Here is a 128,656-nt window from a genome sequence, read left to right on the forward strand (position 1 = left end):
ATCTGAGCAAGAGAGAATTAAATTAGGATTGAACAACAAAAAGGTATCTGGAATATTCCTGAATTATTTGGATATTAAGTAACACACTTTTATATAGTCAATGCATCAAAGAATAAGTTACAGGAGAAATTAGGCAACAACATTGGGAATGTTATAAGTAAATAAAATGTTTAAAAAGTATTATCAGAGGAAAATATTAATAAAGAAACTAATATGAGTTGTAGGTCTTCTATCATTTAACTCTCACAAGTCCCTGGAAAGGAGGTATTATTCCAGCTCTAAAACTCAGGAAACGGAGGCTTAGGCAGCCTAACAAGCCTGAGTGAGATTCCAGTCTCTGGTTCAAACCGTAATCACCCTGGCAATTTTAAGCATATGTACCGCTGGGCTTCCTGGTGACCCAGAGCATGAACTTCCCTGCAGGTGGGACCTGCTCACCTGCTCTGTAGACAAACCTACACCAGTCATTCCAGTTACTGTGGCTCAGACTCTATTCCACTATCCTTCAATTATCGATGTTAGAGTGGAGAAGATGGGAGAATGCGGGACACTACCATTCTGACCTCCGTCTGTCTTTTGCAATTGTGTGAATCTGGCATCTCGCAAACTCAGACACAAGAGGAACTTGACTTACCTGGATTCATTGCTGTATCAGTGTCTAGAACAGTACCTGGCATGTAATGGACGCTTAATACATATTTGGAAAGAATGGGTGAATGGCTAAGGACACCAATGTAGGAGAAAGGTGATTATAATGTATTTATAGGTGATTATAAATGTATTTATAAAATAAAAACATTTTATTTATTATTTTATTTATTTATTGGGAATGGAGTGTGTGTGTATGCGCATTTATATGCATATATTTGTAAGACAAAATAGAAGCAGTGCTTACAGGGAAATACATAGCTCTGGTTTATAGCCCTGGTGGATTATATCAGAGAGGAAAAAAGGATTGAAATCAGTGGTCTAAACATCTGCATTAAGAAGACAGGAAAAGAACTAATTAAATTTAAACTTTATACTTAAAAGTAAAAAGCTGAATATATATATTTTTAAGGTCAAGAAAATCAAGATGTCTGCCCTTTCTATTTCTATGCAAGATTAACCTAAGAGCCCTAGCGAGTGTATGAAGACAATAGATAATAAATATTGGAAAGAAAAATTAACATTGCCTCTATTTTCCAAAGAAATTGAGTGTGTATGCAAAAAACACATTCAAAGGAGTCTAAAACATAAAAGTTTCTAGGGCTGATAAGTGAATTTGCAAAATCATAAGATAAAAGATCAATATATAGAAATCACTGTTTTTCTATACACTGGTTTTTGGAAAAGGGTGTTTGCTATGACCAGTGTGTTCTCTTGGGAAAACTCTATTAGCCTTTGCCCTGCTTCATTCCGTATTCCAAGGCCAAATTTGCCTGTTACCCCAGGTGTTTTTTGACTTCCTACTTTTGCATTCCAGTCCCCTATAATGAAAAGGACATCTTTTTTGGGTGTTAGTTCTAAAAGGTCTTGTAGATCTTCATAGAACCGTTCAACTTCAGCCTCTTCAGTGTTACTAGTTAGGGCATAGACTTGGATTACTCTGATATTGAATGATTTGCCTTGGAAACGAACAGAGATCATTCTGTTGTTTTTGAAATTGCATCTAAGTACTGCATTTCAGACTCTTTTGTTGACCATGATGGCCACTCCATTTCTTCTAAGGGATTCCTGCCTGCAGTAGTAGATATAATGGTCATCTGAGTTAAATTCACCCATTCCAGTCCATTTTAGTTCGCTGATTCCTAGAATGTCGACATTCACTCTTGCCATCTCCTGTTTGACCACTTCCAATTAGTTTGCACTGACTCATTGGAAAAGACTCTGATGCTGGGAGGGATTGGGGGCAGGAGGAGAAGGGGACAACAGAGGATGAGATGGCTGGATGGCATCACCGACTCGATGGATGTGAGTTTGAGTGAGCCCTGGGAGTTGGTGATGGACAGGGATGCCTGGCGTGCTGTGATTCATGGGGTCGCAAAGAGTCGGACACGACTGAGAGAATGAACTGATACACTGGTAGTGAACAATTAGAAAATAAAATTTAAGAGTATTATTTACAATATGCATAAAACCTCTACATTTCTAACTACAAAATGTTGCTGGGAAAAATTATAGTAGGTATAAACAGATTAAGCTATGCAGTATGTTACTGGATTGGAAATTTAAATAATTCTAAAATTTAAATTCCCTTCAAATTGATCTACTAATTCAGTGTAATTTCAGTCAAAGTTCCTAAGACTAATTTTGCAGAAATTATCAAGCTGATTTTATAATTTATGTGAACATGTGAAGAACCTAGAAGAGTCAGAATAGTTTCGGAGAAGAAAAAGTTAGAAGAGTTATACTACCTGATTTTATACTTACTATACAGCTACGGTAATCAAGACTATGTTATCAGAATAAAGACAAACAAATGAATGGTAAGATAGAGAATCCAGAAATAGACTCACATTGATACGGTTTTGACTTAGCACCAGAGTACTGTATTGAGAAAAAGACTCCGTAAAGAGATGGGAATAAAAGAGCTGAGTATTTAAATATAGAAAAAAAAACCAGTCAACCTAGAGTCAGGTTTTACATTTTAGTTTAAACTTTTTAGTTTAAGGTGGATTCTACGCATAAAGTAAAAATACAATACTTCTGGAAGAAAACATAGGAAAAATTCACTTCAAAGCCTTGGATTGGGCAAAGATTTGCTGAGTTGACCCAGAAAGTACTAACTTAAAAAGAATGTATCAATTTTACCAAAATTTAAAACTTCTGCACATGAATTTTATATCAGCATTTTTTTTAATAGTCCAGAGCAGAAATAGCTCAAATGTCCATTAACTTGTGAGTGGATAAACAAAAAGTTGGTCTATCCACGCAATGGAATACTATTTGGCAATAAAAATAAGTGAAGTATAGATACATAGAAATACAGGAAGAACCTCAGAAACATGCCAAGTGAAAGAAGGCAGACGCACATATGTTGTATGCTTCCATTGATATGAAATAGCCACAGTGGGTGAATCCACAGTGGGCGGATTTCCACTTCTACCCCAAATGTAGTTGCCTAGGGTAGGCTTGGAAATGGGGCAAGTGAACTCTAGATGGGCCTGAACAATCTTGTTGGGATGATGGAAATGTTCTAAATCTGAATTAGGTTGATAGCTGTACAACTTGTTAACTTTATTAAAAATCATTTAATTATACACTTTAAATGAGTGAATTTTGTTGAATTAAATTACACCTCAATACAGTTTAAATAATTCAAAACTTTTGCTCATCAGAGGACAGCATTAAGAAAATGAATAGGCAAAACCACCCTCCCCTCCTCCTCCTTTTGAGAGACCCTGAGCCAGAGACACCCAGCTGAGCCACTTTGGATTCCTGACCCTCAGGAATCACGTGAAAAAGTAAGACAGAATCTTGTTGTTTTAAGTTGCTAAGTTTTGGTGGTAATTTGTTATTCAGTGAGCTATAACATTCAGCTGAGTACAGAGGAGTGCTCAGGGGTAGTGGAAGTGTTCTATATCTCAGTCAAGGCATCCGCCATACAGGTTTATGTGTTTATCAAAAATCATAGTACTGTGCACTTAAGATGTGTGAATTTACTCAAGACAATATATTCTGTGTATAAAAATACGTAGGTTTAGGACACTTCTTCCATTGAAATAGTGCGTGAAGAGGTAAACGCTGGAACCAGCAGAGGTCTGGTTTATTTGCTGAGAAGGAACATGTCTATTGGGAAAACATACTTTGATTGTAAGCTGCTATAGCAGTTTTCATCATCTAGGCAGAGAGAGTGAGACTTGAACTTATAAGCACTCTCTGGCAGGCTACACTTGATACTGTTAGCCGTCCTCAACACTGCTTAATCACTCTGTATACAGGGGGTCTTCTGCATTAGTCAGAGAGGAGGAAAAGAGGCCAAGCGTAGACTGGCTCAGACAAGACATCCGTTTACTCCTCTCTCACGCAGCAGCGCGTGGGTGGCGAGATGCGCTGGGCATGGTGGCTGGATGGGCTTGTGGAAGCCATTCAGAATCCTCAGATCCTTCCAGCGCACTGCTCCGTCATCATCTGGGGGTGGTCTGCGTCCTCAGGAGTGGACCTGGCTCCCTGCTGATTCCACCTTGCAGCCCACCTAGAGGAGAATATACACTGTTTCCACTGATCTTGCCATATAGATGCTTGCCACATGGAGGTTAGCCTAGAACCTTGGTATCCCTTTCTTTGTCTTTTACTACTAAATGTCCTTTTTCATTTTTTCTTTGAAGGCCCTTAAAAAATTATTTATTTTTTATTTTGGCTGAGCTGGGTCTTCCTTGTAGCACCAGGGCGTCTCTCTAAATTCAGAGATTAGGCTTAGTTGCCCTGCAGCATGTGGGATTTTAGTTCCCCAAGCAGGGCTTGAACCCACATCCCCTTCATTGGAAGGCAGATTCTTAACCACTGGACCACCAGGGAAGTCCCTAAAGACCCTTTTCATAACATTACTTTTTGCTATATATATATATATATGTATATATATATGTATATATATATTTATACACAGCAACAAGCTCTCCCTCTGTCCATCCATCTATTCTGATCTTCCCGAGCGAGGGATCAAACTTGCATCTTCCACACTGCAGGCTGATTCTGTCCCACTGAGCCACCTGGGAACCCAACAACTTGGTACCATCCCTTTTCTATAGATGGGGCACTTGTGACAGAATTTGGATGACTCCCTCCAGATTAGACAGTAAGAAGGTTCCTGTTGGAGCAGTGGTCCTCGGGAGAAGAGGAAGGTTGACACAGTCATCACCTTCTTTGAGTGGAGAGCTATGGCTCAGCAGCGCCATTCAGCCTGTCCTTGAATCTGTCGCATGTCAGCTGGTGTTGGACACGTCCCCTCACATGACCAGGCTTCACTGTAAAATGAGGGACTCGGGTGTAGATATCCTCTGCATTATCTTTTGTTTGAGATCTGTGTTCAGTTCTCTTGACGTTGACTCCTACTGAGAACTTCGAGCAAGTGCTAATTGACTGTTACTAAGAAGGTTATCTGATGGCAGATCAGCCGAGTTTCTAAAAGTGCCATATTGAGGTTTTGGCAGGTTGAGTGAAACAGTGTTCGAAAACCTCCTGCTTCATTTTCCCAGTTGGCCTTTCAGCCTCAGCTGTGAGAGGAGTGGCGCTGAGCAATTCAGACACTCTCTTAGCTCCAGTTGCCAGGTTAATGGGGACTTGGGGAAGGAAACGAGGACTTCTTCTCTGATCAGGTTCTCCAACCAACCTGGAAAGTGAACTCTTTGACTCAGAAGCTGAACATTAAAAGTTTTTCTGATCTTTACCAGTGTGATAGTACAGTGTCCTGGGACCAGTCAGAATTTGGCACCCAATTCCAATAAGTGTGTGTGTGTTGGAGGGGAGTGGGAGTGGAGTGTTTCCCATGCCAGCAAGCAAGTCTTAGTGGCTGGGAGTCCTACTCAATTCTGACACTGTATAACCTGGAGATGGGGCTTTCCAGGTGGCTCAGACAGTAAAGAATCTACCTGCAACGCAGGAGATGCAATTTTTAATGTATCTATTTGGTATAACCTAGCCAAATAAATCAGAGAAAGCAATGGCACTCCACTCCAGTACTCTTGCCTGGAAAATCCCATGGACGGAGGAGCCTGGTAGGCTGTGGTCCATGGGGTCGCTAAGAGTCCAATAGGAATTGAGCGACTTCACTTTCACTTTTCACTTTCATGTGTTGGAGAAGGAAATGGCAACCCTCTCCAGTGTTCTTGCCTGGAGAATCCCAGGGATGGGGAGCCTGGTGGGCTGCTGTCTATGGGGTCGCACAGAGTTGGACATGACTGAAGCCACTTAGCAGCAGCAGCAGCCGCCAAATAAATAAGCTTCCCAGGTGGTTCAGTGATAAAGAATCCACCTGACAATGCAGGAGATGTAGGTTTGATCCTTGGGTTGGGAAGATCCTCTGGGAGGAGGGCATGGCAATCCACTCCAGTATTCTTGCCAGGATAATCCCAGGGACAGAGGAGCCTGGTGGGCTACAGTCCATGGGGCTGCAAAGAGTCAGACATCACTGAGGCACCCGTGCGTGCACACAAGCACATAACCTGGAGATGACATCAAATTCCACAGTTTGAGGTCTCAGTTCCGAGACACCACCCCTCCACACACACACTCACACCCACTTCTAATGACAGGTTATCACCCCCTGTGCTTCTGACCAACTGACTAGAGAAGAGAGGTCCTAATCACTTCCTCCTTGGGATCAATTAATTTGCTAGAGCTGCTCACAGAACTCAGAAAAATATTTTGCTTACCAGGTTATGTTTTTCTTCCTCTTTGTGACCCCGTGGACTGTAGCCTGCCAGGCTCCTCTGTCCATGGGGTTCTCCAGGCAAAAATACCGGAATGGGTTGCCATTCCCTTCTCCAGGGGATCTTCCCGACCCAGGGATCGAACCCAAGTCTCCCACATTGCAGGCAGATTCTTTACTGTCTGGGCTACTACTGATTCATACATTATGTCAGAATTTCTTTTTATCAAGGCTTCAAAATAAGGAGATTCTTTGTCTGAATTAGGTTAGTTGCTACTGTCACTGTTCAGTCGCTCAGTTGTTGCAGCCCCATGAACTGCAATACGCCAGGCTTCCCGGTCCTGCACTGTCTCCTGGAGTTTGCTCAAACTCATGTCCATTGAGTCAGTGATGCCATCCAACCATCTCATCCTCTGTCACCACCTTCTCCTCCTGGCCTCAATCTTTCCCAGAAACAGGGTCTTTTCCAGTGAGTTGGCTCTTTGCATCAAGCAGCCAAAGTACTGGAGTTTCAGCTTCAGCATTAGTCCTTCCCATGAATATTCAGAGTTGATTTCCATCTTATTCTCTAATATCTAACATATGACTTGGAATACAGAACACACATAATAAAAGTTTCTCTAGTAAATGGCTAGAAGCTGTATGAGAAATAACTGTCTTACACATTGTCTCAAGGGTCACCTTAGCACTGATTGAGTAACTAGGATTTCCGTCCATCCCTGGTCTCGGCTAAAGTGGTCTTGGACAACCAGGAATGGAAGTGTCATAACCACTGGCAATAAAGTTAAAGTACATGACGAAACTGGAGAACAGAAGGTAAAAATGGTTATGCTTGATTATAGAAGTTACTGGAGGGAGAATTTGTCATGAGAAATGATAGACCACATATGTCATTACTGACTCATACATTATGTCACAATTTTTATCATGTCCTCAAAATAAGGAGATTCTTTGTCTAAATTAGGTTAGTTGTAATTTTGCCTCGGATTACTAGAAGGGTTGAGTCATCTCTGTAATTTATTTGAAGACATGTTCTTCTTGGCATCTTACATATCTCAAGGTCAAAATGCAGAACCTTGCCAACACCCTCTTTGTTGAGAATGTCTTAAAAATGTGTGTGTGTCTGCACGCGTGTGTATGTGTATGTGAAATCCGGAAATATGTAAATAGAGATAGAAGGTTAGCTTTTGCTTTAGAGTATTTTTTCCTGAATCACCTTTTACTTTTTTTGATATCCTTGACCTAAGGCTGTATGCTTGGCTTTTATTTTTGGCTGTTTTTTTTTAAATTGGAGGATAATTGCTTTACAGTGTTGTGTTGGATTCTGCCACACAACAACGCAAATCAGCGTAAATATACATATATCCCTTCCCTCTTGAGCCTCCCTTCCACACCCTCATCCCACCCCTCTAGGTTGTCACAGAGCACCGGGCTGAGCTCCCCGTGCTATACAGCAGCTTCCCACTAGCTGTCTATCTTACACATGATCGTGCGTGTAAGGCAACCCTCCTCTCTCAAGTCGTCCTGCCCTCTCCTTCCCCTCATTGTGTTCAGAAGTTCATTCTCTGCGTCTGCATCTCTATTCCTTCCCTGCAAACAGGTTCATCTGTACCATTTTTTGAGATTCCATATATATGTGTTAATGCACAATAATTGTTTTTCTCTTTCTGATTTGTATATTCAGGTTTTTTTTTCTTGCTATTGTCTACAACATTGCCAATGAGAAGCTAAATATTTTTAAACTTCCATGACTTTTTAAAAATATATTAACAAAACACAAGCGACCGAGTTAAAGAGTATTTTGATATGTTTCCAAATTATCCTCTAAAAAGTTTGTATTAGTTTATACATCCACCATCTCCACATTTTTTTTGTCCGTATTGTATATCACAATGTTGTAAAGCTTTTACAGATTTGATAAGTGGAAATGGTATTTGAGTTAAATTTCTTAATTACTTCTGATGCATTTTATTTATTGAAAACTTCTAGTGAAGCTTCCTGAAACTTCTATACCTCCTTTTTTGAACATTTAAAAAATTAAATTATCTTTCCTGTTAGTGATTTATAACATATACAGAATGTATATATTTGAGTGTGTATATATGTACATATGCTACATAGATAAGCTATACATAAATTTTCAAATATTTTCCCAGGCTTTTGCTTACTGTCTGTTTAGAATATGTTCAGAGGTAATGAAATTGATTTGGCCTATGTTGTTATGGTTTCTGTATTTGCTGCTATGCTCAGAAAACCAATATTACTCCCACCTCATAATCCATTAAATATTTTATTCTATGTTTATAGCTTTAAACTTTTTTTAACTGTTTTAATCTCTAATGCATCCTGGAATATAACTTTTTTCATCAATTAAACTGGATTTTTCTATTGCTTGTAATATATTTTACAATGTGGATATTAAAACATTTATAATGCTTAAGCAAATCTAAAATGGTCTTAACACCATTTATTTAAAACCTAGAGGAGCCTGATGGGCTTCAGTCCGTAGGGTCACAAAGAGTTGGACATGACTGAAGTGGCTTAGCACACAGCACATATATATCTCACATAATTATATTCACATACACATTCTTAGATATAGGGCTGGCAGGAAATATGTGAGCATGATTTAAATGACTATAGGGGTAATACTCAGAAGTATTCAAAATTTCTTCACTGAGGATTGCTCATTATAGTCTGAAATACATGATTTTAAAATTAGTCTGGTGTCTCAATACTCCGTTGTTTGTGCTTCAGATAAAAACGCAGTGCCTGTTACAGAACTGTTGCTATGTATTACCCAAGTATATTTACAAATTCTTTTTAAAAATATGTCCTCAATCACAGAGGTTGGTTTCAGGAGAACTGGACAGGACATTGAAGAGAAACACTTTAAAGTGGATGATTAAAGTGATTTCCTGCAAATGTATGTCTGTGGTTTCTGTGAAAATAGCTCCCCCTCCCCCCACAATCCTCTTTCCTTCCTGAGTCTAAATTTTCTTGGAATATTTCTTCAAAATATTTGGACTTGATCTCAGAAGATAATCTGAGAATGAATGTTTACAGGTTTGGAGAATATCAGCAAATGATGACCACGTTTAAATTTTCACCAACCCCAGATGGAAGCTTCTAGATGTTTAGGTTTTAGAAGATGTAGGGCCATGAAGAAAATGTTGACGTTTATTTAAACAGGAGGAGTGGATGAGAACAGGACCTGCAGTTGGGCTTTTCCGCTCATGTTCTTATGGAGTTACAAGGCAGGGGTTGTGACCGAGACCGCAGAGAAGAAAGGCACGCACAGAGGGAGGTATTAAGACCTGCACGTCAGGCTTCCCAGGCAGCTCAGCAGTAAAGAATCTGCCTCCCAATGCAGGAGACGCAGGTTCAGTTCCTGGGTTGGGAAGATCCTCTGGAGAAGGACATGGCAACCCACTCCAGGACTCTTGCCTGGAAGAGGAGCTGGGTGGGCTACAGCCCATGAGGTTGCAGAGAGTCGGACATGACTGAGCAATTAAACGACAACCCTACACATGAGATTTTCTCTCTCTCTCACTGTGTGAGGGACTAAAGCATTTGCGTGAGACTCTGAGGAGCAGAGGCTGCTGCAGGAAGACACCACATCAGCATGAGAACATTTCAGATCAGGGCAAAGATTGCTGCTCAGAGTCATGCAGCCCCTGCCAGAGGCCCAGACCCAGCTCCTGCCCTCTGCCCCCTGGACCCAGGGCTGCCCCTCTGCCCTGCTCTGCTGTCTGCCTGCTGTGCTCCTGGTACCCACATGCGGGTCAGCTCTCTGTCCGCAGAGACCCATCCCCACGAGTCCTCTGAGATGCCACTGCTGACCAGTATGTCAGGGGCAGGATGTCTGTGATAAAACGGATGTGTTTACTTCTGATACTGGTCAATGATCTGGTGACTATACAGAATGAGCACGTAGAACAGAAGAAACTTTATCTGATTCGATGAGGGGAAGGAGTGCTTTTAAGAAGAGTGGAACCATCTCTAAGGTGGGAAGCTGCCTCTGATAAAGGAACTCCGAAGAGACGCAACAGAGCAACTTCCCGACAACACAGATCACAGAAGTCCTCTTTAATAGGACTAGAATTGAAATTTTCGTTTTAAACTTTTAATTTTGTATTGGGGGTATAACCGATTAAAAACGTTGTGATAGTTTCAGGTGGACAGCAAAGGAACTCAGCCATATGTAAACATGTATCCATTTTCCTCCAAACTCCCCTCCCCTCCAGGCAGCCACATAATACTGAGCAGAGTACAGTCGGTCCTTGCTGATTAGCCATCTTAGACAGAGCAGGTGTGCAGGTCCATCCCAAACTAACAATCCCTTCCCCTCCCCTCCCCTCCCCTACTAGCAACTGTAACGATGTTCTCTGAGTCTGTGAGTCTTTTTCTGTTTCCTAAATAAGTTCATTTGTATCATTTCTTTTCAGACGCCACATTTTAGGGATGTCATAGGATATTTCACCTTCTCTGTCTGAATTCACTCAGGAGAAACTGAATTTTTAAATGAAAGTCATTTCATACTAGCAAGGACCCCTGACTTCTACCTCCTTGTTGATAGATTCACAAGGAAAATAATGATTGACACGTTATTGTCCACTGTAAGTTACCTGTTTGTGTATAAGAAATGACTCTAAAGTTGGGTAGCCTAAACAATACATATTTCTTGTCTCACGTACCTTTTGCGGGTTAGGGATCCGAGAGTGACTTTGCTGGGTGGTTCTACTTCACAGTCTTCCATAAAGTAGTGGTCAACCTGTTGGCCAGAAGGTTTACTACAACTGGAAGACCTCCCTCCAGGCTCACTTATGTGGGCCATTGGCATGAAGCTCTGGTTCTTCTCTATGTGAAACACTCATGAGGCTTCTCTGAGACACAGTGACTCCAGAGAGAGGACCAAGATGGTAGCCATATGCTGTTCATAATCTTGGAGGTGGCATGTGACGGCTTACCCCGTGTTTTATTGGTCACACTGACAGTGTGAGAGAGGACTCTGCAAGGCTGTGCACAACAGGAGGAAGGGGTCATTGGGGGCCCTCCTGGAGCCTGGCTGTCACACTGAGTAAAGGGACTTTTTTATTGGGACCTCACAATTTATAGCTACTCAGCTGCTCATCCTTTAGTTTAAATGTCTCAAGTCTGGCAGGGAACACATGAACACTGAACTTTGTTAAAATGTGGAGGGAGATAAATATCTTTCATAAAAGCCATTGGGTAAATATTTTCTTTTGTTGTTGTTTGGTTTTTGGAGAAGAAGAATATGAGTATATGTGTGTCTGTGTGTGTGTTGGGGGAGGAGGGGAGAGAGACATGCGGAGAGACAGAGAGGAGAGGGAGAGAGAGAATGTAAAAAAATGTAATTTTTCAGATCAAATTTTTCTTCCCGTTGGTGTATGTGCATGCGTGCTGAGTCATTCAGTCGTGTGGACGTCAGTACTTGCAGCATGTGGGCTCAGTAGTTTGGCTCAGTAGTTGCGGCGCACAGGCTTCTTTGCTCTGTGGCACGTGGGATCTTCCCAGACCAGGGATTGTAATGTCAATGTCAATGTCAAAAGCTCTGATTTTTGACATTTAAAAGCTCCTTTTGGTTTGGGTAAAGATGTGGACAAAATCCACATGCAAACATAAATAAGCTCTTGCACATGTGTGTGTGTGCACATACACACACACACACAGACAACAAACAGGTTTTGGCTCTTCCAGCCGCACCAGTCTGTCCTCATTTCAAATGAAAAGGCTTGGCCAATTTCCTTTCATGTCATTGAATGGTGAATCATCACAGATGCCTTGTGCCCCCTTAGAGAAGCGTAGCCTTCCATCAGTTCTGGGGCACTTTTGTTTAGGAAACTCACCTCCAGGGGAGGCAGTCATTTTTAGAAGCTATGGCCTGAGATGACAAGTCAGGTCTTCAGGTCCGGGGGCGGGGGTGAGACCCTCAAGGGAGCAGTCTCTGGCCCCTCCCAGACTCACCCAGTCTCTCCCTGCTAGTTGGATACATCAGCAAGTATCTCTGGATTCTACATTCTGCAGAGACCTTGCAGATAGAGAAAAAGAATCCTCCTGAAGCTACTCACAGCTGTTGAGGCCCCTCTATCTTCCATCAAACGTTTCCTTTTTTCTTGCAAAACCTGATGGACCCTGATAGATGGTGACCTCCCTGAACTTCACAAAATGTCCTGAGCTGGTAATGGAAACACTGAAGATGCCGTTAATCACCCTGATAGCAGTCAAGTATGTCAGCGCCAGTGCTGAGAAGTTCTTTGAAAGACATTCCACAGCAGAGTTGGCCACTGTTTCTAGGCCCTGTTCTGCTATCTTAACATTCATATGATGATAAGGAATGTCAAGAGATCTAGATTTAGGGTAAACCATAACTTCACTGTGCCAGAAAGGTTTTTTTAAACTTCACTCAAGAGTTTCTCAATGTACTGCCCTGTGCTTAGTCACTCAGTCCCGTCTGACTCTCTGCGACCCCATGGACTGTAGCCCACCAGGCTCCTCTGTCTATAACCTGCTCTAATTTTTAAAAACATCCAGACTGTTGCAAATTTCTAATTTAAACTCAAATTTTTTCAGGTTTGTAAAATGCTGCCTTCCCCTCAGATGGTGCTAGAGGTAAAGAACCTGCCTGCCAATGCAGGAAACATAAGAGAGTGCTCGATCCCTGGGTCAGGAAGATCCCCTGGAGATGGCATGGCAACCCACTCCAGTGTTCTTGCCTGGGGAAATCCCATGGACAGAGGAGCCTGGTGGGCTACAGTCCATGGGGATGCAAAGAGTCAGACACGACTGAAGCGACTTAGCATGCATGCGTGCACCTTCCCCTCATCCTCCTTTCTGGGGTAAAGATTAAGTTCCTCGAGACCAGGAATGAGTTTCATCCTGACCTCAGATCTCTCACAATGCCCCACCCAATGCTGGGCACATCAATAAATACTGCTTGGTTTCTGGCTTACCTGCATTTTCTCTAAATCTCTATCTGTGAAGAAGTGATAAATGACTCTGTGTGAAAGTAGATTTCTCTGTGCCATTCTTCTAAACTCCATATATATATATATACACAGAGACACACATAGATTAGTATGTGGTATTTGTTTCTGTCTTTCTGACTTCCTTCACTCTGTATGACGCAGTCATAGAGAACAAATGTGCGGACACCCGGGGGGCTGAACGGGGAGGCTGGGATTGACATAAATGCACTACTGACACCATGCATAAAACAGGTAACTCATGAAAATTTACCGTAGAGCACAGGGGACTCTATTCAGTGCTCGGGGGTAACCTATATGGGAAGGAAATCCAGACAAGACTGGATGTATGCAGAGGTGTGACTGATTCACTTCGTTATACAGTAGAAACTAATGCAAGATTATAAAGCAACCATACTTCAACAACAATTCTTTTAAAAGTGTGCTCCACATAAAGACTGTGCCGTGAAGAGCTGGATTCTGCAGCGGATTTTCATCTTTTATGTATGGTGATCGTAGGGAAGAAGATTTGATTCCTTTGGTGAGACTGGGGTCTTGAAGGAAACTTGAAAAAAAATGGAAGTTTTTTAAGCAAAATTCTGGTGGGTTAATTATATGGGAGGGCAGAAAGACACCAGAGTTCGTTACTATGGCTGATATTCGATTATTCATTTACTATCGACACTAGTCAATCCTAAAGAAAATTAGCCCTGAATATTCATTGCAAGGACTGATGCTGAAGCTGAAGCTCCAATACTTTGGTCACCTGATGTGGAGAGCCAACTCATTGGAAAAGACTAATGGGAAAGATTGAGGGCAGGAAGAGGAGGGGGCTGCAGAGGATGAGATGGTTAGATAGCATCACCGACTGAATAGACATGAATTTGAGCACACTTTGGGAGATAGTGAAGGCCAGGAAAGCTTGAGGGGCTGCAGTCCATGGGGTCAGAAAGAGCCAGACACAACTTACTGACTAAACAACAATTGATAACAATACCCACTTGCACTGAGACTTAGAGAGGATGGGAAATTTGCCCAAAGTGACATAGTCAGTGAGAGAAAGATCCTCTGGACCTAAAGCTCCTGCTCTTTCTACTGTATTAGAGTCCTTGGCAGATGGTATATCCTGATTATTTGCAAGTCACCAACAGTTTGAATGGAGAGGGGAAAGGCTACCCTATTCCAGTATTCTGGCCTGGAGAATTCCATGGGCTGTAAGAAAAAGAATCACAATGGGCTTCCCTGGTATCTAGTGGTTAGGAGGCCACCTTGCAATGAGGGGGATACTAGTATGACCCCCTGGCCCAGGATGATGCTACGTTCTCTGGAGCAACTGAGCTCCTGTGCCGCAAATATCCAACCTGTGCTCTAGAGCGCAGGAGCTGAAACTTCTGAAGCCCATGTGCCCTGGAGCCCACGCTCCACAAGTAGCAAAGCCACCGCGATGAGAAGCCTGAGCATGAACTAGAGAGCAGTCCCTGCTCACCACAACTAGGGAAATGCCCATTAGCAATAAAGACCCAGCACAGCCAAAAATATAACAACAATGATAAAATCACATAGATGATTAAAGTCAGTTTATTCGGAATTCTCATGGGAAGAGTCCAGTTACAGAGGCTTTTGATTTTGGCTGTTGCCCTGAGTAAGGTAATTGATCAGCCGCTCTGAGCGTCCACTAAGCCTCTGCAGGGGTCAGCGTGTGCAGAGATCCCTGCGCACAAGGCCTGGTTCATGCTGAGGCACCCAATCATATCAGAGTTTTCAAAACATAGGCATTGTGGCATCAACAGTAAAACCTCCTGCAGAAATGTACACTGTTGTTCTTAGAGCCATAGTTTCAGCTGCCAACTCACTGTAAAGGCACCGAGTGACCTGCCACCTAGATTAAGTCAGGAGGTTTTGCTGAAAAAGCTACTCACAAGGAAGGTAAAACAGCTAAAAGGAAATGTGACCATCTGCAGAGCTACCGTTGCAGTGGAAAGTGCAGCTTCATCAGAGATCTTTCAAATAGAGAACATGGTGCAAGCTGAAGTCAGTATTTGTTAACAGAGCTGCTCATCAGCAACTTGGTTCCTGTCTTTTAACTGATAAGGACAATGGAGGGCGTCAAAAGAAGTGTGGCTATCATATGCGGCGCAGAGCTGTCAGAGAACTGGTCTTTTGAGTTAGCAAACTCTGCTGGTAGGAAGCTGGGGAAGAAAGAGCTCACTAGCCGGACGGTAAGTGTCTTTCCTTGGAGTGTTTTTCAAAATGCTTTGATCTCAAAGGGAATTGAATTTGAACACAAAAGTTTAGGTTGAAAATAACCATTGCCCTTGATTTTCTGTTTATGAAAAAGGTAGTCTTACCGGTGGGAAAACCAAGGTGGAGAGTGATGAAGTCCCTTAAAGTCTTGTTTGTATTACATGGAACTTTGGCCTCATGTGCATGCTAAGTCGCTTCAGTCATCTCTGACGCTTTGTGATGTGTTATGGACTGTAGCCTGCCAGGCTCCTCTGTCCATGGGATTCTCCAGGAAAGAATACAGGATTGGGTTGCTACGCCCTCCTCCAGGGGATCTTCCTGACCCAGGGATCGAACCGGCATCTCTTATGTTGCCTGTATTGGCGGGCGGGTTCTTTACTGCTGGCACCAAATGGGAAGCCCACTGGCCTGCTGTATTGGAAAAGAAATGGAGGAGGGTGGGTTTGGGAGGGGGTCTTGTGGTGTACGGTACATGCAGAGTGCTCATATTCCAGAATTGTTCTTGCTGGAATCCGCTGAAATTCAGAAATGGAATCTGCTCAGATGGTGGAGAAGGGAAAAAATCTTGGCAAGAAAGGAGCTCCTCAGTAGGGGTGGGGGGTGGGGGGAGAGGAATGTGGTGTATGGAAGCGGAGAAGGAAATAGGATGGAAAAAGAGAGTGATGTGTTTCAGGAGGAGGGCCGCTGGGGGCCCGTCTTTTGAGGGGAGTGGTGGGTAGGGAGGAATAACTGACTCAAACCCATGTCTGGCATGGGGACCTCTGGTTGATGGCTCCGTTCCTCTCCTCTCTGAAGGCTCTCAACAAAGCGTGCAGGGTCAAATGTGGCAGAGCTGGTCCCTAAAGCTGTACCCACTGTGTATCAGGGGTGGAGAAGAGGGAGGTATGCATATTCACGTGCCATATTCAATGACATTTTCATGTGCCATGGCCCACAAAGTCTCAATATGGCCCTTGTCGTGACATTCCTGTTAGTCTGTATACGGTATGTGAGAGAGAGCTCCGACACCCACAGAACCACGTTTAATCCCTGCTCTCACTCTTACTGATGACTCTAGACTATTCATCTAACCACTTTAATTCTTGCACTGTTCACTTATAAAGCCAGCATATTAGTACTAACATCAGGCTCAGAGGATGGTGTCTACAGATGCAATGGGTGCAAAGTCACAGGTGGCTCAGGCAGTAAAGCATCTGCCTGCAATGCAGGAGAGCCGGGTTTGACCCCTGGGTCAGGAAGATCCCCTGGAGAAGGAAATGACAACCCACTCCAGTATTCTTGCCCAGGAAATCCCATGGACAGAGGAGCCTGGCAGTCTACAGTCCGTGGGGTCACAAGAGTTAGACATGACTTGGTGACTAAACAACCACCTAGCTAACATCAAATGCTTAATAGTGTCAGCCCTCATCGTCATCATTATTTTTTTACCTTTCCTACTTTGGGAATCTTCACCTCTGGGCTCTACTGGTGGCCTGCTGTGGCTGCTGATTTGAGTCACAGAATCCCCAACAGGAAGGAGAGTTCTCTCTGCTCTTGAACAGGATGTGTAGGTGAGGAGCTTGACCCTTCTCTATTTGGAAGGGTGGACCAGTAGCTCAAAAAGATCGGGGATGTCTTTGGTTTTCAGATTCCTGCTTTTTTAGTAGGAGAACTCTTCATCTACATCCTTCAAAATATTTGTCCTATGATTATGAGGGTCTATATTTCTCTGCTTGCCCTTCCACACTGTCCAGTTTTTTGCGAGTATGGAGAAAGATGGGGCTTCCCAAGTGGCTCATTGGTAAAGAATCCAACTGCCAATGCAAGAAACCGGGTTCAATCCCAGGGTCAGGAAGATCCCCGGGAGAAGGAAATGGCAAACCACTCCAGTATTCTTGCCTGGAGAAACTCACGGACAGAGGAGCTTAGCGGGCTACAGTCCATGGGGTCTCAAAGAGATAGACACAACTCAGCGACTAACAACAAGAGCAAAATTCTCAATGCTTCTGCAGTGATTTACACACAGAGGTTCAAACTGATCTGTGAAGGAAGGATGACTACCTCTCTCCAGGGAAGTTTTCCAGGGAAGGCGAGCAGCTTTTCTCATGCGTAGCTTCAAGGTCTATCTGCTTGCACTCTGGAAGATCTCCTCCAGTCTGGTGGGTTTAATTTCATCTATACATTCATGCATCCTGAATTTATATATATATGGATATAGGCCTCTAACCTACATGTATCTCCGGAACTTCAGCAGCAAATAGCTCACTGATGCCTTGACATCTCCAGCTGTGTGTCTAAGAGGTATGTCTGGTTGTATACGTTCCGTACTGAGGGACTTTCACTCCACACCCTGTCCCATGTCCAGGCTCCATCTTAGTAATTAGGAGAAAAAATATATGGCCAGATTTTGTACTAAGTTGCTTCAGTCATGTCCGACTCTTTGTGATACTATGGACCATAGCCCGCCAGACTCCTCAGTCCATGGGATTCTCCAGGCAAGAATACTGGCATGGTTGCCAAACCCTCCTCCAGGGGATCTTCCTGGACCTAGGGATAGAACCCGAGACTCCTGCATTGGCAGGCAGGTTCTTTACCACAAGCATCAGCTGGGAAGCCCCCTATTGCCAGGGTCCAGCCCCGGTGGATCCAGGGTGATTTGAAGGTGGGGCGACGGAGTCTGCATCCTTGGAAAAATACAAATTTAATCACAGATATATAGAGAGATTAGAAACGGATAGTGTAGTAGGAAGATTATTGGAGAAAAGGGGCTGAATAACTTGGTCTACGTGGAATAGCATCCACGCTCCAGATGGGAATTCAGCCAGAAAAACAGGGAGCAAGAAAGAAATGACATGGGGGAATTAGTCTTTCCGGAAACTGATACGATTTCTTTATTTTTGGGTTTGCTTATATACCTTTTGTTACATATAGGGATGAATACAGAGTCACGTGGGGGTCAGAAGTCCTGACCTTTATCAAAATCAGGTGCTTTTCATAAAAAGGTCTTAGGGATTTTGTGATCCTTTCTTTCTGATAACCAAAAAACTTATTTCTTCCAAGGGTGTTTTTTTTTAAACCAGGCACCACCCTCCAAATAAAGTTACATTCCTATAGGGCGAGGGTGTAGTGAGTTACAAAAGAAAGGAATTTATTTAACCCAAGGTTAACATGATTAATCTTAAAGGTTAATACTTATTTCTCCTATATGCTTAAAGGTTAATACTTATTTCTAGTTATATTCATTATAAGGGCAGGGAATATGGAGATTTAGCAGCAAACATCAGCCCAACAAATGAAAATCCTTTCACCAATGCTCCCCTTAAGATCTATTTAGTCTTAAGATAGCGATAAAGTTATGTTTTTTACATAGCAAGGACACAGTGATTTATAACAAAGTACAGTGATCTATTACAGAAGAGAAAATCCATTAACTCAAAAAGTCTAGTATTGCTAACATCAAAAACTACTATATTTCCTTTTCTATAGTCCAAATATATTGATTAATATATTCCCAGGTGCCTAAGGATATGGAGGCCTGGCGGCAATCATTGACTCAACAAGAAGAAAAGGCCCTATGCTAATTAAGACTCTCAAAATACTCCAAAACTCTCTGTGCTGTTTATGGTTGAGAGGTAGTAAACAATCATGTGCCTAGTGGCAGGAGTACGGATAATCCTGTCACACAAGCTAGTCTGTCAGCAGAGAGGTTTGACCTGAGACATCCTTGTCCCACCCAGAGCAGGGAATTAGCAGCAATTATTGACACAACAAATGAAAAACCCTTCACCAATATAATTCCTAACCAACCCACTATACTAATAATTTCTAACTCCCCAAAAGAATTTGCCTTTAGTAAGTCTAAAACATCTCGTGCCTCTCAGGCTGGGAGGCTGTAAACAATCACATGTGGCCGGACGAACCTATACAGGCGGGCTAGATAACCTTCAGAGGAGTCCGTAAGCTGAAACACTCTGTCACGCCCAGGAATTTTTATTGACTTGGAGCTGCACGTTAACTCCTTCTCTGAGAGAAACAGTTATGGGGGAGAGCCCCCCGTAAAGTCAGAGGTGTAGGTGAGAGCATAAAACAGACTCTGGTTTTGGGGTTAGATGCTCAGGAACAGGGGGTTTCCTGAGGCTTGATCACGCCTTTGCGTATGCCAAGCCTTCCTCCTCACGACCTTTGCCATGGGCGGAGTTCCTCATGCTGGCCCCCGGCACCCTATGGCCAAATTAGTTTAGAGTAATTCTGAAAGTGAAGAGTAATTCTGAGACTTCTTTAAAAAAGGGTAATCTGCCCTTGCAGTCAGCAGGCATTGGAAGATTTATTTCTGCTTAACTTGGCAGAATTCATGGCTGCTCAATATCTTGAATTTAGTTATTTATTGGAAGCCCTTGCCTTTCACGTTTTGTCTTGCTAAGTTATTATAAACTACTATACTTTTACACTGGATGGTATCATAGTAGTTAGAGGCCAAACTGGCTTAGTTCTCTATAGAAAATGGGCTTAAAGGAAATTAGGGCTATTCATTTTATTTCATCTCTCTGTCTCAATCATAAGAAGGGAAGATCTACCACTATAATCTCTCTTTTTAGTTAAGATTAGGGGGAAAAAGATGTGTCTTTGAGGTTCAGCAAGTCTGGTTTCAACCCCAGCCGCAACTGTGTGAGCTTGGTTAAATTATGTAACCAGTCTCATCCTTGGGTTTTTATTTTAATCTGTAAAATTTGAATGTTGCTGATGATAAGTACTATGCAATACTGTACTTTCAATGCAAGGACTTAATTGTTGAATAACTGAATTATTTTATAGTGATAGCTTTTATTTATCACAATAGCTAGACTTTATTAAATGCTTCTGCAAGATATCATGGGTATGCTATTAAAACTCTAACTGAACCCTTACTGAAAACTAGGAAACCAAGACAACCATGGCCTCAGTTCAGTTCAGTCCAGTCGCTCAGTCGTGTCCGATGCTTTGCGACCCCATGAATCGCAGCACGCCAGGCCTCCCTGTCCACACCAACTCCCGGAGTTCACTCAGACTCACATCCATTGAGTCAGTGATGCCATCCAGCCATGTCATCCTTAGTCATCCCCTTCTCCTCCTGTCCCCAATCCCTCCCAGGATCAGAGTCTTTTCCAATGAGTCAACTCTTCCCATGAGGTGGCCAAAGTACTGGAGTTTCAGCTTTAGCATCATTCCTTCCAAAGAAATCCCAGGGCTGATCTCCTTCAGAATGGACTGGTTGCATCTCCTTGCAGTTCAAAGGACTCTCAAGAGTCTTCTCCAACATCACAGTTCAAAACCATCAATTCTTCTGTGCTCAGCTTTCTTTATAGTCCAACTCTCACATCCATACATGACCACTGGAAAAACCATAGCTTTGACTAGACGGACCTTTGTTGGCAAAGTAATGTCTCTGCTTTTGAATATGCTGTCTAGGTTGGTCATAACTTTCCTTCCAAAGAGTAAGTGTCTTTTAATTTCATGGCTGCAGTCACCATCTGCAGTGATTTTGGAGCCCCCCAAAAAATAAAGTCTGACACTGTTTCCACTGTTTCCCCTCTATCTCCCATGAAGTGATGGGACCAGATGCCATGATCGTTTTCTGAATGTTGAGCTTTAAGCCAACTTTTTCACTCTCCACTTTCACTTGGAGATGATGGCCTAGTCTGAATGAATAAATGACTAAACTTAATTAAAAATTTTCAAGATGTTTTAGGATACAAAAGTTAAGTTTCTATTCAAATGTAAGCATGTTTAAGGTAGTATTATTTTGTTTGTCAAAATGTTACCTAGAGGTTATAGTGTCCTGGGCGCTGTTCCAAGCCTGCCTGCTCCTGATTCTGTGGAGCAGATTCTCAGTGCCAAAGCCCTATGATCTTAACAACTAAGTCAAGAACAGTAACAAGCAGATCTAATTCCTTGAAGTGATGCCAGCATCTTGTGGTGAATCTCCCAGCAGTGACAAGACTTTTCATCTCTCCCTCTGAGACCACGTGACCGATATTGGTGCAGAAGGAGATGCCTGCCTCAAAAACATTGCCAGCCACAGGGGAGAAGGACGAGAAGCGGTGGTGTTGTCAACTGGCTCCAAAAATCCACTAGAACTTTTCTTGGGCAGCACCTCCTCTTTCAACTTCCATCATATCATAGCAAAATAATATAGTGGTTAGGAATCTAGCCTTTGGAGCCAACCTGCTTGGGTTCAAATTCTGGCTCCATCTCTTAGCTTAACATAACTTGTACCATTTGCTTACCCTCTTGGTGTCTCAAGGCTTCCCTGGTGGATCAGAGAGTAAAGAATCCTCCTGCAGTGCTGGAGACCCAGGTTTGATCCCTGGGTTGGGAAGATCCCCTGGATAAGGGAATAGCAACCCACTCCGGTATTCTTGCCTGGATAATACCATGGACGGAGAAGCCTGGCAGGCTACAGTCTATGCGGTTACAAAGAGTAGGACACGACTGAGCAGCTAACTCTCAGTGTCTCAGCGCCCTTGTCTGTAAAACAGCTGTAATAATAATAGTGCTTGTTTCCCTGGGTGGTTGTGAGAATGAAGGTGCTAACACATGAAAGTCATTGAGAACTGTATGTGACATGCAGTGAATTCTAGAGAAGTTTTGGTTATTATATTATTGTGCTGGTCTGGAATCAGTCGCAGAATCCTTCTGGGATGTGGTGAGTTTTGAAAGTTAGTCGAATTTACTCATGACTGAAGTCACACCAGCTATGTGGAGCTAAAGGCAGATTTGCAGCTAACATTTGCTTGACATGGAACCCAAGAGTCGAGGGTTAGGGTTTTCCATGTCATTCCCCGTTAGGCAGTCTGATGACTTCCCTCTGTTTCTAGGAACTCCCTAGAAAAACTTGCCTTTCCTGTCTAAGAGCCCTGTAGGGACTTGAATCTGAGAATCTGGAATCTGTGTTTGGATGAGACTATGTTAGTTCTGGACCTTAAACAGTACATTTGCAAAATCCCTTGGAGTCTGTTTACTTCTCATCTCTTGCCCCCATTTGCTTTTGAAACTCTCAGCACCAAAGCTGCTATAACTGGCTGAGCCTTCCTTGCTAGAGTCTGCCAAATAAACTATCAAGGAGTATCTGGATGGGCAGTCGTGGGGTTCCCGGATTTCCAGATCACTTGGAACTCAAAGTGTAATAATATTGGAGCCACAAACACCAAGCATTAGCTTGAGTAACTGATGCTAAAACGAGATAAGATCTGATTACTTCTTCCAGAGGATTATTCTGTTGTCCTTAAATATTTATATCCCAAGGTCAAGTGTTCCTGGTGTACAGTGAACCGGCACTTTTGAACGAGTCATGGATTTTGGCTCAAGACGAAATTTTAGGGTGGGTGGAGTGGGTGTGTGGAAGGATGTCTCTTATCTCCCCTTTAAAATAAAAGAGGGAATTTGTGCGTGTGGGGAGTTTGTAAGGAAGAAGCTGCAAGAACTGGAAAATCTTCACGGCTCAGTCACTGACTTGAAGCTCTTTCCTTCTGTCCCTCGCTTTGGGTAAGCATCCTTTACTTAACTAAAGTTTGTAGTGAAAATGTTTCTATACATGTAATGAGAAAAGTACCAACAATTCATGTTTACAGGAAATGTGCTATCCTGAAATATATTAAGGGTTATTGTAGTCATTCTGTATTTGTTGGTTTCTTTATTGGTTCCATCTTTCCTCTGACTTTTTAACAAAAAAATATATAGCTGTTATCCTTTTGTTGAAAGAAAAAAAATGTAATTGTTTTTCATAGACCTTCAACTTGTCTTAGAAAGCCTTTGGTGGATCTTGGGGAGAAACAGGGTGAGAGACATGTTTTTGAGGGTTTGGTATAGTGTCTAGGGCAATAATTTGATGAGCGTTTTACCCATCTCTTTCTCATAATCCTTACGAAATATGGGATGACAGCTTGCCTGTGTTCTTGGGGGAAGAAGGGGATCATGTGAACGCACAGCCAGTTGCCAGCTTGTGCGGATGTTTCTGGTTTTATGTCAGCATTGATAATACTGTGTTGTCTAAGGTCACTTGAATTTTATGAGTTTCCTTTTTTTTTTTTTTTTCAAAAATAGAAACTTATTTTCTTTCCTCTTAATTTAGCTTCAATCATGAGACAGTGAAACATCCTAAGGTCCGCATGGCCCCAAGGTCTAGTATTCAATGATGTGTGTCTGAAGTCAGCTTATATACTAAAGATCTGCTAAGGATGAATCCTCCTTGCAGGGGGCAGGGGTATTAAGCAAGACAAAAATCATGGCTGTAAATATTTTGCTTGTGAATTTTAAAAATTATTTTTAATTGGATAATAATTGGTTTTTTAATCAATTTATTTTTAACTGGAGGATAATTGCTTCCTTGTGATTTCACATGATTTTTTTGGTAGAGATACTGACAGTTCTTTGCAACTATCTGTCTTAGGGAATATCATCAATCTCCTAGGTGGGAGCTTTGCCACTGGATGTCTCAGACTCGACCTGAATCATCGTGAGAATCGGTTCTCAGCACCTACTCTCGCTTGAGAAACTCAGGATGAGACTCTGGGTCTCGGTAATTCTAACAGCTCTCATACCTTCCACTTCAGCTAGGCTTAGTAAGTATTGCTTTTGAACTGAGATTTAAAACAATTTTAATTAGGTAATTCCAAGAACACGTGCCTTGCTATCCAATTGCTCCAACTGAATGGCAATGTGGAGACTTCATTTATGTTCTACAGTTACTGTTTTTAAAAAATTCATTTATTATTTATTTTTGCTTGCTCTGGGTCCTTGTTGCTGCAAACAGGCTTTTTGTAGTTGCAGTGACCAGGGGCTACTCTTCATTGTGGGTTGCCCTGCGGCCGGTGGGATATTACCAGTCCAGGGATCGAACGTGTGTCCTCTGCATTAGCAGGGGGATTCTTATCCACTGTGCCATCAGGGAAGTCCTTAGAGTTATTCTTCATCAGCAGTTCTTCATTTGTCCCCTTTATGGGGATAAATTTTTTATAACAAATACAGCATCATTTTGATTTAATGCATTCAAATACATCAAAATGTAACATGATGCCTGCACATAGAAGGTATGGTCAGCGTTTGTTGACTGGACAACATGCTTTGTGTAGGTGGACTTGGCTGCTTTTCTTTGGAGCAACGTGGAGGATCAAGGTCCAGGTTAAACCACTAATCTATGTACCCACTGTTAGTCGCTCAGTTGTGTCCAACTCTGCAATTCCATGGACTGTAGCCTGTCAGGTTCCTCTGTCCATGGACTTTTCCAGGCAAGAATACTGGAATGGATTGCCATTTCCTTCTCCAGTGTACCCATTAGAATATTTCATAAAAGAGCTTAGATGATTTACTTATTCTTTCTCAAAGTATCACAAAGTATGACAGCTTTCTCAATTTAATCTTGCTGTTGTTTAATCATCATGAAGTCATGTCCGACTCTTCGAGACCCCATAGATTGTAGCCTGGCAGGCTCCTCTGTCCAAGAGATTTCCCAGTCAAGAATATTGGAGCAAGTTTCCATTTCCTACTCCAGGGGATCTTCCTGATCCAGGGATCGAACCCGAGTCTCCTGCATTGGCAGGCAGGTTCTTTACCACCAAGCCACTGGGGAAGCTTAGAAGGGGATATTTAGAATACCAAAATTGCAACCTTTTCATATGATCACTTCAAGAAATTTATGTGTTTGTTCGTTTGTTTTTAATTTGCAGGGCCATTTTTGGGCCTGGAAAATGAGGCTTTAATTGTGATATGTCCCAGACAAGGAAACTCTTTATACCCTGTGGACTGGTATTACTCAAAAACCAACAAAAGCATTTCTACCCAGAGAGGAAATCGGATACTTGCCTCAGGGAAGCATCTCAAGTTCCTCCCAGCCAAAGTCAGCGACTCCGGATTTTATACCTGCATTGTCAGAGGGTATTATCCAGGCCTGCTCTTTTGTCCTTAACAACTGATATTCCAAGCTGCCTCACTTCTCTTCCCTTTCTAGACCTTTCTGGAACAGTCAAATTGATGAAGTAATCTGAATAAAAGAGCACTTCTAGGAATGTCTTCATGGTGAAGTTCAGATGGTGGTGAACTATTTGTTATTATTACTTGGAGGCACTGCAAAGCTTGCAGTATTTTAGTTCCCCAAACAGGGACTGACCTCTGCTCAGGATGTGCCCCCTGTGGTGGACTCAGAGTCTTAACCACTGGACCACCAGAGAAGTCTCTGGTGAGCTATTTGGATGTATACTTGCAGGGCTTAACTTGTAGCCCAATTAGAAAAAGACCAGGTTGTTCTAGTGGCTGAGAAACTGAGAGCAATCACTCACTTTGAGTTCCAAATAAGAACAATCCAGTGTAAAAAGCAGTGACCTAGATGCATGACGTCTAGGGTAGGCTTGTGATGAATGTGAAGGGGAGTCACCTGGGCCTCCCACCTGAGGGGCAAGCCCGAGTCCATTACTCTACACGCAGTTGCCACAAACGTTGTGTCATGAATGTTGCGTGCCTGTTTGGTAAATATAAGCTATGAGACCAGCTATGTCAAAAGGCAACTTGCTCTGGCTCGGTGCCTGGGCTCCGAGGTCAGGTGGTGTCAGTTTTGAATCCACGGTCCTCACTGTTTGTCTGTGTGTTGCTGTGAAGTTGCTTCTCCTTCTCTGTTCCCTCATCTGTCAAATACACATGATAACAGAACCCACTTCAGAGCCTGTTATGAGCATAAAATGAGATAATGTTACCACCATAAATGGTACATAGAAAACTCTTAATAGATACTAATTATTTTCATTATTAGATTAGGTGTTGGTGTGACAGCATATATAGTATATAGAGAAATGGTGAGGGAGTCATTTTTAAGGCTGCAGTAGGGGCTATGTTTTAAGCTTTGCTGGTGGCTCAGTGGTAAAGAATCTGCCTGCCAATACAGGAGATGTGGGTTCGTCCAGGAAGATCTGCTGGAGAAGGAAGTGGTAACCTGCTCCAGGATTCTTGCCTGGAGGACCCCATGGATAGATGAATCTGATGGGCTACAGTCCACGGGATTGCAAAGAGTTGGACACAACTGAGCAACTGAACAGCAGCTACCAGGGGTTATATTTTATTTAAAATGTAACCAAAAAAGCAATTAAAATGTTAGATCTTAATGACTATTTTAAAATAAGAACTACTCTATATCTATTGTTTTAGGAAGAAAAATTAGAGTTGAATTATTTCATAATGTTAGTATTAAGTAAAAGTTAGAGTCAGAGTAAGTCATTCCATAATGCTAATATTAAGTAAAAATTAGAGTCATATTAGGCTTCCCTGGAGGCTCAGTGGCAAACAACCTACCAATGCAAGAGACGCAGGTTTGATCCCTGGCTTGGGAAGATCCTTTAGAGAAGGAAATGACAATCCACTCCAGTATTCTTGCTGGATTAAGAGTTGGATTAAGTCATTTCATAATGCTAAATAATATTAAGTAAAAGTTAGAGTTGGATTAAATTATTGCATAAGGCTAAGTGACTTTTTAAAAATTGCTTACTTTTTTTTTAATAGTCCTGCCTCCAATAAGACTGGATATGTGAATGTCACCATTTTTGAAAAACAACCAGATTGCAATATTCCAGATTATCTGATATATTCAACGACATCTGGATCAGAAAAAAAATCCCAAATATTTTGTCCTACAATTGACCGCTACAACTGGACACAGCCTGTTGAGTGGTTTAAGGTAAAAAGAAACTTGCCGGGAAATAGATGAAAATACACAATCAAAATAGGTATGAAAGAATTACTAAAAGTGGACTGGAACCTTTCATTTCAGAACTGTGAAGTTCTCCGAGGACCAAGGTACCTGGCACACAAGTCATTTTTGCTGATTGATGATGCAACCAAAAAGGATACTGGTGATTATACATGTAAATTTATGCACAACGAATATGGAGTCGAGTATATCGTAACAGCAACCAGATCATTCACAGTTACTGGTAAGCTACTGAATATAACAAGGGCAATATCGAAAAAAGATAAAGGGAGAGAAATTGTGTCCTTGTTGATTTGCCTGTATTTTATCCTCCTCCTTGAGCGTCCTCCTGCCTCACCTTTTCATACACATCCTCTAATACTATGCAAAGAGATTTTCTAAATTATACACCATCAAGTTTTAAGACATTTGGGGGAGGGGCAAAATTACGCTTCTAATCCAAAGCCACATCTGCTATCTCCTCTATGTTTTAATTTTTCAAAGGTAATGCAATCACCTAACGTTTTTTTGAACAGCAACTCAACTATTTGAAAAGCAAGATTAACTCTCTTTCTTCCAATGTCTTGTCAGAGTTTCTGTAAATAGAGCTAGGTCTATTTACTCTCTGATATAACTAACTGGATTAGAAGTATAAGAGAGACTTTATAAAGATATACATAGATATTATTGGGTGGTTTTCAATCTTGATTTGCAAGGCTTTCATCATCATCTACAACTTTAGGTAGGTCATTTAATTCTAATTTTTATTTCAAGTTCACTTTACATTCTATAAAAATCCATCAGGGGAAAGGCTTCACAGTCAAACCCAACAGATCTACAAAGAGTTGGGGTCTCCTCAGCATAGCTTGATCTATAGGTAGAGATGAAACCTATATGCCTGGAACATTTCTTTGGGCAGAACAATAGTGGACAAGAATTTGGTCTGGAGTTTTCCGGGGCTCCGCCCCTGTAAAATGTGCAGCGCTGGACCACATCTGTGCTCGTATCTCTCAGTGCTCAACATCAAACCCCACAGAGGTCCTTAATCACAGCATTCTGAAATAAGTGAGAATCAAGGGGTACAGGAACGCATCCGTGCTCCATTAGAACTAACTTCTAATTCAGTTAGTTATATTAGAGATTAAATAGGCTTCTCTCTTTTTACAGAACCTCTGAGAATATTTTTACCATGTCTAAGCAAGGCTACAGTCCATGGGGTTGCTAAGAGTTGAACACGACTGAGCGACTTCACTTTCATTTTTCATTTTCACGCATTGGAGAAGGAAATGGCAACCCACTCCAGTGTTCTTGCCTGGAGAATCTCAGGGACAGGGGAGCCTGGTGGGCTGCCATCTGTGGGGTCGCACAGAGTCGGACATGACTGAAATGACTTAAAAAAAAAAAAAAGGCAACAATGCTACACAAGCCACACAGGTGAAAGGTTGCGAGCAGAAATGTAGACTGATGTATTTATCACTTTCACGGGTCTTTGGAAATCTTCCCTGTAGTGTTATGCCTATTCTATAGAATCGAGGTTTTCTGGCAATTGCTACATTATGCAATTCATTTAATGGTTTGCATAGTATTTGTTTTAACAATAAAAAAAGAGAAGAGAAAATTTTAAAAAGCATAGCTAGTAACAGAAAGGTTACTGGCTGTTTTTGTTTCATTTGTGTGTGTGTGTGTGGGGGGGTGTATGTGTATACATGTGTATTTGTTGCCATGGGTCACTATCGAAAGATCTGAGAAATGTCACTATGAAACAGGACAGAAATATGAAAATACAACCTTTGTACTGACGACTACTCAATGCTCTCCAAATATTGAAATTCTGTCTTTGTCTTTGATTTCAGAGGAGCAGGGCTTCTCTTTGCCTCCTGAAATTAAAGCGCCTCCACAAAATGAAATAAAGGAAGTGGAAATTGGTAAGAAAACTATAAGAATACTGTAAGATTTTTGCCTGGAAAATCCTTCCATGTGACCCGGGGGTCAGGCTATCTCCATAGTAGGTCTTGAGGATTAAATGAGATATACTTGCAAACACCCACGTTGGGCACTTTCTAAAATTAGGGACATGTGCTCACCACCATATACAGCACTTATATTTGTACTGTGCTCTGCTTTGCTTTGGAGAAGGCAATGGCACCCCACTCCAGTACTCTTGCCTGGAAAATCCCATGGACGGGGGAGCCTGATGGGCTGCAGTCCATGGGGTCGCTAAGAGTCGGACACTACTGAGCGACTTCACTTTCACTTTTCACTTTCATGCATTGGAGAAGGAAGTGACAACCCACTCCAGTGTTCTTGCCTGGAGAATCCCAGGGACAGAGGAGCCTGGTGGGTTTCTGTCTATGGGGTCGCCCAAAGTCGGACACGACTGAAGTGACTTAGCAGCAGCAGCTGCTTTGCTTTTTGCTTTCTGGTACTTTCACCTGTGCTGCCTCGTTTCCCTCTTGCTTCTGTCCAGGAGGTAGATATTGTCCCACTTTAAGTTTATGGATGGTCAGGCTTAGACAGATCGATGTGTGCTGTGTGCTAAGTCACTTCAGTCACGTCCCACTCTTTGCGACGCTATGGGCTCCTTTGTCCGTGGGATTTTCCAGGCAAGAATATTGGAGTGGGTTGCCATGCCCTCCTCCAGGGGATCTTCCCGACCCAGGGATCCAGCTCGCAACCCACATCTCTTGCATCAGCACTGGCAGGCAGGTTCTTCACCACCAGCCCCCTGGGAAGCCCCATCTTTCATTAGAACAGCAGAGCACCTTGTGTTCCAGTTGTGTGTTTATACCGTTGTCATCTCCTGGGAGATTCTAAACACCTGTACTCTCTTCAGATGCCTCTTGTTTTTTTGTTTTTTTGTTTTTTTTTTTAGTATTTTTAAAGTCTTTCCTGAATTTGTTACAGTATTGCTTCTGGTTTTGGCTTTTCGGCTGTGAGGCATATGGGATCTTTTAGCTTCCCCACCAGGGATGGACCTCACACCGCCTGCACTGGAAGGAGAATTATTAACCACTGGACCACCAGGGAAGTCCCTGGATGTGTAATTCTTGACCCAGGAATTACGAACTCAGTAGGGGACAGCTGAATGCACCGTCCTAAGGCAGGAAACAGCCCTTAAGAAATAGTGGAATAGTTAGAAATCATGGAATTGTAGCTGAGTCAGGGGAAATGGTTTTACCTACAGAGAGAGCAGGGGTATTTGGTAGGATGAGAAAGGAGTGGAAGACAGCCATTAAAAAGAAATCGCAAATGACCCAATTTCATTCCTTTTTATGGCTGAGTAATGTTTCCCATGCCAAGTGAAAAAAGTCAGAAAGAGGAAAGCAAATATTGTGTATTAATGCATATATGTGGAATCTAGACAAATGGGGCAGATGAACCTAGTAGCAGAGCAGGAATAGAGGTGCCGATGTACAGAATGGATGTGTGGAAATGGTGAGGGTGGTGGGATGAACCGGGAGGTTGGGACTGACATATGTACGCTACCGTGTGAAACAGATGGCTAGTGGGAACCTGCTGTACAGGGCAGGAAGCTCAGCTGGGTGCTCTGTGACGACCGAGAAGATTGGGGTGGAGGTGGGGTGGAGTGGGTTGGGATGCATGTCCAAGAGAGGGGCTATATGTGCACACATACAGCTGATCCGTGTTGTTGTACAGCAGGAACTAATACAACATTGTAAAGCAACTATATGTGCTCAGTTGCTCAGTCGTGTCCCACTCTTTTCCACACCATGAACTGTAGCCCGCCAGGCTCCTCTGTCCATGGGATCTCCTAGGCAAGAATAAGGAGTGGGTTGCCATTCCCTTCTCCAGGGGATCTTTCCAACCCAGGGATCGAACCTGTGTCTCCTGCATTGGCAGGAGGATTCTTTACCACTGAGCCACCTGGGAAACCCCAAACAACTATATCCCATTTTTTTAAAAAACAGCTATACCCCAATTAAAAAAAAATTTCAATGTATAGTAAAGGGAAATCTTAGATTATAATGTGGCATTGGTGAAGCCTCTTTAGTTTCTGCTGCAGAGCAGGGGAGAAAGGAGAAAGAGGAGGGGGCTGACCTTCACCCTGACCTGTGAGTGAAATGAAGAAGCTGGGAGAGGAGAGGAGGAGGTGAAGGGAGGGCAGAGAAAGAAGAAGGTGTTGCCGATGAGGAAGGGAAACGGGGATCCATTTACGGCCACGCATCTGCCTGCAGTGCAGGAGAGGAGGATTGGCTCCCTGGGTTGGGAAGATCCCTGGAGAAGGGAGTGCAGCCCACTCCAGTATTCTTGCCTGGAAAGTTCCATGGACAGAGCAGCCTGGCAGGCTGCAGTCCATGGGGTCAAAAAGAGTCAGACGTGACTGAGTAACACTTTCACTTTTCTTTCATGGCACACAGAGGGGGTTCAGTGAATTTTTTTCACGTTAAATTAAATCCCATTTGAACAGAATTTTATGGATGAGTTTCTTTCCTTCTTATCTAGGAAAACCAACAAACCTAACATGCTTGGCTTGCTTTGGGAAAGGCCCTCAGGTCATGGCTGAGGCCTTCTGGCGGGTGAACAGAAGTGAGGTTAAGAACTTTGGTGAAAGGAGAATACAAGCGACGCAGAAGCTAACACAAAGGTATTTTTAAATGGCAGTTAAAGCAGCCCCCCGCCTTCCCACATTGTTTGCAACTGCACAGTAAGCACTGACAGTAACAGAGTGCCTTTTAATCCTAGCGGTGAGCTGACGTGCCGACACACTGTTTTAAAAATAGAGGCTGTAACGGAAGAGGATTTGACATCGAAGTATGACTGTCTGGCCATGAATTTCCATGGCTTCATCACGCACGCTGTAACACTAAGGAAGAAAAATCCAAGTAAGGCGTGTTTCTGAGACTCCAGTCACTTGAGTTTGCTGTGTCGACTGTAAGCTGAAATCATATTCTTAAGAGAATAGTGTGTTGGCGTGTGGTTGCAGGAAAATCCATCAAGACAACAGAATGCTCCGTCTCACAAATTGAAGAAGGCAGGAGAAAAGATTTGTCTTGGGTGTAGGCATTACACATATATACATTGTATATAGAGACAGGTATATATTGTGTAGAGAGACAGAATTCAAGACAGAAAGGAAGCGACTGAACTGTCACTGTGCTTTTTATGATCAGCACACTCAGACACCGTTAAACAAGTCAGTAAGGACACACTCCTTCTCCCTGGGAGTGAGTGCATCTTTCTTTCACTCCTTCCATGTACGACTGTGCACAATGATGGCAGCAAAAAATAGTTTCACCAACACTTCCTTCCTGAGCACCTGTTGATTCTCTCGCTTGTTTGCACATCCAAGTAAAGACACTCCCTTGGTTAGATGAAGCATTTAGTCCAGTGTAACAAAGGGTGCAGGGAAATTTCTGATATCTTTTCTTGTCACTCCATGTGTGATGATGTAGAAATTATTTAATGTGTTTGTCATGTAGTCACAGGGAGAGTTCAACTCCCAGTTTATACCCCTAAGTGGGGTACTGTGCTGTGCTTAGGCGCTCAGTTGAGTTGGACTCTCTGCGACCCCATGAACTGTAGCTCCACCAGGCTCCTCTGTCGACGGGGATTCTCCAGGCAAGAACACTAGAGTGGGTTGCCATGCCCTCCTCCAGGGGATCTTCCCAGCTCAGGGACTGAACCCAGGTCTCACGCATTGCAGGTCGATTCTTTACCATCTGAGACACCAGGGAAGTCCAAGCGGGGTACAGTCCAGATTAATTTGGATAAACCCACAGAGGCACAACTTGATTGGGAGAGATGGGAAAATTTAACTAATTTGATAGAGTTAGTCTTTGCCTGAGGTGGTCCTTGGGATTTTTCTTGTTTGAATTCAACACGAACCACTGACTTGTAAGGTTTTATAAAACAGTGGAGCCACGACTACTCCAGATGATTTTAAATGCTATCATGCTCCATGGGTCATCAGGATTCTGCTAGTTACACACACATATATACATGCATGTCATCTCAGGATGTGTTGACCCTGATGAGATGTCATCTTATGCTGACATTTGTGGCATTGGTGGGCACGGAAGACCCCATAGGAACAGGGAAACCACCGACCCCAACTGTGCCATGGCGTCCTTATCCCACTGCTGTCTGTGCTCACGTTGTTGTTTTATGAATGTTCTCTAGGTTCCTATGTACTGGAATTGTTTTCTTTTTTTTTATTGGAATGTAATTGCTTTTGTTGTGTTCATTTCTGCCGTTCAACTGAGTGAATCAGCTATGTGTATACATATATCTCCCACCTTGGATCTCTCTCCCATCCCCGCCCCATCCCACCCCTCTAGGTCATCACAGAGCTCCCAGCTGGAATTGTTCTCATGTTATGCATACATGTGATTTTGTTCCTTCTAATACATCTTTATATGCTAACTTTCACCTGCTTTTCTTCAAATCAACACGATTATACTCTGTCTCAACAACTGTGTAAATTAAACAAAAATTGTTGCAACTGCTTTTAATGGTCATAATAAATTCCTTTGTTTCTAATCATACAGTAAAAGAAATTACACACTGTCCTGAATTTTAAAAATGAAAACTTAAAAAGCCTATGTCCCCCTATGATTAAATATTCAGCATTTGATACCACTACTATTAATAATAATACTGTGTACATTCAGTCGTGTCTGACTCTTTGCGACCCCATGGACTGTAGCCCGCCAGGCTCCTTTGTCCATAGGATTCTCCAGGCAAGAATACTGGAGTGGGTTGCCGTCCCCTTCTCCAGGGGATCTTCCCGATCCAGGGACTGACCCAGATTCCTACATTGCAAGCACATATTTTACTGTCTGAGCCATCAGGGAATAATAATAATAATAAACATTTATTCATTGTTCTCTAAATATGAGGACCAGTCATTATTTTTCATACAATTTTTCATCTGTTTTATCAAAAATCCATAATGAAGTTACTATTACTATTGTCTACTTTTATAGATGAGGAAACTGAAACAAAGAGAGATTGACTAATTGTGCAGTTTTACGAGCCAGGATTCAGATGCAGCTTTTCCTGTTTATAAACACTTACAGAAAATATTCAGTGTTAGGCATCACATATAAGGGTTATTTATGCATTTGTAAAGTAACATTTAGGAAGATACTGAACTTCAACTTCTCTTAATGTCTTCAATTAACTTCTTTCTGCTTGTAAACCAGTCACATGCATAAACATTGTGCAAGAAATTGGGATTCCCAGCGCTTGTCCGGGTATTATTTTTAGAAAAAGTGACCTGGAGAGGAATCATGCTGAAACAGTTTACTTAGGGAATATTTATCATTTAAACTGATGACAACACAGACACTAGGCCCCCTGCCAATTTTCAGTTTTGAATCAGCTCACTTTGGTCATTCTTTTTACATTTTTTTAATTAAAAAGAAATTTTTTTTTTTCCGTCGTACCATTAGACACATGGGATCTTAATTCCGTGACCAGGAATCAAACCTGGGTCCCCTGCAGAGGAAGTGCAGAAGCCTACCCCCTGGACTGTCAGGGAGTTCCCCGCCTTGGGAATTCTTGATTTCATAGTGGTAGACAGTCAGGGAGCTGATGAAATAATGAAGGAATTTGCAAGTCTGGACCAGTGATTTTCTTTGCAAAACTGGGAGCCTATGTTTTGAGATCAGATGCAAATGAATAGGGAATTATATAGCCAAATCTCATTTGAGTCTCCTCAAATTTATCTGTAAGTGGGACTATTTGTAAGATAGGATGGTTAATGATTTTAAAGAGGGAAGTAAACTTACAACAGCCAAAATCACTATTGATGAGCACAGTCCTTACATTCAGTTTGTATATATCTGATACAGTCCAGATGGGGACCATCTTGCATATACATGTCGTGAAGCAATGAGTAAGGGTAAAAGTGTAGCAGTGGCTAAAACATGTTCAACAGAAGGGAAATAATGGTGTATTTAGGACCTAAAGCCCGGTAATTTGACTTTCTCAAACACTCATTAGGGAGTTACAAAGTTCTTGTTTCTCCCTTTGCTTTCCTGGGTCACCAACCCCAGATGTGGAAAGTCTCTAAGACCTGCTGATTATTTCTCTCGAATGCCTCCAATGCCAAGCTCCTTTCTCCTTATTACACGGATCTGGCCCCTCCCATACTGCAGAAACTTCCCTCTCATTCTACCCCGAGGATCTATTGGCCACGGAAACAAAACTTCCATACCATCTGACTAATCTTGCTTGAAAAACACCTTTATTGTTAAGGAACCACTCAACACTCTTCAGTGGATCCCACAACCAGAATATAGACAAAATGCTTTAGCTGGACCCTCCAGTCTGATCAGAACCTAGGTCTCGATCCAGCTTTCCAATCATGTATTCCAGCAATTCCCCGAATTAGATTATCTGTCTTTCTCAGAAAACACACCTCCACGTCTGCCCTTGGAATCACAGCATCCTTGCCTGCCAGGAGTGAGTTTCTTCCTTCGAAACTCTCCGAGTCTTACTCAGAGACCTCCAGGGACCTCATTCTGCAGGAAGTCTCCAACTGCTAGTCCAGCACACAGTGGGCAGACCTTCCTAAAACCTCTGTTAGCTAAAACTGATGCTTTCACTTCTTATCTTAGCTAAGTTTACATGTGTCTCCATATGTTTTATATTGAAAAGACCCTGATACTGGGGAAGACTGAAGGCAGGAGGAGAAGGGGACGACAGAGGATGAGATGGTTAGGCGGGATCACTGATTCAATGGACATGAATTTGAGCAAACTCCAGGAGATGGTGGACAGATAAGCCTGGCGTGCTGCAGTCCATGGGGGCATAAAGAGTCAGACATGACTGAGCGAGAACAATAACTGTATCTCATGCTTTGAAAATCCCCTACAATGCCTAGCCTATAGAGTAGAGGCTCAATAACCATTAATTTACTGATTCTTGAAACAGCCATGAGAATTCCATGTAGGCGGTCCTTGTGTGAATCTCTTGCCCTCCCAATGGATGCCAGTACCCACGTGGTTTTATTTTCTCTTGTTTTAAAAATAATAATGATCATGTTTCTCCTCCTCCATCTTTTGAACAGTGGATCAACAAAGTACCTACTACATGCTTGCAGGATTTAGCCTATTATTATTACTAATCAATGCCTTGGTGATAATTCTAAAAGTGTTCTGGATTGAAATTATTCTGTTCTGGAGAGACATAGCTAGACCTTCTAAAACTAGGAATGGTAAGTGGCAAGTTTCAAATTTTCTTTAATAGAAAAGGTCCTATAATGGCTGTTGTTTGCTTATCTAATAATCTCTTAATAGTTATGCTACTAAACCGAGATTTTCTTTTGCTTATTATTAGCGTATTATCAATAAATCTTTTTGAGTACTCAAAGGACACTCTTCATCCTGTCTGGTCATTCCTTGTGGTTTTGAAATTCACCTAAACAGCTCCAATTTTCTCCCCAGTAGAACTGCTGTTGTTACTAATTCCTCCATAACAGAGTCTGTTCCCAGCCCAGAAAGGGCATTTGGGGAAATACGTACTGGTAAAACTTTATGGAAGTCAAACATTTACAGAATTGTTCCTCTTTTCCAGAGGTGAACATGTTAGAAAGGTCCATCAGATTGTAGGTGTATTTTTACCATAAATCCTGTTCCATAAAGCGTCTTACCTCCCTACATATGTATACACATGAAAGGAAGCAGTTATACCTGCTAAATATGAACACCGTTCTTTCATTTGGAGGCAAATAAAATTAGATTTTCCATAGCGTTACTCAACTAGAGCTAATTGTTTGATTTGTGAGAAATTCAGACCCTTTAAACATTTCTCCTCCCTTGCCACCATTACCTTTTAGCATTTTCACTTCCCCATGGGGAAAAGAAAAACTAAAACTTAAATCTGCCTGGCACAGCAAAAAATCCCTTATCTGTGACTATAAATACTTATTAACATATTATTAATCAAACAGGACAATATGGTTTGAAATAAACTGGTCAGGCACTTGTCTGTGTTCAGTCTGAACAGCCTGAACTCTGTTCAAGTTCAGCTTGAACTCTGTTCAAGTCTGAGACAGTAAAAAGGAGAGTGTGTGACTAAGACTGGTTTCCTGATGACTGTACTATGTGTGTGCAGTCGTGTCTGACTCTTTGTGACTCCATGGACTATAGCCCGCCAGGCTCCACTGTCCATGGGATTTCCCAGGGAAAAATACTGGAGTGAATTGTCACTTCCTGCTCCAGGGGGTCTTCCCAACCCAGGGACGAACCTGAGTCTCTTGTATCTCCGCTATTGGTAGGTTTATCCTTTACCACTGCGCCACCTGGGAAGTCACTTTCTGATGACATTTTGGGGATAGTAGATTGTTGTCATCCTCTCCAGATTCTAGAATATTTGAGGGGCTGTGGTATATTTACCAATAATCCTAAAACTCCCCGAGAAATGTCTATCAAGAGTAAAATGAGAATTTTTTAAGGACCAGTTAATAATGTTGTGTTCCTTGCTCTCATGTTCAGATGGGAAGATCTATGATGCTTATGTGATCTATCCACGAAGCTGCAAAAACAGTCCAGCGGGGGCCAGCTCTGTGGAGTACTTTGTTTACCAGATTCTGCCCGACGTTCTTGAAAATAAATGCGGTTACAATTTATGCATCTTTGGGAGAGACCTGCTTCCTGGACAAGGTAAACTTATCCACAACCATCAGGGACAGAAACTCTCATTCCTCAGAAAGCTAAGTGATGAGCTCTGGGATCAGGAGTTGCAATCATTATTCCAGGTCTTAGGACCAGAACTTTTAAATATTTCTCCAGAAGAAGGAAGTATTTCTTTTCTTCTCCTCTCCCCATCACCACTCTGATCCTGAGGTCTTCACAGGAGTGGCAGTGATGTGAAGACAGGGTAAGTCATCCTTGTTTGTGGATTTGGCAGGGCCCAGCCCCTACTTCGGGCTTCCCTGGTGGCGCAGTGGCAAAGAGGCCACCTGCCAACGCAGAGATACAGGAGACACAAGTTCGATCTGAGTGGGGAAGATCCCCTGAAAAAGGGAAGGGCAGCCCACTCCAGTATTCTCGCCTGGGAAATCCCATGGACAGAGCAGCCTGGTGGGCTACGGTTCTTGGGGTCACAAAGAGTTGGACACGACTGAGCAACTGAGCACATCCACCAGCCCATGTCCGCCACTAGGAGAACTGACATCTCTGAAGTCTGTCTAGATCTGAAAGAAGAAGACTTAACATCCAAAGAATTACATTCTCCTATCCAGAGGCACTGGCTAACATGTTTGAAAGGACTCAAAGTTTTTTATAATTTTCCTGACACTGAAGAAACATTTGCAAATTTATGTCCTCACAAGAACAGACAGAATTGTGTCTTCTGTTTCTTAATACTCCTAGTCAATTTCACGTGCTTTTGACAGCTGGGTCACTATTCTAGCATTTCAGTAGTGTTTCTTCTTTCCCTCCATATTCATGTCAAGTACTACCTTAGGGATCCTCTTTTTTTTTTTTTTTTTTTTTTTTGAGGCAAGGAATACCGCTTTATGTAGAAACTAATGTCTGAAAATAATCAACTTGTTGGGGGTCTGGATGCCAGGTTCTTTTATAGAACAGAGATGGGTGGAGGAGGTGAGAGAGCCAAGTAAAAAGTCCATTAATCTTTCAAAAGTCTCCTAGAATGGCCAGCCTCAGTGAGGGGATATGTTAATTTCCTCCTTCCTGTAGCTACTCCCAGGTGGACAGGGTCCTGAACAAAGGAACTTTGGAAACCCTCTTTCTAATGCTTCTCGAATTCCTCACGGACCAGGAAGCATGTGGGACATGAAGCAGGCAGGGTACGTTACATAGACTGTGAGTTTAAACCGGCATTCCTACCACAAAGAGGGATTCAAATGCCGATATGCAAGACAGCAAAAGAGACACAGATCTAAAGAACAGACTTTTGGACTCTGTGGGAGAAGGCGAGGGTGGGATGATTTGAGAGAAGAGCATTGAAACATGTATATTACCACATGTGAACTAGATCACCAGTCCAGGTTTTATGCATGAGACAGGGCACCCAAAGCCAGTGCACTGGGACAACCAAGAGGGAAGGGACGGGGAGGGAGGTGGGAGTGGGGCTCGGAATGGGGGACGCATGGTGGATACACCCGTGGCTGACCCATGTCAATGTATGGCAAAACCCACCACAATATGGAAATAGCCTCCAATTGAAATAAATAAATAAATTTTTTTAAAAAGAAATGAACACATCACAGGTGAATCTGACTTATCCTGAAATATTTAGGTGCTGTTAATGGCTAGTACCAGCTTTGGAGAGCTGTATACAGTTCAGGAAGATGTAACCCACATCTCTCCCGAGGTGCCCTTCTTCCTCCAGCTCTCCACACTGGCTGTTTGTGGGCCCCAGGGACTGTAGCCCTCCAGGATCCACTGTCCATGGAATTCTCCAGGCAAGAATACTAGAGTGGGTTGCCATTCCCTTCTCCAGGGGATCTTCCTGACCCGCGATGGACCCCACATCTCTGTTTCCTGCATTGGCAGGCAGATTCTTTACCACTAGCGCCACCTGGAAAGCCCATGTCCTCTGATCTCACTTCAACCAAAATAAATTAAAAACCAACACCAAAATTCACTTTTCCCTTAGAAACATTTCATAACTGGCCCATGCAGTGCATTTCTTCTCATGACAGTTACCGGCCATCGGCTCTTTCAAGCCCACTCTGCAACCCCCGCTCCATCCAGTGGCCTGGTGACTGATCTTTATGGGAGGCATCATCTGCTCCACACCGGGCTTGGCCAACAGGAGGCACAGGCAGGGGCTCGGAGGGCAGGGTGTACCCCTGGGCCCCTCCGGGTGGGGCAGCCTTGGTGGCCGTGCTTCTCCCTGCTAAGCACTGGCTCCTGCCGGCTTGGGCTCCATAACCGTTCCCACCCTTCACACCTGGAGGGTGACTGTCACTCTCTGAGGTCACCAGGTGCGGAGGTCTGCGCATCTCTCGCTGATTTCCCTTGGCTCTGCTCACATCTTTTATAAGCTGTCCTTTCATTAAACTCTCTCCACTCCGTGCTTCCAAGTATTCCGAGATTTCTGTTAGGACCCACTGACACAAGGTCTCTGGCTGGCACCGTTTGACACTGATTTCCTGCTTCCAACCCTGTGGACTGGCTGTCTCTGGCCCCTGCTCCCTAAGAATGTCTGACTTTTTTATTATCATTATTATTCATGGTTGTGCTTCCTTCATCACTCTCTTCCCTCCTTGCTTTGACAGCTGTGTGTCTCACATGTTTTCAGTCCACCCAGGAGTTAAGGGAAATCACCGTAGAGGTGATTCAGGTCCATAAACAGTGACTTGACAAACAGATCTCATCTTGCTTAAGATTTTCCTAGTTTGAATCAAATCAGCTTCTAAAAAAAGAGACTATTGGGGGTTGGGGGAGGGGGGAGCAAAGTGGATCCAAGACTTCCTGGAGACTTGAGTCAGTTCAGAGAAGCAAAGGTTCCTGAGTTTGCGCTCTTCAACAAGAGAGTTAAATTTCTAAGTCAGAGTGAGAGTGGCATGGAAGTATACACATTACAACGTATCAAATAGGCCGCTGGTGGGAAGCTGCTGTACAGTGCAGGGGACTCAGCTGGGTGCCCTGTGATGACCTAGAGGATGGGGTGAAGCACGGGTGGGTGGGAGGCTCAAGACGGACGAAGTGAAGTAAAGTCGCTCAGCCGTGTCCGACGCTTAGTGACCCCATGGACTGTAGCCTACCAGGCTCCTCTCATGGGATTTTCCAGGCAACAGTACTGGAATGCCATTTCCTTCTCCAGAGGATCTTTCCCACCCAGGGATCGAACCTCGGTCTCTGTATTGTAGGCAGACGCTTTACGTCTAAGCCATTAGGGAAGTCAAGACGGATGGGATATGTGTATACTTGTGGCTCAGACATGCAGATGACACCACCGTTATGGCAGAAAGTGAAGAGGAGCTAAAAACCCTCTTGATGAAAGTGAAAGAGGAGAGTGAGAAAGTTGGCTTAAAGCTCAACATTCAGAAAATGAAGATCATGGCATCCAGTCCCATCACTTCATGGGAAATAGATGGGGAAACAGTGTCAGACTTGATTTTGGGGGGGGCTCCAAAATCACTGCAGATGGTGACTACAGTCATGAAATTAAAAGACTCTTACTCCTTGGAAGAAAATTTGTGACCAACCTAGATAGAATATTGAAAAGCAGAGACATTACTTTGCCAACAAAGGTCCGTCTAGTCAAGGCTATGGTTTTTCCAGTGGTCATGTACGGATGTGAGAGTTGGAGTATGAAGAAGGCTAAGAGCCAAAGAATTGATGCTTTTGAACTGTGGTGTTGGAGAAGATTCTTGAGAGTCCCTTGGACTGCAAGGAGATCCAACCAGTCCATTCTAAAGGAGATCAGCCCTGGGTGTTCTTTGGAAGGAATGATGCTAAAGCTGAAACTCCAGTACTTTGGCCACCTCATACGAAGAGTTGACTCATTGGAAAAGACTCTGATGCTGGGAGGGATTGGGGGCAGGAGGAGAAGGGGACGACAGAGGATGAGATGGCTGGATGGCATCACTGACTCGATGGATGTGAGTCTGCGTGACCTCCAGGAGCTGGTGCTGGACAGGGAGGCCTGGCGTGCTGCAATTTATGGGGTCGCAAAGAGTTGGACACCACTGAGCGACTGAGCCGAACTGAACTGATGGCTGATTCATGTTGTTGTACAGCAGAAACTAACACAACATTATAAAGCAATTATCCTCCAATTAAAAATTTAAAAATTTTAACAATTCTAAATCCTTTTGCAATATGTAAACTAATATTCTAGGAAGATAATGTGTAGATAATTCCTCTGTCCATGGAATTCTCCAAGCAAGATTCCTGGAGCGGGTAGTTGTTTCCTTCTCCAGAGGATCTTCCCGAATCAGGGACTGAACCGGGGTCTCCCGAATTGCAGACGGGTTCTTCACCAGTTGGGCTACCAGGGAAGCCACAACGTGTAGACAGTGAACCTGAATTCCAAGTCTCCTGCTATGTAACTGTAGGTTCCCCCTGAGCTGAAGAACTCTGGACTGCTCTGCCTGGGAGAGGAGAGGGCCTGACGTTCGCGCGGTGACCGCGGTGTGCGGGTTCTTACCTCTTCCGCTGTGTCTTTTATCACCAGATGTAGCCAGCACAGTGGAGACCAGCATCCGGATGAGCAGGCGGCATCTCTTCATCCTCACTCCCGAGATCGTGCACAGCAAGGAGTTCGCCTACGAGCGGGAGATCGCCTTGCACAGCGCCCTCATTCAGCAGGACTCCAAGGCCATCCTCATTGAAATGGCGGCTCTGTGCCCGCCTGGCGGCCTGCAGTTTGAGGAGCTTCAGGACTCCCTTAAGCATCTCATCAAAGTGCAGGGGACCATCAAGTGGAGGGAGGACCACGTGGCCAACAAGCTGTCCCTGAATTCCAAGTTCTGGAAACACGTAAGGTACCACATGCCACCGGTGCCAAGTCGACTCCCCAGGAGAACTCCAAGCTTGGCATCCTTGAGTGCCCAGGGGTAGTAGTGCTTGCTTTGACGGGAAATGCATCCCGTGTTGTGGATCCGAATTTCTCCTAACTGGGTCATGCTGCTGTACCAGACACTGAGCTCCGGAATAGGACTATAGCGGAGGGATTTCAGACCTCAGGCTTCGTGCTCTAACTTTACTTCCACTTCCCTGATTCCGGGTGCACGCAAAATGCCCAGGGATTTTCAGCCTCAAGCTCCCTGACTCCTAACCTCACATTCCGTCGCCCTTGGCTAGTCCTTCTCCATTGTGGTTTAGCATCTTCTAGCTACTCTTCCTCTCTCTCACTCTCTCATTCTCTCTCTCTCTGTATTCCTTGTCTATGTTACATATTTTGAATCTATTTTGAAAGTTTTAGAATTAAATGTTCATGTAATCTTAAAGAACACTCATCATGTCCAGCGGAACACTGGTATTAAATCTTCCTCACTCTGACAGAACGTGTTCGAGTTTATTCAACCAGATGCTTAATTTTTATCATCTCAATACTGCCGATTCTGTTGGTGTACCTTACTCAATTATCCAATGGTCATTATATTGGTTAGTTTTGATTCTAAAATTTATTTCATATGAGAGAAGTGGGAATAATCATACTAAACTCCTTGTATTTCTGTGCTAATCAAATGAGAAATAAAAGTATTAGGCAGGAGTAAGAATTCACTAAATAGTGACAACTTGTTATGACATTTTCTTATAATGTGGATTTCATTCTATGTCCTCTTAAGCAGAGGTCCCCAATCTCTGGGATCTAATGCCTGACACTCTGTGGTGGAGCTGATGTAATAATAATAGAAATAAAGTGCACAAGAAATGTAATGTGCTTGAATCATTCTAAACCATCCCCCTCCCGCCCCCCCCCCCCCCGGGTTTTTTCATGAAACCGGACCTTGGTGCCAACAAATTTGGGGACCACTGCTGTAAAGAGTAAATTCTCTCCAGATTCACTACCACCTAGAATGACAGAGGCTTTTCTGATTTATGAACACAGGATATTTTGGAACTGATTTTGTTTCCTTCTTTGCATTAACTACTTGAAAGCATAAAGCCAAATCTGGAAACTTTCTATAGCAAATACATGGGATATCATAACAGGGAATTGAAAATAATCTCTTCCCTAGTTCCAAAATAAAAGAAACTGAAAAACTGGATGTAATAAAAATTTCAAATGTCTGCTGATAATTCTCACCTTACTAGTCTCTTTGGGAGAGGCAGTTCCTTTTCAGAGAGAAGTAAAGTAAGAATTTTTCCAGGTTTACCTATTCATTTTTTAAATCACCAATTGATTAGCAGACATTTAAAATTTTGATTATGCCCAACTTATCCATTTTTGTTACATGGATAGTGTTTTCTGTGTCCTAAAAAAAAATTTTTTTTTTTTTTTTGCTTATCCCAAGGTCATGGAAAATTTGTCTTATGTGCGGTTATGAACTGTATATGATTCCAGCTTTTATGTTTAAGTCTATGGTCTATCGTAGATTAATATTTGTATGTAGAAATATCCCCCATAGGGATACCCAGTTACTTCAGCAGCATTTGTAAAAATACTTTTCATTCCCTACTGAACTGACATGGTATCTTGGTTAAATAGCTATAGACTATATATGTGAAAGTGAAATTTGCTCAGTCATGTCTGACTCTTTGTGACCCCACGGACTATACAAGTCCATGGAATTCTCCAGACCAGAATACTGGAGTGAGTAGCTTTTCCCTTCTCCAGGGGATCTTCCCAACCCAGGGATCAAACCCAGGTCTCCCGCATTGCAGGCAGATTCTTTACCAGCTGGACCACAAGGGAAGCCCAGACTATATATGTATGGATCTGTTCTTTTTATTTTCCATGTGTATGCTCATGCTAATATCACACTACCAAGACTACTATTGCCTTGTTGTAAACCTTCAAGTTGGTTTGATTCCTCTCTTTTCTTTAAGATTGTTCTGCCTTTTCAGATGGTTTACATTTTCATATGATTTTTAGAATGTTTCAGTTTTTTTGAAAACTCCTCCTATGACTGAATATACAGACTCTATAAATTCTGTAGTTTGTGGAGAGTAGATATCTTAACAATGAGTCTCCCATTCATAGACATGGTCTAGCCCCACCCCCCCCTTCACTGAGGTATTTCCTGTCTCCTAGCAGTATTTTGTAGATTTCATAGTAGATATCTTGCATATCTTTGAAAAATAATATCCTTTGGTATTTGATTTTTTTGTTTTCGTAAGTGGTATCTTTCTAGCAAAGTTCATTTTCCAAATTTCCATTTTTAGTATATAGAATTGCAATCTGTTGCACTAATGGTCTGGTAGCAAGTGATGAGAATGAAGACAGAACACGAAATCTGGTGCAATGGGTCAGCAGATCTGCAGCCTCTATTGGACTGAGGTACAGAGTCCACTCTGAGTCCAGCTTTTATTCCTAATTGCAGACTACAAGATTTTCTCAGATCTTATCTTTCTCAAGACACATGCTGTATTAATAATGTACTCCTAAATGTCATGGACCACACTGACAAAGTCCAGATCTCCTTGTGTTTACCCCAGGCCTTTCCCTTTTGAGCTAGTCTTGGGAACAGTTAGCAAGTGCGTAGGCAGTGTTAGTGCCTGACATTGACTAGCATTCCAAAATCCATGCTTTTACAATCCCAGTCATACTCCCTCTGGGTCTGGCCTTGGGGCTTGTAACAAGGAGATTATTCTTAAGGAAAACATGAAAGATAATCATTAACATAGTTTCTTAATATATGCTATTTTCCCAGGTGCTATTTCTGTGAAATTTCTCAAAGCTGTGAAAGTACATTATTAGAAATTCCCACTACACAATCGATTTCTATATATTCACCTTGTATTTTGTGATCTTGCTAAATTCATTAATTTTTTTCCAACAGGCTTTTCTTATAGATTTCAAAGGGTGATCAACATAAAATTATGCCCTCTGCTCAAACCAGTAGTTTTATTGCTTCCTTTCCAATCTTTATGCCTTTTATTTTTATTTCTTTACTAATTACAAAATGATTGTCTTAGGTGAGAGCTGACATCTTTATCTTATTCCCCATCTTAGGAAAGTGCCAAGCGTTTCACTATTAGTTATGTAGTTACACATAGCTTTCTTATAGGTGTTCTTCATCAGAGTAAGAATGGTCCCTTCTGTTCCAAATTCTCCTAGTGTTATTAATCAAGAAACAGTATTGAATATCGCCAGTTGCTTTTTGGTTGCATTTTTGAGAAATCCTATGGTTTTTCTCTTTTATTAGATGAATGACTTTGATTGGATAAAAAGAATGAAAATCACTCTCTTTAAACCCTTTACCTGTCTGCCATGGGTTTCATTTCTCATTTTTGTTTGAAAGATATAATCACAGGCCAGTCTAAAAATACATCCTGAGTTCCATCTGCTGATTTTTTTAAAAAATGCACAATGCGGGAGTTGAGAGTTCAAGTTGTGTTGGGGGCAAATGAGGACTGCACTCCGGAGATAGCATGTCAGATAGTTCTGAGAAACTGCTGTGAGGAAGTGAGGGGAGGGAGGAGCTACGATATTTAGGAGTTTTGCAACCAAGGACGGGTAGTTGGGAACATCAAACGATTACTGTTAATTAAAGAAACCAGAAGCTTCAGGTTAAGGAATTTAGCTCTTTTCTGTGTGTGGGAAGATGCAAGAGTCTGGGCTCACTGAAATCATTCCTTTGATGTGCATCTCATCTGTCTGGGGGTCATATCCTGTGTTTGCAAATCCTGGAGTGCCTCAAGGTTCACCTTAGGGAGCGGCTACATTCTGCTGACAGCTGCTGCTGCTGCTAAGTCGCTTCAGTCCTGTCCGACTCTGTGCAACCCCATTGACGGCAGCCCACCAGGCTCCCCCATCCCTGGGATTCTCCAGGCAAGAACACTGGAGTGGGTTGCCATTTCCTTCTCCAATGCATGAAAGTGAAAAGTGAAAGTGAAGTTGCTCAGTCGTGTCCGACTTAGCGACCCCATGGACTGCAGCCCACCAGGCTCCTCCGAATGGCGGGTATTCTTCCCTTCCAGAGTGACCTTAGGGCTCACATTGGAGGGCTGAAATAGCGGATGTCTGTGACATCCTTATTTACTGATACGGCAGGAAATGTTCCATTTCTCACACCACACCATAAAAACTTAAACACACCTTCTCCTTTAGCCTCCTTTTCTTCTAACCCTTTTAAAATTTCAATTTAACACCTCTGTGCTTGTCTTTTACTTCCCGAGAGGGAACGCCCATCCATCAGGCTTAGCAAAAAGCCTTAGGACCCAGCCGGGACCCCAGAGCTTGAAACACCAAGTCCTCCGCACCTTTGGTTAGCCTCGGGGAGGCCGGGCCCTCAGGGTTAGGACTCCTCTTCTGCCTCCAGGGGGCCGCCTGCCGGCCCAGCCCCTTCCCCTAAAGCTCAAATGCTCTCAGTCCAAAGACAGACTCCGGGGCTCTGGTGCCAGCTGCCCGCTGCGCCCAGGGTGCGTAGGAGCTGCCCCGGCGCGCCCCCTCCTGGCCCCCGGGGCCGCTCGCCAGCTTCGGGGACCTAGGCGCGCCGCCCCTCGCCGCAGCCTCCTCGGCCCCCTCGGCTCCCGGCTCCAGCGAGCCGCTCCCCGGAACCCAAGGGCGGGGCGCCCAGCGACTGGAGCCTGTACCCCGAGCGCGGCGAGGAGCGCGCACTCCGCTCCCGGTGCGCCGCCGACCGGGACACCCAGGACCCAGAACGCGCAGAACTTGGGACACCCGGGGCTCTAAGCGCCCCCATCCGAGGAGCATCCCCAAACTGGGAGAACCCCGGACCCGGAGCGCCCCCACGGAGGAGAAGCCGGACTCGAAGAATCCTGACCGGAGCAAACCCGGACGGGGAGCGTCCCAGACCCAGGATACGTCCCCCGGCCGCGGAACAGGAGCAGCGAGCACCCCACTCGCAGCTGAGTTCTGCCAGACTCTCTCTGTCTTCATACTTTCCGTTCCTTTCCTTTCTTTTCTTTTTCAGCCTTTTCTGTTTAATTGCACTTGCGGCGCCTTTCTTTTCACGGTGGGAGAAAGGCAGCAGGTATTTTCTCGCCTGCCTCCGCCATCCGAACGGTGTGGAGGAAGCCCCCGCCCTAGCCTCGGGACCCCTTCAGACGGTAAGAAAGACCTGGCTTTTTCACCTTCACCTTCTTCCACTGTCCTCTGCTGCCAAGGGGGCGGCCAGCCTCTGGGGCAGCGTTTCTGAAAGATCAGTTAAATATGACGATGTATGAAAGTGTTAGTCGCTCAGTCGTGTCTGACTGTTTGCGACCCTACGGACTGTAGCCCCTCCAGGCTCTTCTGTCCGTGGAATTCTCCAGGCAAGAACAGATCGAACGGAGTCGCCTGTGTGTCTCCTGCATTGCAGGTGAATTCTTTACCACTGAGCCACCAGAGAACTCCATTATATATGTTATGCATATAATTTTAAATATTAAGCATATGTGCATACTTGCATGAATAATTGGTGATTCACCATCAACTTTCCCTGATAGTATAATTTTAGAGTCTAAAACCGTCCCAATTCTTTTTTTCTAGAAAGGTGAGAATAGGGAAAGGAAGTGAGAGTTTTCATTTATCAAGCAGTTACTTGTATCTGACACTGTGCAGAAAACGTTTAGATGCCTCCTTTTCGATTCAGCCTCCTACAGGCCAAATGAAGTATGCCTCCTATTCTTTTTTTGGGGCGGGGTGGGTGTAATTGCTTTACGATGTTGTGTTGGTTTTGCTGTGCAATAAAGTGAGTCGGCTGTATGTATACATATTCCCCCTCCCTCCTGAGCCTCTCTGCCCCTTCCCCCTCTCGGTCATCACAGACCACTGAGCTGAGCTCCCTGTACTGTGCAGCAGGCTCCCACTAGTTATCTATTTAATACATGATAGTATGTATATATCAACCCTAATCTCAATTCGTCCCATCCTCCCTTCCCTCCCTCTGCGTCCACATGCCAGTTCTCTGTGTCTGCAGTCCTGCCTCGGAAACAGGTTCATCAGAACCGTTTTTCAAGATTCCACATGTATATGTTAATATATGATACTTGCTTTTCTCTTCCTGACTTACTTCATTCTATATGACAGACTCTAGGCCCATCCACGTCTCGACAAATGACCCTATTGCATTCCTTTTAGTGGCTGAGTACTATTCCATGTAACCCACTCCAGTACTCTTGGTTGGAAAATCCCATGGACGGAGGAGCCTGGTAGGCTACAGCCCATGGGGTTGCAAGCAGTCGGACACGACCGAGCGACTTCACTTCGCTTCAGTATTCTGTGTAGCACCACATCTTTATCCGTTCATCCGTCACTGGACGGGTTTAGGTTGTTTCCACATCCTGGCTATTGTCAACAGTGGTGAAGCATGCTTCTTAAAAGGAGGGGGCCCTAGGTTCGGTAGTTTACCCAAGGGCATCCAGCTACTAAGTAACCGATTCCCAGATTCACTCCTACATTTTCCTAATTTCAAAACCTTTGCCTTGATCTGAGGTGCCTCCCAGGGTTTTAGAGCCCCAGCGGCTGTACAGTTCAGTTCAGTCACTCAGTCGTGTCCGACTCTTTGCGACCCCATGAATCGCAGCACGCCAGGCCTCCCTGTCCATCACCAACTCCCGGAGTTCACTCAGACTCACGTCCATCAAGTCAGTGATGCCATCCAGCCATCTCATCCTCTGTCGTCCCCTTTTCCTCCTGCCCCCAATCCCTCCCAGCATCAAAGTCTTTTCCAATCAGTCAGCTCTTCACATGAGGTGGCCAAAGTACTGGAGTTTCAGCTTTAGCATCATTCCTTCCAAAGAAATCCCAGGGTTGATCTCCTTCAGAATGGACTGGCTGGATTTCCTTGCAGTCCAAGGGACTCTCAAGAGTCTTCTCCAACACCACAGTTCAAAACCATCAATTCTTCAGTGCTCAGCCTTCTTCACAGTCCAACTCTCACATCCATACATGACCACTGGAAAAACCATAGCCTTGACTAGACACACCTTAGTCGGCAAAGTAATATCTCTGCTTTTGAATATGCTATCTAGGTTGGTCATAACTTTTCTTCCAAGGAATAAGTGTCTATATAGCAGTTAGCAAATAGATGCCTGGGCTGTTCTTCAGATGCAGGTACCTGAGCTCAGTGTATTATTGATACATCACACCCATTTGGTGCTGCTGTCCTGGGATCTGGAACCCGATTTTCCAATGCCTTGGATGGGCTGGAAGGGAGCACTGGTTTGATCCCTGGCCAGGGAACTATTGATAAGATCCCATGTGCCACATAGCTCAACCAAAAAAAAAAAAAAAAATCACAAAGCAAAAGAATGATAGATTTGAATGCATACATATAAAATTGTCCATACGTTAAGACATCAAAACAGGGATTGAAAGGGAAAACTATGCAACAAATTGAAAATTTGCAACAAATTTCTTAAAAATTTAAGAACTGGATAAAAGAAGCATGAAGACATGGATATAAAATAGCTGAAAATACATGATTGGTATTTTGCCTCATTTATATCAATAGAAATGCAGGATAATAAGTCATGAGATACTATTTTACCAATTTAAATATCCAATCAGACTTAAAGAAGGGGAGAACTCAATGCTAATGTGGGTATAGTAGAGGAATATTGTTTTGTGCTGGTGTGTTAGCCTCTCAGTCATGTCTGACTCATTTGTGACCCCGTGGACTGTAGCCCACCAGGCTCATCTGTTTTTCCAGGCAAGAATACTGGAGTGGGTTGCCATTCCCTTTTCCAAGGGATCTTCCTGACCAAAGGTCTCCTGCATTGCAGGCAGATTCTTTACCACCTGAGCCACCAGGGAGGCCCAGGTCTTGTGCTGGTGAGGGGTATGAATTATTACATTTCTGGGTACAGTTGGTGGTATGCACTTATCACATTTAGAATATAGTCTTTGACTCATAGCTATATTGCCATATAGTAGCACCAAGGGAAAAATAAGAAATATAGAAAAATATTTGATTGGCCAAAAAGTTCCTTCTGGTTTTTCCATACACTGTTACAGGAAACCCTGAATGAACTTTTTGGCCAACCGGTAATAATAGCTCAGTGGTATTTATCACTCACCAGACACTTTGCAGCGGTAGCTCGTGGAACCTTCACAACATTTCTGGGAGGTAGTATTGTTATTCCCTTTTATGGATAAAGTGATTGAGGAACAGAGATGGTAAGTGACCAGCCCAGTGTTATTCAGCTGCTAAAGAGTAGAATGAGTTATCTATTTTATACATGTTATCAATAGTGTATATGGGTCAATCCCAATCTCCTCATTCATCCCACACACTGCTTTTTCCTGTTGGTATCCATATGTTTGTTCTCCACGTCTGTCTCTTTCTGCTTTGTAAATAAGATCATCTGTACCAGTTTTTTTCAGGATCCACATATATGGATTCATATTTGACATTTGTTTTTCTCTTTCTGACTTACTTCGCTCTGTATGACTGTCTGTATAAAAATAGATAACGAATGAGAACCTACTGTAGACCACAGGGAACTCTACTCAGTGCCCTGTCAGGACCTAAATGGGAAGGAAATTAAAAAAAAACAACCGGGGATATGTGTCTGCATAGAGCTGATTCCGTCTGCTGTGCGGTGGAAACAGACACAGTGTGAAGCAACTGTGTGTCGGCTGTCGCTTCCGTCAGGCCCCAATCTTTGTGACCCTATGGACCACAGCCTCCCAGGCTCTTCAGTCCACAGAATTTTCCGGGCTAGAATACCAGAGTGAGTTGCCGTTTCTTACTCCAGGGGAAGCAACTATACTCCAATAAAACTTAGTTGTTTAAAATGTACAGTTTGTGGCTGTGCCCCAAAAACTGACCTATGCTGCCATACACAAGAAGATGGCCACAGAGTCATTTTATAGTAAAATATATCTTGTGATTATAAAATATCCATAAAAGGAATATCACGTGGTAGTTAAATTCATAACAAAGAGTCTTTTTTGACACAGGAAAAGGATATTTCATTAAGTAGTAACTGCAGGATGTGAGATGATTCTAAATCTTAATTATTTGAAAATATACAGAAAGAAGTATGAACCAATGCTAAAGTATGGTGCACATTGAAATTATTTTCTTCTTTTCAATCTTTATTTTGTAAGTGTTTCATAATTGGAATACATTACTTTAGAAATCAGAAAATTTTTTTCAAAGAAAGAAATAAAAAGAAAAAATTTTTAAATTATGAAAAGGCAAAAAAAAAATGGTATCAACATCAAACATGACACTAAAAATACCCACCAAACTCCCTCCATGTAAGAAATATAATACTTATATCCTTCTAAATATATCTTATTGATAAGTAGCAGGGTGTCTATGACATTTATCAGAATAGCTTTTCTTTTGGAAATGACTTTCATAATTTAATATCTTAATGTTTTAAATCCATAATAAGCACATTAAAATTTTTATATATACATATACAGAGAGCAGTGCAAATACCGGCTAATCTGTATACTGGGATCTTCACATGTTGCATATTGAAACTCAGAGTTAAATCATCAGAATGCTAAATAATCTCGTAATAACTTCATCTCTTAGCAGACCTTGAAAATTTTAAAAATAAAACAAACCAAAAAAAACCCCAGCAGTGTCCTGTGCAAGACTGTGTTGACCTCAACCAGAGGAAATGAAGCTTTTCATACTACCTGAGATAAGAGGATAGTGTTAATAATAAAATTGCGTCTGTGTGTGGTCGACGGATTGATTTCAAACCATAGGTGTATTCTAATTTGGTTATGATCAGTTGGTACTTTCCACTCATACTATATTCCTTTGTCTTTACATGATTGAGTATTCTCTCTCAGAAATTACATCAAAGCCTTGATGATGTTATTCCTAAGACTTAATGTGAATTGTTTGGCAGGTTAGCCTTTAAACTTCATTGAGAATTCAGGCATTAACAATATTCTAAGAGCCTCTTGATGAAAGTGAAAGAGGAGAGTGAAAAAGTTGGCTTAAAACTCAACATTCAGAAAACGAAGATCATGGCATCTGGTCCCATCACTTCATGGGAAATAGATGGGGAAACAGTGACAGACTTTATTTTGGGGGGCTCCAGAATCACTGCAGATGGTGACTGTAGCCATGAAATTAAAAGATGCTTACTCCTTAGAAGAAAAGTTGTGACCAACCAAGACAGCATATTAAAAAGCAGAGATATTACTTTGCCAACAAAGGTCTGTCTAGTCAAGGCTCTGGTTTTTCCAGTAGTCATGTATGGATGTGAGAGTTGGACTACAAAGAAAGCTGAGCGCAGAAGAATTGATGCTTTTGAACTGTGGTGTTGGAGAAGACTCTTGGGAGTCCCTTGGACAGCTAGGAGATCCAACCAGTCTATCCTAAAGGAAGTCAGTCCTGAATATTCATTGGAAGGACTGATGCTGAAGCTGAAACTCCAATACTTTGGCCACCTGATGTGAAGAACTGACTCATTGGAAAAGACCCTGATGCTGGGAAAGATTGAAGGTGGAAGGAGAAGAGGATGAGATGGTTGGATGGCATCACCGACTCGATAGACATGGGTTTGGGTAGACATGACTCCGGGAGCTGGTGATGGACAGGGAGGCCTGGTGTGCTGTGATTCATGGGGTCGCAAAGAGTCGGACACGACTGAGCGACTGAAATGAACTGAACTGAACTGAGTGGCGATTAGTGAAAGAATTATTTGGGGTACAGAGACTATCACACCTTTAGGAATCCTTCATAAAGATTTGCTCATTTAATCGCTCAGTACTTTTTGGAGATAGGCCTTCTTATCGACACTATTTTGGTAATGAGCAAATAAGCCTTGTGACTTCTAAGTAACTTGCTCAAGGTTGCACAGCCTGTGAAGACTCAGCAGGAATGCCAGCCCAGTTTTGCATGTCCCAAACTCCAAACTCTTTCCACTGTGTTTCACTTCCTTTACAGGTGTGCAGTATATAAGGAACATGGGTTTTGCTTGTGAGATATTCAGTCTTGACCTATGAACCCCCGTGCGCCTGTTTTTGTATTCTCTCTCAATTTGTATTATAATCAATCAAACAAAAGATGGGTTGGATTAGCATCAAAATTCAACACAGATTTGAGTTCATTGAGTCCATTTTGCTTAGGCATCTGGATTGTATAAAACTTTGAAATTTGGGAGTTTTTCTATGGTTATGTGAGTATAGACACACCTCTTCCTTTTTAACAAGTATGCTTACTGTGTGGGAGCCATTGACTTTAGCGATACAGTGATGAGCAAGATAAACATAGCTCCTAATTTGTGAAAAACTTAGTTCTGAAAAGAAAAAGGTCAATATTTAAAAATTCAACCCATATGAAGATTGTGATGAATATTTTGGTATAGTGGGAGGGGAAAAAAAAAGAAGCTTCAATGGACATACACACACACTTCCACACATGCAAACTTGTCATTCACAGGATAGTGAATTTTCTGGAAATACTGTTGTACTCACCTTTGACCTTTGAGGTCAGATTTAGTGGACCAGACCTAAAATACAGCAGGCCATCTTAGAAATTTGCATTTTTAGGTATTCCTCCTGAATTGCCTTGAAATTTTATTAATTCTACATAGCTGAAGGTTCTAAGGAACACTGGTGACTGTATAAGGGATGTGAACATTTTTTGAGCTAAATTTTTAGCCTGTATGCCAGAAGACTTTGAAAACCTCCTTCATGAAACAGGTATGCTTTTGTTTGAAAGTCTTGGCTGAATCTGTTTTATTCTGTTTTCCAGAGAAGCCGTTTGAAGCAGAATCCTAAACATGCATTGTAGAGAAATACTCCTGACAGTTTGGGTACTTATGCTTATAAGCACCTCAGGTTAGTAATTATAATCAATCACAAGCTTGCTTCATTGGTGTTCTAGAGGAAATATCAACATTTTACTTATTTATGTGGAGGTGGTTACTAAAGATGTTGAATTTATTAAAAATTGTGATTTAAAATTTTACTTTAGAAAATTACCAACCCTTTGGTATCCCTGGCATAGAAAATGAGAGATTCATAGGAATGGAATCAAGTAAAAACTCATGTGAGGTTACTGATAAAGGAAAGATTCAACCCTGAGAGTTTATGTAGACAGCAGGAAGCGAAAACTTTTATTCTGAAATACGTTTGTCTGAGATTAAAATTGGCTTCATGTTATTTGAAACCAAGGAGATGACAACCATCCTTGTCACTGATTTTTACAGTTTTTCACATGTGATTTCCATCTCAAAGGGAGGTTATATCATGGCTCCCTGGGGTTTCCCTGGTAGCTCAACAGTAAAGAATCTGCCTGCCAAGCAGAAGACCTGGGTTTAATCCCTGGGTGGGGAAGATCCCCTGGAGGAGGGAATGGCTGCCCACTCCAGAATTCTTGCCTGGGAAATCCCATGGACACTGGAGTCTGACGGGCCACATTTCATAGGGTCACAAAGAGGCAGACACGGCTGAAGCTACTTAGCAAGCACGCATATGTAGGTTATATCTCTTAAACTGGAAAATATATCAAGCTTTTACTGACTTACCATCCTTTGAGGTGTCAGTTAAAACTAACACCCTCATTTACACGGTATCACACCTTCTAAGCTGAGGTCCTGAGCTGTAAGGTAAAGATTTCGCAACAACCACCAGAAGCAAGATTGATGTTCATTGAGTACTGTGCTTCGAGGCTGTTTTGACAGCCATGTTTTCAAAGAATGCTTCTGCCATTGGAGCCACTTCCTGTCTACCTCGTGGTTAACATCACTGAATTAAAACCAGACAGTTGCTTTGAAAAATAAACCCTGGCTATAGAGAAAGCACATACCTTGTATCCCCCCCGGAGAACTGCTTGGTTCAATGTACGGGTTCTCATGTTCAAAATGCAGTCAAAGGGAGCTTCCAGAAGACAGGATAGGGAAAAAGTCCATTCCTGCCTACTTTGAACTATTGGAAGTGAGGAAGGAGGGGAGAGGTGACTCAGGATGACCCAAAGGATCCGATAAATCCCTAAAGCCGAAGTGTCTGGATTAGTTGAGAAAGAGGGAAGGAGAGAGAGATCTCAGAAAGGAGAAGTGACCCAGATTTGAGTAAGTCAATATGAATTAATCATCAATATGAATTATGTGAGTCAATTATTGATTATCCACATGATAACCTAGAGAAGTAATGGATTTACACACACATAAGCGTACTTTTAACCATCCTCTCCCTTGCCTGGGAACTGGTTAGGTAGACAGGTTGAAAACAGGACCCGTGAGACTTCTGATGATTTAGGTGGGAAACTCTGAGGTTTCTAGGTTTCTTTTTTTTTTTTTTCCCCATGGTGATGCCTCAACTGGGATGTTTCAGGGTAAGTGTGGCAACACTGTGACCTTGGTGACTGTCATGAGTAACATTTTCTTTCAAGAGACAACGTGCATTTATTTGTCTTCCAGCTTCTGTAGGTTAAGTTCCAGTATCTTCCTGTTTGGGAGACGCTGTTGGAAATTTTGTCTTCATTTACCTTCTGCAAGTGCCTTACTGTTAGAGAGATTGACCTCCTATTTCTTAGTGTTGGAAAGGTTGACCCTAAAATAAGAACCCACAGAAATGAGATAGCGAGTTTTCCCAGGATGTTCTTACCAATCCAGCTTCTTCATCTGAAGAAAACTTACATTTGTCATTCTGTTCTGTTTTTTTCTTTTACTTTGCTAATCTTTAGAAGAAAGTTGTACCTCACGTCTTCACATTACTGCAATCGAAGGGGAACCTTTCTATCTGAAATATTGCTCGTCTTCACCCGAGCATGAAAGAAAAACAACCACCATAAAATGGTACAAAAATGAATCACATGGGCCTGTTGACCTGAGCTTGCGCAGTTCACCCAGAATTCTTTTGCGTGATTATGTTTTGGAGTTTTGGCCAGTGGAGTTGCGTGACAGTGGGTCTTACTTCTTCCAAATGGGGTGAGTATACCTTCTCTTTGTGGTAGTATATTTCACAGAACTCTTGGACTTGGTGTGGCAAGTCAAATAAACAATAACTAGAGAAGTCTGATTATCCATATGTTTTCTTCTTCCTGTTCTTCCTACAACTTGAAGTAATACGTCATTGTTGAAAAACTGAATTAAATACTGCCCTATGTTTATTTTCTTAGTAATGTTAATGAAAGGGGATTGCTTCACTGTGACTTACTTTTAGGTGACCCTTGCCAAAGATAAGTGAGGCTTCAATGAAATTCATTTTTTAATGCAGCTGTTCCTGTTGCCCAAAGTCACCAGTCAAAAGAATCAAGTGGTGCAGTCATCATGATGTTTCTAAGCATGAAGGGAAGCAGAGCAGATTCCAGGGTGATGACCTCAGACGGGGGAGATGGGCTGGAATTGGTGTAGATACTCTCTAGTCCTGGTGGCCATGATTCTTTGGTGGCTCGGTGGTAAAGGAAACGTCTGCCAGTGCGGGAGACACGGATTTGATCCCTGGGTTGGGATGATCCCCTGGAGAAGGGTATGGCAAGCCACTCTAGTATTCTTGCCTGGGAAACACCGTGGACAGAAAAGCCTGGTGGGCTACAGTCCCTGGGGTTGCACAGAGTCAGACGTGACTGAGCGACGAACACACACCCCCCAGTCCAGTTTTCAGGAGTTGATTGAGAGCCACGTGGCAGTGCTGGTGAGAGATGTGTGTGTCACATGATCACAAACCTCCCTCCCAGGGCAGTGAGAGTGGAGCCTCCAATGGACTTTGCACAGCCTTCTCCGGACTAAGCCTGGATAGAGTCTTCCAGGATACCTGTAGTCAAGAATCCTGAATTCTATGAAATGACGGCCGCTCACTGAACGTGTCAGTGATTATTACTGAGCTTAGTTCTCTTTATACTTTATTTGGTGAGATGGGGAAAGAGTAACTGGGACAAGAAATATTCTAAGTGATGAACCGTTAGTGAGAACACGGATGATATAGTGTTAATCTGGTACCTCTGTGATGTTGTGTATGTACTTATGTGTACGTGACATATGTGTGGTTTTCTTTCAAATTAGTTTATTTTTGTTTTTGGTTGCCCTGGGTCCTCACTTCCTCTAGTTGCAGTGAGTGAGGGCTATTCTCTAGTTGCAGTGATCAGGCTTCTCATTGCACTGGCTTCTCTTGTCACAGAGAACGGGCTCCAGGGCACGAGGGCTTCAGCAGTTGTGGCACGTGGGGCTTAGGTGCCCCATGGCATGTGGAATCTTCCCAGACTAGGGGTTGAACCCATGTCCCCTGCATTGCAATGCGAATTTGTAACTACTTGGCCATCAGGGAAACTCCATGTGTGGATTTTTGTAGAGATTTGAGACTGACCTGTAGAAATCAGCTCAGGGCCAGGTGCATGGTGATGGACCGCTGCTGCACACAGTAGATTCTTTCACGAGCACCTCTGGAGTGAGTCCCGATTTATCATCAAAGCCCTTGAGAGCAGAGTGAGACATCGCAGTGAAACCTTAATTGCACTCCTGTGGTTTTGCACAGAGTGAGGTCATTGGGGTTTGTTTTTACATATAGGAACTCCCAGGAGTCAGAAAGAAATTCAGAATCTCTTATTAACCTGTGAATGTTATGTGACCTTTTAACAGGGGTGATTCCAGAAGTGGGTTACAGCTGGGCCTTTCCACGCTAAGGCAGACTATATAACTCACAGTTGGAGTGGAAGAACAGGACTTGGGCATCCATGAATGAGTCTCTTTTTACAAAAATAAGGAAACATTTTTTCACTGGATTGGTTACTGAAAAGTGGTATTTGAAAAATCTCTGTCCTAATGATAAAATATCTCTAAACCTTTATTTTCTAGAAATGATACTCATGACTGGAAATTAAATGTCATCCCAAGAACAAAACACAGCTGTTTTACTGAGAAACGGGTAACGAGTAAAGTTGTGGAAGTTAAGAAATCTTTGCAGATAGCCTGTGAACACAATTACTATCAACAACTGGTCAATAGAACGGTATTGTATAAGGTAGTGCATTTAAAATATTTTAACTGAAGACAATAGAAAAAAACAAAATTCCAAAAGGAGGGTCTGATGGCTGTGCAGCATTCTGGTCTCATAACATGTAACATACAAGCTCTGGGTCTGCACAGCTCAGCTGACTTGTCGGAGATCCTACTTCCACGTAGGATGCTCTGGGTTAGGCGTTCAGTACCCACGTTGAAGCTGCACTGGTAGTCAGGTTCTTAACTACTGGATCACCAATGAAGCCCTCTTTATGCCTTTCTAATCAGTCCACTGTCTTCTGGGGAGGGACTTCAGCGGGGCTGGCTGGTGTGCTAGGAACACGATTCTCAGAGTAATTCTGCTCCCCACTCCACTACCAACCCCTAGGTTGGGTAGTCCTGAATACATGGAACTAGGCTAAAAGCATTAAGAAATAGTTGTGTGGAAAGTTTTGACCCAAACGGGGATATTTTTGTGGTAGTGGTTTTTTTCCCTCTCTCTCTCCCCTTCCTCCACTTCCTCCCTCTCTTTGTGTAAATAACAGAGAGATTAAAAGGAAATGATGAAAGCATTTACAATATCCCCATACTCTATTTCCCAGAGAATATTAATAATGCTAATGATAATACCAGAAATAGGATTGTATTTCTTTTTTCTTTTTTTATTGTTCACATATACCGTTTATTCATCTTATCCTTGTTAACAATATACATACATAACCATATAATACAACAGTCATAAGCAGGAAATTAGCACTGATACAATATGCTTTTGACCTGTGGTGTTGGAGAAGACTCTTGAGAGTCCCTTGGACTGCAAGGATATCCAACCAGTCCATCCTAAAGGAGATCAGTCCTGGGTGTTTATTGGAAGGACTGATGTTGAAGCTGAAACTCCAATACTTTGGCCACCTGATGCAAAGAGCTGGCTCATTTGAAAAGACCCTGATGCTGGGAAAGATTGAGGGCGGGAGGAGAAGGGGACAACAGAGGATGAGACGGTTGGATGGCATCACCGACTCAATGGACGTGGGTTTGGGTGGACTCCGGGAGTTGGTGATGGACAGGGAGGCCTGGCGTGCTGCGGTTCATGGGGTTGCAAAGAGTTGGACATGACTGAGCGACTGAACTGAACTGAACAATATTATTAACTAAACTACAGACCTCATTCTAATTCCACTAGTTTATCTTTTTGTTTCAGGGTCCAGTTCACTAATGGGAGTATATTTCATTGTTCCAGTAGAGGCAGTACCAAATCACTGAGACATTTGTTCAGAAATTGCTAGTTTTCATTCTCTTTCCCTCTGTCTCTAAAAATCTTTAACGTAACATTTTAAATTCTTGTCATAGGATACCGTTTTTACTCAAGGTATTTTAACTTGCTTTTTCTAAAACAGAACTGTGAAAAGATCGAGAACAATAAAAACCCATTTTTAAAGAATGCAGAGTATAAAGATCAGGGATATTATACCTGTGTGTTTTTCCTACGTCATAATGGAAAACTATTCAACGTCACCAAAACCTTCAATATTACAATAGTTGGAGGTAAGATAAATTTTAGAATCAGGAAGAAACAAATATGTCTTAGTAAAATTGACTGTTTTCTTTCTTCTAAAGTCATATAGGAAGGCAAAGGCAACTTAGTTGGACTTGTGACCACATCACTAGTTCACATATAAGGGTCAAAATCATTTTGGCCTCATCTTCCACTCTGAATAATTTTGCAGTGATGGAGTGAGGGTGGGTAATGAAAGCTGATGTAAGTGAACCTTGGATGTTCTTCCATTTGGTATTTCAGTACATGGTGGAATCTTTTCTTAAGCATCTGCTTTCACTCAATATTGCTTATTGAACATCTCTATTCAATAAACTGAGTATTGGGAGGTAAGAAAAGCAGGGAAATATGAAATTAAGTGAATAATGTACTGTTTTCAGGAATTTAATTATATATAGTCGGGAGAAGTTAAGGCCAAATCTGAACTCTGGACCCTGACACTAAATTAAATCTTGGAGACAGAATTTTAGGTGAAGTAGAAAGAAATAGCTTTATTACTTTGCCAGACAAAGGGGGCCACAGTGGGCTAATGCCCTCAAGATTGTATTTCAAAGAAGGCGTGGTCAGCTTGAGGACATTCTTCTGATTGGTTGGTGGTGAAGTAAGTGAGCATCAGCATGATCAGCCCAGTTGTAACCAGTCTGGGGTCTACATTCTTGTGGGCAGCATACCATTCATTGTCAACTTAAAAAAAATTCACAACTTGAAAGTTGAGAGTTATGAAGCCCAGAAGGCAGCGTCTCAAGTAACCCTGAGAGAACTGCTCCAAGGAGGTGAATGGGGAGCCAGGTTAGAAGTTTTGCAACAAAGGGCAGGTAATCTGAACCTCAAGAATATTGTTAATTAAAGAAAACTAGATATCACAAGTTAAGGAATTTAGTGCTTTTCTGTGTATGGGAAGATACAAGAATCTGGGCTCCCTGATGTCATTCCTCTGCTCTGCACCTTTGCTTCCATGATGGCTCAGCTGGTAAAGAATCTGCAATGCAGGAGACCTGCGTTTGATCCTGGGGTTGGGAAGATCCCTTGGAGAAGGGAAAGGCTACCCACTCCAGTATTCTGGCCTGGAGAATTCCATGGACTGTATTGTCCATGGGGTCGCAAAGAGTGGGACACAACTGAGCGACTTTCACTTCACTTCACTTCAGCTATCTGGGGCCAGTATCCTGGGTTTTCACATCTGGAGTTTCCTAAGGGCTCACCCTGGGCAGTGGCTGTAGCCTGACCACTGCAAGATGGCAGGCATGCTACTTCCCGAGTTCCCTCAGGGCTCAGAAGCTCACATTAGTGCTGTGCTCATTTGCTTAGTTGTGTCTGACTCTGTGCAACCCCATGGACTGTAGCCTGCCAAGCTCTTCAGTCCATGAGATCTCCCAGGCAAGAATACGGGAATGGGTTGCCATTTCCTAATTCAGGGGTTCTTCTCAACCCAGGGATTGAACCTGGAATGGGTTGCCATTTCTTCCTCCAGGAAATCTTCTTGACCCAGGGATTGAATCTGTGTCTTCGGTGACTCCTGCATTAGTAGGTGGATTCTTTATCACTAACACCATCTGGAAAGCCCTAGCTCACATTGGAGGGCTGCAGTCTTTGATGAGGATAAGACAGTTGGATAGCATGACAGACTCAATGGTCATGAGTTTTTGAGCAAACTCCAGGAGATAATAAGGACAGGGAAGCCTGACACACTGCAATCCATGGGGTTGCAAAGAGTTCGACGTGGCTGAGCAGCAGAACAACAGCAGCAGTCTCTGATGACTGTGACATCCTTTGTTAATTGGTGTGGCAGAAAGTATTCCATTTATCACTGCTAACTTCTCCCACCTGGTTGGGGTTTCAGTATTTGCAAAACAGCTCAAAGATACTGTTCTGTGTATCCCTTGAGGGGGAACCAGGACGCTGCCCCAAGGTTGCACTATTCTTTCTTGACTGTTCCTCCCTTGTCACCGCATCCTGGAAACTCAAGGTCCTGGAGGCTGAATGAAGCCAATTTCCTTTATTCAATAAACGGGGAACACAGAAAGTCTTTTGTGCCCAGGAGCCCCCCTAGATCCTGCTCTGTATCAAGATAATAAGCCACATAGAAGCACCATGGAATATGAAATTGAAGTCATCTGTGAGTTTCTAAGGGTTCAGAAAGAGTCCAGAGGTAGAAGAGATGCTGGAGGCTGTTTGAGCTGGTTCCTAGAGGCAGAGCATGAAGGACAGATAAGAGGACACGCCAGGGACAGTCCACTCAGGCGAGAGCATGTACGGAGCACAAATGTGGAAGAAGCTTTACATTTGGGGATGACGGCTTTTATGCCGGTTTACCATGAACCCAGACCCTATGTAATGGAAACACTGAAGTCTGGACTTGTAGGGTATTGGAGACCTTGCTTGCTTGCTTGGAAAGTCTCTTCAGTCATGTCTGACTCTTTGTGATCACATGGACTGGAGCCCACCAGGCTCCTCTGTCCATGGGGACTCTCCAGGCAAGAATACTGGAGTGGGTAGCCATTTCCTCCTCCAAGGCATCTTCCCGACCCAGGGATCTAACCCAGGTCTCCTGCATTGCAGGCAGATTCTTTACCATCTAAGCCACCAGAGCTGGAGACCTTAGAAGTAATTATTTAATTAAATCCCACCCAGTGAAGATATCCTTCATATGGCTCAGCCAATAATAGATCATTCAGTCTCTTCTTGGGAACTGCCTTGGAAATGACCAAATCACTCAGCAGCTGGGTCCAGATTTTAACGCTTGATTGTCAACAAGTCTTTTTTTTTTTTTTTTCCATTGAGTCCACTTATGCCTTCACAATGAACTGTGGAAAATTCTTAAAGAGATTGGAATACCAGATCACCTGACCTGCCTCCTGAGAAAACTGTATGTAGGTCAAGAAACAACAGTTAGAACTGGGCATGGAACAACACACTTGTTCCAAATCGGGAAAAGAGTACGTCAAGGCTGTATATTGTCGCCCTGTTTATTATATAACTTATATATCATGAGAAATGCTGGGCTAGATGAAACACAAGCTGGAATCAAGAATGCTGGGAGAAATGTCAGTAACCTCAGATATGCAGATGACACCACACTCATGGCAGAAAGCAAAGAAGAACTAAAGAGCCTCTTGATGAAACTGAAAGAGGAGAGTAAAGAAGTTGGCTTAAAACTCAACATTCAGACAACTAAGCATATGGCATCTGGTCCTATCACTTCATGGCAAATAGATGGGGAAACAATGGAAACAGTGAGAGACTTCATTTTCTGGGGCTCCAAAATCACTGCAGATGGTGACTGCAGTCATGAAATTAAAAGACACTTACTCCTTGAAATGGAGAAGGCAATGGCAGCCCACTCCAGCGTTCTTGCCTGGAGAATCCCAGGGACAGGGGAGCCTGGTGGGCTGCCATCTATGGGGTCGCACAGAGTCAAACATGACTAAAGCGATTTAGCAGCAGCAGCAGCAGCAGCAGCAGTACTTGAAAGGAAAGTTATGACCAGCCTAGGCAGCATATTAAAAAGCAGACATTATTTTGCCAGAAAGGTCCATCTAGTCAAGGCTATGGTTTTTCCAGTAGTCACGTATGGATGTGAGAGTTGGACTGTAAAGAAAGCTGAGCACTGAAGAATTGATGGTTTTGAACTGCGGTGTTGGATAAGACGCTTGAGAGTCCTTTGGACAGCTAGGAGATCCAAGAAGTTCATCCTAAAGGAAATCAGTCCTGAGTGTTCATTGGAAGGACTGATGTTGAAGCTGAAACTCCAATACTTTGGCCACCTAATGTGAAGAACTGACTCACTTGAAAAGACCCTGATGCTGGGAAAGATTGAAGGCGGGAGGAGAAGGGGACGACAGAGGATGAGATGGCTGGATGGCATCACCAGTTCAATGGACATGAGTTTGAGTAAATTCCAGGAGTTGGTGATGGACAGGGAGGCTGGGCGTGCTGCAGTCTACGGGGTCACAAAGAGTCAGATGCAACTGAACGACTGAACTGAACTGACGCCTTCCTGTAGTTTCCACTCGTGTCTGTAGTTGCCTTCAGTAATGCCACAAATTAAATCTGGTCCCTTCTGCAAATGACAGCTCCTTCAAGTGTCTGAAAACAGGTGGCTTATCCACCCTTCTTGTTCTTTCCCAGGAAGCCGTAAACTCCTAGGTTGACTCATCCAACAAGGTGGTGGGCTCACAGTTTCTAGAGCTCATTTACTTTAGCAGCATTTTCCCTTTTCTCTCCAACTGTCCAAGTATATAGCTTTATTCCATGCATGCATTGTGAATGTACAAATTACCACAAGCTTCCTGTCTTCAAACAACATAAATGTATTGTACAGTTTTAGAGGTCAAAAGTCTAAGATGGTTTCCCTGGGCTAAGTTCCAGGTTTCAGTAGGATTGTGTTCATTCTAGAGGCTCTGCAGGAGAATCAGTACCTTGCCTTCCCCAGCTTCTAGAGGCGCCTTCATCCTTGGCACATGCCCCTTGACAGTGCCCTGCACCCAGTAAATCTATTTTGAGGCATTGAGGGCAGAGAGAAGGGAGAACATAAAGACAATTCCCAGTGAGTCTGCGTCTTCTAAGTCTGGAGGTTTCATTGTCTTCCTGCATTTTCTGGCTTTTAGCTGTGCTGGGCAGAAGTCATAGGTGGAATTGAGGGGAGACCAAGTTCAGTAAGCTCTCTCCAGCTAGGTGAGCTTTCAGTTGACGGAAAGTGAAAGGGCAACCAGTATTCCCTGCCTCCCTTATCTAATGAAAATACAATAAAGTAATAAATGTAAAGTGATGATTGTCAGCATGTTTGTTACCTGCAATAATAAGTATATTACAACAGATATTGTAATACATCTGTCTTAGCAAAGCTCCCTGCAACACTAATGCATTTTTCTTTTCTTTATTCACTTTCAGACCACAGTAAGATAATTCCAGCTCTTCTTGGACCAAAGATCGATGAAGTTAAAGTGGAACTAGGTATATTTTGACCAATATATATTTTGGGTTTATGAACGGGGGGCATAATTGAGTCTTTCAAGGCTAAATCTGGTTTTTTATCGATCAACATTGTGTTTGTAACACATATCATGTTTACTGAACAATATTACAGGAGCAGGAAAGCCTTGTCATTGTTTGAATGTTGCCCTTTTAATTAGCAATGTGTTCAAATGATTATGGAAGTGCCTATGGTTTGCAGACCCATGGTTTTAGTCACTTTCTATGTGGCTTTCCTATAACAGTAACTGTTGTTTAGTCACTAAGTCATGTCTGACTCTTTGCGACCCCCTGGACTGTAGACCTCCAGGCTCCTCTGTCCATGGGATTTTCCAGGCCAGAATACTAGAGTGGGTTGCCATTTCCTTCTCCAAATAGTAACTGTGGTCCTTTTTAAATATGAAAACTCGGTGGGAATTCTCTAGAGAAATTATTCAAACTTACTGTATGGTTCGAATATTTGATTAAGGGATTCACTTTGAATCAGTGGACTGACTTGACTGTTGTTTTTGCTATTCAGTTGCTGAGTTGTGTTGGGTTCTTTTGTGACCCTGCGGACTGTAGCCTGCCAGGTGCCTCTGTCCATGTACTTCTCCAGGCAAGAAGACTGGAGTGTGTAGCCATTCGCTCACCAGGGGATCTCCTGAGCCAGGGATTGAATTTGTATCTCCTGCATTGTCAGGGAGATTCTTTACACCTAAGCCACCAGGGAAGCCCCAGTTCACCCTGGAAGAACTTGATTCCTCACTGTGCTTTCTGTCCAACTGTTTTGGTTTCCCCTGCACTTTGACAACTTTAATTTTTAGCTAATTTAATTTTTTGTCTCTTATCCATTTTGTTTTTCTAGACGTTACAGTGGGTGTTTTGGCCTGACACTACTTAGTAGACTGTTGGTTGAAAGGAAAGTCCACTGGCCTTCCTAAGTTTCAATAATTGATTTCAACATAAATATTTGAATAAAGGCCAATTCATAGTTTGGTGACGACTTGTAATCACAACCTAATTTCTCTGCTTTATAAGTTGTTTTTTTTTAAATGAAAACAAGGCATATTTTTGCTAGATGCAGCACTATATCAGCATTCTATGTTATGTTAATATACATTGGCTTTATTAATTTTAGCCTTTGGGAAACTTGAGTTTCTAAAGTCAGAATGTTGGTTGTCAACTTTTACCTAGGAGAAGATATACAGCTCAACTGCTCTGCTTTGCTGAATGAAAAGGATGTAATTTACTGGCACACCCCGGGAAACAATAAAAGTGATCCTAATGTACATGAAGGGAATATGACGAGAATTAGGTATGGATATGTGATATATTGTTGTTGTTCAGCTACTAAGTCGTGTCTGAGTGTTTTGCAACTCCATGGGCTGTAGTGCGCCAGACTCCTCTGTCCATGGGATTTCCCAGGCAAGAATACTGGAGTGAGATGCCATTTCCTAATTTAGGAGATCTTCCCAGACCAAGAATCAAACCCACATCTCCTGCACTGGCAGGTGGGATCTTTACCACCGAGCCACCAGGAAAGCCCCTGTATCATATATATATATATGATCAAAACACCAGACTCCTGAAAGACTGATAAGATGCTTGAGATGAATTAACTTATAATTATAACTGACATAGTTTCTAATTATAATTCTCATATCTAAGCTGATGAATGATGCAGAAATTTATTGCTGAGATCTAAATTAGAAAGAGAAGGTCGGGACTTCCCTGGCAGTCCAGTGGTCTAGTCTGCGTGCTTCTAATGTAGGAGGTGCGGGTTCGTTCCCTGATCAGGGAGCTAAGATCCTGCATGACATATGGTGTAGTCAAAAGAGGAAAAGGTCAGTGAGGCTTATTAGCACTGCCTTACAGAAGTAGCTTTTGGTGAGTCAGGATCTGATGGGGGTGAAGACTTTACCTTAAGCATCTTATGAAAGAGTGATTAACTAGGCCACCGTCATATGAACTTTGAACATCGTGTTAGATGCTTTGATTTTACGAATGTGCCAGAGAAAAGACCAGGTCAGGAGACTGGGACATGTCGAGTCACTCTGGGCCCCTTGAGCGCGCTCCGGATTAGTGCATGCCTGGCTGTGCCACCTGCGTGTCACTGTGGGGCCAGCTGGGTGTCCGTAGGTGACACAGCCCGTCATCAGCACCTGTCTCTGAGAATCCTGGGGCGCCCCTGGCCGCAGGCAGGCCAGCTATTAATGCCACTCCCTCTCCAGATCTGCCCCCGCACTTTCCCCCGTGCACACTTTTCTTTGTCCTCTTGTTGGAAATTATGGAAACGAGAACGAAAACTTGCGAAGATGGAGAGAGCCATTTGAAGACAGGTTTTTGGAGATATCTTCACTGGGTGTGAGGGATGCTGACATAGACACTGCCTCCTGCTCTTTGGGGACAGTTCAGAGCTGCCATTCCTTATAGTGCTTATCTTTTTTTTTTTTAGGGTAGTCCAACTTATCAATTATTTTTGCTTTTTAAAAATTTTTATTGGAGTGTAGTTGCTTTACAATGCTGTTAGTTTCTACTGTACAACAAGCCGAATCAGCCATATATATATATATATATATATATATATGTATATGATTATCTCCTTTAAAGGTGAGAATTAAGGAAGTTTCTTAAGTCCAGGAGGTCTCCAAAGATTGTCGGGTGTAAATGATGACTCGAGAAAACACTGATTTAAATGACTCATCCCCTACCCCACGACGTTTGCTGTTGGTCGACTGACATTGACCATGGTAATTGTGGCAGCCTTTTCCTGTCAGTGTCCATTAATGGAAATTAGAAGTGCAATAAGAGCAGGTAGAATAAAACCCAACAGGGTGGTTAGGTATAAATTCCTAGGAGGCAGCGTTAGTGCAAAAAGCTCCAAATGGCATATAGTTCAATACTTAAATATCCTGTATTAAAGAACATGAGTTGGAGTAAACTCTGGGAGATGGTGGAGGACAGGGAAGCCTGGTGGGCTGCGGGCCTGCTGTCCATAGGGTTGCAAAAGAGTTGGACCTGACTGAGTGACTGGACAGCAGCAACAAAGAAATGGTTATACTTTATGAAAACAAAGCACACGGAGCCTATGACCATGTATTCATTTTTGCCTGCACCTGCCTTTGTGGGATCTTAGTTCTGTGACCTAGAATCAAACCAGCACCTCCTAAAGTGCAAGTGCTAAATCTTAACCGCTGGACCGCCTGGGAAGTCCCTCTGTGGCCATTTAATGCTTCTGAACGGTTTGGAGTCATTACTGTCATTATTACGCAATTGTACACTCAGGTTTTAGTGAGTCATGGTCCTGAGGTGTCTGTCACCTTAGTTTCATTTTTTAGCTTTTTCTGCTTTTTTTTATACACACACACACACACACACATATATATATATGTTGTATATATATTCTCTGTCGTCTTGCTGGCAGCCCTCAATTCTTGCTGACACGTGTGGACAAGCTTCTGACAGTGCAGGGTCCATGCCCTCACCCAGAATCAGGTGTGCGCTTGCTGCTCATGCAGCTCTGGCTCAGCTGGACTATGTGGCCTTCCGGCTGCTGTGTCTTGTCCTCAGCATCCTTTCCCCCACTGGATTCCTGCATTTCCCTCTTCCCGTGGTCTATCACTCATCTCTGGAGGCACAGAAAACCAGCTCACCAAACTTACAGAAATGAGGCTTAAACTCAGCTAAGCGCTAAAGTGCCGCTGAATCTTTCCTTATAGTGGCTGCATGAACTTATGTCTGCTATTTTGGCTTCTCGGTAGCTTTTCTGTGTCTTGTTTGTGGATTTCACATTGATGTTGAAAGAAAGATGAAAGTGTTAGTCGCTCAGTTGTGTTTGACTCTTTGTGACCCCGTGGACTCTTTACACCAGGCTCCTCTGTCCATGGAATTCTCCTGGCAAGAATACTGAAGCGGGGTGCCATTTCCTTCTCCAGGGGATCTCCGCAACCCAGGGGGCAAACCGAGGTCCTCCCACATTGCAGGCAAATTCTTTACCATATGAGCCACCAGGGAAGCTATTTCTGGTTTGGTGACTTCAGTAGAGACTTTGGTTCTAAAATGAAACTGAGAGAGTTGGAGGCTGCAGTGGGTCCCCGTCCAGCTGCTGGAGGCCTGGCAGGTGAATGACTATACCTGGGGGTGCTGGTTGACCCCAAGCCTATAGAGCCTGCCGTTGGCAAGAGGCAGATATCAAGAGCATTTGCCCTGCATCAAAGACAGGACATCTTGAGTCCTTTCATAAGAGAAAGACAGCTGACTGCACTGGTGGTCTCTGGTCCTTTTCTGACACTCTCTGAGCAGCTTGACTGGTATTTCTCATGTGCTTGGAGGATGTCTGAAAATAGTATTGTGTTTTAACTTACATGCGGAACAAAATAAGTGTTATCATTAGGGTTGTGAGGACAAGGTTGACATGCATCTGTATCTGTACCAAGGATTCGCAGCCCGTCACTGCTGGCAGAGACTTCACGGTGGGAGGGACACCGAATAGTCAGGACGGGAGGAGTGGATGAAACACAGGCACACCTTGGAGCTACTGCGGGTTTGGTTCCAGACCACCGCCATAAAGCAAACACTGCAATAAAGCGAGTCCCATGAGTTTTTTGGTTTCCCAATGCACGTGAAATTATTTACACTATACTGTGAGCGTCCCCAGTGACTCAGTGGTGAAGAATCTAGGAGATGCGGGGATGCAGGTTTGATTCCTGGATTGGGAAGATCCCCTGGAGAAGGAAACAGCAACCCACTCCAATATTCTTACCTGGGAAACTGCATGGACAGAGGAACCTGGCAGACTACCATCCATGGGGTCACAAAAGAGTCAGACACAATTGAGTGACTGGGCATGTACTGTACTCTATTAAGTGTGTGATGGCATTAAATGTAAAAAACAATGTCCCTACCTCATTTAAAAGTACTTGATGGCTAAAATAAATGCCCAAACCATTATGATAGTAGCATCAAAGATCCCTGATCACAGATTCCCTAACAAATATAATGATAATGAAAAAATGTGAATTTATGAGAATTACCAAAATGCGACATAGAGACAGAAAGGGAGCAAATGCTGTTGGGAAAACGGCACCCAGAGACTTGCTTGATACACCTTGAATTTATAAAAAGTGCAATGTCTGCAAAGTGCAATAAAGCAAAGTTCAGTAAAATGAAGTATCCCTGTAATTGAGAGAGAAAATATTTTCTTGTATTTTCAACTGTCATCTTCCAGGCATTTTAGTTCCAGGCAGCACCTGCCCCAGATGGTCTCAGGAGGACTGACATTCCCAGGGAGCAGGCAGCTCACGCTTGAACAGAACTCACCAGAAAGTGAAGATCACTGAAGTCCACAGAGCGTTGCGTTTTACAGATGTGTTTGTGCAAACAGATTCCTCTCTCATGGGTCATGTTGCTGGTAACGACACATAGCCTATTCTAAACCATGTTCCTCTCTTACAGGACTTCAGAAGGCAAATGGCTTGCTTCCAGAATACTGAGGATTAAGAACATAAGCACAAGAAATCTAAACTCTTCGTATAATTGCACTGCGGCCAATGAGGGCAGCACCAGCACCAAAAGCTTCCTCTTGCTGCTGAAAGGTGTGAGAGATTTTATTTTTGGAAGTTGATGCAAACCTAGAATGCTGCAGCTGAGCGGCCTGTCACAGCCCATCACTTCCTCACCTTACATACCAGGAACCAAGCTCCTGAGAGGTGAAAGGTTCGACTTTTCACAGGTGTTCGGTGGCAGCGCTGGTGCTCAGCCCCACTGCTGTCTCTCATAATGTTAAGCAATAAAGAGTGATCACCACGTGGGTCCAATTAAGTAACTGTTTTCAGGGAAAAAAGAAAATCTAGAAGGAAATGTACTAGCATGTTGGCAGTGGCCCTGGTCACACTGTGGAATGGTTATTAAAAATTATTCTGTTGGGATTTCCCTGCGGGTCTAGTGATTGGGACTCTGAACTTCCAACGCAGGGGGTGTGGGTTCAGTCCCAGCATAAGATTCCTCACGCTGTGTGGCCAGAAAATTAAAATTTTTTTTAAAAAGTGTGCAACTTTAAAAGTTTTTAACAGATTTATTAAAAAAAATTATTCTGTCCTTTTTACCTTTATGTGTTATATTGTCCCTAATGAGCATAAACTCAATCCATCTAGGAAAGGTAACTTTTTTTCTCAAAGGACATTTTCATATAAAAATATGCAAAAATTCTCAGAGCTGAGTGCCAGGTAATGTGTTCACTACTTATTTGTAATATTTAACCCACCTTCAAAACAGCAGCCCTGTATGTGAAGGAGAAAATATTACTAGCTTCACCACTGTCCTGTGCGTACAGATAACACACGGAGTTTAGGGTATCAGTGACTTTCTCTAGGACACAGGATAGGTGATGGATCCAGGCTGAAGCCCACATGCCCTCACCTGGGCACGCAATCTCTCAAGGTTACCAGGGAGTAAGGGGCGGGGGAGGGGCAAATCGGAAGTTGGGGATGGACATATGCGCACCGCTGCGTATAAAACAGATGACAAATAAGGATCTACTGTATAAGTCAGGGACCTCTACTCAGTATTCTGCAATGGTCTATGTAAGAAAAGAATCTGAAGAAGAGTGAATTTATGCATCCATATAACAGATTCACTTTGCTGTGCGCCTGAGACTCGCGTAACAGTATAAATCAACCGCGCTTCAATTAAAATATAGTGTCCTTGGCAGAGACATGGGTGGGCCTAGAGAGTGTCATACAGAGTGAAGTCAGAAAGAGGAAAACGAATACCGTCTATGCATGGATATGTGCAATGTAGAAAACTGGCGTGGATGCTCCTACGTGCAGAGCGGAAATAGAGACGCAAACGTAGAGGACAGATGTACGGGCACCAAGGGGGAAATGGGGGGTTGAGATTGACACATATAGACTAATGAGATAGACGACTGATGAGTGGAGTACGGAGAACTCTGCTGAATGCTTTGTGGCGAGCTGAATCGGAAGCAAGCCCACACGGGAGGGGGTACATATATATGTGTGGCCGATTCATTTGGCTGTACAGTAGAAACTAGCACCACGTTGTAAATCAGCAAAAATTAATTAAAAATGAATAAAAATTAAAAGATTCCACGCCTTCACAATGTGTTCCCAGCCCACGAACTGAGCTTTCTGTGCGGGTCCTTCTGCCTTTCGCTTGGTGTCTCAGCATCCTAGAAACCTGACTTCCTCGGGTAGGAACAGGCTCTCAGTCCACATCTCTGAATAATGCCCTTGTATACATTTCTGTGGAGCAGAAAGATCACCGCAGGAGACTAAGGGCAGGAGTTCAGAGTAACTGGATAGACAAGTCGATTTGTGTTAAAGGTAAAAAACTGACCACAGCAGTGTGGCTGTCAAAAGACTCTGATGAAATTTCCCTGACTGATTTTTCCCCTTTTCTTTTTCTTTCTAGAAGACACGGTTGACATCCCAGGCCACGTCTTCACTAGAGGAATGATCGTAGCTGTCGTGATCTCAGTGATGGTTGTCTGCCTGGTGACCGTGGGTGTCATTTATAGAGTTGACTTGGTTCTGTTTTACAGACATTTCATGGGAAGAGACGAAACCTTAACAGGTAACGAATGTCATAATGCTGGGAGCTCTTATCTTACAGTTTCATTAAGAAGCTATGAACTAATCACCTTACGTTGATTATATTGTTGAGTTAATGGCAGTAGGGGAGAAGGCAGTGGCACCCCACTCCAGTACTCTTGCCTGGAGAATCCCAGGGATGGAGGAGCCTGGTCTGCAGTCCATGGGGTCTCGAGGAGTCGGACACGACTGAGCGACTTCACTTTCACTTTTCACTTTCATGCACTGGAGAAGGAAATGGCAACCCACTCCAGTGTTCTTGCCTGGAGAATCCCAGGGACGGGAGCCTGGTGGGCGGCCATCTATGGGGTCGCACAGAGTCGGGCACGACTGCCGTGACGCAGCAGCAGCAGCAGCAGCAGCAGAGGCTTTCCATGAGAAAAGCTATCTGGCGGATCATCTGCTGTGGATGCTGTCGGTGCCGCTTTCTCTTGTGCTCACTTACCTGCTGCTGAAAATCGTTCCCTGATCCTTTCATCCATGTGTACTGTGTTCTTCTAAATGTCCTGTGACGTGTTCTTGCCCAAGGTCGGTGTGTCTAAATGTCATTGCTCACACACCATCTGGTGCCTTACGCAAAGTGCACACTCAATTAAAGTCATTTAAATTGAGTTGTATCATGGTTCATTATTTAAACCCAGCAAAGGAGGCTGCATGATGGACTTGCAAGAACCTTGAACTCCATACCACATGACCTGAGTTCCAGTCCCCTAGATCTGCTGTTTTTTTAATCTGCTCCTCCTTCTATCTGGGGACTGTGGTTTCTCAGTTTTCCTAATTTTGAAGGTGATTAGAAGTCCTCAAGATTCAAAATAGAGGGGCTTCCCTGGTGATCCTGTGACTAAGACTCCACGTTCCCAGTGCAGGGGCCCAGGATTTGATCCTGGGTCTGGGAACCAGATTCCACATGCTGCAGCTGAAAAAAGACATTCTGAATGTCACTACTAAAAAAAAATCCCACCTGCCACAGTGAAGATTCCGAGGGCTGCAAATAAGGCCCAGGGCAGCCAAATAAAGAGATAAATTTTTTTTTAATTCAAAATAGTTACCAAATTAGAAAGATATGTGTATAATGCATCGCACTTGCTTTTGTATCTGTGTGTGTGTGTATGTGTGTGTATAGCACATACGTAGCTCAAAACACCAAAACTCTTAGAAATGATACATATATGTTCATTCAGCGCCTGTTTCCCACCTCATCTCCTATTGGTAGTATATTCAAATGAAAATTAATAATAGAGAATCATATTTCACTCCTGTTTGAAAGTCAGATCTTGCCATGCTCTACACCCTGTTCTGAACTTTGCTTTACTGTACCTTGGATACCCTTCCATCTTAGTTTATAAAGCCTCTCGTTTTTTCGGGTTGCACAATGTTTTATTTCTGTGGATGCACCTTTGTTTATTGAGTCACCACCTGATGGACACTCGGGTTTCTTACAGCCTTCCGTTATTGCAGAAGTGATGCAGTGGAGAACTTTGTATAGCCATCATTTCGTTTGTGTGCAGTGTAACTGAAGGGAAACTCCCTGAAGCACAATGAAATACAGATGTGGATACAGTTGGTTTGATGTACATTTGTGCGCTTAGTCGCTCAGTTGTGTCCCACTCTCTAGCCCCATGGACTGTAGCCCACCAGGCTCCTCTGTCCATGGAATTTTCCAGGCAAGAATACTGGAGCCAGTTGCCATTTCCTCCTCCAGGGGATCTTCCCAGGCCAGGAATCAAACCCACGTCTCTTGCGTCTCCTGCATTGGCAGGCAGATTTGTTTACCACTAAGTCACCTGGGAAGCCCAGTGGAATCACTGGCTCTTGCTTATACTGATAGAAGGCTGTATTTCACAACAACCTAAGAGTTATTCAAGGGACCCACTTACTGATTAAATTCAGAAGTAGCTCTCTTGCTGCCAACTTTTCTTGCCTTTGATATGAATGTGAATTCTGCAATTTTTACCGAATGTTCAGTCTTTCATACATGCTCTATCCTGCAAAGCAGTTGCTCTAAACCAACGATAAGTTGTGATTTGAACCGCTGAACCAGGGTGCAAGAGGCAGAACTGGAGAATCTTTTCCCAGAGACAGAAAGGGTTGTTTTGTGAGCCTGGACGCTGCTGAAGATATTGGGCTGGGTCGTTGAGCATAAGTGATAACTCAACATAAAGAACATGGACCAAGAATGCTTTTACCCTATTCTTTTGATATAAAGAAACCAATAATATTTAGCTTTCAACTCAGTAGCAAATTCATTCACCCCAATAATGTGCTCAAGCATAAATCTAATTCCTCTAGCATTGAACCAAATGTCATGGGATAAGGTAGACCTTTTTATAGTTACTCCCCCTTCTTCCTCTACTGACCCCAACTAACATCATATCCATGGAGATCTCTGCTTACTCTTTGACCAGGTTTTTTTGTTTATTTATTTGTTGTTTTGTTTTCATTGTCTTGTAGCTGCTAATATTATTTGTTAGCTTTTTCAAGTTGTTGCATGTGTCTGCTCTGTCTTCTCAAATAGATTGGATGAAAGCAGAAGAGAGAGCTGTGTATTATTTTTCAGTCACCCAGTTAGTAGAACAGTCTTTATTGTTTGCTGACACAGTCCCCTTGAACACTGCTTTCCTATCCAGAATTAAATAGGAGCAGATGTTATCAATGAAAACCTATAATAGACCGGAAGCTTTTCTATTGCCATCTAAAGCATCATAGACCATGTAGCGTGTGTTTCTATAGCATATGATTTCAGTCATCTCCCATCACTTCTTTCCATTCTCCAGGCTAATACTCAGCTTTCTTTTTTTAAATTAATGAATTAATTTATTTTTATTTTACTTTACAATACTGTATTGGTTTTGCCTTATATCAACATGAGTCTGCCACGGGTATACACGTGTTCCCAATCCTGAACCCCCCTCCCTCCTCCCTCCCCATACCATCTCTCTGGGTCATCCCCGTGCACCAGCCCCAAGCATCCTATATACTGCATCAAACCTAGACTGGCGATTTGTTTCTTATATGATGTTATACATGTTTCAATGCCATTCTCCCAAATCATCCCACCGTCTCCCTCTCCCACAGAGTCCAAGAGACTGTTCTATACATCTGCGTCTCTTTTGCTGTCTCGCATACAGGGTTATCGTTACCATCTTTCTAAATTCCATATATATGTGTTAGTATACTGTACTGGTGTTTTTCTTTCTGGCTTACTTCACTCTGTATAATCGGCTCCGGTTTCATCCACCTCATTAGAACTGATTCAAATGTATTCTTTTTAATGGCTGAGTAATACTCCATTGTGTATATGTACCACAGCTTTCTTATCCATTCATCTGCTGATGGACATCTAGGTTGCTTGTGTACCCCAATGTTCATCCCAGAACTGTTTATAATAGTCAGCTTCCTTTTTATTCTCACTTTCAGGGGGTGGTTTTGAGGGTAGATTCAGATGGTGGTAGAATTAAATGATATTAATAGCAGTAGAATAAGCCAAGGTAATATTTGCTTCCCGATCCTGGAAAGAGAGCATATTTGGGCTCCTTGACCTTCTGTTTTCTTTTGGGGGCCTGGTCTAGGACTTGAACTCTTCATCTGTCTTCACAGGTCTCTGTGTCAAGAGACCTTTTTGGTGTCAAGCAGTGGGACTCTTAATGTACATGCTTAGGAAACATTTGCCAGTTGACTACTTGATTCCCATACAAGGTCTGAGTATGTTAATTTTTTGTTGGCCTATAATAATAACTGAGTGTATTCCTGTTGTTGACCACTTCAAAAGTCAGAGATAAAGGGGGATGCGTGAAAAACATGGAACCAAAGGATATTTGAGGGACCTTAGGCATTTCCTAGTTTAAACATTCTTGTTTTATTTTATGATTTGTTTTCTATCAAAAACACTTTATTCTTTTATTTAATAGCTTCATCGAGGTATAATCAATATATGAAGAACTGCACAGATGTTTTGATTGGAGTATAATTGCTTAACAGTGCATTAGTTTCTGCTGTACCACAAAGTGAATCAGCTACGTGTATACATATGCCCCTTCCCTCTTGGGCCGCCCTCCACCAGCGCGCCCCCCGCCCCGACACCCCACCCCTTTAGGTCATCACAGAGCACCGAGCTGGGCTCCCTGTGCTCTTCAGCAGCCTCCCACTAGCCATCTGGTTCACACACAGCGGTGTATGTGATTTAATGTCTACACTGTGTTGGACTGATGTGCTTGAATGCGAGGATGCTATATTTAACTTTTCTCTTTCAATGATTCCATTCCCACCTTCCAGGACTTTCACTCAAGTATTTAGTTAATAAAGCCTTGTTTTCACACTAATGAAAAGGGTCAACCTTATCTCCTAGATGGAAAAACATATGACGCTTTCGTGTCCTACCTGAAAGAGTGTCAGCCCGAGCATGGAGAGGAGCACGCGTTCGCTGTGGAGACTTTGCCCAGGGTGTTGGAGAAACATTTTGGGTATAAGTTATGCATATTTGAAAGAGATGTGGTTCCTGGAGGAGGTAAGAAAGGAAATACCAGACCAAAACTAGTGGAAGGGGACTTCCCTGGCGATCCAGTGCTTAAAACTCCTAGCTTCCAATACGGGAGGTGTGAGTTCAATCCCTGGTCGGGGAACTGAGATCCCACATGCTGTGAGGTGTGGCCAAATAGGTAAATACACATGAATAATAAATAAACATGGTACATCCAATTTTAAAAGAAGGCATTAAAAAATAAGGAAAATTAGTGAAGATGGTTTTTAAAAGATGAATAGCTTACCTTATAAAAGGCTCTCCTGTTTACTTAAAAATGAAAGAAAAGTGAAAGTCACTCAGTCATGTCCGACTCTTTGTGACCCCATGGACAGTCCAGTACATGGAATTCTCCAGGCCAGAATACTGGAGTGGGTAGCCGTTCCCCTGTAAACCAGAAATTATGAGCAACCAAGTGTGGCTTCTGGGGAGCCGGGTCCAAGACTTGAACTCTTCCTCTTGCTTCAGAGGTCTCTGACTCTGGAGAAAGGGAGCAAGTGCTCCATTTTCAGAACCAGGGCCAGAATTGCTATCACAAAGCGTTTAATAGACCAGAGCGAGGACTTCCCTGGTGGCTCAGTGGTAAAGAATCTGCTGCCTGCCTGTCAGAAGATGTGGGTTCTAACCCTGGGTGGGGAAGATTCCCTGGAGGCGAAAATGGCAACCCACTCCAATATTCTTGCCTGGAGAATCCCTTGGACAGAGGAGCCTGGTGGGTTATAGTCTATGGAGTCACAAATCATCAAACATGACTGAGCACAGGATGAGTCCCTCTTTTGATGGTATTTTGTATAGCAAAACCTAATAAAACTAATTTAATATGTGATTCTTTGGACTATAAATGCAGGTTAATTCTTACCAGAAAACGTTTCTTCTTTATCGTGTTGACATTGTGAGAAAATTAAAGTAGAAATTAGGAGTAATGGTAAAGGTTAAATAGAATGAGATTGATGGTTCGTACCATATTTTGATTGCAAAATTCAAGTTTTAGATTAATATATGAATACAAATGGCTGTAACATGATACTGAAGTATATTATAGCTAAACTCCAAATTATTCTAGATGCTAGTGCCTCACAAATGACGCAACACCAATGTCTTGATAGTTGCCATCCCTCACTCATTCATTCAGCATTCGCTGAGCACCATTCTTGTGCCAAATTCTAAGCTGGGCATTTAGGATAAGGCAGTAAATAAGAAACAGTTGTAGGGACTTCCCTGGTGGTCCAGTGGTTAAAACCTCACCTTCCAATACAGGGAGTGCAGATTCCATCCCTGGTTTGGGAGCTAATATCCCATGCAGCCAAAATGCAAAGCAAACAGAACAATCTTGTAACAAATTCAATAAAGACTTTTAAAAATGGTCCACATCAAAAAAAAAGGCTTAGAAAAAGTATTTTTTCCCTCCTAGGTTACAAATTAAGAAGGGAAAATGTTACAAATTAGAAAGAGAAAATATTTTTAAATTACAAATAACCTGTCTAAGGAATAATGTACCAAATTGTCAGATGCGCTCAACACTGTGATACTTTTGTGTGTCACTTCTTTGCATCCAAGAAGACACGTTGTCACAAAGTATTTCTTCTTGACTTTGTACCCATTTTATTATTAATATATTTCCATTATTTTCTAGGAATCATTTAAAGAACAGGTTTCTTCTTCATTCTTAAATAAAAATAAAGAATGTTTGTATTGTTATTCAGTTACTTAGTCATGTCCATCTCTTTGGGACCCCATGAGCTGCAGCACAGCAGGCTTCTCTGTCTTCCTTCACTATCTCCCAGAGTTTGCTCAAAATCATGTCCAAACTCATGCCATCCAACCATCTCATCCGCTGTTGCACCCTTTTCCTCTTGCCCTCAATCTTTCCCAGCATCAGGGTCTTTTCCAATGAGTTGACTGAGTGGCCAAAGTATTTGGAGCTTCAGCTTTAGCGTCAGTCCTTCCAGTGAATATTCAGGGTTGATTTCCTTTAGAATTGACTGGTTTGATCTCCTTGCTGTCCAGGGGACTCTCAAGAGTCTTCTCCGGCACCACAGTGTGAAAGCATCAATTCATAACTAGTTTGGATCAGAACCTCAGTCTCAGAAGTGCTAGATCTAGAATAGAGGTTGGCAGTCTGTAAACCCCAGGGCAGCTCCAGTCTTTGAAGCAGCCTCATGCATTTGCTCCTGTGTTGTCTGTGGCTGCTTTTGAGCTACATCAGCAGAGCTAAATAGCTGTGACAAAGACAGTATGACCTGCCAAGGCTAAAATATTTACCATTTGGCCCTTTACAGAAAAGGTTTATCAACCTGTGGTCTAGAATAATGGCAATGTTGGTTTTTTTTTTTTTTAATATTTCAATTAGAAGTTTAGCATGTTCTTCCATGCATGTAAAGAGGCAAGATGGTGTCATGATTAGGAATAGACACTCTGGAACCAGACCACTTGGGGTCAGATTCCAGTTCTGCCATTTACCAGCTGTGTGACTCTGGGCAAGTTACTTAACCACTCTGTGCTTTGGTTTCCTCCTCTGTAAAATGAGGGTAATTACAGTACTTTCTTCATAGGATCATTGTGCTGATTAAAGGAGTTCATATACGCAGCATGTTTAGAAGACGGTATGGCACAGAGTTGGAAAAAGAAATAACAACCCACTCCACTATTCTTTCCTGGGAAGCCCCATGGATAGAGGAGCCTGGTGGGCTACACCCATGGGGTGTCAGAGTTGGATGTTACCGAGCACAGAGTTAGGCTACGGGGGTATTCATTATCATCTTTGTGCAGTTGATTGCTTCTTTTAATAGGCACGTGGGCTTCCCTGGCAGTGGTTAAGATTCCTAGCTTCCAATGCAGGGGGTGTGAGTTCTATCCCTGGGCAGGGAACTAAGATCCCACATGCTGCACAGCCAAAAAAAAAAAATTAGTTAAAAAAATAGGCATATAAAACTGAGAATGACTTACTTCAAACTTTATTAGTGAAACTGAGTTAAATAATACAAAATAGGACTGTGCAACATGATTTTTATCTCATGTCCACCCTTTTGGTTTTCTTAAATTAACCTGCCACCTCTTGCATTTTCAGCTGTTGTTGATGAAATCCATTCGTTGATAGAGAAAAGCCGAAGGCTGATCATTGTTCTCAGTAAAAGTTATATGTCTAGCGAAGTCAGGTATGAACTTGAAAGTGGACTCCATGAAGCGCTGGTGGAAAGGAAAATTAAAATCATCTTAATTGAATTTACACCTGTCGGAGACTTCAGCTTTTTGCCTCAATCACTGAAGCTTTTGAAATCCCACAGAGTTCTGAAGTGGAAGGCAGACAAGTCTCTGTCTTATAACTCAAGGTTCTGGAAGAATCTTCTTTACCTGATGCCTGCAAAAGCAGTCAAACCCTGCAGAGATGAGTCAGAAGTCTTGCCTGTTCTTTTGAAGACCTAATCTTCAGAAAAGCCGAGCGGAAGAAAGAGCTCTTGACAGTCTGAGGACTGAGTGTCTGAGCCTGTGGATAACAGAGGGCATTATTCAAATATTTAGCTCTACTCTGTGGACATCTTACTCACAGACTGAAGATGAACTTGGCATTTAGGTTGCCGGGGATAAGACTAAACATTCATCTATGGCCGTGGACTTCCACTGTGTGTGTACCTAGTTGCTTAGTCACATCTGACTCTTTGTGACCCCATGGACTGTAACCCACCAGGCTCCTCTGTCCATGGGGATTCTCTAGGCAAGAATATGGAGTGGGGTGCCATGCCCTCCTCCAGGGGGTCTTCCCAACTCAGGGATCGAACCCAGGTCTCCCACATTGCTTGCATATTGTTTACCATGTGAACCACCAGTGAAGCCCAAGAATACTGGAGTGGGTATCCTGTCCCTTCTCCAAGGGGACTTCCCAACCCAGGAATCAAACCAAATCTCTTATAGGTGGATTCTTTACCAACTGAGCTACCAGGGAAGTCCCTGAGCTCCCAGAAGTTCCTCCCAGAGGAACTCAACAGAAATGTGTCTGCTATCTCTCCTCCTATAACTGGATGCAAGCAGCCTGCTCAGTCACATAGTCAGCAACTGTGAGGTTGGATGTTTTTCAGTAGCTCATTCATGTCCGGTTCTTTGTGACCCCATGGACTGTAGCCCACTAAGCCTCCCTGTCCTTCACTATCTCCTGGAGTTTGCTCAAACTCATGTCCATTGGATCAATGATGCTATCCAACCATCTCATCCTCTGATGTGAGACTGGACACGGCACAAATAACTTAAGGGCAGGCTTTAAGAGCTTTTTAATGCTAAAGGTTGAGCTAAAAGATTTTAAGTTTACCTTGCGGTATTGTCTATGCCGTGGGTGGCACAGGAACTGGGATGGTGTCTCCAAGCTCTCGCGAGAGCTGCCTACCTCCACACACCTCAGTGCCTGGGACTGGCTGGGGATGGGGCTGCAGGGCTGTGTGCAGGGCGGGGTGTGAGGTTTGAGCTATTGTATCAACCTCAGGGCATCTTTAATTATCCTTGCTACAGCTGCAGGCCTACAGTTCTTGAAATCCCACTAAGATGCTACAGAGGGCTTGCTTAATTGGACCTATTTGTGGAAACTTCTTAAAAGGAGCTGCAAACAACCTTTTATCTTTCATGCCAGACACAAATCATTTTCTGTTTTTTTTTTTGTTTTTTTTTTAAAACAGTCTCAGACATGTATTGATTTTGAATGTTTAGACATGGGATAGGGACCAGATCAAATTAGTTAGTCAGCAGCCAAAAAATTGATGGTTACTTGCTCGATTTTTTTATTTTTTGGAACCTTTTATATTGGGGTATAGCTGGTTAACAATGTCGTGGTAGATTCAGGTGGACAGCAAAAGGACTCAGCCATACATACACACATATCCATTCTCCCCTAAACTCACCTCCCATCCAGGCTAACATAACACATAATGTTACATAACATTGAGCAGAGTTTGCTGTGCTGTCCAGGAGGACCTTGTTGGTTATGTGTTTTAAATATACTTGCTCGATTTTTAAAAGGTTACAAATTTCAAATGCCCCTCAGCTCAGCAGTAAAATAAATCAGCCTACCAATTTATTTGATCGGAGAAGGCAATGGCAACCCACTCCAGTACTCTTGCCTGGGAAATCTCATGGATGGAGGAGCCTGGTAGCTACAGTCCATGCGGTCGCCAAGAGTAGGACACGACTGAGCAACTTCACTTTCACTTTTCATTTTCCTGCACTGGAGAAGGAAATGGCAACCCACTCCAGTATGCTTGCCTGGAAAATCCCAGGGATGGGGGAGCCTGATGGGCCGCCATCTATGGGGTCGCACAGAGTCGGACACGACTGACGTGACTTAGGAGCAGCAGCAGCAGGATCAAACCTGCCAAGGGAGAGGCAGTTTCCATCCCTGGGTCGGGAAGATCCCCTGGAGAAAGAAATGGCAACCCACTCCAGTATTCTTGCTGGGAAATCCCGTGAACAGAGGAGCCCAGTGGGCTACATTCCGTGGGGTCTCAAAGAGACAAGATTGAGCACAGAGACGCAGGCATTGGATGGAGGGGCAAGACACGGGGGTGTGCAGCCAAGACTCCTGAGCTGGACCCTGGGCTTGCTATTGCCATGACCTCTGGTGACTCTGACTCACCCGTGATGAGTTTTCCTCATCAGTAAAACTAGAATTTATAAGAATTGTACAGGGGGGCTAAATGAATAAATATCAATGAAACACTTACATCAGTTATTGGCACAGAATTAACGCTCTGTAAGTGTTGGCCCTGCCACTTTCGTTATTATTAATTGTTGCTTTTCAGTTGCTAAGTTGTGTCTGACTCTCTGCAACCCCATGGACTGCAGCTTGCCAGGCTTCCTGTTCCTCACTGTCTCCCCGAGTTTGCTCAGATTCAGATACATCGAGTCAGTGACTTGAGGATATTCGTTTATTCAGAGAAGCATAGACGAGAAGTATATCTATAGGATAAGCTTCATTGGAAAGGATATTTCTTCACTGGACTTGTGCAACTTTCGGTGTCTAAATACATATATCTGCCTCCTTAAAATGAACCCAGTACTCTGGGCCTTCCTGACGGCCTTAGTGGTAATGGCTGGACCTGAAAATCAGTGAGAGAGTGAGAGCTACCAGCCTTACAGACAAAGGAAAGAGCTGGGTAAGCTTGGAAGCCTAGTTGGATATATGGGTACGGTGTGACAATTCCCCCAAAATTTAAAGCAGATACTGTTTAAAACAGCTGTGGTACTACTGTATATAAAATAGATAATCAGCTAAGACCTACAGTACAGTCCGGGAAACCCCATTGAATATCCTGAATGACCTATGTGGGAGAAGAATCTGAATGGATTTATGGATGTGGATACATGAATCACTTTGCTGTACACTGAAACTAACACAGCATTGTAAATCAATGATACTCCAACAGAAAAGAAAAAATTTAAAAAATTAAAGGCAACTTAAAAAATTAAATAGAACAGCTGTGGTAGATACTACTGAAAATCAAAAATAAGATTTTCAGTATAAGAAAGTGATCTAACTGTTGTAGCACTTACAACTTTGTATGCCAGTTGTATGGTTAAAAAAGTAAAAGGATTTAATTACTAAGAAGATTTATATGTGAAAATATACGGTCATGAGAAATTTTATTCCTATCATCATTGTCTCTAACAGAATGATTTGCTTTCTCATTATGTTTCTTTAAATACATTCAATGGATTTTGTAGTAAATGTGTTAAATGTATATATTAAGTATGTGCTTTAAAACACATTAACGGATCATTGATGTTGTGCTTTTATTTTTGAAAAATCTCAACATCTTTTTCGCTTATTTTAAAATTTCAGGGACTTCTCTGGTGGTCCAGCGGTTAGGACTTTGGCTTGCAACGCAGGGAGTTCGAGTTTAATTCCTGATCAGGGAGTTAAGATCCCATATATCTCTCAGCCAAGAAGTCAAACATAAAACAGAAACAATATTGTAACAAATTCGATAGACTTTTAAAAAATGCCAACCCCTCATTCTCAGTGTGGATTCCCACCTCTTTGATAAGATACAGGTCATTCACAATGAACGCTTACATCTGTCTTTTTTTATGTCAAATTACTTTGTACCTACCTTCTTAGTTTCACCTTCCATCCAGGAGCCAAAACTGAGCTTACTGTCACAAGGCCACCCAGTGCGCAGCAGGAATATCAGGTTTTGCACATGCCAGTTAATTCATGTGCGAATTTTAAAATATAAGTGCATGGTGCACTGGGATAACCCAGAGGGGTGGTATGGGGAGGGAGGTGGGAGGGGGCTTCAGGAGTGGGAACTTACATACACCTGTGGAGGATTCATGTTGATGTATGGCAAAACCAATACAGTATTGTAAAATAAAATAATAAAATAAAATAAGAAAAATAAATAAATGAAATGTAAGGGCAAACATTTCCAACCAGGACCAATAAGTAGGTCTGATAAAATAATGTCATTCTCTTTTATGACTTCATACATCCTTACATATGGAGTCCATCTCAGAAAATGAGAGATGAGTCAGCCACCTAAGATGTACAAAGAAACACTCCATGTGTGTCCATTATGCGCTGGAAGTATTTACTAAATTATTCTGACACTCTCTCAGAGCAGGTGGTGGTTTAGTCACTAAGTCGTGCCCGACTCTTTGTGACCCCCTGTTAGCCCACCAGGCTCCTCTGCCCACGGGATTCTCCAGGCAAGAATACTGGAGTGGGTTGACATTTCTTTCTCTTTGCCATTTCCTTCTCCACTCTGAGAGCAGAGAGCGACCTTATTACCCAATATTCTAAAGCCTGGAACATGAGACACGACCAATCCCGGGACCAATCCTGAGCATACAGGTGGCTAGTGTGACAGGCTGGAGCAGAGATGGTACCGAGCCTTCTCTTTGGAATCACCTGTTGCACAGCGAGACTTGGGGAAGCTGTGGGCACTTCTTGGGGAGATATGTTGTACCAGAGGGTCTAGACAGTCTTGCAGAGAGGAAGCAGGGCTGCTTAGGACTGGCTCATGCTACACAAGCAAAGTCGCTTCAGTCGTGTCTGACTCTGTGCCACCACAGGGCCTGCAGCCCGCCAGGCTTCTCTTTCCATGGGATTCTCCAGGCAAGAGTACTGGAGTGGGTTGCCATTTCCTCTTCCCAAGGTATGGCTCAGAGGGGGACAAAAGAGTACAAGGATTCTTCTAGGCTACTCAGGTAGGGATGGAGGGCAATAGAACCCAACTTCTCCACGGGATGGGAATGTGCACTCGACCGTGGTAGCTGCTAAGATACAGGGAGTCAGACCCCTGACAGGTACTAGGAGCGCATCCAATATGGATGCTAGCGGTTGACCAGCTGGCTCCAGAGGACTGTCAGCCGGGCATAGAGGGGGTGAGCTCCCTGCAGCCATCATCAGCATGCTTGTCTGAACGAGACACCAGCACAGTCGAGTTCAATTGCAGCTCTAAATGCTCAGGAGAAATAGCTCATCGCATCACCCTGGCAAGAGTGCAGCCCTGAGGGAGGAGACCTGGGCTTTAGGGGGAGCCAGCTTCCTGAGCAGAAGCTACTCTGAGAGATGGGCTTGGGAGCCTTGCGGGGCTCTTCAGAGAGTGGCCAAACCACAGCTCTGACAGGAAACGGGCTGTGTGCGCTGTAGGCAGGACACAGGGTCCCTGCAGACCTGCCTCCGGACCGCACTGATAGTGATCACAAGCCAGGTGGGGAGGGCTGAGACCAACACTGTGTATCTGCGAGAGGCTTGTGAAAACCAGCTTTCACCTCTTTGTAGCCTACCTTGTGGTTGCACATACCATCCGGGGAACACACGATGCCCCATTTACACAATAGCCACAACTCGATGTGCAAGTTTAACAATGGTGAGACCCTAGAGAAGCTGTCTTACAGAGTGAAGTAAGTCAGAAAGAGAAAAACAAATACTGCATATTTACACATATATGTGGATTTAGAAAAATGATACAGACAAACTTATATGCAAAGCAGAAACAGAGATACAGACATGGAGAACAAGCGTATGATTCCAAGGGGAAGAGATGGGATGGGCTGGGAGGCTGGGGTTGACACATATACACTATTGATACTACGTATACAGTAGATGACTGATTACTGTATAGCACAGGGGACCCCATTCAGTGCTCTGCGGTGACCTAACTAGGAAAGAAATCCCAAAAGATGGGCTATACCTGTATGTAATAGCGATTTACTTTGTTGTATAGTAGAAAGCAATGGCATTGTAAAGTAACAATACACCAATAAATAATAATGATACTTAATGGTTAACATATTAAAATCAACCTTCAAATTGGGTTTTAGGAATCACAGGGCTCATGAGACGTGTCTTAGTGCATATCCAGGCAGTGGGATGGAGTGAGGTGGGCATATAGGTGTGCTGGACCCCAGACCGCTCCCCACCTCCCACTCCCTCCAACCTGTCAACCAGACCAGCACTGCTTTTACCCATTTTTATTTTGGGATTTCATGTGGCAATTTTATTTGGCAAAATCCAACATGTCTGAATAGGCCATGTTTTAGATGTAATGAATGCAAGCAATCCTTTCTAACTAAACAGAAATGATTATAGAATTGTTTAGAAAGGGAAATAGACTCTAGGCACCACCCTTATGGCAGAAAGTGAAGAAGAACTAAAAAGCCTCTTGATGGAAGTGAAAGAGGAGAGTGAAAATGTTGGCTTAAAGCTCAACATTCAGAAAACGAAGATCATGGCATCTGGTCCCATCACTTCATGGGAAATAGATGGGGAAACAGTGGAAACAGTGTCAGGCTTTATTTTTGGGGGCTCCAAAATCACTGCAGATGGTGATTGCAGCCATGAAATTAAAAGAAGTTTACTCCTTGGAAGGAAAGTTGTGACCAACCTAGATAGCATATTGAAAAGCAGAGACATTACTTTGCCAACAAGGGTCCATGTAGTCAAGGCTATGGTTTTTCCAGTGGTCATGTATGGATGTGAGAGTTGGACTGTGAAGAAAGCTGAGCGCTGAAGAACTGATGCTTTTGAACTGTGGTGTTGGAGAAGACTCTTGAGAGTTCCTTGGACTGCAAGGAGATCCAGCCAGTCCATTCTAAAGGAGATCAGTCCTGGGTGTTCTTTGGAAGGACAGATGCTGAAGCTGAAACTCCAATACTTTGGCCACCTTATGCAAAGAGTTGACTCATTGGAAAAGACTCTGATGCTGGGAGGGATTGGGGGCAGGAGGAGAAGGGGATGACAGAGGATGAGATGGCTGGATGGCATTACCGACTCGATGGACATGAGTTTGAGTAAGCTCTGGGAGTTGGTGATGGACAGGGAGGCCTGACATGCTGTGATTCATGGGGTTGCAGAGTCGGACACGACTGAGCGAGTGAACTGAACTGAACTGAAGGCTAATCTTCCAAGGCTATCTTCCAAAGTGTTAAGTGTTCGTCACTAAGTTGTGTCTGACTCTTTTTGACCCCAAGGACTGCAGCACATCAACCTCCCCTATCCTTCGCTATCTCCCAGAGTTTGCTCAAATTCGTGTCCACTGAGTCAGTGATGCTGTCTAACCATCTCATCCTCTGCTGCCCCTGCTTATGTCTTCAGTCTTTCCCAGTATCAGGGTCTTTTTCAATGAAAAACATTATATAGCATTATATGGCTCAGCCACACAATGGTCACAATATTGTGAATATTGAACATTTAACTAAAATTAAGGTATATTATTTGGAGGCAGAAAGGGAGGGAAAATGTGTTTGTGGTAGGGTTAGGGTTTGGGGGTTAAACGCAGCTTTCATTGTTAGGAAGCCATCAGATTATAGCTACAACTTTGTCCAAAGTCAAAGTTCTTAGAAAGGCAGGCTATGTCGGCTTACTCATTACTCCCCAATCCGTTTGCTGCAGTCTTTATCACACTCCACAGGTTCTGGATCCCCGACTCTAATGGGAACTCTTCAATCCCTCTTGACTTCTCTGCTACAGCTCGCAGCAGCTACCTCTCTTTTCTTCTGAAACTTCACTTGGTTTTGTGAGATTCCCTCCTTGTTTTCATGTGTGAATGTGTGCACGCTCAGTCCCTCAGTCATGTCCAACTCTTTGTGACCCCATGGACTGTAGCCTGCCAAGGTCCTCTGTCCGTAGGATTTCCCAGGCAAGAATACTGGGCGGCCATTTCCTCCTCCAGAGTATCTTTCCTACTCAGGAATTGAACCTGTGTCTTCTGAATCTCCTGCATTGGCGATGATAGTCTCCCTTATCTTACTGAGACCAGTCAGCACGCCTGTGTCTTTTCTCCAGGCATATTCGGTGGTATATGTTTAACTAGGGGATAGAGTTGTTAGTACTTTTTCAACCTAACGCAATAAAATAGAGTGTCAAGTGAATAGGGTATAGGCAAGTGACTGATAATGCTGAATGATGATGAAATTTAAGTTGGAAAATGCAGAAATGATGGGTATCATATTGGTAAGATCAACAAAGATTCATCTGTGACCACATGATGTCACAGATGAATCCAAATTGGGGTGTTTCAGGGAATAAGCTGATAGGAGGAGACTGTCAGGGTGGAGGGTACTTGAGATGGAAATTACAGAGGCATGTCAATTACTAGTAACGGCAGGTGTAGGAATAAATGCCTGAGGTAGGTGTGAGGACAAGACTTTTAGAAGAAAGGAAGTTGAAGAACTGAGAGATCAGGGTGTTCCTTGGATCATCTAAGTGAATATGAAAATTCAGTTCAGTTCACTCAGTCGTATCCGACTCTTTGCGACCCGATGAATCGCAACACACCAGGCGTCCCTGTCCATCACCAACTCCCAGAGTCCACCCAAACTCCTGTCCATCAAGTCAGTGATGCCATCTAGCCATCTCATCCTCTGTCATCCCCTTCTCCTCCTGCCGCCAATGCCTCCCAGGATCAGAGTCTTTTCCAATGAGTCAACCCTTCCCATGAGGTCGCCAAAGTATTGGAGTTTCAGCTTTAGCATCGGTCCTTCCAAAGAATGCCCAGGACTGATCTCCTTTAGGATGGAGTGGTTGGATCTCCTTGCAGTCCAAGGAACTCTCAAGAGTCTTCTCCAACACCACAGTTCAAAAGCATCAATTCTTCAGTGCTCAGCTTTCTTCACAGTCAAACTTTCACATCTATACATGACCACTGGAAAAACCATAGCCTTGACTATATGGACTTTTGTTGGCAAAGTAATGTCTCTGCTTTTGAATATGCTATCTAGGTCGGTCACAACTTTCCTTCCAAGGAGTAAACTTCTTTTAATTTCATGGCTGCAATCACCATCTGCAGTGATTTTGGAGCCCCCCAAAATAAAGCCTGACACTGTTTCCACTGTTTCCCCATCTATTTCCCATGAAGTGATGGGACCAGATGCCATGATCTTCGTTTTCTGAATGTTGAGCTTCAAGCCAACATTTTCACTCTCCTCTTTTCACTTTCATCAAGAGGCTTTTTAGTTCCTTTTCGCTTTCTGCCATAACGGTGGTGTCATCTGCATATCTCAGGTTGTTGATATTTCTCCCGGCAATCTTGATTCCAGCTTGTGTTTCTTCCAGTCTAGCGTTTCTCATAATGTACTCTGCATAGAAGTTAAATAAGCAGAGTGACAATATACAGCCTTGACGTACTCCTTTTCCTATTTGGAACCAGTCTGTTGTTCCATGTCTGGTTCTAACTGTTGCTTCCTGACCTGCATACAGATTTCTCAAGAGGCAGGTCAGGTGGTCTGGTATTCCCATCTCTCTCAGAATTTTCCACAGTTTATTGTGATCCACACAGTCAAAGGCTTTGGCATAGTCAATAAAGCAGAAATAGATGTTTTTCTGGAACTCTCTTGCTTTTTCCATGATCCAGAGGATGTTGGCAATTTGATCTCTGGTTCCTTTGCCTTTTCTCAGACCAGCTTGAACATCAGGAAGTTCACGGTTCATGTATTTCTGAAGCCTGGCTTGGAGAATTTTGAGTGTTACTTTACTAGCGTGTGAGATGAGTGCGATTGTGTGATTGTTTGACCATTCTTTGGCATTGCCTTTCTTTGGGATTGGGATGAAAACTGACCTTTTCCAGTCCTGTGGCCACTGCTGAGTTTTCCAAATTTGCTGGCATATTGAGTGCAGCACTTTCACAGCATCATCTCCCAGAATTTGAATTAGCCCAACTGGAATTCCATCACCTCCACTAGCTTTGCTCGTAGTGATACTTTCTAAGGTCCACTTGACTTCACATTCCAGGATGTCTGGCTCTAGGTGAGTGATCACACCATCGTGACTATCTTGGTTGTGAAGATCTCTTTTGTACAGTTCTTTTGTGTATTCTTGCCACCTCTTCTTAATATCTTCTGCTTCTGTTAGGTCCATACCATTTCTGTCCTTTATCGAGACCATCTTTCCATGAAATGTTCCCTTGGTATCTCTAATTTTCTTGAAGAGATCTCTAGTCTTTCCCATTCTGTTGTTTTCCTCTATTTCTTTGCACTGATTGCTGAAGAAGGCTTTCTTATCTCTTCTTGCCATTTCTTGGAACTCTGCATTCAAATGCTTATATCTTTCCTTTTCTCCTTTGCTGTTCGCTTCTCTTCTTTTCACAGCTATTTGTAAGGCCTTTTTTGCATTGTTCTGGTGAGCATAACGGACTGAACTCTTCAGGGAATGTGAAACTGAGAGGACCCCTGAAGGGCATTCCCAGGGACAGAACCCCAAGTCCCCCACCTCTTGTCTGTAGGAGAGCTTTAGCTGCCTAGGCTTTCCTTGAGTTCCAAAGAGCAAATTTAATCAAAGTGAGAAAATGCAAAAACAAAGGATAGCAATAAAGCAAGATGCAATGGTAAGAGTTCAGCCATAAAACTAAGTCAAGGACATTCAGCTCCTCCTCAAGGGCTGAAGATAAGATTACCTCTCCTGTCAAGCCCTCTTCATTCTCAATCTGAGCTGTCAAACAACTCACTTTAGGAATCGCCTCCCTGAATCACTTTAGACTCACCTCCAAGGTCTGCATCAGGATCTCTGAAGCTTCACAAAGACAGCTCCCACATCCCAACTCACTTGAATCTAGTTCAACTCAACAGGTATGAATACAGGCCATAGGCAACCCTTTTGTTTGGCCTTTCCCTTCCAATCTAGACATGTCTCTTCCCGGGTCTTTATTCTTATTGCTGTGTTGCTGCCTCATGACACTGTGAGCCTGGAGCTTCATGTGCCTGCAATATCGTTCATCTGCTCCCTGTGACCTGTCTGGAAACAGGCCTGGAAGAAACCCCATTTTCTCTTGGAATTCTAGGCAGATTTGTGACTTGGGATGGATATGTTTTGGGGTTCATTCCTAGTTAGAATAACTCACTCTCTTTTTTCTCCTCCATCTCAGGTAAACACTTTTTTCGCCTTCATCCCAAAGTGAACATAGTCTTCTTTTGCATCTTACATCATCCTCTAGATAAATGTAGAAACAGCCCTGGAGCGCTCTGATGCTCAATGAATCAGCCTTATCTTGAGGAAGGATGGTTTCTAGGCTTAACCAAGAAGCTTAATCAAAACTCTTTCTGACCAGGGTGCTCTCAGAGAGTCCTCAGTTTCTTATTAAGTGATTTTATTTGTTCTATGAAAGGAACAGTAGTATTCTTAATTGGGATTTCCCAGATGGCTTAGTGGTTAAATAATCCACCTACCAATGTAAGAGACGAAGGAAACGCAGATTTGATCCCTGGATCGGGAAGATCCCCTGGAGTAGGAAACCACTCCAGTATCCTTGCTTGGGAAACTCCATGGGCAGAAGAGACTGGTGGGCTATAGACCATGGGGTCACAAAGAGTCAGACACAACTGAGCAACTGAGCACACACCACATGGGGTGTTCTTAATTTTGTATCTTTCCTTTAATAAAAGTAGGCACCAAAAAACATTGATGATTTTAGAGTTTAAATTTATTTCCATGTCTATATAAATAAATTATTGCTTCAAATAAATGTTGATAGAGTTTTTCTTTTTTTTCTTTTGCAGAATTAAAAAAGTTAATCACAAGAAAAGCTTTAGGTTATATCATAAAGGTTACATTTTGGGGAGTTAGTTTTACAAAACAAAACAGAAAAACCCAAAACCCACAGTTGAGAAGTTGAGTTGAATGCTAATAATCTGTACAGGAAATTCCTGTAAAGGAAGTAGGCTTACTCACTCTTTCAACTAAACCTAACCGCAAACCTTATCTAGTCAAGGAGGTTGGCCTGGAGAAAATTTTAGATGCTTCATCTTTAGGTCGTTTCCTTCTACTGATAGAGGCAGTTAATTTGATTTTTCTCTTTATGATCACAAATTTGACAATGTCAATGGTCATTTTCCTTTAGTAAAAGGTTTTCCTTTTTTTTCTCTCCAGTTTTATCTTATTATTTCTAAACTTGTGTGAGTTACATGTATCTCTCTGGGCAGGATGACATACTGTATTCCTCTTTCAAAATGGATATGCTCACATTTCTTCATCAGATAGAAAAGCCGGCAGCCACTGAACTAAAGCCTTGAAGTTCCTTCCTCCTTTTCAGTGTCTTAAGGACAGGAAGTGCAGGTAAGACATGAGTACATTTTTTTCACGAGATTTCCTAACCAACAAATGTAAGTTGAGGAAAGAACTTGAAACATTCTCAGAATGGGTTGCTAACGCAGTTCCTTTTCATAAACTGTTTTATACTGAGAGGTGTGGTATTGAACTAGCAAATTTTGTATCTCCATATATGTGGAGGCTTCGCGTTATTAAAAAGCTCGTGGTTACCAAATAAGCCTTTCTATAATGCTGCGGGAAAGCTGGAGAGTGGAGGGATTTAAGGTGGTTGCTGAATTTCAACGCTTGTCTTGACTTGACCGCCTTAAGATCTCTGAGAGTGTGAGCTACACTCTTTAAAAAAATTAGCTGTTTGGCTGCACCAGGTTCTAGTTGCGGCACATGAGTGAGATCTTCAGCGGCAGCAAGCGGGATCCAGTTCCCTAGCCAAGGATTGAACCCCGGCCCCCTGCTTTGGGAGCTCAGAGTCTTAGCCACTGGATCAAGCTACACTCTTAATCTTCGGTAATTCCTAGACAATGATATATAAAGCTACCATAGATTATGCGAGAACCATAATAATATTAGTTGAATTAAACGGTTGCTATTACACCAGATCAGATGTCTGCATGTATGTACATGTGTTCTCTGTGTATAGTCACCGATGATCCCAGGGGAAATTGTCTTTGACAGTGGGATTCCCCTACTTGAGTCTCAGATTCTTTGTTGATACCTGCCTACTCCACCTGCCTTTCTTGCCTGGAGAATCCCAGGGATGGGGGAGCCTGGTGGGCTGCCGTCTGTGGGGTTGCACAGAGTCGGACACGACGGAAGTGACTTAGCACCGGCATCATTCTCCCATCAAAAGCCTTAGTAAGCAAAAAAAATAGTTCATCATCAACCAAAGATATTGAAAGCGTAGTCTTGACCAACTGATTGGGAGGTGGGGTTGGGGGGAGGCAGGGGGATCATAAACCTCTGACAAAGGAAATATGGAAAGCAGATATGGAAGCTGTTTTGGAGAAGAGACCCTTCAGATACTTGAAGTCACCCTGTGACTCTCATTTCCATTTAAAAAATGTAGTAATTTGGCCATGCCAGGTCTTAGCTGCAGCTTGCAGGATTCCTAGTGCGGCATACAGACTCTTACTTAGTTGAGGCATGTGGGATCTGGTTCCCTGAGTAGGGATGGAATCCAGGCCTTCTGAATTGGGAGCGCAGAGTCTTAGCCACTGGACCACCAGGGAAGCCCCCTCTCATCTGCTCCTCTGAGGTGGTGACATATGGCAATAGGAAAATTAGAATCTCTGAGACCCTCTTCATACAGACACAGATTCCTCTGCTAATATTTCTAAGATGTGCAATAATCATTAATAGTGGGGTCCGCTCTTCAAGCAATGTGAGCCTTTCTTGTCCATCAGTAAAACCAGAAAGACAACAGCCACCTTCCCAAGTGTGAGCAGAAAGTATATAAAAGGGGAGGACCCAGTTATATTCAGAGCTCCCTGGCTATTGTTTTACTCCTATGAACAGACTTGCAGCCTGGTTTGGTTAAGTTGCTCAGTGCATGATAAATGTTTGATAAACACACCTTGGGTAATTCCTTATGATTCCTGGAAGTGTTTTTTTGGTGATGGTGGAATGGAAGGCATCTCATAGACACTAAAAGATCTCAAAGAGGTAGATGTTGACAAACAAAACCCATTGAGTTATCCCACATGGATGGGGTTTATGGAATGGACCAGCTCTCACGTTCAGCTGACGGCAGCGCTGGCAATAACTGCCCTGCCTAGCACAGACCCACCTCCCCAGGCTCTGTTCTTGCCCTGGAGCAGGACTGCGCCAGGACTCTCTCTGGGTCACGGTGACTTCCCTGACACTTGTCTGTTTCTTTCATGCACTTATTTTTGGCTGCACTGGGTCTTCACTGTTTCATGCAGGCTTTTCTCTAGTTGTGATGAGCAGCGGCTCCTCTTCGTCGCGGCGCACAGGATCTCATTGTGGTGGCTCCTCTTGTTGCCAGCACAGGCTCTAGGGTCGTGGGCCCAGTAATTGCAGCACACAAGCTTAGCTGCTCCACAGCATGTAGGATCTTCCCGGACCAGGGATAGAACCCCTGTCCCCCGCAGTGACAGGTGGACTACCATCCCCTTCACGACCAGGGAAGTTCCCTGACACTTGTTTATAATATAGAGCCCAATGTTCTTCTCTTTGAGAATCTGATTTAATATGGTTTGGAGAGCTCAGACATGTGAATTTATAACAAGCATTCTGAGTGATTCTTGTCAAGGAGATCATTTGAGAAACACAATCCCAGAGACAAAGGCATAGCCTAGGGACAGTCCTAGGCAGCCTGAGGTCCTACGCCAGCAAGTAAGCTTGTCATGGATAGGACATCTGTCCACTCAAGATGTGGTTGGGAATTTCTGAGGGCTGGAGACTTACAGGTGTCATGGTGGCTGATTTTCTATGATTGGTCATTGGTTCATTCAATCATGGAACCATGGAATGTTAGAGCTGAGATAATCTTAGAAATCATAGAGTCTCATGATTTCCCCCATCAGGGAGCTTTAAAAAAAAAAAAAAAGCAGATTTCTCAGCCAAATCCCCAGAAGTTTGAGCCCCCTAGCTCTAAGGTGGAAGAACGACTATTACAGTCCAAATAATTTATTTTGCAAATAAAAAATCCTGAAGTGCAGAGGGAGGCTATGTGTCTTAGCTAGAATCACACAGCAAGTTAATTGTCAATATTGGTTTGTTTTGACTCCTGATTTCTTCTTTGTTTATTTGGACAATAGAATTGATTATGATTTATGCATGAAGATTTGTCCTAGGCTTTGGAGATAAGATTTCTGAAACAGGATCTCTGCCCTTAAGGAGCTCCCAACCTGGTGGGAGAGCACAGTATCAGTTCAGTTCAGTTCAGTCACTCAGTAGTGTCCGACTCTTTGTGACCCCATGAATCGCAGCATGCCAGGCTTCCCTGTCCATCACCAACTCCCGGAGTTCACTCAGATTCACATTCATCGAGTCAGTGATGCCATCCAGCCATCTCATCCTCTGTCGTCCCCTTCTCCTTCTGCCCCCAACCCCTCCCAGCATCAAAGTCTTTTCCAATGAGTCAGCTCTTCGCATGAGGTGTCCAAAGTTATATGAAACGACAATTACGGAGTGGTGTGGATAAATTCTGAAAGAGGACTCACTGATCTCTGTGTGAGCCACACCCTATTCCTGGAGACAGTGTGCAGCCTGCGAGACAGGCTCAGTTCCTGCCGGCATGGAGCTTTGATTCTAGTTAGGGGAAAAGTCTCTAAAACAAGATGTTTTTCAGACACTAATGAGTGCTGAGACGAAGCAATCCAACACGTGAGTGATAAGAGAGATGGCTGCTGGCTGGTGCAGTGGGGAATAAGGAGGGAGGTAGACCACTTGATCACGCTGCAAGTGGTCAGTGGAGGTCTCTCTGGGAATGAAGCACAAGGTAAGGCCCAAGGGAGCCATATCCGGTCATACAGGGTTTGGCGTCTGATGCTTTGGAATGGACTCTTTATCTCATGGGTGAAGGGCTGGTGAGGTTATCAGCACAGAAATGACGTTCTCAGGCTTGCTGTCTAGGCAGATGCTTCTAGGCAGTGACTGGAGATGGAGCTATTGTCCCTTCAGGGGCTTTGTGGGCAAAGGAAAGGCAAGCAGAGGCGGGAGGCAGACCGCATCTTGAAAGGCAGTTACTTATCCTGCCCTATTCCTCGATTACAATCTTGGTAAGAAGATAAGAAGAGCCCCCTCCTCACCCCCGCATTGTTACTACTGGGGAAAAGTGATGTGGTGACTCTGGTCCCCGTCCCTGGCACCCTAGGTCTTCCACCATCTTCGGAAGCCCTTTCTTCACTGAACACGCCCTCCTCTCAGCAGATCAGCCGCCAGGTGGAAACATCTTGACTTCGGGTCCCACCTGGGCAAACGGATCTGGAGGGACCTCCCACTGTAGATGACTCTGTTCGCCTCCATCCAAGGTAATGTCTCTGTGGTTTTCTGGGTTTGTCCCTTCCTGCCTCCTCAGAGGAGTTGGTACGTGCTGTCTCTCCTTAGCCTCACTTGCATTTGGCCTGCTCCCCCTCCCACCCCTCCTCCAAGGTGGAATGAAGTCAGCACAGGAGGAGACATGTCCCTGTCCTGTCTCCTGTGTGCAGGGTAGCCTGGGGAGGGCATGGCTTGCCCCACTCCCCACCTCCCTTTCGGACTCCCTCGTCCCCATCACCCTAAACCCTCCACACTTGCGGATCTGATCGGCCGTGGCCAAGCCTCACAGAAGCCGTCCAGCCCTGCTTGTGCCCAGCTTCTCCGTGGCTTTTGCCATCGATACCGAGTCTTTCCTCCAAACTTCCTCTGTGTTTCAGGTCAGGGTGGTCTCCGTGTTGTTTCTCTCATACGGTAGCCCCTTCTGCCATATGAGGACTCACTGAGAAGGTGTGACTTATGAACCAGGAAAAGAGGCCTCACAGAAGGTGACCCGGCTGGTGCCTCGCTCTTGGACTTTCCAGACCCCGGAATTTCGAGAAAGATGTTTCTCTTGGGTATATCACCCAGTCTTTGGTTTCCTGTTATGGCAATCTGAATGGCAAGAATACACGGAAGACCTGTACCAAATAGGTCTTAATGACCAGTATAACCACGATGGTGTGATCACTCACTTAGAGCCAGACATCCTGGAGTGTGAAGTCAAGCGGTCCTTAGGAAGCATCACTACAAACAAAGCTAGTGGAATGATGGAATTTCAGCTGAGCTATGTCAAATCCTAAAAGATGATGCTATTAGAGTGCTGCACTTTACATGCCAGCAAATTTGGAAAACTCAGCAGTGGCCACACGACTGAAAAACATTAGTTTTCATTCCGATCTCAAAGAAGGGCAATGTCTTCGAAAAATGTTCAAACTATCACACAAACCATGGGGTCCCAAAGAGTTGGACACAACTGAGCGACTGAACAATAACAACAACAATAAGCTGAATGGACCCGGGTACGCACCCAGCAGCCTCATCTCTCCTTTCTTCCAAATGGTCTGAAGGGTCCAGCAGCCACTCTATCAACAAGGTGGACAAAACCACCGTGGGCACAGCCCAGGGTCTGACATTCTATCCTGGGGTGACCTTCTTTCCCTTTCAGACTTCAGAGAATCCTTAGAAATGCCACCCAGTAACAATACTCCCTGTCTTACTTGGGGCACAACAAGTCAGACATCCTCTGTTCTCTAACATCTATTACAAACCAGCAAAGGACAGACATTCTCATTCATACACATGAGCTACAGGACTAGCTTCCCTAACAAGAATCTGACATTTTCACTCAACTTGGGTCACCTTTTCAGCAAAACTTTCTCTGAACTCTTTCTAAACTGCTCATGAAAAGATACGCGATTAGAAGTGAAGTGAAAGTCGCTCAGTCTTGTCTGACTCTGCAGCTCCATGGACTGTAGCCCACCAGGCTCCTCTGTCCATGGGACTCTCCAGGCAAGAATACTGGAGTGGGTTGCCATGCCCTCCTCCAGGGGCTCTTCCCGACCCGGGGATTGAACCCGGGTCTCCTGCATCGCAGGTGGGTTCTTTAACTGGCTGAGCCACCAGGGGAGCCTGAAAATATACATACTTGGTGAGAAACTTAAGAAAAGGAGAAGAAAAAAAAAGTATTCCAGGAAGAAATAGCATCAAAAGAACACACTGTACAGAGTGTAATTTAAAGCAGGGCCCAGAGTCGGAGATGCCCTTCCTCCTTCAGTTGAGTAAGAAGTGACGTGTGCAGGGACTGCCACACACCGCTGAAAATGCCCCTAGAGTGTGGGCATGTGAGGGCTCTTTGGGCAGGACCTGCCCTTTCAAAGCTTCCTGTGTGACTTGTGTTTCGATCGCTGGTTCCAATTTCTTCATTTCCCATTTCTTGATTTACAGAAACGAAGAAGATCCTCAGAGTGGAGCTCTGAGGGGCAATGTCCTCTACTGTGGCCACAGAACCAATGTCCTGAAGCGATGACAGGGACCCAGGGAGAATGATGCTTTATTTGGGCTGGATATTTCTTTGGCTTGTCGCACAAGGGAGAATTAGAGGATTGAATACTCCAGGTAGGGGTTTTTCACTTTTCCTGCTAACCCTGTGAGTCTTATGTTCCAAGTTGAAAGAGACAGATATTCTGTAATACAGGAGAAATTTATATAATTATACAGAGCGCTTCCTCTCTGCTGTTAAAATGGGGGTGACATTTTTGGGGAGACACGATTGGGCTGAACAGCTTTGAGTTAATCCCAAGCATTGACGGGGAGCCCAGTTACCCTCTCGGAGTGTTCGGTGGATGCAACTGAAGAGGAATTACAGGCGGGTTGGCCATCTCTAACAGGAAACCTCCATTACCATTAGTGATGCTGAAGACCAGTGGAAGGGAATTAGACCTGAACTTCTTTTCCTCACAAAATGGGAAATAATAATAAGAAAGACACCCATGGGAGCTCAATTCTTTGTGAAACCATATACTCTTTGGAAATAAAAGTTAGAGTGTCTTCTTTTTTAAAAATTACAACTTTCATTATTTTTTTTATCAGATTAGGCACTTTTCCAGTCACTGTTTGAAGATAAAAAGTTACTTTTATTTTTTTATTGGAATGTAATTGCTTTACAATATTGTGTGAGTTTCTGCTATACAACCCCGTGAATCAGCCATATGTATACTCGCATCCCATCCCTCTTGGACTTCCCTCCTACCTCCCACCCCTCCCCTCTAGGTCACCACAGAGCACCGAGCTGAGCTTCCTGGGCTGTGCAACTGTTTCCCACTAGATATCTCTTTCATTCTTTATAGTGTATATGCACCACTGCTATAGAGTTTCATCTTCTAATGGGTTTCTGGGTTGTTTTGCTTATTGTGGTTTTCAGATTGCTTCACTGAAAAGCCGCTTAGAACATACTCTGCAAGGTGTGGAGAAGAGTTTGTCTTGTTTTGTGATTTGCCAGAGCCACAGAAATCCCACTTCTACCACGGAAGTCAACTCTCACCCACCCGAGGTTCTGAATACCTGCCCTGTGGTGACAGTGAGAACCTATCTGATGTCCAGTGGTACCTACAGCCTCAGAATGGAGACCCAGCAGTAGAAATCACTCAGAATGCTCCTCAGGTCATCCAGGAGAAGAGCACCCTTCATTTTCTGACCACAGGGATAAATCATGCCGGATTATATATTTGTAGACCTAGGATGAGGTAATGTCTCAAGTGCATTTCTCTCTGCAAACATCTCCACGTCCGTTACTATCTGAATATAGCAGCTGTGTTCACGTTGTTGTTGTTCATTTGCTAAGTCGTGTCCGACTCTTTGTGACCCCATGGACTGCAGCACGCCAGGCTTCCCTGTCCTTCACCATCTCCCAGAGTTTCCTCAAATTTATGTCCATTGAGTTGGCAATGCCATCTAACCATCTCATCCTCTGTCGCCCCCCTTCTCTTCCTGTCTTTAATCTTTCCCAGCATCAGAGTCTTTTTTCAATGAGTCAGCTCTTCCTATCAGGTGGTCACAGTATTGAAGCTTCAGCTTCAGCATCAGTCCTCCCAATGAATATTCAGGGTTGATTTCCCTTAAGACTGACTGGATTGATCTCCTGTGTTTACGGGACTTTATTAACTTCCCTAGGAGCCCCCAAGAGAATGCCTGCTGTGTCCGGATGATCTTAGAAGTTAAGCCCCAAACAAATATGTCCTGTGAGAGTGCTGTCTCACATGAGCAACACCTTCTTCTTGGTAGCATGAGCTCCATTTACTGCCCAGGTCTCAGCCACCAAAGTGATGCACAGAGTCCAGAGGTGACCTGGTACCAGGTAAGAATGACTTCTCTGAATCTGATGTCAGAGTTTGTTTTTTACGCTAACAGTTCCTTACGTACATCATAGAAGCATGGGTTTGAATCTGAGGTCTGGAGCAGGGGTCCCCAACCTCCAGAATCTAACGCCTGATGATCTGAGGTGGAGCTGACGTAATAATGATAAAGTGCACAATAAGTGTAATGTGCTTGAATCATCTCAAAAGCACCCCCTCCCCCCACCCTGGTCCATGGAAAAACTGTCTTCCACGCAACCTGCCCCTGGTGCCAAAAATATTGGGGACCACTGCTCCAGAACTTCCCAAAGCGTGGCCTCATGTCTACGGAAAAGACCTGACTTCCTAAAGCAGTCTATCCCCTAGCAGCCACAGAGTCTGATGTCCCAATCATTAGAACCACCCTCTTGATCAGTGCCAGAAAATCTTCTAAAACTCAAGTACATGACGTGGGAGGCTAAGACATAAACTTATGACCACTCGCTCATGCAGAAAACCTGATTTGTTCAACTTTACTGCCTTTGGAAAGCAAAGGGTATGGTTAAGGTGAAAGGGACACCCAACAAGTGTGTCTTGAAGGGTTTCTAAAGAAGCAGGACACGAGAATACTTTCTGAAGAGGGCACACCTGGGCAGACCAGACGGCAAACACAAGGCCTCCCAGGCGACAGGTGTCTCGCGTTTGTGAGTAGTGGGTGGGGGGAGGGCAGCATTAAGCCAAAAAGGGAACAGGCGCTGGGGAAAGACAAGTTCCCAAATGACTCTGAGTTAGGAACAACGTGCGAGTAAACTTCATGACAAAAACGTCTCACGTTTCCCCTGGGCTTTATGGTGTTTCTAAGTTCTGTCAGACACACAAATGCTGCATGAGCATCTCTTCTCAAGTCCTCTGATGTCAGTTGAGCCCTGGGTGGAAGAATTTGGGAAGAGAGTTTAACTTGCCTCTGGTCCCATCACTTCATGGGAAATAGATGGGGAAACAGTGGAAACAGTGTCAGACTTTATTTTTCTGGGCTCCAAAATCACCGCAGATGGTGACTGCAGCCATGAAATTAAAAGACGCTTACTCCTTGGAAGAAAAGTTATGACCAATCTAGATAATATATTCAAAAGCAGAGACATTACTTTGCCGACTAAAGTCTGTCTAGTCAAGGCTATGGTTTTTCCTATGGTCATGTATGGATGTGAGAGTTGGACTGTGAAGAAGGCTGAGTGCCAAACAATTGATGCTTTTGAACTATGGTGTTGGAGAAGACCCTTGAGAGTCCCTTGGACTGCAAGGAGATCCAACCAGTCCATTCTGAAGGAGATCAGCCCTGGGATTTCTTTGGAGGGAATGATGCTAAAGCTGAAGCTCCAGTACTTTGGCCACCTCATGTGAAGAGTTTACTCATTGGAAAAGACTCTGATGCTGGGAGGGATTGAGGGCAGGAGGAAAAGGGGATGACAGAGGATGAGATGGCTGGATGGCATCACCAACTCAACGGACATGAGTCTGAGTGAACTCCAGGAGATGGTGATGGACAGGGAGGCCTGGTGTGCTGTGATTCATGGGGTCACAAAGAGTTGGACACGACTGAGCGACTGAACTGAACTGAACACTTGTAATGCTTGTTTGAAGTTCAATACTTTGCTTTAAGAAAGCATGCAAAAGTTTAAATTCGACTTCCAAATATATCTGTTTATTAATGTAACATCATTATTTTAAATTGCCACTGATCAAATAGTTTTTATGATTTCTTTTTAAAAATGTACTTATTTATTTGACTGTACCAGGGCTTAGTTGCAGCCTATGGGATCTAGTTCCCTGACCAGTGATCAAACCTGGGCCTTCTGCATTGGGACCACAGAGTTTTAGCCACTGAACCACCAGGGAAGTCTCTATCTGTTGGCTTTCTGTATTCCCAGACTCAGCATCAGATACCCCTGGAGGGAAAATTATTGTGGGGTGAGATGCTATATCCTCACTTGATTCTCTTGAGATTCAATGACAACTGTTGTTATGGCCATTGTAGAAGTAAGTGAACAGGGAGGGTGAGTGTGTGCTTAAGGTCTCAATTTTATATCTTAAAGTGACACTGAAAACATACTGCCCTGGGGAAATCCTAATTTAAGAAACACCTTACTACAATGAGGTATCATTTCACACTAGTCAGAATGGCCTTCATTAAAACGTCTACAAATAAAAACTGCTGAAGAGAAGGCGGAGAAAGGAAACCCTCCGACACTGCGGATGGGAAGGTGAAATTGGTGCAGCCCTATGAGCAGCGCGTGGAGGTTCCTCAGAAAGGAAGACAGAGGCGCCGTTCAATCCAGCAGCTGCACTCCTGAGCACACATGCAGACGAAACGCTCATTTGGAAAGATACGTGCACCCCAGTGTTCACTGAAGCACTATTTACTATAGCCAAGATATGGACGTAGCCTAAGTGTCCATCCAGTGAACAGAAAAAGAAGATGTGGTGTACACACACACACACACAATACAATATTACTCAGGCGTAAAAAGCAATGAAACACTGCCATTTGCAGGAACATGGATGGACCTAGAGATTGCTACACTAAGTGAAGTAAATCAGACAGAGACAAGTATCATATGATATCATGTATATGTGGAATCTAAAATAAGACAAAGACGAACTTATTGATGAAAAGGAAACAGATTCACAGACAGAGAAAACAAACTTATGACTATCAAAGGAGAAAGGGGGGGGGATAAATCAGGAGTGTGGGATTAGCAGATACAAATGACTATACATAAAATTGATAAACAACAAGTTTCTACTGTATAGCACAGGGTCCTATAGTCAATATCCTGTAAAAAGCCATAATGGAAAAGAATATGAAAAAGAGTGTGTATATGTATATGCTGCGGCTAAGTCGCTTCAGTCGTGCCCGACTCTGTGCGACCCCATAGATGGCAGCCCACCAGGCTCCCCCGTCCCTGGGACTCTCCAGGCAAGAACACTGGAGTGGGTTGCCATTTCCTTCTCCAATGCATGAAAGTGAAAAGTGAAAGGGAAGTCACTCAGTTGTGTCCGACTCTTTGCGACCCCGTGGACTGCAGCCTACCAGGCTCCTCCATCCATGGGATTTTCCAGGCAAGAGTACTGGAGTGGGGTGCCATTGTCTTCTCCAGTATATGTATATACATATGTGTGTATATATATACACATGTTTATGTGTGTACAGATGACACCACTCTTATGGCAGAAAGTGAAGAACTAAAGAGCCTCTTGATGAAAGTGAAGGAGGAGACTGAAAAAGTTGGCTTAGAGCTCAACATTCAGAAAACTAAGATCATGGCATCTGGTCTCATCACTTCATGGGAAACAGATGCAGAAACAATGGAAACAGTGAGAGATTTTATCAGTTCAGTTCAGTCGCTCAGTTGTATCTGACTCTTTGGAACCCATGAACCACAGCATGCCAGGCCTCCCTGTCCATCACCAACTCCCGGAGCTTACTCAAATTCATGTCCATTGAGTCGATGATGCCACCCAACCATCTCATCCTCTGTCGTCCCCTACTCCTCCCACCTTCAATCTTTCCCAGCAACACAGTCTTTTCAAATGCGTCAGTTCTTCGCATCAGGTGGCCAAAGCACTGGAGTTTCAGCTTCAGCATTAGTCCTTCCAATGAATATTCGGGACTGATTTCCTTCATGATTGACTGGTTTGATCTCCTTGCTATCCAAGGGACTCCCAAGAGTCTTCTCCAACACCACAGTTCAAAAACATCAATTCTTCAGCACTCAGCTTTCTTTATAGTCCAACTCTCACATCCATACATGTATAGTGTGTGTGTGCGTGTGTGCAACTGTTTGCTATACACCAGAAACTAACACAACATTATAAGTGAACATCCTTGAATTTTTTAAAAAAACACATTAATTTCATAGCCTCTAAATTGTAGGAAGAAAAGTCAGTGGTTCTGTTCATTATTTTCAGTTCTCTCATAAGAAGAAAGCTTCTCATGGTTCAAATGAATCTGTCATCTGGGGTGATCAACATCTTACTATGTCAAGGCGGCTGTTCCCAGTCCCGGAAAGTAAGCTTGTCCCCAGTTATCTAAGTTGAAAATGCATGTGAAGTTTCAATGTTCGTGTCCCTAAAATGAAAGCTATTGTTGCTTTCTGGTAAGCACAATCCACAGGGTAGTTGACAGCTTTCTGTATAAACCACTCTTAAAACGAAACCCTAACACTGTGAGGCATGCACAAAAGGAAGTTTTATTTCTTCTCTGGCTTGGCTGCAAAGGTCAGGATGTGTTCAGTGGTGATGACGCATCTGTCTTAAAAGCAGGCAAACAATGACTGACTGTTGTTAACATTGTATCTTTTTTGAAAGTTTTTATTTTGTATTGGAGTATACCCGATTAACAATGTTGTGATGGTTTCAGGTGGACAGCAAATATATACATGTATCCATTCTGATAGAGATTTAGACAGGTCATCACACAGTATCATGGAAAGTCACAGACCTCCTGGAAGCGACATATCACTAACAGTGATGACATTGGACAAATGGGGCTTCCCAGGTGCTAGTGGTAGAGAAACAGCCTGCCAGGGCAACAGACATCAGAGATGTAGCTTAATAATTTACTAATAAATAAATTATTAATAAATTATTCATACATTTAAAATTAATGATAAATTAATCAATGAACTCAAATGGACTGGACTGTAGCTCACCAGGCTCCTCTGTCTATGGGATTCTCCAAGCAAGAATACTGGAATGAGTTGCCATACCTTTCTCCAGGGAATCTTCCTAACCCAGGGATCGAACCCAGGTCTCCCGCATTGCAGGCAGATTCTTTACCATCTGAGCCACCGGGAAAGCCCTAAATAAAAATATAAGGACAAATAACTGGAATAAACAGAATTCGTCTAGAGATGATGTTATGTTGCGCTGGTCCAAAAGTTCCTTTGGGTCTTTCTTTGAGATGTCATGGAAAAACCCAAATGAAGTTTTTTACCAAGTCAGTATCACTGGGAGAGCTTCCCTGATGGTGCAGATGGTAAAGAATCTGCCTCAATATGGGATACCTGGGTTCAATCCCTAGGTTGGGAAGATTCCCTAGAGAAGGGAATGGTAACCCACTCTAGTATTCTTGCCCGGAGAATCCCATGGACAGAGGCCACAGTCCATGGGGTCACAAAAGGTCAATATGACTGAGAGATTCACTCTTTCTAATATTAAGGGGAGCATGTTTTTTATTCACTCTTTAGTGAATCTTTGACCCAAGGCAGAGTTCGAGCAGTGGGAGAGGCTCCTCTGGAAGGGCTTGGGGCACTGAGCCTTGGGGGCCCACGACACGGCCGTGACCTCCTGCCAGTAAGACTGTGCCCAAATGACTTTTCCACTGGTGGTTTAAGACGGCCTCACTGACACCGCACCGCACTGACGTGGCTGCTGCGTCCTCTCTGACCCTGAGCTCCATGGAATTTTCACACATAGACCGCCACTTCTTTTCATTTCCCCTGGCCTCATTCTTCTTGTCCCTGGTTCCCAGTGGCATCCTGTGAGCCCAGGGTCATGGGGAGCTGGGGAGCAGGTGAGGCTCGCCAGACCAAAGGCTGATGTGATGCCAGGGAGGGAGGGGGTTTTGGAAATTATTTCCAAGGTCCATACATTGGCCCATTCAATGGTTCTCACTGTGAAACTTCTGAACCCTGGGCAACTTCCTGCCCTCTGTGCAACACTACAATCCACAGGGTGTCAGAGGTGTCAGTTCTCTGTAGGACTCACTGGTGTTCTTTGTGCACTCACGCTGATCCACTCTCCTCCTTCCCTGCTTTGTTCACGACCGTTTCTTGTCTGAGCAAAACAAAGAATTTCTCATGAGGCCCCAGAAGCACCTCTTTCCTACTTGGATCATTTACGATTGTCTTATTAGAAGGGCTACCCATCCCTCTTGAGACAAATGGTTTATCTCTTTTCTTTGATGTTTCGCTAGAGTTCTGTCTCATAAACTCTTGTTTTTAGATTTTTATTTATTTTCAGCTATGCTGGGTCTTCGGTGCTGTGCAGGTTTAGCCGCCAAGGAAGCCTCCATCTCATAAAATCTTAATGATACATACTCAGCCATACTTACTTTTCGTTAAAATAAATCAGGCTCACTTTGTAATTACTCATCTTCCCCATGGCCCAGCTACAGGCTGGTTCCTCCTCTGCGTCCTCTTCTCTGCGTGCTACTTTCTCATATAATTTAAAACCCACCTTCACCAATTTCTGTTCTGCAGGTATATACCGTCTTCTCTAGAAGTTTCATCTCTGAGTTTTACCCCATGCTCCGAAGCTTCCGCTTAAAAGCTTCTTGATCCTTGAGATCCACTAAACACTGTCTAACCTCATCTGCCCCCCTTATTGGTCTTGTTTGACTTCCTACCTGCAGCTGCCCAGCTCTGACCAGCTCTGATCTTCTTCTCAGCCCCTGGCCAACCTACTGGAAATTCTTTCTGGGGCCACAGGAAACACACCAGAGACTTGAGGAGGGGAATTCCTGCTTCTGAGAGTCAGCAGGCAAAGTGGTAGGGAAATTCCTTAATCAGAACATGAAACTCAGAATCAGAAAAATGTAGATGGATTCTCAGGTCTCTCGTGAGCTGTACAATATGGAGTAAAACACAGACTTCAGAACCTCAGTTTTTCATCTGTAAAATGGAAGCATAGAGTCTGTGCAAACCCAGAGAACCCTTAGAATAATCATATGAAATACACAGAGAGAAGACTTTGCAGTCTACATGCATTGTTGTTTAGTGGCTGAGTCATGTCCAACTCTGTTATGAGCCCATGGACTGTAGCCCGCCAGGCTCCTCTGTCCATGGATTTTCCAGGCACGAACACTGGAGTGGGTTGCCATTGCCTTCCCCAGGGGATCTTCCTGACCCAGAGATCGAACCCACATCTACTGCATTAGTAGGCTGATTCTTTACCACTCAGCTACCAGGAAAGTCTCTACATGGGTAGTCGGTTATCATTATTTTGTCACTTTTGTTTTTTTAATCTCTTTTCTTTTGACTGCAGTGGTGAGAAATACACCATTGGAATACTTGTTGGTACACTCTTAGTGGGAAGTTGGAAGGCCGGGTGCTATGTGAAGGTTAGAGAATTAATGATTACAAGACTAATGATATACTGATCACCCATCATTCAGTAAATATTACAGCACCCCTAAAGATACAAATACAGAATTTCTTCACAATTTGAGGGTATGAATTTCTGCAATATCCTTATATCTGACTGACCTTCTCTGGTTCAAATTTGTGAAGTTTGGCTATGGCTGAGCTTAATATGAATAGTAATTCTCTGGTTAAGTTGTTTAATTTTCTTCTCTCTTGGATTAGAATGGAAAACTTCTTTCTGAAAAGAGGAGCAACCCAATTGAAGTGGATGAAGTTTATGACTATCATCAGGGCACATACGTGTGTGATTACACTCAGACAGATAATTCAAGTTCATGGACAGTAAGAGCTGTTGTTCAAGTGAAAACCATTGGTAAGTGAGATTTTTCGGTTTCAGTATTTGATATTTCAAGTCCAGTTATCCAATTAAAGTTATCTTCTTTGGCTTAGTGATGTTTTTCCTTTTGGGGGGGGTAGGGGGAAGAAGATAGTCATAGACTACAGTCATGAAAAGCCTGGAATATTGGTAAACATCAACTTTCCATTAACCCAGCTTCCATCCTCTGAGGAAGGCCGTGTTGTGGATCATATTCAGTTGTCACAATTTGGTTTTCTACGCACTGATTCTTTGTTTTGTGATGCTATGCATATATATATATATATACATATAGGACTTTCCCGGCGGTTCACTGGTTAAGATTTTGCCTTCCAATGCAGGGGTGTGAGTTCAATCCCTGGTCAGAGAGTCAAGATCCCACATGCCTGCTGGCCCCAAAACCAAAACATAAAACAGAGGCAATATTGTGACAAGTTCAATATAGACTTTTAAAATGATCCACATCAAAAAAAGGAAAAGAATCCTAATTAAAAAGTGAAAGATTCATGCACAGAAATAAAAAAGCTTAAATATTTCCCACAGGAGAGATAATACATTTAAAAACAATACTAAATGTTTCACACCCAGAGGTAAGGGACACTCCTGTGCCTGTCACCAGCTTCAACAGAGGCTTTTCCATCCCACTGTTTCTTTCCTGAAACAAAACACTATAGATAGAGCTTGAGGTCTAGGTCCGCAGCCCTTCCCACTTCCTCTCTTTGCAGATGTAGCCCACTCTTTCCATTTATGTGTTTATGCTTTTGCTACATATGTATATTTCCATTAATAAAGTAGGATATTGTTTTATGTTATAAAATGAGATTTGTGTTACAGACACATGGGATTGTTCTTAGGCATTATTTTGCTAAATTACACCCCCATGAGCAATGTACAGATTCCTATTTGTCCAAAATATTTATAATATTTGGTGGTTTCAGGCTTTCTGTCTATTTTATTTTTTGAGTTATGAAAATATGATAAAACATTTAAAAGAAACTTAGAAAATACAGAACAAAGTTACATATAGTTCTACTATATATTACAATTACTTTTTTAAGTAGATAGATTGAGATTTTTAGTTGGAGTTTGAATATCGAACTCTCAAAAATTAATAGAATGAATATACAGAGAAGCAGAAGGATATAGTAGGCCTGAAAAGCACGTGAACCAGCTCAACATAATTAAGATTTATACAATTTTCAGACAACAGCAGAATATACATTCTATGCACGTTTCCACAGACCGTAAGCCAGGAGGCACTGGGACATAGCCAAGGACATAAAACAAGGTGCAAAAATTTCATGGTCTAAAGGTATTGAGATCATACAGAGTGTGCTCTCTTCTCACTGTGGAATCATGTTAGAAATCAATATCAAAAGATGTTTGAAAATACCCCACGTAGTTTCAGGTACACTGTGACACCTAGCAAGAGAGACCTTTGACTTAGCCATTGAAAGCCTCAATAAAGTTAGAAGAGGTTTCAGACTTTCTGATTTGTCTCAACTGGACTCTTTTTTTCCATTCCAATTTCCATTTCTCTGACGACTATCAAAGTTGAATATCCTGTCATTCGTTTCTTGGTCCATTGAGCTTATTCTTCTGTTGACTTCTCTATTTTTACCCCAGGCTTTTCCTTGGGTCATTCTCACTAGATTTACCAACATCAGCATGGATAAACGATATGATATAAGTTAAGTATGGCTGATCTCAAAACATAACCATACAGAATGGTTGACTGAGCTCTTAGTAAATCTATTAATTACTTTTACTTCCTTTTCTTTCATTACAAGATACAAACCACATGGGGCACCCTGAGACCTGTCTACTTCCTGGCCCTCGCACTCGCCACCACTTTGGACGTCAGCGACTTACATTCACATGAGACTGTTCCTTGGGTGGGGGGTTAGAAGGCAAATAGCCCGCACGGAGGGAGCACTAGCTGCTCCTCCGCTCAGGCACGATGACTCACCCCGTCAAACTTTCAGTGGCATGATTTGCTCTCCTCTCTCCCAGAGGACACCTTGAAACATCCCCTGCATCTTTGCACGCCTTCTCCGTCATCATTTCTGTCTCCCTCACTTACTCGTTCATCCTCTCGTGTGTTCATTCTCACACGAGTATTTGTAGAACAGCTAATACATTTCAGGCACTGGGCTTGACGCGAAAGACGTAGGAGTGAGCATCTGGACATTTCTCTGACCTCCCAGAACTTTCTATCTTGTGGGACAAACCAGAAGGATTCAGGCCACAGTTCAGTAGGATGAATAGAGAGAAGGGGAAGCCGTGAAGCACGTAGGAGGCCCATCAGACCCACACCTGGGTACCTGAGGCCAGCTGAGAAGTGAGGGGCAAAGACAAATCAGTCCACTGAAGACGGACAAGATGCTGTTCCAGCCAGAGTGAGCAGCACAGCTAATGTGCGGGAGATGAGAGAGAGCATGGTGCATTCAGGGAGAAGAAGAAAGTGAGTTGAGGGTATCTGGAAGCAGAACTGACTCCACACTGTTTTCCTAAGTCTGGACTTTGTTCAAGGAACACCCGGGAGCCATTGAGGGTTCTATGGAGGAGTGTGTCATGAATAGATCTGGTTTGGACATAGATCTCTCTGCTTATTGTTCAGGAAATGGGTTTTGGGGAGCAACAGTGGAGGCAGGAAGAATTAGGAGGCTTTTAGGAGGCCAACAGGCAGCTGCTGATGGTGGCCTGAACTAGGAGGGACAGAGGGATAGAGAGAAGTGAATGAACTCCAGACATATTTAGGGAGCTACATCTAAAGGGGTTTGGGAATCAGGAGTGAGGAAGAGGGAAAAAGAGGAGTCCAGGACGAGAGCCAGGTTTTATGTTGGGCAAGGAGGTGGACTTTCCTGTAATACACTGAGAGAAGATGAGCTAGAATGGGGAGGAGTAGGGTGAGCTGGGATGGGATGGAGCAGAGGTGGTGGGGAGGATGTGGGATGCGAGGCTGGTAGAGGGAACAGGCGGGAGGCTTGATTATGCTCCTGAAAGATGACTCTTGCCGCTTTTGCGGGAGGGGCTGTGTTGGGCCCTCCTTTCGGTGTGTGGCTCCTCTAGTTTCGGAGCGTGGCCTTCTCCAGATGCGGCTCGGGCTCGGGTGCCCCATGGCATGTGGGGTCTTAGTTCCCCAGCTCGGGCTGGAACCTTGTCCCCTGCGTCGGAAGGTGGATTCTTGACCACTGCACCACCAGGGAAGTCCTCTCCGGTCACTGTTTGAGCAGACCTAGCAAAGGTGATTAGAAATGGCTTTATATGTATGTAAAAAACATGTGGATGGAGTTTAAGTGCAAGATGAAAGAGGGAAATCAAAGACGGTTTACTTTTCTGGCACACTTAGTTGGTAAACCGTGGCACCGTGTCATGAGACAGATGAACAAGAAATGAGTATGAGGAAGAAATTCAGTGTTAGCCTTGAAAGGACTTTCAGCCACCAAGTCACCATGACAAGTGGGTGTTTGGATAAACCAGACTGGGATGTAAGAGCTGGGGCTATGAATGTGAGAATGGTTGGCATACAGTCGAGGGAGACGGGGTCAGGCTGGGAGTGAGGACAGAGAGGAGAGATCCAGAGCATCCAGTGCTGGGGGGTGTGGGGGACGAAAGCATCCTCACAGGAGCTGAAGCAGGGGTGTGAGGACAGAGGAAAACTGCCCCAGAACTCGGAGATAACGTGTTGCAAGAAGGAAGGAGGGAGGCTTGGCCTCATGTGGTGAGACCCAGGAATAGATCGCTGGCTCTGGGAAGAGAAGGGTCATTACTTGCATCAGCAAGTGGGTATCTGTGGAAGGGCAGGGAGGGAGCGTAAAGGAAGTGAAACCGATGACTCAGGAGAGAGAACCTTTCAAGGGCAGAGACCTCTCACGGGGAAGGTACCTGGAGCTGCCCCACCCATGTGGAGAGCAGGTGGAATGAAGACCACCCGGACAGAATTGAGAAGTGATATTCACCAGAGGCAGAGCAGGAGGAGGAGCCCAGAGCAGGAGCAGAGCAGAGACTGGGAGGACAGGCCAGCATCGGGGCCTGGAAATGTGCAACCCAAGGAGGAGAGGAGAGCATGCCCGCAACAGCCAAGGCGGCTTGCTGTTGTTTAGTCGCTCAGTCGTGTCTGACTCTTGTGACCCCACGGAGGGTCCCACCAGGCTCCTCTGTCCGTGGGATTTCCCAGGCAAGAACACTGGAGTGGGTTGCCATTTGCTTCTCTAGGGGATCATCCTGATCTAGCTACTAAGAGGGAAAGCAGGTTAAAAACTCAGCGGACTTTTGTGCAAGGAGGTCACAGAGGTCACTGGCAACTTTGGCCGAAGGGGTTTCAGTGGAGAGACAGGAGCAGAAATCAGACGTGTGGGTGGGGAGGGGAGGGAGGAAATGAACACACAGTGCTCCTTGTAGAACTCAGTGGGAAGGAAGGAGAAGGGGTGGGGATGCGAGTTGAAGGGCGTTTTTTCCTCTGTTTTAAGATAGAGAGACGGGAATTCCCTGGAGGTCCAATGGTTAGGGCTCTGAGCTCTCACTGCCTGCTGAGGTTGCAGGTTCAATCCCTGGTCAGGGAACTAAGATTCCTACAAGCCACTGCAGGGAGTGGCAAAAAAAAAAAAAAAAAAAAAAGATGGAAAGACAGCAAGGATAAATGCTGATGGGAAGAGAGCGAGAGAGAGAAAGTCAAAGATACAAGAAGGTGGTGTAATTCAAGGAAGGAGGTCCCTGAGAAGTAGGAGAGGAGTAGGAAGTGCCCGGAGTAGAAGAGGTGAATTTTCCTATCTTAGGAGATGAGGCATCTTCAGGAGGGAGTTTGACAGTGGAGGAACATTTGAAAGTTTGTGACAGGAAGTTGAGGGATAAATGATTCATGAAGGGCCGAACTCACCTTTATTTTGAAATAAATCGTAAATTTGAGGATGGAGGAAGAGGTGGTCTCCAATCTGGCTGACCCGTACATTTCCTCAGGTGGGTTCTCCTTCCTGTTGCATTTCTCCAGATGGACCACAAACCAGCCTTGGAGGGAAAAGATGAGGGTTCAAGTCTGTGGGCGGCAAGCAGGCTGGCCTAGAAGAAAATGTACCCGGGCGGATATGGACTTATCAAGGACTCATGTTTTGCTAAAACCTGCAATCTGATGTCACACTCATTTCTGGAAGCATGATATTCACATGCAAACTTGAATTTCTAGTCTTATGGATTATGGGTAAAATCTGGAAAAGTTCCCCCAAATTAGATCAAAATGTGACCCCGCAGGCCAGGCCTTCGGATTTCCAATGCAAATAATGATTCTATTTTTATCTTTTAGTGAAAAACACTAATCTCAAGCCAGATATTCTGGATCCCATCAAGGACACCTTGGAAGTAGAACTTGGTAAGATGGGTGGGGTCATCACCCTTGAATGACCTTGTACTTCTGGGAGCAGGTCTAAGTGTGATTTAAGGAAGAGCATCAGGATCTCAAGTCAAACAGAACTGGGGGTGAATCTAGACCAGGCCACTGATGAGTTCTGTGACCTTATACAGTGGCTAAATCTCTTGAAGCCATGGTTTGTAAAACTGTAACTGGACAAGCCAAAGTGACCTCACAAAATTGCATTGAGAAATAAGGGTGACTTGAAAGTCAACCATGGTTAATAGATTTTTTAAAAAGATTCTTCCTTACTCCACGTAAATTGGAACATAGATTGGTTAGGTCCATTGATTATAAATTTAACCAATTTACCAACGTGCTGCTGCTGCTGCTGCTGCTAAGTTGCTTCAGTCGTGTCTGACTCTGTGCGACCACATAGACAGCAGCCCACCAGGCTGCCCGTTCCCTGGGATTCTCTAGGCAAGAACACTGGAGTGGGTTGCCATTTCCTTCTCCAATGCATGAAGGTGAAAAGTGAAAAAGAAGTCCCTCAGTCGTGTTTGACTCTTAGCGACCCCATGGACTGCAGCCCACCAGGCTCCTCCATCCATGGGATTTTCCAGGCAAGAGTACTGGAGTGGGGTGCCATTGCCTTCTCCTAATTTACCAACGTAGGCTGCACTAAATATGTATGAAAGTAGTGTGTTTGGTTTGGCCTTTAAAATAATCACAGGAGAATACTACAATCCCTGTTTAAATAAGTTGTATTCCAAAGTAGTGTCTTCTTTGGGCTGGAGGGGGAAGCGACGTCTAGTGGTTCCCTTTGATTTTGTCAGCTTCAACAATACCTGCATCTTCCCACATAGCCACGTAAGAACTGCTGTCTTCAAAACCAAGTGCTGATTCCGCCAGTAAAATAAATGCCATTTTAAGTGCTAATAAAGTATTTATCCTCGCAGAAAGAAAGGAAAAAGTAATATTATTGTAAAAGACCACCGCATAGCAATTTCCTTTAGATGCTAATTACGGCTGCCCTGACGGCTCAGGGATAAAGAACCCAGGAACCATAGCAGGAGACACTGGTTTGATCCCTGAGTCAGAAAGAGATCTTTCTGGATCTTTTTTACCCCTGGAGGGGGCAATGGCAACTCACTCCAGTATTCTTGCCTGGGAAATCCCACAGAGGAGCTTGGTGGGCTACAGACAAGACTTAGTGACTAAACAAGAAGATAATACATCTCATTATAGAAAAAAAAGTCAAGATAGATACGGTAAATTACCACTAGGTGGCGGCAGCGGTATACCTGATAGTGAACTAGAGCTACTGGGCTGGCTAAAAGGGTCATTGGGTTTTCCCTGTAAGACCTTATGGAAAAACCCTTATGCCAACCCAATAGTACAGGCAACATCACAAGAATGAAAGGAAGGAGGAAAGAAGGAGGGAAAGCATTAACTAATATAAAAATAGCCACGTTACCTATGTGCTGTGCTGAGTAGCCTCAGTTGTGTCCGGCTCTTTGTGACCCTGTGGACGGTAGCCCCCCAGGCTCCTCTGTCCATGGGGTCCTCCAGGCAAGAAGACTGGAGTGGGTTTCCATGTCCTCCTCCAGGGCGTCTTCCCGACCCAGGGCTTGGACCTGAGTGTCTCACGTCTCCTGCACTGGCAGGGGGGTTGCTTACCACTAGTGCCACGTGGGAGCCCTAGTTACGTACGGTACCAGTGAATGTTGATGTTATTACTGTCGGAAAAGCATTATCAAGGTGGAAAGGTGAGTTTTCAAATGAAGTCCCTAAAGTTTATATGGTTAAAATGCTGAATTTCTGGATAACCCTTCCCCAGAAAATGGGTAGAAAAAGGGCAGTGTAGTTACATGCACACCCATCCACAGAGCACAATTCAAAATAGAGCTGAATATCCAGATAATCACCAAAACCTCAGGATTTTCCTTAAACATGCAAATGCTTTTGGCCACCTAATACAAAGAGCCGACTCATTGGAAAAGACCCTGATGCTGGAAAAGATTGAGGGCAGGATGAGAAGGTAACAGAGGATGAGATGGCTGGATGGCGTCACCAACTCAATGGACATGAGTTTGAGCAAACTCTGGGAGATGGTGAAGGACAGGGAGGACTGGGAGGCTGCAGTCCATGGGGTCGCAAAGAGTCGGACACGACTGAGTGCCTGAACAACAAGAAATGCAAATACTGCCTATAAAATATTCTTCAGCAACAGCCTTGTAACTACTTTAGCAGCAGCGTTGCAAGATGGGGCTAGTCACTGAAGCTGCTCATTTTCCTGGTGTTTATCCTGAAACCACATCAGAACTCTTAGTGTATGACCATGCCAGTCTTCATTCGGGTAAATATAGCCACAGGTTTGAGATCTAAGTGTTGCCCAGTAGAGACAAACATTGCTGGTTTTACATGTTTCTCAATGAGAGATGGGTAGACGGTTGGCTATGTCCAGCGCGCCTGCCCTACCTGTGGACCTGACCGCCTCGGGGGACAGTTTCCAGGTGGTGTCTTCCTCCTCCAGGGCACATCATTCTCACCAGCGGCCTTCCTGATTTCTGCGGCCTCTTCCTTTTCAGGAAAGCCTTTAACTCTTAACTGCACGGCTCGATTTGGCTTCGAAATAAACTTTAATCCTGTGATAAAATGGTACATCAGAGATTCTGACCAGGAGTGGGAAGTCGAAACACCCAAGGGACGAAGGTAAGAAGGAAATGAGCCAACTTATTCTTTGCAATTCACATGAAAGGCTTTCACCTTTAGAAAACCCCTCAAATGTACACCCAGAGCTGCACACACATACCCACAGTTGATGGTGTGGCCACCAGCGCCAGCTAGTGGAGCAAGCAAAAGCGAAGACGTGCAAAGTGTGAGTTAATTTTAAACCTGGGGGCCAAAGGCAGTTTTCTGTGGGCTTCCCTGGTGGCTCAGAAGTAAAGAATCTGCCCGCCAAGACAAGAGATGTGGGTTCCCTCCCTGAGTTGGGAAGGAGTAGGAAGTGGCACTCTCCTTCAGTACGGTTGCCTGGGAAATCCCATGCGCAGAGGATCCTGGTGGGGTACAGTCAAGAGGGTCATAGAACTAAATATTTCAGTTGTTTTATTACTTTTTAAATCTATTTTTATTTTTGACCTCGTGACTTGTAGGATCTGCCCCCCTCCCAACCAGGGATTGAACCCAGGACCCTGGCAGTGAAAGCCCGGAATCTTAACCACTAGACTATCAGAAGTTCTCCCCTGTATCCTTTTTTTTTTGGCCTTGTGATTTTTTTTTTTTTTTTTTAGCTGCACTGTGCAGCATGTGGGATCTTAGTTCCCTGACCAGGGATCAAACCTCCATTCCTTGCATTAGAAATGCAGTCTTAACCACTGGACTACCAGGGAAGTCCTTGAAGTCCCTTTTTAAAAATTACTTTAAAAAATTTTTTTAAAATTTTATCAGCTGTTTCAAAGTTCTGTTTGTAGAACAGTTCGCTGTGGCTGCTTTGCCCGCCACACTAACGAGCAGGCACACTGACCCAGGCTACTTGAATAGACTCGGTGTGTCTCACAGACTGGACAAGACTCTGCACTCGTGCCAGACACTCCCATCCCCCTGTGCGGTCCTCCTTTCGCAGTGGGGTGAGTCCGGCTCTGAACTCTGTAGTCCTTAATGGTCTGAGTGTATCCGGAGGAGAAGGCACAGGAATAAGCAGTCTGACCACAATTATGAGACATGAGGAATAGCTAACACAATCCGACCTGGGAAATGAGAGCCAGAGATGGGATAGCTCGTTTTTTCTTATTTTTTTAGGCATGTCCACAGCAGCTTTATTTACAACGCTGTTGTTGTTATTGTTTAGTTACTCAGTCGTGTTGGACTCTTTGTGACCCCATGGACAGTAGCCCATCAGGCTCCTCTGTCCATGGGATTCCCCAGACAAGAATATTGGGATGGGTTGCCATTTCCTTCTCCATGGGATCATCCTAACCCATGGACAGAACTTGCAGCTCCTGCGTCTGCAGGCAGATTCTTTACTGCTGAGCCACCAGGAAGTCTTTCAGTAGAAGTTAGACGTTTATAAATTGTTGTATGTCTTCTCAAGGGGAATTTGTCATGAAAGAAAGATCAGATGAGGCCCACAAGCAATTATCAGTTCAGTTCAGTTCAGTTGCTCAGTAGTGTCTGACTCTGCGATCCCATGGACTGCAGCACGCCAGGCTTCCCTGTCCATCACCAACTCCCGGAGCTTGCTCAAACTCAACTCATCAAGTTGGTGATGCTATCCAACCATCTCATCTTCTGTTGTCCCCTTTTCCTCCTGCCTTCAATCTTTCCCAGCATCAGGGTCTTTTTCAATCAGTCACTTCTTCGCATCAGGTGGCCAAAGTGGTGGAGCTTCAGCTTCAGCATCAGTCCTTCCAATGAAAATTCAGGACTGATTTCCTTTAGGACTGACTGATTTGATCTCCTTGCAGTCCAAGGGGCTCTAAAGTCTTCTCCAACAACCAAGTATATTCTAGTATAAATGCTTAGCATGATGCTTAGCCAACTCCATCATTTTTTAAAAGTGGGTCATCTCTGAGTATCCTCCATCCTTCCAGCATCTCCGTGTATTATCTGACAGCTCTTCTGAAAGCCAAACAGTTTGTCTGCTTATACAAGTTCCAAAAACTGGTTAATGCATGTCAATCTGTGTTACCCAAGCAGTGTGGTATTTTCCGTCTTTTCCTAGTGTTAAATCCACCTTAAAGGACGAAGTCATAGAACGTGTTGTCCTCTTGGAAAAAGTTACTGAGAGTGATCTTCACAAGAAGTTCATTTGCTTTGCCCAGAACTCCATTGGGAACACTACTCAGTCCATCCAGCTAAAAAAGAAGACAGGAGGTGAGCCTGAAGGGGGGTGCGGAATGCACCCAACTGCTTTTACCTAGGAGGAGAGGAACTTTCCTAAGCAGTAGTCATGGTGATGATGGCCACAAACTTGCACCAGATGCCAAAGTTCTAAGTGCGCACTGTGCTTGTGTTGAGTCATTCGATACCTTCACCAAGGCCACACAGCTGTAAGTTTCACATCGGTGATCGAGAGCTGGTCCTCTTACTGATGCTCTGCATACAGGGGCTGTGCTGGAGAAACCTATCATTTGTTCATTCACTCATTCATTTTTCTGTGAAGACCTACAGAACATGCCCTACATGACAGGCATCACGCTAGGACCTAGCCCTCTTTCTTATTTTCCTCCCCTGGCTTCCAAATCCAGAGCATGTGATGGTCTGGACTTGGAGAGTGGAGGAGAGAAAGAAGGGCGATGGAGAAAATGCTCAGTTTAGGAGTTACACGTATATATCACAGATTGTGGCTGGAGAGGAAATTCCTGATAAGGAATGGCTTTCAAATTTCTTTAAGAAGTTCAGAGTTGAAGGTGATATCATTCATTCACTGATGAATAGAGATGAGAGAACAAGCATGTTTGGAATGCTTGTGAGGCTTAACCAGGACACACTTAATGCCTGGTGCCTGGTGGATGCTCTGTAGAGGTGTAGGTTGAAGGTGCCAGGTGTTAGGTACTTTAGAGGTGAGAAACCAAGCTGGAAGTAGCTCTGGGCTTCAGGAAGTTTAGATTTTAGTAGATTTAATAACACATGGAAGTAAATTATAATAGGCAATGAGAGGGAAGCTTATCAGGGAAAAGTAAATAAAAGTAGTTTTTGTGAGTTTCCCCAGTCACCCCCAATCAGGAGCTGGCCATTATCCTGGGTTCTCTTGAGTTCATTTTATGACAGTTCCTTCAAGATGTGATTTAAGACATGTCCGGAATCTAGAGAAATGTTTTCGGTGGCAGTGATTCTGGGAAATCACCTCTGGCAGAGGTGCCGGGCAGGTGCTGTGTGAGTGGGTGTGCTGGGAGGGTGCTCTGGGTCTGTGACCGCTCGCCTCACAGCCACGCGTCCCTGTCCCCAGCGGTGTTCCTCTACGTCCTCCTGGGCACAGTCACGGGCCTGGCAGGCATGCTGACCACGGGCGCGCTGTTCTACATGTACTGGATTGAAATAGTGCTGCTGTACCGAACCTACCAGAGCAAGGACGAGACGCTCGGGGGTAAGACGGCCCACCTCGCCTCTGCTGTTTCCCCTCTGAGTGGACCTAGAGGGAGAGAGCTTGGGACACGCACGTTCCCTGAGGGACAAAGTCGTGACCCCCGGCCTCTGAGATCCTTCTGCTGGTCTGGTGGCTTTACACCTAGGAGGGCTGGGCCCCTGGGGGAGAATGTTCTCTTCTCTTTCCAGTTACTAGGAATCTTGCCAATGATGCTACTGTAGGACATATTGGACTCAAAAATGACTTTCCACTCAACATCCTAAGGCGAGAGGGTGGATGACTTCACATCTCCACGCCTCCTGCGTTTTCTCGTCTGTAAAGTAGGGTTGTAATCACAATGAATGCCATGTGGACTCGCTGAATGGACACACTGAGGGTTAGAATAGCATGTAGCACAACGTGAGCGCACAGGACATGTCCGTTCCAGGCTTCCCAGGTGGCACCATTGGGAAAGAATCTGCCTGCCAATGGGGATTGGCAGAATCCAATGCCCTGGGAAGGGAAGATCCCCTGGAGAAGGGAATGGCAGCCCACTGCAGTATTCTTGCCTGGGAAATCCCATGGACAGAGGAGCCTGCTGGGCTCCAGTCCACAGGGTCGCAACAGTTAGACACGGCTGAGTGATTGAGCATGCACACATAGCTGCTTTACAGCATTGTGTTAGTTGCTGCTGTACAACAGAGTGAGTCAGCTATGTGTATACATATATCCCCCCTGTTCAATAATACTATTTGAGAGGCATCATGCAAAGGGCTGGGAAATGGGCCAGCTGTGTCCAGTTTCAGAGCCCAGAGGCTAACTATTGAGATTTTCTAAAGTTTCCATTTAGTTCTTCAGCACACCTTAGAATCTATGTGTATTTATAATAGTTGAGTCAACAACGGCATTTGTTGTTATTGTTGTTTGGTCGCTAAGTGCTGCCTGACTCTGTGTCCCCATGGACTGCAGCCCACCAGGCTCCTCTGTCCACAGAATTCTCCAAGCAAGAATACTGGCGTGGGTTGCCATTCCCTTCTCCAGGGGATCTTCCCCATCCAGAGATCGAACCCACCTCTTTTGAATTGGCAGGCAAATTCTTTGCTGCTGGGAAGCCCCAACAGAATCTTATGAGACCTTAAAAATATCCTAAACAAGTTCCAAAATATATTTGTCTATCTGAAAGGGAAAGGAATAAGCCTGCTGTAAGTCAGATACTAAACTCTTCGTCTACGTTATCCCAGGAAACTCTGACAGCAGCCTGCCAGGGGTCCCTGATTTTATACTTGGGGATTCAAACCCAGGTATGTGTGCCGTCAGCTCGCTAGCGTGCTGGGCCCTCACAGTGCTTTGCTCTCTGGATATTATCATGCTTTGATGGAGCAGACTGTCCTTTGATGTGTAACTAATGAGACAGCAGGGCTTCAGCTACACAGAAAGCTTGGAGGAACTCCGGAGTGCATGTGGTTTAATCAGAGAAAAAGCTCTGGCTGTTTGATCTGACCTCAGGGAAGACGCAGGAGTGCCTCATTGATTAGAAGCTGATTCTGGGTGCACAGTTGATGCCCCTTAGCAGTGTGGTTCTGAAAAAGTGAACGCAGATGCTGCTTTTGATTTTAAAAATCAGTTCAGGGCTTCCCCAGTGATTCAGTGGTAAAGAATCTGCCTGCCAATCTTGGAGATGTGGGTTTGACCCCTGGGTTGGGAAGATCCCCCTGGAGGAGGAAATGGCAACCCACTCTAATATCCTTGCCTGGAGAATCCATGGACAGAGGAGCCTGGTGGGTTACAGTCCATGGGATCACAAAGGGTCCGATCCAACTGAGTAACTAAACAAGGATCCCAAGTCTTAATTCTTCCCTACTTACCATAAGGCTTGAGCTTAGGTAGGTATTTACATTTTTTCTTGTTCCTCTTTCTCAGACCAAAAGGAGTTCGACGCCTTTGTATCCTATGCGAAATGGAGCCCCTTTGAGAGCGAGGCCTCTACATCTCTGAGTGAGGAAACCTTGGCCCTGAATCTTCTCCCTGATGTTTTGGAAAACAAATATGGATATACCCTGTGCCTGCTTGAAAGGGACGTGGCCCCCGGGGGAGGTAGGTCTGCAGCCGGCAGGAAGCGCACAACAGGAGAGCTACAGGCACGTGCTCTCTGTGTTGTCCTCCGTTCTTTCTCCTGGGCTACGTATCCTCTGGAAGGATTCATGAGCTTAGAACGTCTTGGGCAACAACGACACGGAAAGCCATGTGTTGCAGAGACATGCTCCATCGTGAAAAAAATCCATCTTCAGAATGCCCAGAGAGACTTCCAGAACAAAGCTATCTTTTCTGGCTCCTCAACCGGAAGTTAGTTCTGTCCTCCCAAATGAGTGGTCCCTCTCCTTCCTGGGACTCTGCCAGCCACAGACTCAGCACTGGGCCCAGCAGGCTCCCGGGCCGGGCACCCGTCAGATGTGCAGACCTCATTCGTCCCACCGTCCTCCTCTGCCTTAGAGGGCCCCTCCCAGGAGCCATGCCCCTCCCTCATTCCAGTCAACCTTGTTCCAGTGAGTTTTGATCCTGGAGGGACTCAGAAGTGGAGGGGAGAGAACACAGGGGAGGAAGCTGACACTGACGGTCACTAGACAGGGAGTATAACCCAACTGTCTGTACACTTAGTTGATGTAGTAGAAGTGATCAAGAAAACCAGACTTCTTCTTTCCTTTGCCATCGCAGAGAACCCCGCTGGGTGGATCTGGGAGAGTCAGGGTTATGGTGACTCAAGGTTTAACAATAACAATTGCAAATAATTAAATTCTTTCTCTCCAGTGTACACAGAGGACATTGTCAGCGTTATTAAGAAAAGCAGGAGGGGAATCTTCATCTTGAGCCCCAACTATGTCAGTGGACCCAGCATCTTTGAACTACAAGCAGCAGTGAATCTGGCTTTGGAGGATCAAACACTCAAACTGATTTTAATTAAGTTCTCTTCCTTCCAAGAGCCGGAGTCCCTACCTCATCTAGTGAGAAGAGCTCTCAGGGTTTTGCCTACCGTCACCTGGAAAGGCTTAAAATCAGTTCCTCCTAACTCTAGATTCTGGACCCAAATACGCTACCACATGCCTGTGAAAAGCTCCAGGGGAGTCACGTGGAACCATCTGAGAATTATGCCATGGATTTTTTCTCTGCAAAAGACGCAGTAAGACAGAACCCACTGGGAGGAGTTCCCAGCCTGGAGGACGGTAAAATGCACGTGAACTGCTTCCCCTGCCTCCCATCCTGCCCCTGGTGAGCAGAGACCTTGACGGACGGAACACGCAGCACACTCCAGGCTGCTATCACCGGGAGGGGCCCTGCCAGCCCCGAGCAAGCTTGGCCAGCACTGGAATGAACGCAAGCTGTGGTGCAAGGCTCTGATTCCCTGGACAGGACAGAGAGAGGGCGAATTCTCCAGACTCCTGCACACATTCAGCCCACAAAGTCCCTAAGATTTTCCTAGTGGTCTGAGCAGAATCGGCAGATACAGCCACCTGGTTTTGTGGCTGTGGACTGTTGTGTCTGTTATGTATCGTATACATCGCTTTATATATCTTTGCAATCAAATAAATATTACTTTATTAGAAACAAGTGATTAAAACTTCGCCTAAAGCATCTCTGTGAAGAAGACAATTCTTATTCTGTGTTCACCATTCACTGGACCCAGTATGCAAGGAGGAAAAAAGAAAACAGGGGTCAAGGACCAGACAGGACCTGGGTTCAGCTCTACGGTGTCCTTGTGGGAACTAGAGGGAAGATCCCCTTCTTCTGGGCTGACACAGCCCTGAGTCAGGACACAGGCCTTAGGGAGCAGAGTGGGGTTAGTGTCAGCTCCTCCTTGTCGCCTGGCCTTTGTGCAGAGCCTGAATTTCATGCTTTACTCTGGACCACAAGAAGTGGGGACCAATTAAGCCAACATGATTTGGCCAATGAGGAGACAAGGAATGGACCAGTGGTTCTGCATGCATGAGTGTGTGTGTGTGTGTGTGAGTATGTGTGTTAAGTCACTTCAATCATGTCTGACTCTTTGCAACCCTATGGACTGTAGCCTGCCAGGTTCCTCTGTCGATGGGATTCTCCAGGCAAGAATACTGGAATGGGTAGACATTTCCTTCTCCAGGAGATCCTCCTGACCCAGGGATCTTATGTGCAAAATATTGTGTTGGCCTGAAAGTTCGTTCAGGTTTTTCTGTAAGATGTTATGGAGTTTTTGGCCAACCCAATAGAAAGACAGTGGCAAGAGGCAGCAGTCACAACAACAGTCTGGGAAATAACTGTCTACACTGGTTAACAGACAGCAGTATTAGGGCTTGAACAGTGCTTAAGTCTGAACCATTGGCCCATTGAGACTGGTGGTCCCCATGTGCTTCCTGACCCACTGGTCTCATTGAGTTCCTCATAAGTGATGGACCATCAGCTGGGGGACCAAGTACCTGTTTCTCCTAGACAAGGCTCATTTCATTCTCACCAGCGTGTTTTCCTGATGAGAGTTCAGCCTGCAGTTATAACAGTGGTCTAGTCACAGACGGATGCCCGAATGCCATGCTCTGTCTTCCCCATTTGTTGTTACTGTTCAGTTGCTAAGTCGTGTCCAACTCTTTGCAAACCATGGACTGCAGTGCGCCAGGCTTCCCTGTCCTTCACTGTCTCCTGGAGTTTGCTCAAACTCAGGTCCATTGAGTCAGTGATGCCATCCCATCATCTCATCCTCTGTCGTCCCCTTCTCCTCCTGCCCTCAGTCTTTCCCAGAATCAGGGTCTTTTCCAATGAGTCAGCTTTTTACATCAGGTGGCCAAAGTATTGGAGCTTCCCCAATAGAAGGGAACGATTCATTTGTACAGCAAAGCAAGGCACCTTCTGGGCTGACTCACACATTCTGTGTCCCATTCACTGGTATGAGTGTGATCCAGGTTTAAAGTCATTGTCATCTGGCCACTGCTTAGTGCCTGTGGGAAAGGCTCTGAGGTATCTTTGCACAGAGGCACCCACATCACTAAAACCACAGTGGCTTGGCATCAGGCAGCATCCTTGTTGGGAATTTCAGTGATAAAGTTAAAGATGAGTTCAAGGGTACAAATTATTCCTGGACGGAGTTTCTTGTGGGAAGCCTCATTGCAGGGTCTCAGAAGGGAAGGAGGCACGCTGTCGTTGTGCCATGGTGTCATGGCGATGACCCGAGTCCTTGGTTTTCCGGTCGGTCACTCTCAGAGACCTAAGCCTCAGAAATCTCTTTCGGCCAGTCTATCCAGGTTTCTTTTATTCTAGAATAAGTATGGCCATAACTGATATTTCCAGAGGTCCAGAGTTCTGTTCTTTTTAAAATATTTACTTACTTATTTATTTATTTGGCTGTGCTGGGTCTTAGCTGTAGCACGTAGGATCTTCAGCCTTCGATTTGGCGTGTGAGATCTTTAGTTGAGGCATGTGGAATCTATTTCCTTGACCAGGGATCAAACTCAGGCTCCCTGTATTGGGAATGCTGAATCTTAGCTTCTGGACCACCAGGAGGTCCTTGGAGTTTTGTTCTTAGATTGCTTCAGTCAATGTTCTTAGATTGCTTAAGTCGCTTCAGTTGTGTCCGACTCTGTTCGACTCCATAGACGGCAGCCCACCAGGCTCCCCCGTCCCTGGGATTCTCCAGGCAAGAACACTGGAGTGGGTTGCAATTTCCTTCTCCAATGCATGAAAGTAAAGAGTGAAAATGAAGTAGCTCAGTCGTGTCCGACCCTCAGCGACCCCATGGACTGCAGCCTACCAGGCTCCTCTGTCCATGGGATTTTCCGGGCAAGAGTACTGGAGTGGGGTGCCATCGCCTTCTCCGTCCAAAGTTTATTTCTGTGTATACACAAAAAAAGAGACTAGGTCTACCATTTACAGAATATACTCTTTCAGGCAAATAAGTGCACTGAGGATAAATAAACATTTAGGATAAAGCTTTATTTATATTTCTTACAAGTAATTCAATCAAATAAGGTGGACAGCCAAAACAAGTTTGCATATTCAGGAGACTGATGGTAATTAAACAACTGATCTTGGTAAATTACAATGTGAAGGAATAATTCCCCCCCCCCCCCCCGCACCTTCTAAATAAGGTGCCCATATGCTCTGGTTCTGTTTCACACCTGTTGTCCAAGTGCAATTTCATAGCGAGAGTATAATTTCTGATTCTGAAACTGTGTCCCATTTCAGATGACGATCATCTCACCTCTCGGGCACGTTGTAGAATGGTCTTTACTGACCTGGGTGATATCTCAGGCAGACCTGACGATGTCCCTGGTCTCACCTGGGTTTTAATACTCACATTTACTATCTATAGTATTATCTTTCCAGACGGCAGTGCCAGATAAGATGGAGTAAGCATTCAACTACCTTTCCTCCACTCTTTGTAGCTATGAAGCTTGGATTAGAGGCATACAGAAATCTGTTTGGTTTTTCAAATATGACACGAACGAACCCATCTATGAAACAGAAACGGAATCACAGACATGGAGAACAGACTGGTGGTTGCCAAGGGAGCTGGACTGGAGGAAGGATGAAGTGGGAAGCTGGGATTAGCAGATGTAAGCCTCCACGTACAGGACGGATAAACAAGGCCACAGAACTGCATTCAATATCCTATGATAAATCATCATGGGAAAGAATATTGTCAAAGGTACATATGGACACACACACGCATAACTTACACTGCTGGGTACCTGCTTGGCTTCGGGAGCCGCCGTCTCTGTGGTTGGGGCGGGGGGAACTGTCCGTGTTGATTCCTGGAGCGGTGGTCTCGAGGGAGTGGCCAACATCTGCTGGCGCTTCTCTCTGTCCTCTTACCACCTGGTGGGGGCGCTGGAAGTCGCGGCGGGAAACGCACTGCGGGGTGGGGCGCTCTCGCAGAGGGAGCAAGACGTGTGTGGAACCTGAGACCTTGCTGAGTGCAGCCAGGAAGGCACTCAGGAAAGCGGGCTCACCCCCAAGCTTCAGGGGCGTGAATCTGACCCTAAATAGAACCCCGTCCGCTCTGAGAACTGAACTATAGGACAGACTGCTTCCTGAGTTCCAGGGACAAGCCCAAACCGAAGGACAGTGAAATAAAACTGACAGTGAAACCGCAAGGCTGGTTAGAATTTTGGGCTTGAGTCCAAGTAGGTCAGTTGCCTGCTTAAACAAAGTAGCATCCTACATAGGATTTCATAAGATCCGGAGTTGCATGACGTAATATTTCAAATATCCAGGATGCAGTCCATTGAGAGCAAAAACTGACATTTTCTGATGGAATTTTCAATGCAGGTAGACGTAATATCAACGTACAAGGGACAAGGTAGGGGCCTTTGTGTGGTGGTAAGGCACACAGCCTGAAGTAGTAAAATATTATTTCCAAGTAGAAAGTGAAAGCGTAAATATATTTTTATCCCTTACGTTAGGCTGTGCTTAAGTCATACTCTCTGCGACCCCATGAACTGTAGCCCTCCAGGCTCCTCTGTGCATGGAGGTAACGTTTTCAGGCAAGAGTATGAGTGGGTTGCCATACCCTCCTCCAGAGGGATCCTCCCCACCCAGGGGTCGAACCCATGTCTCCGGTACTGGTAGGCGGGTTCTTTACCACTAGCACCATCTGGGAAGCCAGTGTGCAGGTGAGTCAGAGCAATGTGGGTGTGCACAGGGGCATGGGTGGGGTAGGCGGGTATCCATCGTGGGCCAGAGGCTTAAACTGCATGGCGTCCAGGACAGATGAGCGACGGTTTACTCTGTGTTACAGCCTGGGAGGGGCACTGGCAGACATCACACACCCCTGCTGCTGATTGATGGAGCAGCAAGAGGAAGAAAAACACGGAACACAGCAGCGGGAAACAGGAAGGCTCTCCTGCACGGCCCCTCCAGCTCCCTCTGCTGACGGAGCTCCACGGTGCTCACCATAAGGGATAAGGATAAATGCTAAGTCCATTCCGTGGAGTGGATACTGAATGGTGAATTTGGGGCCAAGAGGTAATGGAGTGATTCCTGGCGTAGCGTGCACCAATCCGTCAATAGCTGTACATGCAAAAATTAAGTACTTCTCAGCAATAGAAGAGAATGTACCGCCGAGACACACACAGCTTGGCTGAAGCTCAAAGCATGATGTGCGTGCATGCATGCTAAATCACTTCAGTAATGTCTGACTCTTTGTGACCCTGTGGACTGTAGCCCGCCAGGCTCCGATGTCCATGGAGTTTCCCAGGCAAGAATAACCATGGCCTCCTCCAGGGGATCTTCTGGACCCAGAACCTGAACCTGAGTCTCATGTCTCCTGCATTGGCGGGTGATTTCTTTCTTTTTTTTTTTTTTAATTTTTAAGTTTTACTTTATTTTACTTTACAATACTGTACTGGTTTTGCCATACATTGACATGAATCCACCACGGGTGTACATGCGATCCCAAACATGAACCCCCCTCCCACCTCCCTCCCCACAACATCCCTCTGGGTCATGCCCGTGCACCAGCCCCAAGCATCCTGTATCCTGCATCGGACATAGACTGGCGATTCGATTCTTACATGATAGTATACATGTTTCAGTGCCATTCTCCCAAATCATCCCACCATCTCCCTCTCCCTCTGAGTCCAAAAGCCCGCTATACACATCTGTGTCTTTTTTGCTGTCTTGCATACCGGGTCATCATTGCCATCTTTCTAAATTCCATATATATGTGTTAGTATACTGTATTGGTGTTTTTCTTTCTGGCTTACTTCACTCTGTATAATTGACTCCAGTTTCATCCATCTCATCAGAACTGATTCAAATGTACTCTTTTCCATTAGTGCCACTTGGGAAACCTGTTGTTGTTTAGTTGCTAGGTCATGTCCAGCTTGCTACCCCATGGACTGTAGCCCGCCAGGTTCCTCTGTCCATGGGATTCTCCAGGCAAGAATACTGGGGTGGGTTGCTGTTTACTTCTCTAGGAGATCTTTCCGACCCAGGAACTAAACCCACATCTCCTGCATTTGTGTGCAGATTCTTTACCACTGAGCCACCTGGGATATATATACATGTATAAATGATTCAATTTACTGTAATAACCCAACATTGCAAAGCA

The 128,656-nt window shown here is 43.9% G+C and overlaps 3 protein-coding genes across 4 annotated transcripts; all 3 read left to right on the plus strand.

The window, feature by feature from the left end:
* On the plus strand, positions 15,472-43,010 carry IL1RL1 (interleukin 1 receptor like 1). 2 transcript variants are annotated; one of them, XM_005686299.3, is made up of 11 exons: positions 15,472-15,554; positions 23,984-24,155; positions 25,260-25,467; positions 27,079-27,253; positions 27,347-27,509; positions 29,119-29,190; positions 31,730-31,871; positions 31,970-32,109; positions 36,303-36,449; positions 37,729-37,896; positions 42,386-43,010. In XM_005686299.3, exons 2-11 carry the CDS (start codon positions 24,095-24,097, stop codon positions 42,769-42,771), a joined length of 1,662 nt encoding a protein of 553 aa, XP_005686356.1. In that variant the 5' UTR covers positions 15,472-15,554; positions 23,984-24,094; the 3' UTR covers positions 42,772-43,010. The 2 variants fall into 2 exon arrangements, with proteins under 2 accessions (XP_005686356.1, XP_013822926.1); XM_013967472.2 differs by lacking the exon at positions 15,472-15,554 and adding an exon at positions 23,003-23,079.
* Positions 47,321-80,977, plus strand: IL18R1 (interleukin 18 receptor 1). Its single transcript, XM_013967547.2, has 11 exons — positions 47,321-47,892; positions 54,501-54,586; positions 56,433-56,676; positions 58,540-58,705; positions 60,081-60,228; positions 65,129-65,191; positions 66,386-66,506; positions 70,646-70,785; positions 72,623-72,784; positions 77,147-77,305; positions 80,385-80,977. The coding sequence occupies exons 2-11, from the start codon at positions 54,529-54,531 to the stop codon at positions 80,738-80,740; spliced, it is 1,617 nt and encodes a 538-aa protein (XP_013823001.2). The 5' UTR covers positions 47,321-47,892; positions 54,501-54,528; the 3' UTR covers positions 80,741-80,977.
* Positions 100,603-123,160, plus strand: IL18RAP (interleukin 18 receptor accessory protein). Its single transcript, XM_018054705.1, has 8 exons — positions 100,603-100,674; positions 108,019-108,169; positions 113,472-113,537; positions 116,108-116,231; positions 118,243-118,394; positions 119,470-119,607; positions 121,507-121,680; positions 122,392-123,160. The coding sequence occupies exons 1-8, from the start codon at positions 100,603-100,605 to the stop codon at positions 122,763-122,765; spliced, it is 1,251 nt and encodes a 416-aa protein (XP_017910194.1). The 3' UTR covers positions 122,766-123,160.

Source organism: Capra hircus, chromosome 11 (assembly GCF_001704415.2).
Source record: "Capra hircus breed San Clemente chromosome 11, ASM170441v1, whole genome shotgun sequence".
Lineage (NCBI taxonomy): Eukaryota > Metazoa > Chordata > Mammalia > Artiodactyla > Bovidae > Capra > Capra hircus.

Coding starts and splice junctions, on each gene's coding strand:
- IL1RL1 (XM_005686299.3), top strand. CDS start 24,095: ATGAGACTCTGGGTCTCGGTAATTCTAACAGCTCTCATACCTTCCACT. Junction 25,468..27,078: donor TATACCTGCATTGTCAGAGG/GTATTATCCAGG, acceptor TTTTTTTAATAG/TCCTGCCTCCAATAAGACTG. Junction 32,110..36,302: donor ACTAAGGAAGAAAAATCCAA/GTAAGGCGTGTT, acceptor TCTTTTGAACAG/TGGATCAACAAAGTACCTAC.
- IL18R1 (XM_013967547.2), top strand. CDS start 54,529: ATGCATTGTAGAGAAATACTCCTGACAGTTTGGGTACTTATGCTTATA. Junction 66,507..70,645: donor GGGAATATGACGAGAATTAG/GTATGGATATGT, acceptor CCTCTCTTACAG/GACTTCAGAAGGCAAATGGC. Junction 70,786..72,622: donor CTTCCTCTTGCTGCTGAAAG/GTGTGAGAGATT, acceptor TTTTCTTTCTAG/AAGACACGGTTGACATCCCA.
- IL18RAP (XM_018054705.1), top strand. CDS start 100,603: ATGAGCTCCATTTACTGCCCAGGTCTCAGCCACCAAAGTGATGCACAG. Junction 108,170..113,471: donor TGTTCAAGTGAAAACCATTG/GTAAGTGAGATT, acceptor TTTATCTTTTAG/TGAAAAACACTAATCTCAAG. Junction 119,608..121,506: donor CAAGGACGAGACGCTCGGGG/GTAAGACGGCCC, acceptor CCTCTTTCTCAG/ACCAAAAGGAGTTCGACGCC.